The sequence below is a fragment of the Quercus lobata genome, chromosome 4 (genome assembly GCF_001633185.2).
Source record: "Quercus lobata isolate SW786 chromosome 4, ValleyOak3.0 Primary Assembly, whole genome shotgun sequence".
NCBI lineage: Eukaryota > Viridiplantae > Streptophyta > Magnoliopsida > Fagales > Fagaceae > Quercus > Quercus lobata.
The window spans coordinates 81,181,979-81,326,157 of NC_044907.1; the positions used below are offsets into that span (position 1 = coordinate 81,181,979).

At 37.3% G+C, this 144,179-nt stretch overlaps 9 protein-coding genes and 1 pseudogene across 14 annotated transcripts; 6 read left to right on the forward strand and 4 right to left on the reverse strand.

Annotated features, from left to right (window-relative positions):
• Window positions 1–20,484: 20,484 nt before the first annotated feature.
• Window positions 20,485–20,811, reverse strand: LOC115985907 (annotated as a pseudogene).
• A 21,376-nt stretch (window positions 20,812–42,187) lies between these two features.
• LOC115985908 lies at window positions 42,188–42,577 on the forward strand. Its single transcript, XM_031108797.1, has one exon. It carries the CDS (start codon window positions 42,188–42,190, stop codon window positions 42,575–42,577), a length of 390 nt encoding a protein of 129 aa, XP_030964657.1.
• A 16,010-nt stretch (window positions 42,578–58,587) lies between these two features.
• On the forward strand, window positions 58,588–59,102 carry LOC115985909 (calsequestrin-1-like). The gene is made up of 2 exons (XM_031108799.1): window positions 58,588–58,920; window positions 59,040–59,102. Exons 1-2 carry the CDS (start codon window positions 58,588–58,590, stop codon window positions 59,100–59,102), a joined length of 396 nt encoding a protein of 131 aa, XP_030964659.1.
• Window positions 59,103–61,967: 2,865 nt separating this feature from the next.
• On the reverse strand, window positions 61,968–67,590 carry LOC115986894 (probable myosin-binding protein 4). 4 transcript variants are annotated; one of them, XM_031110260.1, is made up of 4 exons: window positions 67,499–67,590; window positions 65,252–66,622; window positions 63,632–65,152; window positions 61,968–62,571 (listed from the first exon to the last, which is right to left on the reverse strand). In XM_031110260.1, the coding sequence occupies exons 2-3, from the start codon at window positions 66,474–66,476 to the stop codon at window positions 63,660–63,662; spliced, it is 2,718 nt and encodes a 905-aa protein (XP_030966120.1). In that variant the 5' UTR covers window positions 66,477–66,622; window positions 67,499–67,590; the 3' UTR covers window positions 61,968–62,571; window positions 63,632–63,659. The 4 variants fall into 4 exon arrangements, with proteins under 4 accessions (XP_030966120.1, XP_030966117.1, XP_030966118.1 ...); XM_031110257.1 differs by having other exon boundaries at window positions 63,632–65,155; XM_031110258.1 differs by having other exon boundaries at window positions 63,632–65,155; window positions 67,476–67,590.
• A 3,763-nt stretch (window positions 67,591–71,353) lies between these two features.
• On the reverse strand, window positions 71,354–72,265 carry LOC115985910. The gene has a single exon (XM_031108800.1). It carries the CDS (start codon window positions 72,263–72,265, stop codon window positions 71,354–71,356), a length of 912 nt encoding a protein of 303 aa, XP_030964660.1.
• Window positions 72,266–74,669: 2,404 nt separating this feature from the next.
• Window positions 74,670–77,213, forward strand: LOC115985911. Its single transcript, XM_031108801.1, has 4 exons — window positions 74,670–74,720; window positions 74,810–75,115; window positions 75,975–76,095; window positions 76,693–77,213. Exons 1-4 carry the CDS (start codon window positions 74,670–74,672, stop codon window positions 77,211–77,213), a joined length of 999 nt encoding a protein of 332 aa, XP_030964661.1.
• A 13,607-nt stretch (window positions 77,214–90,820) lies between these two features.
• On the forward strand, window positions 90,821–106,958 carry LOC115986803 (iron-sulfur protein NUBPL). 2 transcript variants are annotated; one of them, XM_031110132.1, is made up of 9 exons: window positions 90,821–90,963; window positions 91,066–91,174; window positions 92,980–93,102; window positions 93,879–93,976; window positions 95,005–95,131; window positions 100,728–100,813; window positions 101,656–101,781; window positions 102,033–102,107; window positions 106,579–106,663. In XM_031110132.1, the coding sequence occupies exons 1-8, from the start codon at window positions 90,937–90,939 to the stop codon at window positions 102,078–102,080; spliced, it is 744 nt and encodes a 247-aa protein (XP_030965992.1). In that variant the 5' UTR covers window positions 90,821–90,936; the 3' UTR covers window positions 102,081–102,107; window positions 106,579–106,663. The 2 variants fall into 2 exon arrangements, with proteins under 2 accessions (XP_030965992.1, XP_030965991.1); XM_031110131.1 differs by lacking the exon at window positions 102,033–102,107 and having other exon boundaries at window positions 90,822–90,963; window positions 106,579–106,958.
• Window positions 106,959–109,511: 2,553 nt separating this feature from the next.
• LOC115986976 (fructokinase-1) lies at window positions 109,512–113,422 on the forward strand. Its single transcript, XM_031110409.1, has 5 exons — window positions 109,512–110,144; window positions 110,249–110,514; window positions 110,612–110,903; window positions 111,777–111,929; window positions 112,514–113,422. Exons 1-5 carry the CDS (start codon window positions 109,737–109,739, stop codon window positions 112,898–112,900), a joined length of 1,506 nt encoding a protein of 501 aa, XP_030966269.1. The 5' UTR covers window positions 109,512–109,736; the 3' UTR covers window positions 112,901–113,422.
• Window positions 113,423–115,559: 2,137 nt separating this feature from the next.
• LOC115986670 lies at window positions 115,560–118,914 on the forward strand. The gene is made up of 5 exons (XM_031109902.1): window positions 115,560–115,609; window positions 115,834–115,874; window positions 116,126–116,183; window positions 116,358–116,374; window positions 116,500–118,914. The coding sequence occupies exon 5, from the start codon at window positions 116,622–116,624 to the stop codon at window positions 118,677–118,679; it is 2,058 nt and encodes a 685-aa protein (XP_030965762.1). The 5' UTR covers window positions 115,560–115,609; window positions 115,834–115,874; window positions 116,126–116,183; window positions 116,358–116,374; window positions 116,500–116,621; the 3' UTR covers window positions 118,680–118,914.
• Window positions 118,915–124,442: 5,528 nt separating this feature from the next.
• Window positions 124,443–134,236, reverse strand: LOC115987915 (flowering locus K homology domain-like). 2 transcript variants are annotated; one of them, XM_031111527.1, is made up of 7 exons: window positions 134,134–134,236; window positions 133,215–133,504; window positions 130,462–130,711; window positions 129,878–130,026; window positions 128,132–128,389; window positions 126,690–126,884; window positions 124,443–124,769 (listed from the first exon to the last, which is right to left on the reverse strand). In XM_031111527.1, exons 2-7 carry the CDS (start codon window positions 133,491–133,493, stop codon window positions 124,584–124,586), a joined length of 1,317 nt encoding a protein of 438 aa, XP_030967387.1. In that variant the 5' UTR covers window positions 133,494–133,504; window positions 134,134–134,236; the 3' UTR covers window positions 124,443–124,583. The 2 variants fall into 2 exon arrangements, with proteins under 2 accessions (XP_030967387.1, XP_030967386.1); XM_031111526.1 differs by having other exon boundaries at window positions 128,132–128,395.
• Window positions 134,237–144,179: the final 9,943 nt, after the last annotated feature.

The following is a 144,179-nucleotide window of genomic DNA, read 5'->3' on the forward strand; positions in this document are numbered from 1 at the left end:
ACCTAAGCCCTCCAAACTTCTTGCTCCAACGAGGTTGCGCTGAACCTATTTCTTTTCTAGCTTCCTAGATTCCGCTACTTGACCATAGCATCAACCAATGTAGATTGGTTCCTTCCTAACTGCTTCCCAGAACACCAAACAGCCCTCTCACAGTAATGGATATGGTGAGAAAAGGTTTTGGTAAAATGTCTCTCAAGGATTTAACAATGGAGAGGAAGAGAGTTGAGAAATTTGAAAAGACTCTTATGTAAAGATTGTAGATGAATCATTCTTGTTTTACTCTAGGGTTTCTCTCTCAAAATTCTCTCTGGAAACTCTCATTCTTTTGTGGGAATAAGGGGTATTTATACTGAGGTGAGAATGGAATGTGAAGAGTCAGATTTTTTCAAAATAGGGCTGGCTCGTGGCTTGGCCTCACGGGTTGACTGAGTCGCGAGTTCTAGCCGCGAGATAACTGAACGGCCAGTTGTCCTATTTTGTCCTGTAGTGCTCCAGCTAGCATGACGCTTCAACTTCTGGCATGTTTGGCACGTGTGCTGCTTCAGGCGGCTTGAAGTCGCGAGTCACCCATGAGATCAAGTCGCGAGTCTCTGTTTTCTTGTACACTCTTGAGTAGTTCAACACTCTATCTTACTTACTACCCTTACAACAATCCCACCTAAATACATGGTTACTAAATGCTGAAATACAAGCAAATTTGGTATGGAATAAAGCCAACAAGATGGTTGATTAAATTCAACCTTACAAAGTTTGTCAATGGAATTGTTGGGCGAAAATTCATATTGAGGGATCTATATTAATTTTACCCTTTTAGTGGTGGAAGGTGTTCTTGTTCTGACTATTGTTAATGAAGTTAATTATTTGCTTAAAATATTAGCTCTGAAACTAGTACACAAAAGTGATTTGGGGATCATAGTTGAGTTTGTAAGGCATATATGGCCAATTCTTTGATGGCCATTTCTTTTTTGTACAATATATGTATGTTGTATTCTTAAATTCCAAAGTAATTATGGAACAGAGATTTTTTTTATTTTTTTTATTTTTGAGAAAGGAGCATTCATTCATCTATATATTCTATATATTACTAAAAGTTGAAGCGTAGTATTTAATGTTACTGTGCTCACATTGAGCCATATCAGCATCCACGTTATTATCATTTTTCTTTTCAATTTTCCTATAATTCTTTTTTAACATTTACTTTTTTTTAATAATTGCACTTTCTCCAACCTTTCTCATGCCTTTACCTTTTCATCTCCCCACTACCCTTAACCTTAATATCACTTTTCATCTTTCTTTATTTTGTCTCTTCATTTTTCCTCCCTTACCTTTTCATCTCCCCACTATCCTCAACCTTAATGTCACTATTTATCTTTTCATTCATTTTCGTTTATTTTTTCTCTTAATATTCACACCATTATCTATAAATTTGTTATTCTTTCTTCCATTCTTTGCATAGTTTTTCATCACAAAAAGGTTGTTTGTCCCTCTCTCTCTCTCTCTCTCTCTCTCTCTCACACAATAATTTTTTTTTCCTGCATCTCTGCTAAAGTTATTAAATTTTTGTGTTTGTTATAACTCTACGTTGGGTTGGTATGATTTAGTTTTGTGTTTAAAGTTTTTTTTTTTTGGTTAAATATTATACTATTTCATAATAAAAAAATTAATCTATATATTACTAAAAGCTGAAGCATAACGTTTAATATTACCGTGCTCACGTTAAGCCACATCAGCATCCACGTCATTATCTTTTTTCTTTTCAATTTTCCTATAATTGTTTTTTAACATTTACTTTTTTTTTTTTTATAAATAATTTCACTTTCTCCAACCTTTCTCACGCCTTTACCTTTTTATCTTCCTACTACCCTCAACCTTAATATCACTTTTCATCTTTCTTTATTTTGTCTCTTCATCTTTCCCTCCCTTACCTTTTTATTTCCTCGCTACCCTCAACCTTATGTCACTATTCATCTTTCCATTCATTTTATTTTCTTTTATTTTGTCTCTTCATATTCACACCATCTTCTATAAATTTTTTATTCTCTCTTCCATTTTTTGCATAGTTTTCCATTACAAAAAGGTTCTCGCTCTCTCTCTCTCTCTCTCTCTCACACACACACACACAATTATTTTTGGAGTTTTTTTTTTTCTCGCATCTATGCTTAGGGACATCACTAAAACACCACCAATCAATTTGCCAAAACCCCCCATCAAAACCCCAAGCACATTTAAACTCATTAATGAGAAAATAATCATTGCAGCATGTAAAAGACAACAAAGTTCTCATTAATGAGAAAATAACACAGACATAATCATATAGCAAGAAATACTTTAGATCAACATCATCGCAGCATATAAAGACAACAAAATTCTCATCTTGATTAGTAAATTTACTACTTTTAAGTAAGTTTCAACAAAATAATCAAAATCTCACATAAAACACAACCTAATATTAACCAAAATCAAAAAATATATCACAAGAGAGCAATGTACCTGTAATCAATGGCAGAGGGAAGCAACGATGACTGATGGAGAGTGAGACAGTGAGGCTGATGGAGACTGGATAGGGAGAGTAAGACTGATGGAGAGTGGGGGAGAGTGGGGAAGTCTGATCGCATAGCAAAGCGAGGGAGAGTGTAAAGGGAGAGTGATGGCAGAAAGCGAGGGATAGTGTAAAGAGAGAGTGATGGCAGAAAGCGAGGGAGAGTGTACAGGGAGAGAGTGAGTGAATAGGTGTTGTGAGACATTAGGGATTTAAATCGTTGAGAAAAACTCGATTTTATACTTATCGAGTTATGAATAACTACACGAGCATTTTTTTTATTAGGAAAAAGCCACGTCTACTTTGCTAGCATGGCACAATGGTTAGACTATCTTGATCATAGGGATATCGAGTTTTTTATAGAAACTCGACCCTATATTATTGAGTTACAAAACGGAAAGGGGGCAAAATGTTAGATTTTTTGTGTGAAAGGGGCATTTGCCCATTTTGGCCCCAAAATCCCAAGAAACTTCCATTACAAATCTTCAATGATGATGAACATTCAAGAGTACATGAAGCATGAGAAGTCTCTAACAAATGCACAGTCAAAGATAAATTCATCAAAATCCATTTCAAAGATCTCTCGATCCACTTTTCAATCAAAGTGGGGAACAACTTGTGTTTATCTCAAGACTACATCAACAAAATTCTTGAATTGGAAATATTCTCAAGGAGATTGAATTAGAAGATAGTATTTTTGTAATAGAATACAAATACAAATAATTATATCCACTCATTCATCAATACAAAAATATATTTCTGAAACCATTTTAATTGTTTGATTTCCAAACTTGAAATATTGTGATTATACTATCCATAGTTCATTTTTGAGAAATTAATTGATAGTATTTGTTTGTTTTTAAAGGGATCGGTTGAGAGAGAGAATCCAAGAGTACATAATTTAGAAAAAAAAAAAAAAAAATCTTTTCCCGTCAGAGGTCTATTGGGTTAAGGATGCCAATGTCAATCCTCGTTCTCACACAACCATATGAAAATAAATGCATAGAACCATGGACCTTCAAAGTAGGTTTTTTTATTTTTTATTTTTTTTGAGAACCCTATTTCAAAGTAGTTCATTACATTGTTCCATGCTAAATTATATAAAGAAGTCACGCCTGATAAAAAATAAATCTAAAATAAAAAGAAGTCGCGCTTGATAAGCCACTCGTTATGATATGAAATTTTCTGATTTTAACTAAAATTGAATTTAAAAAAAAAAAAAAAAAAAGGATAAGTGTTGTACGACTTATAAAAAAAAAAAAAAAAAAAGGTTTGCCAGGAAAGTAGTCAATAAAGAACAAAAACCCAAATAAAAATATATTTCTTTAGCTGGTGGGCTTCTATCCCGCAATTATGGTTTTACTAAATACAGTAAATTATTTTGCTTTTGTTTACTTTTGTCAAATGCTAGCATAAAAATCATCTTTAATTTCTTTTTCAGGTTCAAGCGTGTCACTTGAGGCGATAGGGGGAACAAACCAACACGTGTTGGCTTAATATGCAAAGGTGTTGCTAATTTATATCTTGAGGTTTATTTGTGATCCGCTTATTTTGTTAAAATTAAAAAAATTTTGCTGAAAGTACTATACATACAAGTAAATATTAGCTGAAATAATGTAATGAGATCCATGAATAGTATCAAAAAGTGCAGTTAGTTCATAAATAGTAATAAAAATAAGCTAAATAATAAAATAAGTTAGATTTTTAATTTGAAGCCAAACGCACACTTGGATGGAAGAAAATCCTAACATGATCCCGTCATCATTGCAAAATGAACATTATTAGGCCTTGTTGACTAATTTCATGACAAATATGATGCAACCTTTTATCTTAAACCTTTAGATTTTTTTTTTTTTTTTTGATAGGAAATACTCGCACTTTATTGAAGAAGAAGCAAATTACAATTTGTCCTCATTACATGCATGATCTATAAAGCTAGGGCACTCCTCTAGCCATGCAACGTAGTCCTCAACATGTTGGGCATGTTGGGCCAATAGATGGGCAGGGACATTTCCCTGCCTTTTGATATGCGACACCTTCCACTGCCTAAAGTGTGATGCGTGATCCAAAAATCCTGTGAGTACGTTGACCACTGAGGAGGGAGGGGAGACTAGTCCCTGTAATGCATTGCAGACCATCAACGAATCCCCTTCGAATTCTGCTTCTCTGATCCCCACCTCCCTAGCAAAGATGGCTCCCATTTCCCATGCTTTTGCTTCTGCTTCTATTGCTCCTAATGGGAACTTCCACCTTTTGCTGAGGGCTGCAATCACTTCACCTTCACCGTCCCGAATAACAACTCCAGCTCCAGCTTGCTTTCTTTTTGTGAAGACTGCACCATCGATGTTGACTTTGTAGAGTCCGTGACTTGGCAGTTGCCATGAGACCGTGGTAGTGGTTACCCTCAGATGCTCTGTTTTGGCTTCATTGGCGCTTTGATATTCCGCCACCAAGTTCATGGCATTTCTCAGGATTGTTCGCCCTGCCTTACCTTTTCCGCCCATTCGGAGATCATTTCTATTCTTCCAAATGCCCCAGCAGACCGTAGTGACCTGCTCCAACAGCCCAGGCCGAAGGTGCTCATTCCTTTGCAAACTCCCAAGCACGTCAGTGAACTTCCAATTTGCCGAGATTTCAAAAGGCAAAACGAATTTGCTGTTACGCCAGACTTCCTTGGCATGGTCACAGAGCCACAGTAAATGACAGATGGATTCTTCTTCTTTCCCACATAATTCACAAACCTCGTTTTCTGTAATTTTCCTCTTCGCCAGATTTTGTTTCGAAGCAAGGATGTCTCGGCTTGCTTTCCAGGCAAAAAATTTGATTTTCTGAGGGATGTTTAAAGACCAAATAGTCTTCCATAACCTTCTTCTGGTTGCCCCGTTTGAGCAGTCAGCCATGGCTGTTTGCTTTTGCTCCTCTAGCGCCAATATGTAAGCACTTTTGACGGAGAATTTTCCGTTCCGGTTTTCAGCCCAGATTACTCTGTCCCTGTTGTTCGTTGTGCTGAGAGGAATGCTCAGAATTTCATCTCTATCCTCGGGAAGGAACCATTGTTCCACCTTGTCTCTATCCCACTCCTTTGTGTCTCTATTTATGAGCTCACAGACCAGAGCATCTTTAGCAGAGGGCCTTTCTGGTGTAGTTACCTTGTAGGTACTCGGCCTTGGGATCCATTTGTCACTCCACACCCTTATTTCATTTCCCATTCCTACTTGCCACCTCATGCCTCTTCGAATTACTCCCTGGGCTGCCATTATGCTTCGCCATGCATACGACGGATTCCGGCCAATAGACACCTCCCTGAAATTACAGTGCGGGAAGTATTTGGCTTTGTAAACCCTGCTAAAAAGGGATGTGGAATTAGTCTGTAACCGCCACCCTTGTTTGGCCAAGAGAGCCAGATTGAAGCTTCGTAGGTCTCGAAAACCCATAGCACCCCAATCCTTCGGCATACACATTTTGTCCCAGCTCAGCCATGCTAGTTTCTTCTCGCTTTTAATTTGACCCCACCAAAATTGTCTGATCATTCCTGTCAACTCCTCACACAGCTTCTTAGGTAGCAAAAAACAATTCATCGTGTATGAGGGCACGGCTTGGGCCACCGCCTCTATTAGAATTTCCTTCCCAGCTTGTGTTAAAAGCTTTTCCTTCCATCCTGAGACTTTGTTGGCTACCCTTTGTTTGAGTTGGGCAAAGGTATTGTTTTTTGACCTCCCCACGAGAGATGGCAGCCCGAGGTAAGCTTCATGGGGCTTGATCACTTGGGCACCAAACATGATTTTTACCTTCTCTTTTGTTGCATTGTTTGTGTTGGGGCTAAAGTACAAGGAGGTTTTTTTGCTGTTTAATTTTTGCCCTGAGTAGAGTTCATAGACTTTGAGGATCCGTTGGATTTCTGTGGCTTCGTTCACTGTTGCTCTTCCAAAGATTATGCTGTCGTCGGCGAAAAAAAGGTGGGACACCCTAGGACCCCGTGCAGAGGCAGCCACACCTTTTATGGCATTTCTTTGTGTGGCCTGATGCAGAAGGGCGGATAGGCCTTCGGCGCAGAGGAGGAAAAGGTAGGGCGACAATGGGTTGCCTTGCCTTAGCCCACGGGTTGGAAGGATATGACCACAAGGATTCCCATTGATTCGGACAGCATACTTCACCGAGGACACGCAGTGCATCACAATGCTAATCCATTGATCATGGAAACCAAGCTTCCGCATAATAAGTTGTAGGCAATCCCATTCGACGCGGTCGTATGCCTTGCTCATATCCAACTTGACCGCCATCTCCCCACATTTGCCTTTCCTTTTCTTGCTAATGTGATTCATCATTTCATGAGCAACCAACACGTTGTCTGTGATGAGGCGTTCAGCCACAAAGGCGCTTTGATTCTCACCTATGATTTCCTGCAAAACCAGTTTCATCCTGTTCGCCACGACTTTGGAAGCTATTTTGTAAGCCACATTACACAATGATATTGGTCTATAATCAGTTACTCTCTCAGGATTCTTTGTTTTTGGGATAAGCACAATGTGAGTGTCATGGAATTTTGGGGGAGGAATACCATGGTTTAAGAATTCAAGTGCTGTATTAATAACAATGGACTTAACAGTGGGCCAAAAATGATGATAAAACAGGGGAGGCATACCGTCTGGGCCCGAGGCAGTAAGGGGGTGCATTTGCTTGAGCGCCTTCTCCACTTCCCCTGCCTGGAAGTCTTGGATGAGAGAAAAGTTCATTCTCTCGGTGACCTTTGCTTGTATGGCATCTAAGAGCTCTCCCGCCACATTTGGTCGTGAGGTAGTAAATAGCTGCTCAAAGTGGTTCACAAAAATCTGCCCAACGAAATCCATATCGTCATGCCACACGTTATTTTCATCCATGATCCTGTTTATCATGTTCCTTTGATGCCGGTTTGATGCCTTGGTATGGAAAAAGGAGGTGTTTTTGTCCCCTGCCTTCAGCCAGTTGTTCCGGCTTCTTTGGTGCCACATTTCTTCTTCAATACCGAGCCACCTGTTCAGTTCTTTTTTTATGTTATGAGTTTCTTCTAGGTCTGTGGCAGCACCCTTCAGATTCTCAAGTTCTTGAAGTTTTCTTTGTAGCTCAGCAACTTGTTTTCCTACATGCCCAAAACTTTGCATGTTCCAAGACTTTAGTGATGCTTGGCACTCCTCAATGCAGACTTCCAAAGGCCACTGAGAAACCTTACCCCGACCCCTTTCCCAAGCCTCATGGACCACATCATTTCATCTCTCATCCTCTAGCCACATTGATTCAAACCGCCACACCTTGGACCCCTTCCTTTGTTTTCTTGTGGGCCTAGACTCCTTGAGTACAAGAATGCAATGGTCTGAGACCGAGGTGGCCACATGGAAGAGCCTCACGACTGGGAATGCAGCAGCCCAATTCGGTGATACCAGAGCCGTATCCAACCTTTCACGCACCCACCCCCTGCATCCCAATCTTCTGCTCCATGTAAAATCTGAGCCCATATACCCCAAGTCTCTCAGTTGGCATTTATTCACCGCCTCACGAAAAATGCGCATTTGGCCCTCCGGTCTGGCACCCCCACCTTCCTTTTCTTTGGCATTCATTATCTCATTGTAGTCCCCCATGCAAATCCATGGCAAGTCGCTCCTCTGACTAAGATTCTCTAGCAACTTCCATGACTCCGCCTATTTTCCTGTTTCCGGATGACCATAGAAGCCGGTGAAGCACCATTTTTTCGTCCCCAGTTTTTCAATTACTATTGCATCAATGTGCCTTGGGGAGTATGTCAGAATGTCTACCTGCAGCGAATTTTTCCAAAGCAATGCTAGACCACCAGCCCGTTTTATACTGGGGACTACTAATCCTTGCTGCCTCTCTATTTTCCGTTTAATACCATCCATTTCCGATACTTCGAACTTAGTCTCCATGAGGAAGACTAGCGTGGGATCTTTCTCCAAAACCACCTTTTGGAGCACATTAACTGTTAGGGAGTTCCCAAGCCCCCTACAGTTCCAGCTGATGGCACTCATTGCGCCCGGCGGGGCTGGACACCAGCCTCCGCCGATCCCAAGTGTTGTGCTAGAAGTTTCCCTAGTTCTTTCACCTCCCCCTCTGTTCTTATCCGCTTCTCATTACCTTCCATGTTTTCTAGTTCTATCAACGGGGTTCGCGCTCTCCTTTTTGTTCCAACTTCTGCCAAATCAACTTCCATATTCATGTTACTACTCTTGTGTGCCCTTTGCATGTGTTTCCTTGTCCAACCCGTGGTCAACTCCTTCCCTGTAGGCCCCCTATTTTCTTTGTTTTTCTTTTGGTCGCCGCCTTTGGGCTTCTTCAGAGTTTTTATTTTTATTTCCTTTGGGGAGGCCGGCCCCAACATGAATTTCAGGCCATTGGGATTCAGGCCCAACTCTATCTCTGGTATCATGAGTTGTGGGCCCTGAGGCCCAATTACGGTTGCTTGGCTTTGGTTTCCTATGTTTGGCCCACTTGCTTTAGCCCATTCCTCCTTTACCCGCCTACTGTCAATGTGAGGTTGCGTGTTCTCCTCTCCAGTCAATATCATCACTTTACCAGGTTCAGAAATCAAACCTGGCACATCCCCATGAATTGCTGCGTCTATGTCTCGGATTTGCTGCTCAAAGTTCGGCGGTAGCAGGTGAACCGGGGCTTTGGGGTGGGTATTGGTTGGTGTGTCACTAGCTTTCATCACGTCAGCCCTCGTGATTCCCACCCTCTCTGTCACTTCTGAAATGACGTTGCCAGGCTGCGTCGTTTTTGTAAGGTTGAATTTATTCAACCATCTTATTGGCTTTATTCTGTGCCAAATTTGCTTGTAATTCAGCATTTAGTAACCCTGTATTTAGGTGGGTTTGATGTAAGGGTAGTGAGTGAGATAGAGTGAAGTTTGCTCAAGAGTGTGCAAGAAAACAGAGTGTCGCGGCTGGGTCTCGCGGGTGACTCGCGGCTTCAAGCCGCCGGAAGCAACCTCACGTGCCAAGCATGCTGGAAGGTGAACAGTCTGCTAGCTGGAGCACTACAGGACAAAACAGGACAACTGGCCATACGGTTATCTCGCGACTGGATCTCGCGACTTAGTCAAGCCGCGAGGTCAAGCCGCGAGCCACCCCTATTTTGTAGAATTCTGACGTTTCACATTCCTCTCCACTCCAGTATAAATACCCCTATTACCCACGATTGAAAGAGAGCTTCCAGAGAGAATTTTGAGAGAGAAACCCTAAAGAAAAACCAGATTGTTTCACCCACAATCTCTACCTTAGAATCTCTTCAAATTCCTCAACTCTCTTCCTCTCCATTGTTAAATCCTTGAGAGGCATTATACCAAACCAGGTTCTCACCATTATCATCATTGTGAGTCTGCTGTTTGGATTTCTAGGAAGCAGTTAGGAAGGAACCAATCTTCATTGGTTGATGCTATGGTCTAGTAGCGGAATCCGGAAAGCTAGAAAAGAAAAAGGTTCGGCGCAACCTCGTTGGAGCAAGAAGCTTGGAGGGCTTAGGTGCACTGGGTAGATTAGGCTTGGAGGGTCTATTGCTGTCCTTGTATCCCAACTATATTTTCTAGTGGATTGATTACCGCTTGGAGGGCGGCGGAGAGGTTTTTCGCCGAGAACTTCGGTTTCCTCTTCGATAACACATCGCGTGTTGTCTTTGTGTTTGCATCTTCCTTCCTCTATCTTTGCCTTTAAATTATCTGCTGTGGATTTTATTTTGTTATGGCTTAGATAGTATTTAATCAATTTCGTATGATAGCATATGTTAAGTTTCCGCACACTAGTTGTTTGACATATTGCTTGAATTGATTAAGTTGTTATTTGGGGGTCTAAACGTTCAAAGGTGTTTTTACACGTTTTTGAACTTTCAATTGGTATCAGAGCAGGTACACTTGTTGTGGTTTTATTACCTTAGTGTGATCCTAGACCCCTGTGTTGTGATTGATTGTTTTGGTTTATACCATGCTGAATTGTAGCTTAAGTGTTTGTGAAAATGACTCTATGCATATGTCTGAAAGGTGTCTTACTGATGTGTTTGTAGAGTTGTTAAAAACTAAGAAACATGCTAGAGCTTTTGTTCACATGCTGGAATATCTAGAAAATCAGAATTATGTCTTACACAGTAGCATATCTGAATCTAAATCATTGATTAAGAAATATAAAAGAAAGAATAGAATGTTGTGTGAGATGATTGAGAATCTGAAAATGAAAAATCAAACTGAAAGAAGCATAAAAACTGATGATGAGTTTGTGTTTGAAGGTCAAGAATGCCTATCACATGTGAACCTATTTGTGCATACCTCTTTGAAGGTGTTTAATACGTGTTTGTGGTATCTTGACAGTGGGTGCTCTCGCCATATGATAGGGGATAAGTCTCTGTTCAAGACACTCAAAGAAAAGGTCGGTGATTATGTGACCTTTGGTGATGGAAGCCATGCTCAAGTCCTAGGCAAAGGAACCATTGAGATACCTGGTTTGCCGCTTTTGAAAGATGTGTTGTACATAAAAGGGCTGAAGGCGAATTTGCTGAGCATCACTCAAATTTGTGATGATGATTTTCTGGTACAATTCTCTAAGAAGGGATGTTTGATCATCAATGATAAGTCTCTGTTCAAGACACTCAAAGAAAAGGTCGGTGATTATGTGACCTTTGGTGATGGAAACCATGCTCAAGTCCTAGGCAAAGGAACCATTGAGATACCTGGTTTGCCGCTTTTGAAAGATGTGTTGTACATAAAAGGGCTGAAGGCGAATTTGCTGAGCATCACTCAAATTTGTGATGATGATTTTCTGGTACAATTCTCTAAGAAGGGATGTTTGATCATCAATGAAGAAGGGATTCAGGTCTTGGAAGGAAATCGGACTACTGATAACTGCTATGGAATTGTTCCCACGGCACCCATATCGTGTAGAAGTGCTCGTGTGGATACGTTGGAGTTGTGGCATCACAGATTTGGGCATGCCAACTTCAAACAAGTAGCGAAAGTTTCAAAACTTGAAGCAGTCGAGGGACTTCCTAAGTTTGGAAAAGTGAAGAAGACCGTTTGTGGTGCGTGTCAAATGGGGAAGCAAACTAAGGCAAGTCATCACAAGGTGAATGTGATAGCCACCTCTCGGTGCTTGGAGTTACTTCATGTTGATCTAATGGGGCCTACCAGAACAGAAAGCCTAGGGGGGAAGAGATACATTATGGTTGTTGTGGACGACTACTCAAGATACACTTGGGTTGATTTCCTTAGAGAAAAATCAGAGGCTTGTGAGAGGTTGGAGATTCTGTGCAAGAAACTACAAAACGAAAAAGGGATTCCGATAGCCAAAGTTAGAAGTGATCATGGGAGGGAATTTGAGAATGCAAAATTCGAGTCCTTCTGTGAGAAGAATGGAGTTAAAAGAGAATTTTCAGCTCCCAAAACTCCACAACAAAACGGAGTGGTAGAGAGAAAAAATCGTGTGATTCAGGAGATGGCAAGAGTCATGTTGCTTAACAAGCAAATACCTCAAAGATTTTGGGGAGAGGCTGTCAACACCTCGTGTCACATTGGCAATAGGATTTTCTTTCGAGTTGGTACAAAGAAGACTGCCTATGAGATATGGAATGGGAAGAAGCCAAAAGTGAAGTATTTCCGAGTGTTTGGAAGTAAATGCTATATCCTAAATGATCGAGAGAATCTTGGGAAGTTTGATGCTAGAAGTGATGAGGGTATTTTTCTTGGCTACTCTATTACAAGTCGAGCGTATAGAGTGTTTAACAAGAGAACAAAAACTGTGATGGAATCCATAAATGTCAAGATTGATGATGCCTTACCTAAGGTGGAAATGATTGATGATGTAGAAGGGCCAAGCACCAAAGAGGTTGATGTTGAGGTAGAAGCTTTAGATATAGATGGAGAAGAACCTATACTAGAAGTAGAGACGACTCCCATCAACCCAAGAATGGAAACGAGATCGATGTCTAGAACATCAAGCCCTCTTACTCCTCCGGAAGTTCATCCTCCTATCTCTCGTAGTGATGAAGTTTCCACTTCAAAAAGGCCATCTTCAAGAGTTATCAAGAATCATCCGGAAAGTAATATCATAGGATCTCTTGATGACGGTCTTCGCCTCAGGAAAGGAAACATTCTGCTAGCCAATCATGTAACATATCACTGTTATCTTGCACAATTTGAACCAAAAAGGGTTGAAGAGGCTCTTCAAGATGAGAATTGGGTCGAGTCAATGCATGAAGAGCTGAATCAGTTTGTGAGGAATGATGTGTGGGAACTTGCTCCACGGCCCGAGAACGTTCATGTTATAGGCACAAAATGGATTTTTAAAAACAAAACTGATGAAGATGGAGAAATAATTCGAAACAAATCTCGGTTAGTAGCCCAAGGATACACTCAAGTTGAAGGAGTAGATTTTGATGAATCTTTTGCTCCGGTGGCAAGACTCGAATCCATTCGTATCCTCATGTCCATTGCGTGCACCTTGAATTTCAAACTTTATCAAATGGATGTAAAGTGCGCGTTCCTAAATGGATATCTAAATGAAGAAGTATTTGTTGAGCAACCAAAAGGATTTGAAGATCCTCATTTTCCAGATCATGTACTAAGATTGAAGAAAGCCCTTTATGGCTTAAAACAAGCGCCTAGAGCCTGGCACGATCGTCTTACACATTATCTTCTAGACAAAGGTTTCAAGAGAGGGTATGCAGATCGAACTCTGTTTGTCAAAAATGATGAAGATTATCTCCTTGTGGCACAAGTCTATGTTGATGACATAGTGTTTGGGGCAACCATCGAAGATCGTGCTACTGAATTTTCTGAAGAGATGAAAAAGGAGTTTGAGATGAGTATGGTGGGGGAGCTCACATTTTTCTTGGGTCTTCAAGTCAAACAACAGAAGGAGGGTATTTTTGTATCTCAAGAAAAGTATGCCAGAAACATTGTCAAGAAGTTTGGACTAGATTCCAAAAAACACGCCTCCACCCCCATGAGCTCTTCCACTAAACTGAATGTGGATTCGTCGGGAGTTGAAGTAAGTCCTACATTGTATAGGAGCATCATAGGAAGTTTGCTCTACCTTACAGCCAGTAGACCGGACATTGCCTTCAGTGTGGGCGTATGTGCCAGGTACCAAGCTAATCCGAAAGAATCTCATCTGACTGCTGCTAAGAGAATCATTCGATATGTGAATGGTACTGCAAACTATGGTCTGTGGTATTCAAAAGACTCAAATGATTGTCTTGCTGGGTATTCAGATGCTGATTGGGCTGGTAGTGTAGACGATCTGAAAAGCACTTCAGGCGGCTGTTTTTATCTTGGTAACAACCTTGTCTCGTGGATGAGCAAGAAGCAGAATTCAGTGTCTCTATCTACTGTAGAAGCAGAATACATTGCTGCTGGAAGTTGCTGCACTCAGCTTCTTTGGATGAAGAAATTACTTCATGACTATGGAATTCCTCAAGAAACGATGTGTGTCTTCTGTGACAACACCAGTGCCATCAATCTCTCCAAGAATCCTGTCCAGCATTCAAAGTCTAAACACATAGAGATACGCTATCATTTCATTCGGGATTTGGTAGAGGAAAGAGTTGTGTGTCTTGAGTTCATACACACCGACAATCAAAAGGCGGACATCTTCACCAAGCCTCTCGATGGTCCACGGTTTGAATCACTCCGTAAGACCATTGGTGTCGGTACAATTCCTTGATCCTCTTGTGTGTTGTGTGCTTCACATATTTATAATTTGATATGTTTTGCTTGTGATGTGGCACACACTTCTTTGTTAGCCTTTTGTGCAACATGCTTATTGTTTGTTTGTCCTTCTGATTAATTCTGTTGGTTCCTTTCTTTGATTGTTAAATCATTTTTCTTATTTTTTGTCAAAAATCCAAAAATCACATAAAAAATAGAAAATCAAAAAGCTTGATTGACTTTTTTGAGCTCTTGTCTCAAAACTTGTTTTGCCTTGTACCTTTGTGCTAATGGCTTTATGCATTTTCGAGCATTGCTTGTCTTTATGCACTTATATCACTGTGGGAAAAATCTTGAAATCTTTGTGATTGTTGTAAATAGATCTTCAAACTTGTCATGAATGATTAGTGAATGGTTTTGTTGATCTTGAGACTTGCATAGACTTGTGTCTATATATCTTCCCACTCTTTATTTTTTGTTTTGCTAAAAAGAGCTCACCAAATGTAAATCTCCAAATGAAAAGAGATATTGAGCTGCAAAAGCCTGTCGCACATTCTAGTATTTGACTAGGAAAAAGGGTAAGCGACCTTATATTGAAGTGAATGTTCATTCAAAAAGCCAAAGGCTTGTTCATTAAAGTGAAATATCATGTATCAATCTCACAATGAGAGGTGATTGACTCAAAAGATCAAAAAGATCAACTGTTATGTTTGAAAGTGGAGTCAAATGTCAAGCTCCAAATCATGTTTTTCAAGTTTTGTGGGAGGTCATATATACATACTTCTATAATTGAGAAAGGTCACATGATCTAGTGCTAATTGTGTATGCCTTGGTTGAATTGATCATTGAAGCTTCACATTAGACGAAGGACTATCTCATTGTTGATATCCACACACAACACACAAGTTTATGTTCAATAAATGCCATATTCATTTGTGTGATTGTACTTGATGAAATGTGTTTTCACATGCTCAATCTTTGTTATTTCAAGCACAAAAAGATTTTTGAGTGTTTTAGGTGATTTTGGAAAGTATTTTGTTTGACAAATCTGAATCTTTCAAAATTCCAGTTTTGCCCTGTTTTGGTGGCTCAATCGCGGGTATGTCAAGTCGCGAGCCTCAGTCGCATCTTCGCTGGTCATTTTTGGCGACTTGTTCGTGAGTGGAAGGTCCAGTCGCGAGGTTCACTCAGAGATTTTCGCGGCTCAGCTCGCGACTTACTCGCGGGTAGACCTTCCAGTCGCGAAAAACACTTAGAAAAATTTTCAAATTTTCGTCCTAAGGTGTTTTGGCGGCTCGATTTGGCGGCTTTTTGGCGACTCGTCTCAGTCGCGAAAATCGCGTGTTTTAGACATACAGGGGCAATTTTTAAACTTTTTGATTTTCCCTCGATCTTTTTGTGACTGTTCATTGTCTTTCTCATTTGCTCTTACCCTTTCTCACCGTGCCTCCATTTTCGATCTCCATTGTTTGCCACTTGTCAGCTCAAAATTGTCGACTAATAGGTATGTTTGTTCTGTCTTGAACTCTATTTCACTTGGTAAGATGGTTTTCCCTCTGGATTGTTCTCATTTGATTGTGATTTTGTGATGGGTTTTGAGCTCAACTATTACTCTTTGTCCATGTCTAGCTTTTGGAAGCTTGTGTTTATGTTTTTGAGCTAGTTTATTTTGGGTGTTTTGTTCTTCATCTTGTGCTTAGCTAGGGTTAGCTAATTTTTGTCTGATCTGTTGTTGATGTCGTGTTTCGCTATGATCCTGTGTGGTATCCTGTTGATGTGTTGTTGAATGTGGATCCTTTTGCAGCTGATTATGTGGTTCCATTTGGACTCCTTCTTCTGTGTAGTTCAATTTGAGACATTTGTGTCCCTCATTGCTATTTTCTGTCCATGTTCATTCAGCTATTAGGGTTTCTACATTGTCCCTAAATTTCCCCTAACCCACTGCTAATAAAGTTTGTTGGATTGTGTTCTGTCATTTCCCCTGTTCATAATGCAGACTGGTCATGTCACCATTCAAAAAGGCTGCTGTAAAAGGAGGTAGTTCCAAAGGGAAGGAACCGGTAATAGATGTTGATGATCTCTCTCCTCAACCAAAAGGGACTCGCTCTTCATCAAAGAGATTCGATCCCGACAGGTTCAGATCATATGCAGCCTATCAGACTTTTGAGAATTTCTTTCTTCATGCCAAACCTCTACTAGAAAGGGCTTTGGATCAGCCATCTCTCCATGACACTGACATTCCGAAATGGTTTGCTCGCAAGGATTGGAATTACCTTCTCTCTGATCCGGATGACGCGTATGAAGATTTGGTAAAAGAATTTTATGCCAACGCTATTGTGGAAGGAGATGAACTTAAGTGCTGGGTTCGGAAAAGAGCTTTTCTGTCTCTCCTGCATATCTGGCAGAAATTCTTCACATCAACAGACCCATTTTCCGACATTCACCGGTTTACGATGATCTCTGTCCTGATGAGGAGCTTCTTAAAGAAAGTCTTGGTCAAGATTTGGAGTTCTCGCCAAATGGCAAATCCATCAGTGTTTCCTCTCTCTCTCCAAAGCTGAGAGTGCTTACAATTGTAATGTTTCACAATTTGTACCCTTTGTCAAGCACTGGGTATATGAACCTTGGACGGGCTTTGTTTCTTCATGATCTGATCTCTGATGTGGAAATAGACATCTGTGCTCATATCTTTCATGTTCTGCGCAAAACGGTTCTTCGACATGAGTCTCGGATATGCGTTCCTTTTTGCAGTCTCATTTCCCGGATCTTGAAGCTCAAGGGAATTTATCCAATGGATGATGAATCACCTATGCCCAAACCAAGTCCAATCAACATGCGTACATTCAATGCAAGCATTGGACATAGTCGGAAGAGAGCCAAACCAGAAGCTTCTGCCTCTCACAATGACTCTCCGTTTAGCACTCTCTCCCTGGATGAGAAACTTGATCGCATTGTCTCCTCTGTCCACGAGTTGAATACAAAGATGTCTGGAATCTCAGCTTCTCTACACCATCAGAACACTCGGTGGGATATGAAGTTTACTTCTCTTCAAACTCAACTGGATCAAATTCAGAGAAAACTAGAAGAGGATGACTAGCCTATTCCATGACAAAAAGGGGGAGAGATAAGCATGATCAAAGGGGGAGTGTCTTTATCTAAGGGGGAGTGTTTTTACATTCTTCTTCTCTTTAAGTTGATATATTGTGTTTTGTAAACTGTTATTCAAGATGTTTTGTGGTTTTGTACCCATGTGCTTATGTAAGCTTTTAGGGTTTATGTCTTTTGCATAGTTTGTAGGCTTTATGGTTTGTACCTTGCCTAGTGCAGCCTTTATACTATGTTGAAATCAGTACTTTAATCTAAATGTTATGCATTTTGGTTTATGTACTGTCACTCTTGTGCCCTTGTAGGATTGTTCCTAGATGCATATGCCTTGTGTGATATGCATTGGTTGAGTGTTGTGCATACAAGTGTCTTGCCTTGTGCTTGTTAACTTGTATGTTCTTGTGTTCATTCCAAGTGTGAATGAGCATTGTGATCACTACCTTGTGGTGTTCACTTGGTTGATCAAGCCATGGTTTGTTTCATAACTCCATCTTTGCTTGATCACTTATTGCCTGTTTCATATGCATTTTATAATTTTCTGCTTACAATGATCATGGTGTATTGTTGTGTTTCAGGAGTATTATGTTCATATGATTCAAGTGCGTCACAGCTTCTAGAGTTAGGTGTGAGTGAGTTTTGTTCAACTGTTCCCAACTCACATGTTAAGTCTAGAGTCTGTTTTAAGGTTTTGTCACGGAATAGCCAAAGGGGGAGATTGTAAGGTTGAATTTATTCAACCATCTTATTGGCTTTATTCCGTGCCAAATTTGCTTGTAATTCAGCATTTAGTAACCCTGTATTTAGGTGGGTTTGATGTAAGGGTAGTGAGTGAGATAGAGTGAAGTTTGCTCAAGAGTGTGCAAGAAAACAGAGTGTCGCGGCTGGGTCTCGCTGGTGACTCGCGGCTTCAAGCCGCCAGAAGCAACCTCACGTGCCAAGCATGCTGGAAGGTGAACAGTCTGCTAGCTGGAGCACTACAGGACAAAACAGGACAACTGGCCATACGGTTATCTCGCAACTGGATCTCGCGACTTAGTCAAGCCGCGAGGTCAAGCCGCGAGCCACCCCTGTTTTGTAGAATTCTGACGTTTCACATTCCTCTCCACTCCAGTATAAATACCCCTATTACCCACGATTGAAAGAGAGCTTCCAGAGAGAATTTTGAGAGAGAAACCCTAAAGAAAAACCAGATTGTTTCACCCACAATCTCTACCTTAGAATCTCTTCAAATTCCTCAACTCTCTTCCTCTCCATTGTCAAATCCTTGAGAGGCATTATACCAAACCAGGTTCTCACCATCATCATCATTGTGAGTCTGTTGTTTGGATTTCTGGGAAGCAGTTAGGAAGGAACCAATCTTCATTGGTTGATGCTACGGTCTAGTAGCGGAATCCGGAAAGCTAGAAAAGAAAAAGGTTCGGCGCAACCTCGTTGGAGCAAGAAAGCTTGGAGGGCTTTAGGTGCACTGGTAGTGGGGCGGCGGAGAGGTTTTTCGCCGAGGACTTCGGTTTCCTCTTCGATAACACATCGCGTGTTGTCTTTGTGTTTGCATCTTCCTTCCTCTATCTTTGCCTTTAAATTATCTGCTGTGGATTTTTTTTGTTATGGCCTTAGATAGTATTTAATCAATTTCGTATGATAGCATATGTTAAGTTTCCGCACACTAGTTGTTTGACATATTGCTTGAATTGATTAAGTTGTTATTTGGGGGTCTTAAACGTTCAAAGGTGTTTTTACACGTTTTTGAACTTTCAAGTTGGAATCGAGTTAAAGCAGGAAAGGATTGTGCCTTTCGGCCTGGCTCGATCGATCGAAAGACAGGCTTGATCGATCGAAGCTCGGGCAAAATGCTTTTCTGCAGATTCGTCCAACTCAGCCCTAGTTGTTTTAAAACGTTTTTAGGGTTTCTTATTTGTCCTAAGTATAAAAGGCAAACCCTAACCACGTTTTAGTGTTGCTCATATTTGCGGTTTGTGTAAATCTCTTGTGAGATCTAGAGGAACTTTCTTTTACACAAACTTAGGGTTTTCAAGGAGAAGATTTATCTACGCCTTGATAATCAATTCAGTTGCTGCCACTAAAGCTTAAAGAAAACACAAGCGGGTGTGCTTGTAGCTGGTGGTGAATCCAAGAAAGAAGGATTCCGTGGATTCGGAACTTGCACGTAATCGTGTCAGTAAGTTCTACTGGTTGGTAGCAATAAGAAGTCGAGCGTGGGGGCTTGTAAGTCTTATTGTATGAACTTCGATTCTTTCAAGATAGTGGATTCAAGTTTACCTTGAGGATAGCTAGGTCAAATCCTCCCCAGGTTTTTACCGGTTTGGTTTCCTAGGTGATCATATCTTGTGTTATTTATTTTCCGCTGCTTTGCATGATTTACTCTTTTATATTGTGATAACCTAGACTTGTTTAATTGGACTAAGTAACAACTTGGCTAATTACCTAGGTTTAATCAATTGTTTAAGGGGTCTAAAAACTATCAGGCTGGTTCTCCTTGCCTGGATTCATTTGGGACTGTCATCGAGGATTCCCACACTTTGGCTTTGCAACTTAGTTCTTGTTCTTTTTCTTATGTTCATAGAAAGGGTAATGTTGTGGTTGACAAACTAGCCAAATTAGCAAAGCATTTTGTTGTACCCCAAATTTGGGTAGAGTCGGATGGCAATTTTTATCCATATCCATGAACCCGCCCATTACCCGCCTTATTTGGATAAGTCTTAACCCAGCTCATTTGAATATTTGGGTTAAATGGGTAAAGACCCATTTGATTATTTAATTAAATGGGTCTAAATGGATAAATCCACCAATAAACACTAAACCCATCTAAATTTTAAATTTAAATAAACCCACAAAAACCCACTAAACCCTTCTAAAATCTAAAACTTAAATAAAGAATATAACCTTCTTAAACCCAAAACATTCGGCCCTCAGTCAAATAAATAAATAAATAAATTTCCTACATTTTCTCATCATCCAAACAGACTCGTAACAAACACAAAACCAAAAATAGCACGCAATCACATTCTCGGCAACCAAACATACACTACAAAACACAGCCTATCTTCTTTCAATATCCTATCCATTTGCGCATAATCTAAAACCACAATACTCTGTTCGATATTGGTCTTCGGCGACGAAATCTAGAACTGAATGACGACGATTTTCACAAGCTCGAGCTTCCGTCTTAGGTGATTGCCGATGACATGAACGACGAGCTCGACGACACGCTGAAGCTATCCTTGGCGTAATCAAGCTCCAAAGCTTTAGTGTTCAAAGCAAAAGCATTAGGCTTTGTGAAGTCAAGAGTCAAGCTTTGTGGATGAGAAACGTAGCTCGCTGGAGCAATGATGGAGATCTGGGACACGGTGGTCAGAGCAACAACCGGCGCCGGAGGAGTAGGAGCTAGGTTGGAGCAACAACCTTGTGACGTGGCTTCTTGTATAGTCGTCTGATCATCTATCTTCAGAAAGCCCAAGAGATCCACCACCATTCGTAGGCTTAGCAAGGTTTTGTCTTTGTTTTTTGCCTTCTTTTTTTTTTTTTTTTTGCTTTTGAAATGAATGTGTTTTTTTTAGCGGAATCAGAAACGGAAAATAATAGCAAGGATACTATTTGTTTTTTTTAGTTTAAATTATATGGTGGAATCACTATCTTCCTTTGTTTGATGGACTTTCTCTTGTCCTATTAGACTTCTTTTTCTCACAGTGTTTCACTGCTCACTAATTAAATGAGTTAAATGGGTAGGTTACTAATTAAATGGGTTGGACGGGTAATGGATAATTAATTTATATATAAACGGGTCATAAATGGATAAATGGGTAATTACACATCTAACCCATTTATGACCCAACCCGCCCATTTGCCATCCCTAGGTAGAGGACATCCATAGAGATGTTACACATCTTGTTTTGTTTAACAGTAATTTTGCTATGGTTTGAATAAAATACATAACTGGTTTCTAAAAAAAAAATAAAAAAAAATAAAGGATAGGTCTCAGCCTCTGCCTTAGGCAAGGCAAGTCGTTTCTTTTCCTTTTATTTTTTAGGAGTCACACTTTACAGTAATTTTCCTAATTTTTATTTAAATTTTTTTTAATTAATATTTTTCATTTAATAATTGTATCGAGGATAGAGACTTTTGAGATTGAAATTCTTATGTGCAACATTCAATTTTTTTTTTTTTTTTTTTTTGGTGATGATAGTTAGATATCTATTTGCTTTATTTCCGATTACGTTAGATATTTATTTGTTTATGAAAGATATCAAATCTAACCCTCACTTTCACAAAATGTAAAGTATCACATTCACAAAACTTAAAATAAGGTACCATATGCTTTCTTTCTTTGTGAAAGAATTTCAAATTCATTCCATGGGTTTGTCTCAGGTTTTTGTTTTGTGCATCTTCAGGTTACTAAGGCAACAAAACAAAAGTTTTTAAGATTGTTTGGCATTGTCAACAACATTACATAAGCGATAGCTAAGCTCCATCGCATGTGATATATATATATATATATATATATATACACTCCACCGGTCCTTGTAGGTTAGACTTGGCACAGTTGCACGGGCCATTTTCTATGTTTGTGTTGGACTTGTGAATGGAAGCGGTGTGAGATATTAGGGGTGTCAATTTGGGTTAGCGTGTCGGGTTCGTGTCGTGTCGAGGTAGGGGTATTCGACTAAATGACTCAACCCTAACCCGACCCATTTAATAATCGTGTCATGATCCTTCAACCCTAACCCGACCTATTAATAAGGCGGGTTGACTTAACCCAACCCATTTGACACGCTTAATAAACGAGTCGTGTTGGGTTGACACAAATGTAACACAACCCATTTCAACCTGCATAATATTAAATATAACATCCATCTAGAATTTTTTTTTTTTTTTTACATCCCAAAAAGCAGTGTATACACCTCAAGTTTTCAACCCACATTCAAAATAATATAGTTCAACAAAAATATAACATTCATCTAGAAATAAGTTCTTTACACTCCAAAAGAAGTGCATACACTTCAACCCAAATCCAAAATAACAAAGTTTAACAAAAATAAAATAACATAGTTCAACAAAAATATAATATCCTTGAAACTCGCTAGATGCTAAGTATCAATATTGAAAGAATTTGAGCAAACAGTAGACTAATCCTGACTATGACCACGATTATCATCCATAGATTCTTTGTTGATGTCAAAATTCATAACATCTTCCACAAGCTCATCCAATTTTATTTGTGCAAGTTCTATGCCAAAAAAAAAAAAAAAAGTATTAGTAGTTCTAGGATCTGAAAGTTTCAATTTCTAATTATATCCCTTGTAAATTTTTGTAATTACTCACTTTGCTTTTTAAATTTAAAATATATGTTGGATATAAAATGTATTTGACAAATCTAAAATAAAATAAATATTTATTTGTTATACGACTTAAACGGGTTGTGTTAAGTGGGTCATTTTGGGTTGACACAAATAAATTGGCGTGTCAAACGTGTCTATTGCGGGTTACACGGGTTGACCCGCTTATGACACAATTCTTATCGTGTCGCTTTCGAGTTAACCCGTTTATGACCCAAACCCATTAAGGCCCAATCCTAACCCGAAAAAACCCGTGTTGGGTTCGTGTCGTGTTTGCAGATTGGGTCAAACATTGACACCCCTATGAGATATCATCCATTAATGTGTGGACTATTCGGTATTCACTATGGGCGAGTGTGAGGATATTAGTACTTGGGCTCGCATGCAGGCCCAAATAAACACCCATGTGCACACTATTACCTTAGGATTTTACATTGTGCACACTATATAAGTCTATTATTCTCAAAGGCATATGCACGTTTACACACATATATACAAATATACAGAGAAACGCGCATATTCTCTCATCAAGCTCTTCCTTCCCCAAGGGTTCCATCATTTAGCCCTTAGTCTTGGCATTTCAATATTTGTAGGGTACCCAGGGACTACGTGCTATTTGGTTTAAAATTGTGCATTGCCACGAGCAGCTAGCTTCCATGACCCTTAAAACTTGTTTTTGTTTGTAATATAAATGGTAATTATTTATGTGACCAGCATGCATGTAAGTCCACGAGCCTCCAGCATACATGTAACCCCATGAGCCTCAGCATACATGCATGTAGGTCCACGAGCCTCCAACATCATGTAGGTCCTCATGCGCAAGCATCTCGTATCATCCCATTGAGCTTTTTTTTTTTTTTCCTAAACTTTTTAATTTCAAAAAACATCAGGATTGCATTAAACTAAAGAGCAAATAAAGGTTTAGGACAAAGCCTGTCAAATACAGACCTTTAAAATCACTAGAATGTCCACAGGCAGAATATCATAGAAAACAAAATCCCTATATTGAGTCACACCCACTCTAACCAGAGCGTTTATACATCAATTTGTTTCACAAAAGCAATGCTTGATCCAAACTGAAGAAGCTGGGAAATCAATTGACTGAAGGCCCTAAACCCTAAACCCTAAATCAATTGCCTACAATCTGCCTGGGTAGAAACAGAATAACTGGAATTAGCAAGCAAATCAATAATATAATTACCGTCAAGTTGTTAAATGTAAACTGTGCCTTAAAAAGGAAGTATCTCTTGGGGCCCAAAGCTCCGCTATAAAGCTGGATGTGAGCCTTTTTTCCTTGAGGTAGACGTGCCTTGCGAACCACATATTTTGCTAGCAATAGCAATACACAAGAAACTTCTTTCTATTGACGTAGCTTCCAATGATTGTTGTTAGCCATTATTATTAATTATGGTCGTTTGATACCCAACAGGTCTTGTGCATTTCAAAATTGGCCATGCATGTTATACATTTAAGACCTTACAAACCCAAGGTTAGATCTTAAGTTTTTTTTTTTTTTTGGGGGGGGGGGGGGGGGGGGAGGTGGTGTTGACATATAGCTAGCCCAAGAGGTTTAAAGATGTTGTAAGTCCATATACTTGTAAAACAAAACAAAAAACAAAAAATAGTAAAGATATAGCTGTTAAAAACTATATGGTTTTAGAACCCTATTTAAATAACAATTAACCAATTTTAAGGCCAAGTTATTTATTAATAAAATTATGAGCAGTCATTGGTTATGCAATCAACAACAATGTTATGTAATCAACAATAAGTGCAATGAAAATAAATAACACACAATATGATGACCTAGAAAAAACCAATAGAACAATAATTCCAAAGTAAAAACCACTTAGAGGGTTTGACCTTAACAACCCTAAGGCAAAACAAATCTACTAACTAAATCGAAGTTTTTACAAAATAGAATTACCCAATTCTAAATTGCTACAACTTAGTAGTACTTACTAACATTACCCAATGCAACTCCAAATCCATAGATTTCTTTAGTTAGTAACATTTGTTGAACATGAATCTCCCATCCATGACTTCAAGTACTCACTTGAAGGTTTTGGTTTCAACAACTATATTTTTGGGAATATGCAGCAACTGCTACACCATTGGATTTTGAGTTTTTTCAAGGAATATCCCTAGTAGATGCTTTAAGAGACACTACAACAAAGTTTTTTTTTTCGAGGGTCAAAACCCTTGAAAAAAGTATTAAAAGCCCTCAAAAAAAATATTATTTTGAGGGTTTAACTGAACCTCGATGACCTTTGAAACAAATTCCCTCGAAACACATGTTTTATCTTTATTGAGGATTGGCAACCTTTAAAAATTAGAAGGGAATAAAGAACAATAACCTTTTTTTTTAGGGTCTCCCAACCCTCAAAATAAGGTTTTCTCTTTTTTAAAAAAATAAAAATAAAAACCCACAGCCATGCACGTAGACTTTAAAGAACCATATATTAAAAAATCAATATTATACCAAAACACAAATATCAAAACAAAATTCAATTAGCTTTCCAAGTTACTAAATTCTTCATTCTTGAAGTTTATGTAGACATTTTCACATTAACATAAAGGAACTTAGTATTTTAACTAGATAAAGGAGGAAAAAAAAAAGGAAGAAGAAGAAGAAGAGAAATGAATCAGTACAAGAACCATGTATGATCAAAATCCCAATCTTAATATTATTCTATTTCAATGCAAGAAAACCTAATGTACTAATGTTTAAAGGGTCTCACATAAAGAATTTTGCCTTCTCCTGGTATTTCTCAAAAACTGAGGCCTAGCCACCAACTTTCTCTTGCATTAAGAATTGCGAGGAAATAGACAAACCAATTAATCACACACTTGTTAAATGGTTGAGGTGTTTGATTGAAAAATTGTCATACAATGAAGTCCATATTGACATGTAATTTTCAAAATGTAACATATTTCTGAAAAAGCAAATTAAGTAGCATATTTCAGTTTATGAATTATTACCTTGACCACAAGTGTCTAACACACAAGTACACACACTTACCCACTCTATTTTGAACTTAATCAACTTGACTTGCACCATAAATAGGGGCGGAGCTAAGTAATGCATTGGGGGGGGGGGGGGGGGGGGGCATGGCCCCTCCAAATTTTTTTAAATCCTCTCTAACTGTAGGGAAAACTAGTTCTCAGTCCCTTTGATTTAATAGCTGGCCCCCACAAGATAAAAAACTTGGCCCCCCCTCCTATATGTTAGCCATAAGAACTCCCTTCCCTCGTCTCAAATCCCCACTTTTTAGCCATAAAGATTCATTCATTTTGTTTTCTTCATTCTCCATTAAAAGCACAGCTATTGGCAGATCCCTTTTTATTTATTTAATTTTTTTTTTTTGCTAAGAGGCTAAGACCATATCCCATGTCTTGATGTTCATGTCCATGTCTTTTACAACAGTTTTATCCCTCATTTTTACCACTGTTTAGTCATTCAATTTTCCTAATAGAATAAAGTCATAAAACTGAGGTGTAGTACATTATCTTTCCCAATTAAACTCTGTATTGAATTTAATTGTCCTTAAAAATGATAATATTGCTTGTATTTTATTTGTCATGGTAAACATGTGTTTGAATTTAATTGAGAAACCTAATGTATTACATTTTAGATATTATACTTAAGTTTTGCAATTTCCCAAAACTATTACAATATCCCCTTGCACTTTATAGTCACCCAAAAGACTCTACTCAATACTCATCGCCATTACCGAGTGCTCTCTCTTCAATTTCTCTTCATTAATTCTTCCTTACGATGCTCAGTTGGTTGATTAGCTTGTTAGTATTTTGAGTGCTAATTTGAATTACACTAGTAAAAAAATTCTAGTAGTAATCTTATGATATATATATATATATATATATGATACATATATAGTTAAAACTTACTTTGGATTTAATGTTTGTTTTTCTAAACTAATGCGCCAAGACACGTATGAATGTTATATTTTGAATTTTTCTTGAATTGCAAATCAATATGATTATTTTATCTTGGCCCCCCCAAGCAAAAATTTCTGGCTACGCCCTTGACCATAAAACTTTCAGTTTTTTGAGAAATGTGTGAAAGGAAAATCAAAGAAATGCAGAGAAACCAAGAGTTTTCTTAAGTTAGATTTTGATTCAATAAATCCTAGAAAAAAAATTTTCTAATTCAATAAGGGAGAAGAAGCACGAAGAATTGACACATACTATAGGAAAATTGGGCAATGCTGCCATGAGCAACGCACTTGGCATCTGCACTGAAATTGAAGGAAAACATAAATTTGAAAATGATGGCGAAATTAAGCAGTATCTGATATACATTTTCGAAATTAATGAAATGGCCAAGGAGACCACTATCTTGCCTAATATGACAACTGAAAACAAAACTGATATTAGGACTATTATGTGTTCCATTCAAGTGGAATACCACCAAAATTTATCTTACACTGTTTGGCAAGCTTGAACCAAGACGCAGAAAATTCTGAAGCGTGATTTGTAATAAAATTGACATTAAGAGGCAGAAAATTCAAACATTGTATTAAACTCCTTGAACTCATTCTCTAGTAGGGAAGGTGTGACATTCAAAGGGAGGCTTTTTTTGTAGATGGAATAACCTTTGGTTGGCCATAAAACGCAAAGTATACATATTAACTAGATTAATACACCCATACAGAGTAAACAACAACAACTAATGAAACAAGTTATAGTGCATCCATCTACTCCATCATGTAAAACATAACTGGAGAGGTAAAAGGTAAAGGAAAAAGGAAGAACATATCACCAAGGCAAAACCGATGAACAATAGCACAACAGAATTGCACCTTGCAGAGGACTTGCTCAATTAAACCAAAAACTCAGAAACATAAACAACATATCCCAGGCATAACAAAGTCCCCTAAATTATTAAACAGCCTTAGATTTAGTATGTAAATAAGTATAAACTCATATTTACACCAACAGGATCTAAGAAGTCCTAAATTCAACCGATGAAAGAAGTTATGGTCCATTCATTTGCTCAATCATATCAAGAATAACAGAGATATAGAAAACAGATCAGCCTAGAATAACACAGATGTATACCTTGATTGCACTTTGCACAGCACTTGCCACCTCAAATTCCACAAAGCCAAAACAAAATCCCTGTTGTATTGACACATGGAGAATAATTATATGCTCAGGGAACAGCTAACAATGAACAACATAAACTTGATTAACATATGACATACCTTTTGGCTTCTAACTTGAATACCACCATTCTTAATAGGTCCAAACTTCTTAATAGGTCATATGAAGAAGTAAGATGGACAAATATATACTTTTTCATCCATTTCATGAATGTTAAACAATCACAAATGATAATGGAAATGATTAAAGTAATTTCATCTTTCTTTCTTTCTTTTTTCTAAATTTTTTTGTTTATTATAAATTTGCATCAAAGTCATGATGAATGCAGTGATAGCTAGGTTTCTGCAATGATGTATATCATGGATTCACATAGAACAAAATGCTGCAAAATTCAATTCCAAGAAATATCTGTATACATACAAAAACGAAAAAAAGAAAGAAAAAAGAAATCACCTTCTAAATCACATTCTTCTGGATTTTCGTTATAATTTGTCAAGGGTGGTACTAGGTCCGGTAATGAAAATGCTCGAGACCAATTCATATTCTTACAGAAGATGAAGGAGAAAGGATCTGCAAGAGAAAAACCTGTGGTCTAAGATATAACCACTAATTAGGAAATGGAGGATAATGATGAATATACAGAAGAAAAGGGTATGTATAATTAGAGTTTGCTATCTCTCTAACATGTATTGTGTAGTTTTATTGCAATTAGTGTAATGTGTATACAAGAGGTAATCCAGATGGGTGTGGTTGTGTTTGATATCTGGAATTTATTATGTTTCTTCTAACTTTGTAATTGCAAAAGTTAGTATGAACACCAAAAGAGAGTAAGAATTTTTCGTATTTAACCTTAAAAGGAAAAAAGGATTTCTGTGTTGCTGACACCGTGATGCAGTATGTGTTCATTTTACCATGTAAAATACTTATCTAGTGTTTGATTGGGATCTGTGACAAGTGTGGGTTATATTTTTCTTATAGATATTGCTAAATTATCTGGTGTATTTTGGAGTTTGTTACAAATGTATGCAATGTAAAGTTAACTGAGTCAAATGATGTATGCATCAACATACCAAGTGTGAATTGTGATGTATCAAATAGAGAATTTGACCTCAACACTACAACAAACTCTCTCTATTAGTCTTAGTTGCTGCTCAATGCAAATGCTGTGACCAATTAGGAAACAAGGTCCCAACCCACCAAATTTAGAAGCCACCATTTTGGGATAGAGAAAGAAGGAATAGAATCATTTAAATTCTTATGATTGAGATTAATTTTGCTCCACAAAATTCTAATAATACCTCATTGTTTGCTAATATAAGCAACGCCATTTTCAGTTTTTTTTTTTTTTTTGGTTGGCACCAATCTTACAACTTCTAATATTAAAGGTTGGTATTGGGCTAAAATCTCCACTTTTCTTATATGTACAAGTTAAAAGTGCAATAAATTGTAACCAACTCAATGCCTAGTTCGCCTGGCTCTGTAATAAAATTTTGGCCATTCAAACATGCCATAAAATAAAATAAACAGGTCAACAAGAAAGGCACATGCACTAGTACATACAATTAGAACACTGCACATATTTGCTCTTAACTAGCAAAATATATGCAATCTATGATGCCAAAACAATGCTCGAACAAGAGAGCCCGATTAATCACAAATCTAAAACCAAAATCAATCCTAGCTTGGCCAAGCCAATTTTGTCTTTTGTTGTCATCTTGAGAGATTGTGAAAAACGGTACCTGCACTTTGTATTTTTCCTAATAATAGTGAAATCCCTGTAACTCTGTGGAGGTAGGCAAATTGCCGAACCACGTAAATATTGTCTTGTGCGTGTGATTGTTTTCTTTGGCATGTGTTTTCTCTATTTTTTGTTTCTCATATGTTGGGAATTTCAGGTTAAATTCCCTACACTTTCTACAAAGCACACTTTATTCACAGTTTGCCAACCTAAATACAAAACTTAGAAAAAAAGACTTTTTGCTGTAGATGTAAGTTATCACTTATCAGATTGAATTATGTTAAATCTTGCTTACGATTTTCTCTTCTCTCGCTCAATCTCTAAACAACTTTAACAGCCTCATATCATATTGCGATGAGACGAGAGCTTTAAAAATGTAATTTTGGATGTTGATTTTTATATTACTTTTTATATATTTAGTTATTTATCAAATACTATTTTATGTCCTCCTGGGATTTTTGTGTTGGTATCTGATTGCAAAAGCCTACAGACCCTAGTAGATTGAGATTCGTCATGTGTATCGAGAAGTAAATTTTTGTGCATACCTTTTCGGCAGTTCAACTTCAACGGGTACAGTAACTACAGTTGCAGGATTTCATATATGACAATTCTTTCTCCACAACCACCTGATGCATCAAGCACAGGTAAAAGTAAGTGACAATTCCTTTTTACAAATGAAATGCGACTGTAGAGAAAACAACCACTAACAAAGCAATAGAAATTAAGTAAAGATACACAACTCAAATCACACTAATGTAAACATTTTTTTTCTCAAGCAAACTCACATACATAGAAGAATTTAAGAAAGAAAAATTACATACATGCGCAAATGAACACAAATATTATCTTATTTTGCATTTGTGTTAGGTTCTAGATATTTAAGATTAAATGTTTAGGTTCTAATTTTGTGTATGTTGGCAAACCCAGTATAAAAACATGTCTAGTATAAGATATTTATTTCTTAGAATAGTTTTAGATATTGCTCAACTTTATTCAAGTCAAGATTCAAGAATAGTCAAGCTGCAGAAAGAAGAATTCAGTATCTGCCTTGTTTGACTGATTAAAAGACACCTTCAACCGATCAAGATGCGTTTTTTGCAGATTTTAAATAAAGCTCGAAAGCCTGTGAAACGTTTAATGTTTGAATCTAACACTGCTAAATATAAAAACGAAACCCTAATACATTTTTTCCAAGACTTGTGAGTTACTTCTATAAGATCTGAGAGGTTCTGTAACCTTCTAACTCAACAAACATCTACTGGAGATTAGATTGATATTGCATGAACCGGTGGAAATAAGTTGTTGCATACAAGATCAACTACTGTTGATGATCTAAACTTTTGAGTGGGATCTCAAATTCACAAACTGGAGTGTTTGTGTGCAACAAATTCAAATAAAAGAGTTCGTGGATTTGGAGCTGCATGTAGTCACATGAATAAGCATCACAAAAGGTAGCATTAGATTTAGGGAAAAATTTATTGTAAACACTTTCATTCTATATAGTGAATTTGTTACCTTATGGATTGTTTAGATTAAATTCTCCTCAGGCTTTTTACCTTGAAACTAAACGGTTTCATTGGTTTTCTTGGATCATCATATTGCTTGTCTTTTTACTTTTCCGCTATTGTGATATAATTGTCATTATTTAACCTAAATCTGCATAATAAACCTAAGTAACTACTTGACCATTATATTAAATTAAACACTCTGAGTGTTCAGGTATCTAAATAACAAACAACTCTACACACAAATAAACTCCCAACAAGATACTCTCATCCCAAAACCTTAATACACCCAATAATGTACTCTTACCAAAACAATAAACAAATACTCAACCTCGATCTTTGGGTGGAAGACAAGAAGAGGTTTATCCTTTAGGATAAACCGAGTATATGTACTAATCCTCCAAATCTTTCTGATAGGATGACAACTAAACCGACAGATCTTTTTGCTTTCCAATTTGACCCTTATGCTTCGTTCCTTTTCCAGTCAAGTCTTAAATTTTTAGTGGTGCTTTTTATATGAAAGTTCATAAAAAAATATACTTTACCTGCATGTCTTCTTCGCCATGCGCACTGGTCTTCATAAAAATCAACGAAACTTTTTTAAATTCCATTTCATTGCCATTGGCCAATTGTACAGGCTCACTACTAATTTTAATTAATGGAGCCAGCTTTCAAATATTAAAATATTTCCCATTTATTTTTAAAATTGAGAATAGTTCTATTTTACGATTAATATTTTTAAAAAAAATTAAAAATATACATGGTATCACGTTTTTATTTTCACATATTTATCTTTAATTTTATGAAAGTTCCCTATAAAATAAAATAAAACCCGTCGATTTAAAAAAAGGGGAAAAAAATCCTAGTCTAGGTATTCAAATCTTTTATCTCACCTTCCTCCTCTCACATCATACTACACCATTCATCTTATGACACGCATCCCATTTAATTTATTTCTTTTCTTACTGCAACTGACCTTCATTAAATTTATTTAACTAACAAACAAATATCATCACTTCTAAAAAGATTCACATGTTCTTAAAAATTCAAAATTGAGATAAAAATAAGCAACTCTACTGTATCAGTGGCGGCTCTACATTCAAGTCAGGTGGTCGACCACCTTAACTTGCAAAAAATATATATATATACACTTACCAAATAAATATTATATGTTAAATTAACTTATTGTGACTACCTTAATAAAAATTTTAAATACTCTGACTTGAGAATTATAAAAAAAATTGAGGCTAAACAAAAATTAGAGTACTACTACTACATTCACAACATTTTCACAATAATTTCATAACAAATCTAATGTGATAAGTTGTTATTGATTTTAATTTGAGCCAAATACTAATTTTTTTTTTTTTTACCCACCGATAACAGTTTTTTGCATAAAATTAATTGTAAAAATATTCTAGACATAACATTACTCCTAAATTAATTCTACCCCCAAACATAGTTCTTAATCCATTTTTTTTAAAAGCTTAAGTAACAACAATAAATATTAGCTCAAATAACAACAAACAAAAACCAAACAAAAACAATACAAGACCAAACAACAAGTGAAAAAATTATTCAACAAAAAACCTATTATAAAACAAAAAGATAAAATTTGTAACTCGTTCAACCTATTCAATAAAAATAATTTCTAATTTCATTTTTCCTTAAAAAATGATACTAAGAAAAATATTAAGGTAATTTAAATTTCTTAGTGACCATCCTAAATAAAATTCCTGAAGCCACCACAGTACCATATGATCACTAAATTGATAATCCAATTCTTGTAATTGAAAATTCATTGCAATAATAAAAATATCTAATCAACAATGATGTTCAGTTGTAAAGTCATCTTGCTAATAAAGACAAAAAAACAAAAGAAGACACTTGAATAATCCTTTTAGTGGAGTTCGACGATATGGAAGCATAAAATCTCGAAGTCCCAAAGTTTTAATTTTTGGTTCTAAATTAACGGATTATACATATATATATATATATATATATATGCCATTTATATTTTTTACAGAGCGAAGATTTTATTATAATGATTTTGCTTTTATTTTGCTAGTAAGAAATGAACTTTATTTTTGTTTTGGAAGGAGCCATGAGTCAAATGAATGTACGAATTAGGTGATCATCACTTTAAATTTTAGGATTTTAATTAGGAGACTGATTTTCAATTTAGGGGGAACCAAATCTAAATTTTTTTTAAACCAAAAGTTCCAAATAAGATATAATATTACTATCTCTACGTGATTCATCACGCGCGGACCTTCAAAATCTCCTTTATCAATTCACATGGTAGGCTACAAACTTCTTAATTAATCAGTAGCTGGAGAAAATATTAAAGCCGCCAGTAACTTTCAATGATCAATTTGATAAAGCATCTCAAGAAAATATGGACTACCCACAAACAATAACACAACAAAGAACTATATCATATTATATAATAATGTCAGTAGTTTTATGTCCGAGTAGAATTTATCATTTTTTTTTTAATTATCATCATTTTTAGAATTTAACCATATGGATATATTAACCAATGCAATAAAATTTTAATAATTTAACTATGAAATTTATTCATCAACCCAATCACATGTACATAATTGAGTTTCATTAGAGATGGAATGCTATCTGTTTTTTTTAGGACAATAATTTAACTATGAATTTTTTTGATCAACACATTAATCACGTAACTGAATTCCATTAGAGATGGAAGGTTCAACATCTAAGGATTTGTATTATATATTTTTAATTCTCTAAACCTTCCCGGCCACTACCGATCGAGAAGTTGGATAGAAACTTCCCTTTAGAAGTTGGAAGCAACATCTGTAATTTGCAACATAGTATTTTATTTCCTGATATATTCTCCTTCATATACAAAATGTGGAAGCCTACGAGGCTTTGAAAAAGTTTCACTAGCACACAAATTGTGAAACCTAGAATATTCTTCTGTCCTTTTAACGAATTCTGCAAAACTATGTGATCTAAATCATTTGGTCTTTTTTACTCGAAAATCATTTGGTCTCTTTTTGATACAGCCATTCAGAATTTGCATATATTAATTAATTAACCTAAGAAGAGAGAACTAGCCACGCGTACTATTGTTTGTTGCTTAAGCACATTCCTATACGGTACCAGCATGGTAATTCCTTAGGGATTAAACAGAACTTTCATGAAATGTAAAAGTATTTTAATTATTGAATTAATTACACTTCACTCACACGAGATTTGGTCAAATTATATTTCTCAATATAGGAGAAATATTGTGTTATCCTCTTATAAGATTTTCAGTTATTACACTCATTTTTCTTAACATAAAAACTATTTACACAAACCTCATCTGGATAATTGAAAAAATACTTTAAAAATCCTAAAATCAAAATAATAATAATAATAATAATAATAATAACAATAAAACTTTACCAAACATTAGTATCTCAAACTTCTCTCTCAAACCAGCCACTTAATGGAAACTAGACTGACTACTAGGGAGATTGGTGTGTTACTCCATTTAATCTGTTGCTTGCTACTCCCGTATTTACGTCACGCCTAGAATTTAGAAAAGAAAAACATCTGAAAGAGAAAAGATCAAATTCATAATCTTTAAAATTTGATTAAACACACGTTGTAGATTTTGATGGACAACACAAGTCTAGAAAATGTGGAAGAGGGAAAAAAAACAATTACACCAGTAACGCGAGAACTTGAAGCCCCAAATTATCGTATTTTATATTAGCACATGCACAGACTATTGCATCAAACTATTTCACAAACCGTAATAGAGACACCAATATACACAAGCTAATTAAATCACAGTGTTATTCTTTAAGTTACATAATATATATATATATAACCACAGACGATGTCGTACCATATTTAGGGACTAGTAATGTTTCCCTGCTTTTTGCACATGATACATGAGCAAATATATGCAGCAAATGAAAATTCACCGATGAATTGGGCAATTGGCATGGTGGCCACTCATGGTGTGTCCTATGTAAGTGCAAGGAGAAGGACCAGAAGGTGGGACAGGATTTCTTTCAAGTGAAACTTTTGTTTCATTCTTTTCAAATCCTAGCGCTGCCTTCACTTCTTTAAATGGCCTATATGCTAAGAGAGGTTTAGGTTTGGTCGTCGTGATCATGAGAATTATTAACAAGAAAATTATTTTGCAAATTTTGTAGGTATAGCTATAAACATGATCTCCTCGACTAACTGCCATCTTTGGAATAAAAAGGGACAGGCTAGGGTGGATAAATGTAAAAAAAAGTCAGTTTACTATCTTATATAATTGAGCCTCTCTCTCTGGAACCAATCCTATTGATGGCTTTCACAATGAAGAACTCCCCTATAGGACCCCTTTTATAGACGAAAGTCCTCAAAGGCTGGATATGTAAAATAAAATATTTTATCATGTGTTTCTATATCCCTGGTCCCTCGATCTCTTTTGTTTTTCCTCTTGAATAAAACTTTCTTCCTTATTATTATTTTTTTTTTTTAAGCAAAAGAAAAGATTACAATGTCTAAACGTACTTCAGTGGAAAGACTTAGAAGTCCTCAAGTACAATGAAATCTCGTGGTCAGAGAAAGCTCTAAGAGGCTACAACGATGAGAAAAATGTAATTAATCGGGGTTAATCCACAGCTACTTGTTTCTGAGCAATAATTTTAAACATTTTGTCGAGCACTCGAATTAAAATACTTTCTTAATTAGAGACAATGGTTTCTAGACAAGTGGCTGCCCCTCATCAGGAATGCACTAAAGAGAGCTGAGAAAAATAGTATTAAATCTTTTAAGCTTAAAAAAAACCTTTCCCAAGGTTGGCAGTGGAGGATAGTATAGGAATATTTCTCTTTTTTGCTTGATATATATAACAGGAATATCCTAAGTATGAGTAGAAGGTGATCTATGATATATGCAACTAGTTACACGTCTACAAAGGTTCCAAGTTTTTTACAAGAAGAGCCATGGATTTGGAGAGCGAATTATATAAGATTTGGTTTGGGATGATTGGACATGTCATCGTCACAATTTTGGGTTCAATGCATTGGATTTGGAGTGTTAGGGTCAATTTGTGTCCAATTTTTATAGAAATCTCTTAGAGTTTTAGGGAGATTTGTAGCCTTGAAGTTCTAATTCATTTACTATTTATCCTATAGTTTGAAAATTATTGCATTCCAAACCCCTCATTACATAGCTTTTATTGACTAACACTAATGAAAACCTTCAAATAAAATATATTCCGGACTTATCTAGATACATAAAGATGTTTCATGAGAATGCTAATTAAAAGACTGCCAAAAAACATACAAAACATAAGTGCCTTTATTCTATTTATTTATTTCTTGATACTTTTTTGGTAAATTTAATAGCAAATTGTCTATTACTATGATTCGACAAAAAATTAACTAATCCTTTTATCAAAATCAGTAAAATCGGGTTATCTTACTTTTAAGCTTATTTAATTTATTGACTGAGTAATTAATCTAACCTAGAAATCTCCCAACTTGCCTTTCACTAATTAAATTTATGGTAGGACTCACAATTCATATGAGAAAGGGGAGTACGCATTTATGGTACTCCTAGATTATTCAATAATTTTCCTGACTCAAATATGAGAACCTATATATGGTTACCTGCCCATAATCTCAGATATAATGGAGGTATTAAACCCCTCATTACGGATCCATTATGATCATGAGGACAAAAATGGTTGAAATCAAGAGAAACATTCCTTGAACATGTCTATATTAGAAAAATATTATGAAGTGAATAAGAAATTGACTCCTAATGTATCCACTTGAACATGGTATTAAAGTGGTGAAAATCCTTGAGTCCCACATAGAAAAGGAAAAAGATATTATGAATTTATATGTTCATGAGTTGGACATTGGGTTGGACTTTAGGCATATGTGAACTGACCTTCTTGTCCAAATAATAATAATAATTTTTTTTTTTTGAGTCAATAAGTTTATATACAGCAGTTATTTTTGAAACAGTGTGTCTGTTTAGTAATGTATATATTTATAATCCATCATTCATGAAAAAAAAATTGTGGAGAAACTCTCCTAGAGAGAATATTTTGTACATTAGCATTTGAGTCAAAGAGAGAGAAAGAGAAATAGTTTAGTTCGCAAAGCACGGACTTTGTATGCTTCTGTTGGAAAAACATAGTTTGTATCGTATACAAAACGTACAAAGTGGAAAAATAACGGATCTTCTTCATTTGCAATTGATAACATGTACTATATAAATTTCAGAATTTCAAAACAAGAAAGCGTACATTGGTGTAGTGAAATTCAAAACCAAAAATTAAAAGTACTTGGGAACACTTTTAATCTTCACTTCAATTCCACTTATGCCCAAGAAGTGTGATCTCTCAATCAGTTTATACGTATGTGTTTAAGGGAAAATAAGAGAGTGGCTTACACTCACATACACACCATTTTCATACATGACTAAATTCTACATGTTTCTCTCCTTATATATAACTAATTATCTAATTAGGCTAACCTTTTGGGTCATTCCAATTGGGTCTTTCTATCAACTTTTGACAAGCCCAAAATTACCATTAATTATATTTAATATCACTATATAAATATAATTGCACTCTAAGCCTTATTAATAAATTATATACAAAGATTTTATTATACATTCAACCCCTTCATTAAAATATTCGTAATAATACAAAGTCATGAATGTTAATTGCCACTTTGAAGATTACTACATCTTAATCCTTGAGCACCTGGTTTAATCTTTTAAGTCATTCATCATATATTTATGAAATTCAATTTCATAAATATATACTAAACACTCTAAATAACCAAACTCATTCAACTTATCTCAATGAAATATTTTATATTTCCGTTAAGAAATTATGAATTTCATCTTGAAAATATATGTTTCTTTAACATTAAATGTGATTGTCCAACATAATGAGATTTTGATCATGACTTTAGATCTCACTTTGGATATATCAAAGTAACCTACACTTCATGATCAGGTTCATTATTCTCTTAGACTTGAGAGTTCATGTAAATAGAAATCGTGAGATTTATTATTCATTTGACAGTCGTTAGTAGAATAATAAATCTCACAATGATCCAGTTCAATATGTCTTAACACTTAAAACATATCAACATATTAACTAGAAGTCTTCACTTCCATGATCAAGATAAATCATCTTAGTTGATATGTTATAGTTTTCGCAGATGAAATGCCCAATTTCATCACCGACTACTAACTAAAATTCTGAGTTTACAAAAAAATTGTGATTTATATCTTCTGTGACTAAATCACATAAATCACATACTATGCATCTCATGGAATATATAATAATGTCTAAATATTCATATTACCATTATTTTAAATAATAATAAAACAACTTTATTACATAGAACATAATGTCATACATGGCATACAATAGGATTTTAGGGCACTTATCTTAATAGCTTCTTCTCTGTGCTGTAGATATTTTATCCTGGGAGACTGACACGCCTTTGAGTTTCAGAGTATAACAGATTGTGTGATGGACGAAATCTGCTTTTAGGAGATTGTGTCAAACACAAAACTTGATCTATATCATTTATCCTTCACGTATTTGGTGTATGAGTTTTTTATTATTTTGTAGATTTCTTCTTTTATATATATAAATATATATATATATATATATATATTGTTTTTATCTATCACATATTTTTTTTGTTATTGTTTATAATTAGATTTGTATGTTGTTCATGTTTTCTTAATCACAAAAGTAAATTGCAACAATCTTAAAGCAGATTTTCTCTTTCTTAATTTATTTTTGTGATTGCTGTGTGTATCGGCATGTATTGCTGTGCTATATTAAATCTTTTGAGTCCTGGGCAGTTTCGCGAAATCGTACTGTAACTCTGCGAGATTAATGGTTTGATATGATACGGTTTTTCAAAATGATTGCAAGTTAATGGTTAATCTTTAATGATTGCAAGTTACATTTGATTTTGATTTTGATTGGACGACACGTTTGATTGATAATCTTGAATGTTAAACGTGTACTGTTGCTAAATGCTAATCTTGCAATGGTATATAAGTTCTTGTCCTTTGTACAAGTTTTAATCTTTGCTTGCTTTATTAGATTGGCCTTAACAGTATATTACAGTTATTATTAATCAGTGAACTTTGTATTGGATATTACAAATATTATATATTTGTTTATTGTGTGATATTGCCAATCGGATTGTTCTATTCATTAGAAGATCACTGTTATCTTTGCTCTTAGTCTTGGCATATTTTAATATACGAGGTCTTTCATAACTTTGATATTAAACCAGTTTGTGATATATACATTAGATTGTTTTGTTGAAATGTGATCAAGAAACTGTGTTCTACAGTGATCAGTTATTCTGAATTTGTGCGTGGATACGATGGTCTGTTGGCATATTACAGATTTATATAGACACAATGGTTGTATAATGCGAACTTTGATATCAAGGTTATAGATGTAAATGACAATTAAATATGTCATTAATGCTAATAACATGTCCTTGGTCTTTTATGTGCAATGTTGTATGGGGTTAATTAATGAATTATTATCTTTTGGTTGTGGCTGTCATCATAGTCACTGGTTAGCTTTGTATTATTAATTGATAATTAAAATAACATTACAAGAGCTATTATTAATAATTTCAAAAGTATTCTTCAAAAAAAAAAAAAAAAAAGTGAGGATATAAGCCCAACATTTGATAGCTTCAAATTTGAAAAAGAATTAGACGAGTTGCACACTAATGAGGTTATAATTATGGGGTTTCACTCTCAGATATAGAGTATAGTTCATCCCTAGGCTAAAAGTGTTATTTATTATAAAGATTAAGATACAATTTTTTTTTTTTTTTGTATTGATATGGAGAATACATGATTATTGTATTTGAGCACGTATAGCATTATTTAATTACATACATGTATATACCAACATATGTTTTGTAATATTTCTTTGGATGAAATATAAGTTACATGCCTTAGTTGACATGTTTGGGTTGTCTAAAATTTGGAATGTGCAACAGGCTCTTATAAGTGCTTACTAAGTAACAATGATGAGACATTAGAGATGTTCATTCTTTATAAGAATAAGTTGTGAAATAACTCAATGAATGTGATAAGTTCTTTGATTACCGTAGAACTTGTGGAGGGAAACTAGATTTTCCCATTATTTATATTTTCAATGAGATGTCTCAAAAGAAACCCACTAAGACGCCTTGTGAATTATGGAAAGGGTGATCGCCTTGCTATAAATTCTTTAATTATGGGGGTGTCTGGTGAAGGTGGTGGTGGTAGTTCCTATTCCTAAAGGATAGAGATAGGACCAAGAGCTATTACTTGTGTTTTCATTGGTTATTGTCATTACAATAGTGCATAGTGATTTCTAATTCATAAATCTTGATGTGCATGAAATATATACAATAAAGTACTCACATATCTACATATTTAGCCTTACTTTTATGATATTTTGTGACTGATTATATAATATCTTTGTGTTGTAGGTAACAAGGGTTTTATATGCAAAGTGGGGCTAGGCCAATTGAATCAAGCCAACTTGCATCCAGCCAGGCATGAATTCAAGAAAAGACCAACCCAATTAAATTTAAGTCCAATTGGAGCAAGGAATCAAAGGAAATTTGCACCAAATCCAAGCCCAATTCAGATTAGGATTCCAGACTGCACATTAGTTAGTATTTTTAGCATAACTTTCGGCTCAGATATCCAATCGAGATGATTCAAGTTGGGCTAGAAAGTTAACTTAAAGGCTACAACTTTTTAGTTCACCAAAAGTCCAAATTCTGACGTTAAATGGGCCAAAATCGTCGATTAAGTGAAGCGTAAAAATCTGGGATTTTCTCCAAACGGGAATTCAACTTGTAATAGGATTCCTTGACCTATTTAAAGGCTTTTTAGAGCAAAATTTAGGGAGGCTAGTGCTAGGGCTGAGGGCTGAACGTATAGAGAGCTGCAGCTGTGGCTACCTCTTTGGTTTTCTTCCATAATAGTTAGTTTTATTTATTTGTCTAGTTTAATGTTTAGTATTTTAAGTTTTTGTTTTCTTTCAATTACTATGAGTAGCTAAATTTATAATTAGGGTTGAGGATGAAACCTTGTTAAGGATTATTAGTGACAGGACTGACGAAGTCAACCTCCTTGGACAGAGTCATTGATATTGACAAAGTAACCTTGACAGACGAAACAACTACACCTCTTACGAAGGTAAAGAAGCCATTCAATACGATCAATAAATAAGGCAGGCAATCAAAAGGCCAGCTGGGCAAACCGTTGGAAGACCATTAAAATCCACATTACTGGGGAAGAGGCATTACTCAAAGGAGCATTAAAACCACTATAACAGCCATAACGGCTAGGAGCTAAGAGAATGTATATATATAGCCCTCACCCCTCCAACAGAAGGTACATTGACACATAAACTAAATCCCTTGTTATTTTTATACTCCTTTATTCACTATAAGCTTCTTATACTAACTTTGGCATCAGAGGTGTTGTGGCAGGCATCACACCGGTGACCATCGTGAGAGATTGTTATTTCCACGGCATCGTAGACGAATATCGTACTCCATCTGGACGTGTTCGTTATGACTGATGAGTCAATACCTCATCAGTTTGGCACTGTCTATGGGGAAGTGACATTTTCGTGCTCCGATCCGAAAACGTAGTTCCTATCAACTTCTATATATCCAGATGGAGTCTAATCAGGACACAACCACGTTGGTTCAGCAAGTCCAGGCTCTAGCGGCCACCATTGAAGATCTCACTAGGCAAAATCAAGAAATAAGGCTACGGCTTCAACAGGAGGAGAATCAATCCAAAGCCAATTAGGAGGATGAGGGAGATAGCCGTAGAAGAAGTGACCATCAAGGGCCTGTTACTCCAGATGAGCGGAACTCAGATCTTCTCCGAGAGATGAGGTAGGAGATGGACGAGCTAAGGAACGCCATTAAGGAGAAGACAGACCGAAGCCTAGATAGAATGGTCAGGGCAACAGACTCTCCCTTCACTACTACCGTCCTTGAGTGCCCAGTGCCGTCAAAATTTCGATTGCCCCAACTTGAACCGTTTGATGGACTTAAGGATCCCTAGGACCACCTCAACACCTTCAAAATGACACTAGGCCTTCAACAGCCTCCTGATGAAATATTGTGCCATTCCTTCCCTACCACTCTCAAAGGAGCTACAAGGGAGTGGTTCACGAAGTTGCCAACTTCGGCCATCGATAACTTCGAGCAGTTGAACAACGCCTTTTTGCGCCACTTCGTCGGGAGACAACGCCCCAAGAGGCCAGCGGACCACTTGCTTACTATTAGACAAGGGGAGAAAGAAACCCTTAGGTCGTATGTGAAACAATTCACGAGGGAGACCTTGGAGGTAGACGAAGTTGACAACAAAGTGCAATTGACGACCTTTAAGGCAGGGCTGAAGTCTAGAGAGTTCGTGATGTCACTCGCGAAGAATCCTTCTAAGACGATGATAGAGATGCTTCTGAAGGCATAGAAGTACATGAATGCTGAAAAAGCACTAGTCGCCATAAGAAATGTAGAAAAGCCAACAGACAAGGGAAAGAAGGAGGACTATCGTAAAGGACAAAAAAGGGAGCGTCCAGATCGCCGAACTAGCGACGGGAGTAAACGGAGAGACAAAAAAACTCCTCGAATGGTAAAATTCACTCCTTTAGTTATGCCTGTTAACAAAATTTTGGCACAGATTAAGGACGAGCATTACCTCAAATGGCCAAGGCCATTACTTTCATCCCCCAACGTTCGAGACAAGAAGAAGTAATGCCGGTTCCACAAGGACGATGGTCACTATACAGAAGATTGCCGGGACCTAAAGGAGTACATAGAGGAATTGATACGGAAAGGAAAAATGTAGAAGTATGTGAAGAAGGGAGAATCCAGCAGGTTTAGAGACAATGATAAAAACCAGCGTAGGTTCTCGCCCAAAGATGAGGATCACACGTCTCAACGACCACAAACCGTGATCGGGGAAATAATGACGATCACAGGTGGGCCATCCACGGGTGGGTCATTCAGGTCTCTCAAGAAAGCATGTCAGAGGCAGGTGAACAGCGTGCACACGACACCCCCATTTAAACAAAGATGGACGAACCAGAACATGCCATTCAGTGAAGAAGATGTTAGAGGAGTGAAGCAACCTCACAACGACCCCCTGGTCATAATGCTCACGATAGAGGGATTCAATACCAAGAGAATCCTCGTGGACAATGGGAGCTCCGCGGACATCATCTACCTTCCTGCTTTCCAACAGCTAAAGTTAGACCCAAAGAGACTACGCCTATTTGATTCCCCCCTCGTCAGTTTCAGTGGGGACAGAGTATATCCTAAAAGTATAGTAACTTTGACAGTGACGGTGGGAACCTACCCAAAGCAGTTGACACGCCAATTAAACTTCTTAGTGATAGATTGCCCCTCATCTTACAATGTGATCATTGGGAGACCCACGCTCAATCGGTGAAAGTCAGTCACGTCCACCTATTGCTTAAAGATAAAATTCCCAATTGAGAACGGTGTCGGCGAGGTAAAAGGAGATCAAGTCCTGGCCAAGGAATGCTACCAGGCCGTGTTGGCCGTAAAGGAGAATCATACATGGATGATCAAGGAGAAAGAAAAGGATAAAGTGGAGACCTTGGAGACAGTGGAACTGGTTGAAGGAGAGGCAACAAAGACGACAAGAATAGGGACGATGCTAAGTCCTGAGATGAAAACACGGCTCGTCCAGTTCCTTAAAGAAAACCTGGACGTCTTTGCTTAGACTCACGAAGACATGCCAGGCATATCTCCAAAAGTTATTCATTATAAGCTGAACGTAGATCCGGAGAGAAAGCCTGTACAACAAAGACGACGAGTCTTCGCCCCAGAATGGAACCAAGCGATTACAAACGAGGTTAACAAACTATTATCAGTAGGCTTTATCCGAGAGGTCTACTATCCTGATTGGCTCGCGAATGTCGTCCTAGTGAAAAAAGCAAATGGGAAATGGAGAATGTGTGTAGACTTCACAGACCAGAACAAAGTCTGCCCGAAAAACAATTTCCCTTTACCAAGAATAGACCAGTTAGTGGATTCTACAACCGGGCATAAGTTACTGACATTCATGGATACTTTCTCAGGGTACAACCAAATAAGAATGGCTGAAGAAGGTCAGGAGAAAACTGCTTTCATCACAAGTCAGGGGCTCTATTGCTACAAGGTGATGTCTTTCGAGCTGAAGAATGCAAGAGCAACCTACCAGAGGTTAGTGAACAAGATGTTCAGTAAGCAAATTGGCAGGAATATGGAGGTGTATGTGGATGATATGCTTGTCAAGAGTAGAGAAGAACTTGCCCACCTGGACGACCTGAAGGAGACTTTTGCCACCCTCAGACAATACCAAATGAAGTTGAATCCCAGCAAACGTGCCTTTGGCGTATCCTCGAAGAAATTCTTGGGATTTATGGTGTCCCAAAGGGGGATAGAAGCAAATCCGGAGAAGATGCAGGCCATACTCAACATGACATCGCCCAAGACCATCAAAGAGGTCCAGAAGCTCACCAGGAGGATTGCAGCTCTCAACAAGTTCGTCTCTAGAGCGACGAACAAATGCATGCCCTTCTTCAAGACCTTGAAGCAGACCTTTGCCTGGACTGACGAATGTGAAGCAGCCTTTCATGAACTCAAACGATACCTGAGTAATCCACCCCTCTTGAGTCCATCCAAGGAAGGGGAAAATTTATATTTGTATTTGGCAGTCTCAACCACGGTCGTAAGCACAGCCCTCATTCGAGAAGAGGAAAGAAAGCAACTCCTAATTTACTACATCAGTCAAGCTTTCCAAGGTGCAGAAGCTAAGTACCCTAGGATTGAAAAAATTGCCTTCGCGTTAATAGTGGCCTTGCGTAAATTACGACCATACTTTCAGGCGAACCCCATCCTGGTGATGACGGATCAACCCATCAGGAAGTCCATGAACAAGCATGAAGCAGCAGGGAGAATGGTCCAGTGGGCGATTGAACTCAGCCAGTTCGATATTGAGTATCACCCCAAGACAGCCATTAAGGTGCAAGCCTTAGCGGACTTCATCACCGAGTTCACCCTTTCGGACGATGACAACTTTACCAATGAAATAGAACGGCAGACAGTACAGACCGATGGTTTGTCAGCCCAAAGAAGGGGGGGAGTAGGGGTCGTCATAACTACCCCTGACAGAGAAGTGCTCAAATATGGAGTTCAACTAAAATTCCCGGCTACCAATAATAAAGCTGAGTACGAAGGAATACTGACGGGATTAAGGGTTGGTAAGGCACTCGGAGCTAAGAACTTGCTAGTCCAGAATGATTCAAAGCTCGTGATAGAGCAGATTAAGGAAGAATACGAAGCAAAGGAGGAGCGAATGCAGAGATACCTCAGACTGACGAAACATTTGACTCAAAACTTTGATAATGTAGAATTTATACAGATTCCCAGAAGCCAGAACATGGTAGTAGACGAAGTTGCGAAGCTAGCCTCGTCGGAAGAAGGAGCGATGAGCATGGGCCTGATGACGGAGGTCCAGAAACGCCCCAACATCGAAGAGATCTCCACTTTCGCAATCCAGAGTGCAGGTAGCTGGATTACATCAATCATATCCTTTCTTCAGGATAGGCATTTCCCTCATGATGTCGAGGAAGCCAGAAAGATCAGGAGGAGAGCAGCCAGATTCACGATTCCTAACGACACACTATACAAGAGAGGCTTTTCCATGCCTTACTTGAAGTGTGTTGATGAAGAAGAAGCCAAATATATTCTAGAAGAGATCCATGAAGGAGTTTGCAGAAACCATGCAGGCCCTAAATTGCTGGTAAATAAAATTATCAGAATAAGTTATTTCTGGCCCACAATGTAGATAGATGCAAGGGAGGTCTTCAAGAGGTGTGACAAGTGCCAAAGGTTTGGGAACATCCAACGCCTTCCAGCGGAAAGACTAACGACAATATCTTCCCCATGGCCCTTTGCACAATGGGGAATTGATATCGTTGGCCCACTGCCTCAAGGTAAAGGACGTGTAAAATTCCTTTTAGTCGCCATTAATTATTTCACAAAGTGGGTCGAAGCAGAGGCGCTAACAACCATCACTAGAGCCAGGATCCAGAACTTTGTGTGAAAAAACATAATCTGCAGGTTCAGGATTCCACGGACGATCATATCAGATAATGGGCAATAGTACGATAATCAAAGCTTTAGGGATTTCTGTTCAGACGTAGGGATCAAGAACCAGTTCTCATCCCCGAGACATCCACAGGCAAACGGACAAACGAAGGTAATGAATTGGACACTGCTCAAGATAATCAAGGCCAAGTTAGACGATGCAAAAGATGCCTGGCTGGAAGAATTGTCCAGCGTCTTGTGGGCCTATAGGACCACGGCAAGAACCCTTACAAGAGAAACCCCCTTCCGACTCACCTATAGTACTGAGGCAATAATCCCAGTTGAGGTGGGAATAACCAGCACCAGGCGAGAAATGTTCCATGAGAAAGATAATGATGACCAGCTACGAGTCAACCTAGATTGCTTAGACGAAGTGAGAGAGAAAACCTTTGACAAGATGACGAAGTACCAATAGAAGATGGCTGAGTATTACAACAAAAGAGTGAAGCTCAGACGATTCGACATAGGAGACCTCCTCCTGTGCAAGGTCACCCCAGCAACCAGAGACCCTACCCAAGGAAAACTCGGCCCCACATGTGAAGGACCCTACCAGGTCGTCAGTTATTCCCGACAAGGCAACTATCACCTAGAAACCATGGACGAGTAGAGGCTTCCACGACCATGGAACATTGAGCACTTGAAGAAATACCACCAATAGATGTAATAGACAATTGTATTTATTCTTGATAGAAATAAAAAAGACTATTCAACCAATATTTTAGTGCAAGCAGATCCAGTAAAAATAAAAAAAAATTAAAAATTAAAAATTAAAAATAAATGGCTAAGTAACAAGATTCCACCTTGACGGATGTAAGTTACTGACAAACCCATAAGCATGATAAGATCCCTTAAATGGGTATAAGTCACAAAAATTTTGGCAAAGTAACAAGATTCCGCCTTGACGGACATAAGTTACTGACGAAGCCATAAGCATGACAAGATCCCTTAAATGGGTGTAAGTCACAAAAATTTTGGCAAAGTAACAAGATTCTATCTTGACAGATGTAAGTTACTGACGAAGCCATAAGCATGACAAGATCCCTTAAATGGGTGTAAGTCACAAAAATTTTGGCAAAGTAACAAGATTCCACCTTGACAAATGTAAGTTACTAAAGAAGCCACAAACATGACAAGATCCCTTAAATGGGTGTAAGTCACAAAAATTTTGGCAAAGTAACAAGACTCCACCTTGACGGATGTAAGTTACTAATGAAGCCATAAGCATGACAAGATCCCTTAAATGAGTGTAAGTCACAAAAATTTTGGCAAAGTAACAAGATTCCACCTTGACAAATGTAAGTTACTAAAGAAGCCACAAACATGACAAGATCCCTTAAATGGGTGTAAGTCACAAAAATTTTGGCAAAGTAACAAGACTCCACCTTGACGGATGTAAGTTACTAACGAAACCATAAGCATGACAAGATCCCTTAAATGGGTGTAAGTCACAAAAATTTTGGCAAAGTAACAAGATTCCGCCTTGACGGATGTAAGTTACTAAAGAAGCCACAAACATGACAAGATCCTTTAAATGGGTGTAAGTCACAAAAATTTTAGCTAAGTAACAAGATTCCGCCTTGATGGATGTAAGTTACTGACGAATCCATAAATATGACAAGATCCCTTGAATGGGTGTAAGTCACAAAAATTTTAGCTAAGTAACAAGATTCCACCTTGAAGGATGTAAGTTACTGACAAATCCATAAATATGATGAGATTCCTTAAATGGGTGTAAGTCACACAAAAAAATAGCTAAGTTACAAGATTTCGTCTTGAAGGATATAAGTTACTGACGGATTCAAAAGAGACAAGAACCTTGCAACAAACATGCTCAAGAGAGAGCATCTTTTGAAAGGTCACGACTAAAAGCTGTTGACGAAGAAAGGGAAGGGTCTCAACTAAAAATTCTCTTGCTAAGCACAAAGCATTGACACAAAAAGGAAACTACAGGAATAGAAATGGCTAACAAGTATGCAATTGCTAGTTTAATTGAAGCCCAAAAACAGCGGGCAATTGCCATTGTCTTTACATCTAGACGAAAGACCCATAAACACTGGGTTAAGATATTGTTCTCAAAATAGATAAAAAAAATTAAAAAAAAAAATCTTTTCAAGTAATAAGTTCAAGCGTCAGCAGCAACATCATCACCAGTAGAAGCGTCATTAACAGGAACATTCTCAGGAGCATCATCCTCAGGAGCCGAAGACTGGGTAGCCTCGTCAATTGACATTTCCTTGTCCACCTCTTCAAGGTCCAAGTTCTCCAGATCAACTCCAGTAGGATGCTTGATGAGATACCTCCTCAGGAGCTCAAAACCCTTGAAGTATCAACTGAAAAGCACTGTGTTGTACTCGTCAGTCTATTGAAACACCTCAATGGACCGAGCGGCAATAGTCTTGAGTCTCTCCTTGGCTCCTAGAAGCTGCTCATCCTTCTCCAGGTTCAGCTAACGCTCAACCCTGATGTCGTCACTCATGGTCTTAATTTTTTCCTTCATAGTGTTGGCCTCGTCCATAGAATTAATAAGTGACTTCTTCATCATGGAATTCTCCAAATCCAACGCCTCCATCCTGGATGTTAAAGACGCCACCTTGGCCTTTTGGGTAAGGTACTCAGAAGTAATATGAAGGCTCTCTCCCAACACCTGAAAAGAACATTGAAGCCGTCAGTACAACGATAAAAAAAATAAATAAATAAATAAAAGAGAGGGAGACTAAAAGTTGCATGAGCATGTTCCTTGAACTAATTTATGGACGTGGCGAGTCGTAACCTCGTTGAAGGACACGCCGAAAATGGCCTTCAAGTCCTCGGCAGTCACGACCCTGTGCGCCCTTTCCACCGCCAGGCCCTCGTCATCCCAAACGCAAGATGGATGGGAATCGGCTTTCTCCTTCCCTTTGTCGGTCACCCAAGGCCTTTTGGAAACAGGAGTAGGGATCTCTTCAACCAAAGTGGCTGGAGAGGCCGTCCTCACCGTCTCAGTACCAGAGACAATGGGAGTGACGGAGGCCAGTGGAGTAGCCGAAGGGCCCTTCCTTGTGATACGCATTGCCCTTTTCCCGATGCTGGACAGCAACTCATCCTTCTTTGATCTCATCTTCGTATACAAATCTTTGTTAAATTTGGTCGTCATTTCCGCAAGAAGAAAACACTTGTTGGGAAATTTAGACCCCGGTTGATAGAATTAACAAGTTTTAAATCCAAGTTGTTAATTAGATTTATTATTAATAAAACTTGTTAAAACAAACAAACATCAATATCATGTCAAAATCATGCAGCGGAAAAATAAATAAGACAAGATATGATGACCTAGGAAAACCAATGAAACCAACCAGTTTCACAGTAAAAAACCTGGGGGGAAACCTTCCCGAAAAGCAATCCACTATAGAAAAGAGAAGTTTTAGATCTAGTACAAAACCTTTGTCCCTAGACTCTACAATCCCCGTAGATGAACTCACAGCAGAAACCTTCTACTGCTTCAAAACCTCTGAACTCTTCAATATATGAACGCCACCCTTTGATGCACGAATCTCAGTACGTGACTAACCAATTGTGCGGATCCTAGTACGCGACTTAATCACCAACTAGAAGAAGATTGTTGGCTGCAAAGTTCTTCACTTCATCAACAATGAAGATTAAGAAGCACTTGGTTACAAAACCCTAAGGCGCAAAGATGCAGTAGCTTCCTTCAGAGAGAATAAGGCATCGGTCACCTTTTACATATGTTCTCCTTGTATTCTCTTATGTGACGGCCTCTAAAATAAGCCTTATATAGGTCTAGGATTGTGAGAAAAGAAACCCTACACAAATACATAAGCCTAGCCCAAAAATCATATCTGGAAATTTGAATTCCTGTAACCTCGATCGATCAGGAGGTGTCGAGGAGGTGTCGAGCTTTAAACCTCGACAGATACAGCTATCAAGAAGCTATTGAGGAGCTATCGAGGAGATAGAAGCTTTCTCGATCGATCCACCAGCTATCGAGAGGTGTCGAGCTATCTATCCGCAGGTGTCGAGAGGTGTCGAGCAGCTGTCGAGCTATCTGTCCGCAGGTGTCGAGCTATCTGTCCAGCTTTAATGAACAGCTTTTCTTCACTTGTTTCTTCGTCCAATCTTAATGGCTTTAATACTAGACTTGAACAACATGTTTCTTGAAGTATTAAACACATCCTAAATCTACCCAAATACAAGTAAAGTACGTTTTGTCAAAGGATAAGCCAATTACATAAAATCATGACATATTTTCTTAATATGTGAAACGCATATGTCCTAACAACGCTTGTGAAAAAGAAAAACCAGTATATCTAAGGAAAGCAGTACTGACGAATCTAACACTTACTCTTTTTTCCTTCAATTTCAAGATTGCGCAGGACGAAGGTAGAAGGCTCCGGCCCAAGGAAGTAGAAAGCAAGAGTCTGTGGGTCTACAAGATCGTCCCAGTTCTCAACCGTTTGCGCGTATTCGATTGCTTTCTCCACACGCCCCTTATACCTGCTCTTAAGTTTGGGTCGTCTCTTAACTGCGCAAAGCAAAAAGTAAAAGAGTCAGTGGAGGTAGCGGTAAACGCAACAAAACTCAAATTATGAGAAGTAATAATGACACACCTAAGGTCGGGGTTCCCCACCGACAATGCAACCTCGGGAGATCACCCCAAACCCCTCCAAAGGGAGTGTCAAAATCGTCCCCAGACACAAAGAAAAACCTGGACTTCCAATATCTAAAAGACGAAGGTAAACCCTTGACAATCCTGGTCTTCCGTTGCCAGGGCACCAATTCATAGTACTCGTGCTCCTTAGACTCTTTCAAGCGATATAAGTAAACAAGCTCGTCTACCTTGAGCATACCTCCGTCCGTAGCAGCCAGCCATATCCCCATATAGTTGATCACTATCCTCCAAGAGTTGGGCAGAAGCTGCCTAGGAGCAATACCGAAGTGGTCCAATAGCTCCATAAGGAAGGGATGGACAAGAAACCTCAACCCATGGACGAAGGCAGACTTGTAAAAGCACACCTCCCCGGGGAAGAAGTGACGTGCCCGATCCTCTTCATTGGGTAGACAAACCCTAACTTGCTCCGAGAATTGGAACCTATCCTTAAATCTACCCAGAGTGTCAGCATCCAATCCACACTCCTCCTTGAGAGCATGAAAAGCCCTAACCTCTCGAAGGGTAGAGACGGCAGTATCTCCCTCAACTGGGTCACCACTAGACGATAACCCAGTCTCGAGTTCACTAAATCTAACCTCAGACATTCTCTCCCGTTCTTTCAATAAACTCTGGAACGAATCAATCGATTGATGAAGCAAAGGCAACAGAGTGGCCAATGCAATGCTCAAACTGTTACCCTCAAAAACAAAACTCTTAAGGTGCGGGAAAACGCCTAAAAACCCTCCTAAGCGCACAAAAAGGAAAGAAATTCAGGGTCAAGCTATCCTAACCTCAGAGCTACTAACCATGGAAAACCAAAAAAAAACACAAAGGGAAGAAATAAAAGCTAAATCCCTAAGAAATTGAAGACAAACACTAAAAGAAAAGGAAAGGAGAGAAAGAAAAAGATCAGAAATTATATCGCAATAATAAAAAAGAAAAAGGAAGCAAGAAAAAGAGAAGAAGAGTACCTCAAAAGGCAGATGAAGGAAGCACCACCGCACCGCACACCGGCTTGAAGAAGAGTTGTAGAGGGAAATTAGGAAAGAAAAGACTCAAAGCAATTATTGGAAATTTTGAGAAAAGTAAAAAATGAGAAGGGGAGAAGTTTAAAAACGAAAGCTCAAAAAACTAAAATTTAGCGGGAAACCCAAGAGTCATTGGAGCATTAACTCCACTGATCAAAACGTGCCACGTGGCCACAAAGCGTGTGGCCCCACCACTGTGCATTTAATACGGAGCGAAACCCTAAGGGTCATAGACAGCTCATAAAAACATTTCATCTTCTATGATCGTCATGACACGTCACAACAACCATAGAACCTCGGGGGCAGCTGACGGGACTAACGAAGTCAACCTCCTTAGACGGAGTCATTGATACTGACGAAGTAACCTTGACAGACGAAACAACTACACCTCTAACGAAGGTAAAGAAGCCATTCAATATGGTCAATAAATAAGGCAGGCAATCAAAAGGCTAGCTGGGTAGATCATTGGAAGACCATTAAAATCCACATTACTGGGGAAGAGGCGTTACTCAAAGGAGCATTAAAACCACCATAACAGCCACAGCGGCTAGGAGCTAAGAGAATGTATATATATAGCCCTCACCCCTCCAACAGAAGGTACATTGACTCATAAACCGAATCCCTGGTTATTTTTATACTCCGTTATTCACTATAAGCTTCTTATACTAACTTTGGCATTAGAGGTGTTGTGGCAGGCACCACACCGATGACCATCGTGAGAGATTGCTATTTCAATGGCATCGTAGACAAATATCAGACTCCATCTAGACGTGTTCGTTACGACTGACGAGTCTATACCTCATCAATTAGTAATATTTATATGATTTGATTTTTCCCACAATAGTTATTTTTTAATGATTTAAATTGTTCTTGCTCCATATCAATTAACTAAGATGGGATTCTAGATATGAGTTCTGATAGGCCAAAAACGAATTAACCCCTTGTGATAAATCAATTAATTAATTAACCAAGTTTATTAATTAATCAAATTAACATGCAAAGCATGTGGTAGTACAAAAAAATCACCAAACAACTAAATATGCAGCGGAAATTAAATGACACGGTGGTTTGTTTACGAATGAGGAAAACTTACACGGCAAAAATCCCACTGGGTGATTTTTAGGTCACCACTCCCGAAACTCTACTATTATCACAACAAGCAGTTACAAGTAAAGGAATCCTAAGTACCTTACTAACCTATAGTTGAACCCTTACCGCAATACCCAATTGGACTTATTCTATAGTGACAGTTCCCCTTTTGATGCATAGCTCCCAAGTACGTGACTAATCAATTGCGCAAATCTCAGTACACGACTTCAATCACCAACTAAGAAAGTTGTTGGCTACAAAGTTTTTTAATTCATCCACACGATGAAGATCAAGAAGATGCTTGGTCACAAAACCCTACGATGCACATACACAACAACTTCTTCAAGAGAAAGAGATGAACTAGGGCAAGAACTTCGTCTCCGGTCACAATTTGCTTGAACAGAGTTTGCTCAATGATTGTACAACTTGTGAACTTTTTGACAGCCCTTAAAATAATCATTTTATATGTCTAGGGTTAGGAGAAAAGAAGGCCCAAAGACACATTCATGGATCCCAAGAAAATCATATCAGAATTCTGAAATTCTTAAACCTTAACAGATAGGAGGTGTCGAGCAGTTGTCGAGCAAGTGTCGAGCACATGGGCTGAACAGCTTCCTTAAACCTCGACACATGCTAGTTGTCAAGCTTTAGTAATTTTCACTTTCAGCTTGTTTTCTTGGACAGACTTGAAGGCTTCAACACTTGATCTTGAAACATGGTTTCTTGAAGTATTTAAACACATCCTAAATCTACCCAAATACAAGTAAAGTGCGTTTTGTCAAAGGATAAGCCAATTACATAAAATCATGACATATGTTCTTAGCATGTGAAATACATATGTCCTAACAATCTCCCCCTTTGGCAATCCGTGACAAAACCACAACAAACAAATGAGCATATGAGAGAAGTCATAAATCACTCAACTCATATTCACTTGTTGAATATAATAAAATCTATACTAAAACAAACTCTTGAAAAACTTTGCAAGAAGAGAGTTTATGGCAAGTAGACTTTGACAACCTGTATTTCTGAAACACTTTAAACAAAACTCATCGAGGCATCTTTGTGTGAAACAGAAATAATAGATTGCATACAAGTATAAGAAACATGTGTATAAAGAGAGAAAAGAAACAACACATGTAAGGGTAGGTGAAAGAAACATACATCCACATATAAAGAGAATAAGTACAATGTATGTGTAAAAATGGTCACAAGACCTAACACAAACTCTTGAAAAATTTTGCAAAAAGAGAGTTTATGGCAAGTAGACTTTGACAACCTGTATTTCTGAAACACTTTAAACAAAACTCATCAAGGCATCTTTGTGTGAAACAGCATACAAGTATGAGAAACATGTGTTTAAAGAGAGAAAAGAAACAACAAATGTAAGGGTAGGTGAAAGAAACATACATCCACATATAAAGAGAATAAGTACAATGTATGTGTAAAAATGGTCACAAGACCTAATGTACAAGAACAATGTATCTATAAAAGAAAGAAAAGAAAAGATACATAATAGCCTCACTACATCCCTCAAAACATATCAACACTCCCCCTAACAAAAAGGTCTTATACTAACTCTCCCCCTAAGAATGACTACTCTCATATCCAAAACTACTCCCCCTTTTTGTCACGAGTGACAAAGGGTAAAAGTGTCAAGTAAACATCTCATCGGTAGAGCTAGCATCTCCATCATCATCATCCTCAGAAGCATCATCGTCATCACCATCATCATCATCAGAATCAGAAATAATAGAAGGTGGTAAAGGAGTAGCCTCGGGAGCAAATTTGCCTATGGTCGTCTATCGTCGTGCAATACGGCCAACACGGACGTTCATCTGATACATCTCTGTAGAGAGTGTATCTAGACGAGCATCCATGCGCTAAAGCTACGCTATGATGTCTCCTAGAGTCACATCGCTCGTAGAAGAAGAGGAAGCAGATGTGGATGGAACAGAACGGGATGGAGCTGAATGGGAGGGAGGAGCTACTGAATCTGAGTGCCTCGACCTAAATTGCGCCTCGCTACATTTAACGGTAGCATAGTCTATGGTACACATGAAAGAAAAATGGTCGGAAAAGGGAAAAGGAATAGAAAAATGGCGTAAGATCCTCATGATAGCAAAAGGAAAGATGAGCTTATCACGGGACGCCGAATCTAGATGAACATCTATAATAGAAATAATGAAATGATAAGAGAAGTCTATAGTAAGATGCTCAAGAAAAGACAACAAAAACAGAGCACGAGGCTCTGTGATGGAGTTGTAGTGAGAGAGTGGATGAAGTACAAAAGTCATCACCATGTTAATGAATCTAGGACCTTTAGCAAAAGGCCTACATGGTGTAAACTAACGATCACTCTAATCAGAAGGGTGCTCGCAAAAAGCAGCCATGAGCTCATCCTTGGACATAGTCTGCAGATGCTCACAACTAGGATAATCAGGAAACTCTATCCTAGGAACCCGAAGCACATCCGCAACAAGTTGCGGTGTGACAGGAATGCGCGTACCACGAACACGAGTGAAGAAAAGAGGTACTGAACGATCAATCCCGTGCATGTTGGAGTAAAACTCCTGGATAAGTACCAGAGGACAAAGGATCGGGACGTCACACAGTGACTCCCATTCCCGACTGTGAATGACAGTGGGAAGGTCAGTGTCGGCGAAGTCTGCCAGAATGACTTAGCGTTCTGAATGAACACCTCGTCTAGAAAAGTTCTCCGAGAATGCCTTGTAGGCATCATCATCACGGAACCGAAGAGAAAGAAGAGTAGAATCAGAAGATGAAGAAGCTCCGGAACGAAGAGGGTTCCGAGCCGGAATAGATTTATGCTTAGGTGCCATAGACACGACTAACGTAAACAGAAAGAGATGGAGAGAAAGAAAGACAATCAGAAAAGTCCCAAGCAATTCAAATATAACAAGTATAGTGAAAAGAGAGTACGTATGCATGGGAAATGCATGAACATATGACATGTAAAAGAAATTGCATCATGAGCTCAGCCCAATCCAAACCTATCAGCACACAAACAGTTTGTACACATCTAAATGCATGACAATACTATTATAATGCTAATGTGATAGAATGTATGAGATTTTAAACTCATTTAAGTGAAAACCCATCCCAAAATTTCAACAATAACTCATCAATTTTGAAAAACCCCAAAATTTTTCAAAAACCCCAAAACCTAGGTTTCAAAACATGAAATATGCATGAAGAATGAGAGATAAGAAGCTTACCAAGTGAAGAAAATCTTGAAAAAGCTTGAAGAAACCTTGAGGATCAAGATTGGAGTGAGATGAGATTGTTTGGTAGAGAAAAGAGAGAACTATCGAGAGAGAGACCGAACGAAATGAAGGTCGGATCGCATGAGGAAGAATAAATAGTGCCTCAGTAAATCTCGACAGATGAAGGTGTCGAGACATCTGTCGAGAAATTGGTCTTCGATAGATATAGGTATTGAGGAGGTGTCGAGGAACAAACCATCAGATACAAGAACAGAAGCTTGATCAATCCACCAGGTGTCGAGAAGCTGTCAGGATTGCGATAAGAAAAAGCTGAAGAAGCTCGATAAACAGCAAGGTATCGGGGAGGTGTCGAGCTAGCTTTTAAAAGCAGTTTTTCGAGAAGTGAAAAACGCAGACATGAAAATTTTCATTATGCATTTGTGTAGATATTTCAATAAGTCCGATAAAAATAGATGAACATTTTGTGGAATTTTTAAAGGTAGATAATACTTCTGGAAAAGGTCTTTTCAATGAAATTATAAATGCAATAAAAAATCTTGAACTTGATATTAATGATGTACGTGGACAAGGATATGATAATGGGTTTAATATGAAAGGGAAAAAACAAGGGGTACAAAAAAGAATTCTTGATATAAATCCTAAAACATTTTACACACCATGTGGTTGTCATAATCTCAACCTTGTCCTATGTGATATGGCTAATTCTTGTCCTAAAGCTATATCTTTTTTTGGAGTAGTACAATTTATATACACACTATTTTCTTCTTCCACAAAGCAATGGAAAATTTTACAAGATAATGTGACAGGTTTAACTCTTAAGCCATTGTCACAAACACGTTCTAGAAGTAAGAGATGCTTTGTTACAATTGGCAAAAACAAGTGAAGATCCCAAAACAAAAAGTGAAGCTAATTGTTTAGCAACATATGAGATTGAAAGTTTTGAGTTTTTGCTAGCTATGACTATATGGTATGACATATTATTTGCTGTTAACTCTGTTAGTAAAAATTTACAATCAAAAGACATGCATATTGATGTTGCTATAAATCAATTAAAAGGTCTCATGTCTTTTTAAAAAAAAATATATAGAGAAGATTGATTTACATCTACTATGAATTCATCTAAAGAAATTGCAACCAAAATGGAAATAGAGCCTATATTTCGTGAAAAACGTATAATTCGTAGGAAAAAACAATTTGATGAGAATGTCAATGATGAGACAACACAATCCGCTGAAGAATATTTTAGAATTAATTATTTTTTATATATAGTAGATCAAGCTATTTCTTCAATTGAAAGTAGGTTTGAACAATTTCAAATATTTGAAAATATTTTTGGTTTTTTATTTAATTTTGAAAAACTAAAATCACTAGATGATGATAGTTTGAAAAAAACAATTGTCTTAATCTTGAATGTTTTCTCACACATGAAACTTATTCCGATATTGATGGCTTAGATTTATATTCAAAACTAAAAATTTTAAAAGAAGTTTTGCAAATAAATGATAACTCTCCGATTAATGTACTAAATTATATAAAGAGGCTAGAATCTTTTCCAAATGCATGTATTGCTTTCAGAATATTACTAACTATACCTATTACAGTTGCTTCTGCAAAAAGAAGTTTTTGAAAGTTAAAATTAATAAAATCCTATTTAAGATCAACTATGTCACAAGAAAGATTAAGTGGATTAGCCATATTATCAGTTGAAAAGGAAATGTTAGTGGAACTTAAATGCAAAAATTTAATTAGTAATTTTGCCTCTCAAAAAGTAAGAAAAATAAATTTTAATTGAAAAATATATATGAATTTATAATTAAATATAATAAAAGACCCCGTTTAAGTTTGTGGTTCAAGCTTCCTATATCTTACTAAAAAGGTCACGTAGGAGATGTTCCTAACTTTCAAGGAGCCAAAGTCACAGCTGGAGTGGCTATAAGGAATGATTTGTTGGAACCAAAAGAAGTGACCAACCTTATGTGGTACTTTGTATTAGCTTAGGACTAATATTAACTCTATGTTATATTAGCTTATGACTAATATTAGCTTTATGTTATATTAGCTATATTGTATTAACTTTAAACTAAGTTATGTGATATTTAGTATTAGTTTTGGACTAATATATGTGTAATGTAAACACATTTGAAGCAACTGTTACAGTGTTATGTACTTGATGTTCTGAATTGTGTTGGTATGCAACGTGTTTCTAGTCAACTGTTACACCTTTTGTTACTTTGTTGATTATTATGTTGATTTATATTAAGTATTAGCAATGGTTGATTATTTGTTACTTTGTTGTGTAGCCTAAACCAATATGGACGATTATAATGGTACTCATGAGAGTGGCAATTTTATGGAACTATTAATGGATGGGGATTACAGAAATTACTGTGATTATCATGATAGTGGTGATTATAACAATGCTGACAATAATAATGATGGTGATAACAATGATGATAATGATGGTGAGAGTAGTGACAGTGATGATGACAGTGACAGTGATTCTGATGATGATGATAGTAACGACGATTCTAATGAGGAGTTTTACCAACTTGTTGCAGTTACCTGTGAAGCAGTTGTGATATATTTCAATAAGTACATTAATAAGACTCCTTGTTATGATTCTGAACAAACAGGGTGGGCTTGGGTGAGACGTTGTATGGAAGGTAATGAGAAATTGTGTTACAACTTGTTTAGAATGAAAAATGAGGTGTTTCTTAATTTGTGTCAAGTTTAACAACGTGACTATGGACTTCAACATTCAAGGAATATAAGGTTAGAAGAGTCAGTGGCAATCTGTTTACTGATACTTGGTCATGGAACATGTAACCGAATGGTTCAAGAAATATTTCAGCATTTGGGTGAAACCATAAGTAGACATTTTGAGAAGATGATCACTCTATTAGGTGCTCGCTTTGTAGCTGCATATGTAAAGCCTTCGGATCCAACTTTTAGTGAAGTTCCAACCAAAATACAAGACCATCCAATTTATTGGCCACATTTCAAAGTATGTGTACTATTGTATATTTGAATAAGTGTTATTGTCTATAAGATAATACAATGCATGTGGAACTAAAAACTATTAATGCTTTTATTAGGATTGCATCGGTGCGATTGATGGCACACATGTGACAACGGTTGTACCTACTGAGAAGTCCATTCCATACTTTGGAAGAAAGGGATATCCAACCCAAAATGTGATGACTGCATGTGACTTTGATATGTTATTCACATTTGTTTTGCCTGGGTGGAAAGGTGCAGCACACGACACTCACATTTTTCTTGATACTATTCGTAAACAAAGTAATAACTTTCCGCACCCGCCACCAGGTTTGTAATTGGTTAATCAATTGTTCATTGTAATGACATATTGTATAAGTGTGTTAATACAATTGAATTTTTTTTTCTAGGGAAATATTATGTAGTTGATTCTGGATACCCAATGATGAAAGGCTATTTGGCACCATACAAGGGGATATCATACCATCTTCAAGACTTTCAAAGGAGAGGTGGAAGTCCTAGAACTAGACATGAAAATTTTAATCATGCTCACTCATCTCTTCGATGTACGATTGAGCGCACTTTTGGTGTGTGGAAGAATAAATGGAGAATTATCAGAAACATGTCATATTTTCCATTCCATATCCAAATACTTATTGTATCTGCTACTATGGTTCTTCATAATTTTGTTAGACTAAATGATAGGGATGATAGGGGCTTCATAAACGCCAATCGAGATTCAATTTCTAGGAAAGAACATAATAGTGAAGCAGGTAGCAATTATGAGCAGAACTCAGGATCTTTAACAGACCCTGCGATGTTGGTTCTTCGTGATTCCATTGCTAATTCCATTTGGGGGGATAATAATTAGTAGTTGTCTTTTATATATATATAATATCATGTAATACAATTTAAACTTGGGTTATTGGTATGTATTTTATCATCTTTTTTACATTTTTGTGTTGTACAATTTAAACTTGGGTTATTGATATGTATTTTATCATCTTTTTACATTTTTATTTTTTGCTTCATGATGATGAAAATTATTTAGATTTAATTAATATTAATAAGAAGTCATTAATGATAATAACAAATAATTATGACACTAAAAAAGAAAAATTGCCCAAACATTATTAAAATAATACCAATAATATATATTTATTATTATTATTATTATTATTATTATTATTTAGTAAGTATATGAAATAGATGATTTAATAAGTATGAAATAAACTCACATCCAAAAAAAAAAAAAGTATGAAATAAACTCCCTTATATATACATTTTCCTTTTTGGTAATTTATCCCTCAAACTGCCACTTTTATAAGTGCTAGCCAAATACTCAGCTTTTTCAAAAAAACATTTTTTAACAGCTTTTACCAAACACTTAACTTTTTAAAACTCCCCTTTTTCATTATGCACTTTTTGAAAACTCCACTTTTTCATTATGCATTTTTACAAAAAACTAAACCAAACTCACCCCAAAGCTTTCGCCTAGTACCTCCAAATTCGTTGAGCCGGCCCTATATGCAAGAAAGCCATCTCCTTTCCCAAGCATATTCTAGGACCCGCTTGGAACACTGAGTACATGTACGAGTCCCTCCCCACAAACCTCCATGACTTGGAATTCTCCTCCTCCTGCATCTGCAGCCACCTCTCGGGTTTGAGCTCAGCCCAGTCTGATCCCCCACAGCATATATCTCCAACCTCCCAAGTGTATGGAAAGTACGTTGCTCTCATCCCCTTCTTCACCACCGTTCCCCCAGGCAATACGTCGTCATTCGCTGCCTCCTTTGAATCCAACGGGACTGGTGGGTACAGCCTCATGCTTTCACATAAAGAGGCGTGTGTGTACACCATGTCTTTTACTTCGTCATAAACAGGCTCTTCCGACTTTTCTTTGATTTCCTTAAGAATCTCGGATTCTATTTTCATAGAAACAACCCTTCTTTTCTTTGCTCTTTTGTTATCTTGTTTCTTTTATTGTGTGCTCAAACTTTAGTGAATATCGGGTCTGTACGTACGTACGTACTTGTTTGTTCCTAGTTGTATTAATTTGTGGCTTTTTTTTTTTTTTTTTTTGTTTAATATATCATCCATTTTCGTGCAAGAAAGAAAAAAAGAAACTTCTTTGCCAATGAAAAGCCCAACCGCTAGGGGGCTTCGCAATCTTTCCTCTATCAATTTAAATCACTGGGTGAACTCCTTGGGTTGGGTTTCCTTCTAAGCGCAGACAAATTGGTGGGTTTCACGATTTGAGTGGGTATGGGCGGTAGAGGTTCAAGCGTGGGCTTCTGTTTGAAGTATTGTTTGGGATGAGGCTTAAATGTGGATTATTGCTTAGGGTAATAGGACTTTTTTTGTTTAGGGTGGATTATTGAGACCCATGAACTAAGTGTGATTTGAAGCCCTGATGATCTATGACAAGTAGGGCCATTGGTGAGTTCTGCCCCATATGGGATTCGGGCTATGAGTGGGAAGACAGTATTTCTCTGGGCTTTGGGCTAAACTTCAAGGACTTATCCTACTTTTGACAAGTCATGTTAAGTAATAAGGTACTAGGGAAAATATCTGTAATTGACTTAGGCCTATGATCTCTATAACACTAATTATAACATTCTATTTTAATTTACAACAGAATTGGTTTGCCCATGAGAAGCAATTTTTTTTTTTTTGATACCATTGCAACAAAAATAAAGCAGTTCAACATAAGGGTTCTATTAACAAAATGAGTTGTGGCCTTCTTAACTAAAAGCCAAGGCATTCCTCAAAACAGCCGAGGGAACAACAAAAGTCCTACGTCCTAAATCTGATCCCCCCCACCAATTCTAGAATGTCTTCTAATATTTGGATGACTCTCCATGGCCAGCAACTTGTGTTTTGCAGCATATTCTGAGGACCTCTTTGTTTGGGTACCATCAGAACCACCCTTGAGAACAAGAAATTATGCTAAAAGATTAAAACACCCATTTTACAACCTCATCATCATTGATATAACAAAAACTAACCCCGACATCTCTTCCTTAAAACAAGGCCCAATAGGGCACAAAAGGAAATAGAAGACATCACTTCCATACCTGATAACACTGTTTGCTAATATATACCTTTTTTGTTTCTCCAAGAATCTAATGTGGAAGCTGTACATGAAACCCTATCTTAATCTTTCATGTTTGTAGGTGAGCAGAGAATAAACGAGCCATGATATTTTGGTCTATGTACCCCCCCACAACTGGCTGAAAATGTTCCTGTAGTATTGACTTTTCGTTTCTTGTTTCCTCATAACAATTTTAGTATACACCTGAGAAATATAATTCAGGAAAAAGAAGAAGAGGGCTAGGCTATCAGCAGATAAACACAATAAATTTCATCTTAAAGAGATCAAATTTAAAACAGAAAAGCAAAGAATGCCAACATCTTTAGAAAGAGGAAAAGAATTTCCAGGAATGCAAAACAGACGTTAATTTATAAGCATGACAAACCCTACATGCATGACTCATCAAATGTGCCTTGAATTCTCAAATCTGACAATGGTTTTTCTTTTAATGTTTCCCTCATTAGGTGTATCTCAAGTTGCTAGTCAAATGAGTTCCATCATCAGCAGGTTCAGAGACTCATTCTTAAATCTGAGTGCTACTCTTTTGTGAATGCTACTCAGTGATATCAAATAACGCATAATAGGAACCATTGCTAAAAAGCTGAGATATAGTTCTGTGTCAAAATGCTATTTACCAACACCAGTTCATTGCTATTCCAAAATTTTATAAGGAACTAAAATTTGGAAAATTTGTAAGTCACTCTCATGAATTTGACGATTCTAGTGAAAATAAACCAATTGTCAACAGTCAATGGAGATTCTATGTCCTCAAGTAGACTCTTTCAAGCAAAACAGCTGAATTGACTTATTACCCCTCAATTAAACACCAGGATTTAGCAAGAGACGCTTATATACTTACACTATGCCATTCAACCTGTTTATTATCACAGTTATCTATGTTTATCAATATGAAAAGAGCTCAGAACTTCACCAGAGCAATTTGTGTACATTGCCTATTCATTCCAAACAACCCCCAGGTTCAGTTCAGAAGTCAACTCACTTACAACAAAATCAACATTGGCAGCCAGAATAGAGGAACAGTCAGTTTTATTGCTTGCTCAAGGATTGATATACATATTTAATTATTAAAAATAAAAATAAAAGATTCGGCTCTCAGCCACCACCGACATAGAATTGATATTTATATATGTTATGCAGAGATCATCAATGCACCCACCCAAAAAAAAAAAAAACAATTTTGTAAAAATCAGAAATTAAAAGACTTGTGAAAATTAGAACAACTAATATTTTTCAGTATGCTTACCACGTCATGATACGTGTCAAGGAACAGATTAACATATTAATCTTATCCCAATTTTCCGCAATTCTTGCAGTTGATGAGCTATCTCCTGAACAAATTGTAGCCCCTCATCTCCATTTTGAAGAGAGTTCAGACTATGCTCAAGAAAATCGTGATCTGCCTCAAGTGCCTCCAGTCTGTCATTGAGGTCTGAAATTTCATTTTCAAGAGCAACCAAATCAATCTCTCCGTGGTGCATGATATACTTATGCCCATTGGAATTAAAATGATCATTCTCTTTACTAACAAAATGATCATCACCGTCTGAAGCAGCTGACCCATCATAAGAAGTATAGCTTCCATTAGATAGACATAAGTCTTTTTTCATATACAAACCATTCTCTTCCATTGGACCATTTGATTGAGTCAACTTATAATTAAGAAACTCTTCCTGGTGATTTCTACCATCTATGAATTTTTGAGAATGTCCACCGTTAGGCCTGTTGGATAAAGTCCCATCACAAGAAATTTGATGAAGCTTCCTCTCCAAATTCTCCAGACATTGTGAAATATACAACTTTTCTTCTCCAAATTCTAAGCGAGGAGTTTCAGCAACAAAAGGTTTATCACTGCCTTTCGGTACCCTAGTCAACATTGACTTACAACAAACATTGAGATTATTCGTTATGGAGGGTACACTTGCACTTTCCAAAGTGACATTTTCTCCCTTTGAATCAGTGCTTCCCTCATGTATAATCTGTGTCTTTGATTCATTGGGCAAGGTTGATCGACAAAATTCTATCTCAAATTCTAAATCTTGTATCTCTTTCTCCTTTTCAGCCAGGAGATCGTTAGCTTTCTCCAGTGCCTCTACATCATATTCTGCTTGTTCTTCCATCATTCTCAAGTAATGAAGGGCCTCCATGTGTAGTGCAGCCTTCTCCTCCTGCAACCTCGTTATCATGGCCATTGCCTGACTTGCTGCAACTGCAGAAGCATTTCTTTCTTCCTCTAGTTCCTTATACAAAGCTCTAATGCATTTTCTGTCGTATTCAACCTGTCGTTTTAACCTATCAAGAAGACTTTCGCCTTCAATTTCACTTACACTTCCATCCAAAGATTCAAGACCAGATTCCACTGAGACCGACTTTTGCAGCATATGAATTCCTTTAGGGCTGGAAGTATCAGTTATCTGTTGTTCTTCATCACAACCATGTACTATGGGACTTGTATTATTTATTGATAAATTCATCTGTTGGGCAGAATAATCATAAGATGGAAACAGCTTCAATTCTTCATTAACTCTATCAGGTTCCCTCAGGGTAGGTTGTTCTGCAACAATATCAGATGCTTTGCTTTCCTCACTACTGATAGCCCACTGACACACATCACTTGAATACTCACGAATCGGCTTTATAACAGAAGGGTCATTTACAACTTGATCGCCTTTAATGAATGCTTCATCTGTTGTACTTATCAACTTTACTACTTCCTCATGCCCAATGATAGATACACGTCCACTGTCACTTGCTCCAGTAACATCCGCTGCTACCAATCATTTCAGATAGGAGTAATCAGTTACAAGTAACAAACACTACACACACACACACGCATAGAGAGAGAGAGAGAGAGAGAAGAGCGTACGCTTCTTGAGTGATGCTCCAACAGATGGCAGGGTGCCATCTAAAGTAATAAGCTCAGCAAGTGCTGAAGGATTGGAACTCTGACAGAGAGGAAGTATGAGAGTACTTTCAGTTGATTCTCCAGAAGGAGTTCCCATAACATTGGCCAATGGAGGAATATCATCTAGTGAAATAAGCTCAGGTAATGCGGAAGGTCCAGACTTCTGATTGAATTGATTCCAATTAAGTTCACCTAAGCCATGGTCAAAAGAAACACTAGAAGCCATGAATCTCACATCATGGTGCTTGCTACCATCAGTATGCACAGATGAATCTAAAAGTGAAGGACCAAGATCATTATGATGGGTTGGCTGTTTGAGATCCAAACCACTGGAAAGTGTTCTGGGTGGAAATTTGGAAGCACATTGAACTGCAAAATCTTCCTTAGCCTCAATTTTTTTACAAATTACACAGCCACCATCATCATCATCATCATCAGAAAATGGGACCTCAGACTCGGAATCAGAAGTGATCTTCAGTTCGGAGTATCCTACATGAGACAAGGGATCAAAACCACTGTTTCCTACATGACGAGATATCACTGGACCAGAAAATTTATCCCTTATCTTCTTCAAGCTATTTCGATGGCTCTGGCGGCCACGGCTTGGCAAATAAGGCAAAGGAATATTAGGTTTAGTTCCAGGTGATTTTAGTTGGAGTAGTCTTGGGGCATTTTGTCCTGACCTCCAAGGTTTATTGCAACAAGAACAGAGTTTTGTGCCCAAGGAGCCAGAAATAAAATCCGCGTTTGGTAATGTGCTTTGGAAACCATAACCAACAAGATCCATTCCCAATATACCCACCAACAACCTATGCGTTTCAGGGCTTGATTTGTTCTTCATGGTGAATGATAAGAGACAATCCTCACACATCCCACTGCCATCAGCAAGCTTACCATGTATGTGACAAGAAATCAAAGATGATATCTCTGATACATGGTTGCTGCAAAGTAAATCTCGATAAAACTCGGGTGTCTCATGGCCCAAGAGATGATCTAGCCTGGAACACAAAATACAGGGCGCTTGCAATTTACAATAACTAGCAAATTTTTTCAGCAGATATGATAATACAGCATCAACAAGCAGCAGAAAAATCAAAAACCATTCACAAGCTGCAGACGTCAGAACAGCTGTAAACCCTGGTAGATGCCTCTTTACTTTGACAAATGAAGCTCCTGTTTCAGCCATTTCCACCCAAATTGCTCTAAAAATGCATGAGGTGCCTGATTGAGTAAATCAAGGAAAGGTTGGATTGGTCAAAATAATGATAGTTTTCCACTCCCGCCGATTCTCAAAGTTAAGATTCCCATTCTGAACTTGATTGTTGCTGTAAGCTTCAACAACCCAAAGAAAACAATGGAACAACTCAGGAACAGCCAAAATGTAGCTGTAAGCTTTTATAACCCAAAGACCAGAAACTAAAATAATAATAAAAAACTTAGGAACAGCCAAACTAAAAGATAAAAAATCTAACTGGAACAACAAAGAACATGCTTTTCAGAAATCAAAATAGAAGAAAGGAGGAAAACCCACTTCCGAGAAATCATACATGCTATTGCTGACACAGCCCAATGATCAATATCAAATAAAGATTCGAATTCAATGGAAGTTTTGAATAAAATCAAATCAAAAAAGTAATTTGTTAATTTGAGACATAAAATATGGCCAGAAAAGCAGAATGCCAAAAATCTTAAACTGAACAACAACAAAAATCAAACATGTGTGCAGTAAACAGAAGAATTGATTAAAAAAAGGAAATGTATTATTGTATACCCAATGACGCAATTGTCATAATAGAATCAACTAACAATGACAACCGTGAAGAAAAGCAGAAAATAAACTCAAACCAACCCAACTGTGCGACTTAATGCCAGAATCAACTCAACTAACAAGGACACAAACTTGAATAAAAAATAAATAAAAATAAAAATAAAAAAACCCAAATTCAATTCAAGAATGCACATAGAGAAGAGTGATCCACAAACCCCGATTTTTTGGAGGTTATAATTGGGGTGGGTGGCAACAAATTGTAAGATTGAAAAGAAAAGACAAAATTAATTGGGAACGAACAAAGGGACCTACATGCATAAATGAAGATCAAAAGGGCGAGATAAATGAACACAGTGTACATTCCAATACCACAAAAAAAAAAAAATTAAATTAAATTAAATAAATGTATGTATATACCTCAATTCATAGACATGACATACCTCGTCTTGTGTTGTGGAGCTGCTTGATGAAACATCCAAGGAGACAGAGGTTTGGTTGAGGCCGCGTTAAGCATAGCATACCATAGGACGGTGCAATTTTAGTAAATTGAAAATTTTAGAAAAAATATATATATATATTATTAAATGGATGTCAAAGAAAAGGAAGTACCTAAATTACAAGGAAGTCCTTCTCTGGGAAAGTGACTGACCGTTGAAACCAACTGTTTTTATTTTATTTTTTGGTTTGTTTCTTTGCCTAATAAAGGAAAAGCTCAACCCAAAGCTGTACTGTAAATTCTGTTTATAACCCTCTCTTCTTCTTTTTTCTCTGTGTGGCGCCAAAGAACTTGCAGGCACTTCAACTATTAAAGGCTATACCATTTTTGCTATAACCTATAGGTTTTTATTATATTTCATTCTTCTTTATTTTGGTTTTATTTTTTTTTAAATGCTGAATAAGCTTGAATTCTTATATATTTTATTCTTTACTATTAATTTGAGTCTGAAATATATGGAGTGGAGTATATCTGAAGCTGACCAAACCATGATATGCCAACAACACCTATTAATACATGCATGTGGTACCCTTTCAGTTATAATCAATGTTTTGTTGACATTCAATCTCTTTTTTGATTGCCTACCTATCTATCTTTAAATTTTATAGTAGTAATAAATAAACAAATAACTTTCTAACAGCTTTTTAATTTTTAATTATAAGAAGATATCAAATCATTGATATCTCAATAGTAGTGCTAAGTGCTAAGTGCTAAGTGCTAATGCTTTAACATTCAATCCAAAAACCGATCTCCTTTTATATCTTTGAAACATATAAGCAATGTGCAAAACCAATACTATTGATTTCTAAGATGAACTCAAGGTTACTGATATAGTATATTCTAATTTGAAATATATTATTATGGTAAAATGCATATCATTTAAAAATAAAAGCTAAGGGGCACGCAGTCACTTGTCAAACCTATGAAACAATTCATGCTACTTTCTTTTCTCCTTTTTTTGTTTAAAATGAAACTTCATTAACCAGCAAACTAAGGGGGAAGAGGGGGCTCAGAGAGCAGTCTGTTACAATACAAGCCAACAGAGTCTGAGCTTATAAGCTCCTTAAGATCCACAGGCGGATCATTGTACAAAATGATATCTCTATTTGGAGAGGATCCTATCCTAGCAAGGAAGTCCGCACAAGAGTTGGCCTCACGGTAGCAATGCCCGATCCGAACTTGGGGAATCTGGGAAGTCAACTGTCTACAGTCATCAACAATTGGCATGGCAAAGTTGTTAGAATAAGAAAGATTAGAGAGCAGAACAACAATTGCTTTAGCATCAATTTGAACGTCAACAGCATTTAAATTTAAATTGTTGCAAATGGTAAGCCCATCTCTAAGGGCCCAAAGTTCTGCAATAAAACTAGTGGAGAAACCAATATTCCTGGAGAAACCCGCAACCCAGTTCCTTTGGACATCTCTGAGAATGACGCCGCCTCCAGCTCTGCCTGGATTTCCAAGAGTTGAACCATCAGTGTTGAGCCAAATCCACCCAGGTTAGGGCTTTTCCCATCTGATTCATACCACCCTCTTGTTGCCCATGCGTTTAGGATTTAGAACGCAATGCTGGAATTCCAAAGCTCTAAAAACAATGTCTTGGTGGATGTCTAATTAAGCAGATCGGTCCCAAAAGAAAACATTGTATCTGTGCTTCCAAATATGCCAAATAGCAAAAGGGAATATAATCTTCCACAGGGGCTGATGCTGTAACTTATGGGACTGGTCTTTACAGTTTTTCAGACTCACTTTCACACAGAGGGCAGACATCAGTTTCGCTGAGACATCTTTGCACAACAAGCACTCCAACTCCAATACTATGGTGCATGCATTGCCATATAAATGTATTTATCCTAGGCAACGTTTCTATTTTATAATCCCAGGTACCAGTGAACTTACCATCACCATCCTTGCAATCAATGGCCATGGCATAAGTAGATTTGAGGTCGAAGTCCCCTTTGTTATCTCCTTTCCAAATTAATCTGTCATCCCCATTATTAGAAGTCATTGAATACGGAATGGATCGGATCTCCAACAAGATTGAATCTGGAATTTGGATTGACAAATTAGACCAATCCCATCCATCGGGTCCAAGCACATCTTTTACTTTCAAGTCCTCTTCTTCAGCCGCGAAAGGCCCTTGATCTTAAGGGGCCATTGGCTATCCAATTATCATGCCAAAGACTAAGGTCACTGTTTCTTCTTAGAATCCACCTGAATTTCACTACAAAGAATTTTCATTGAAGTCTCCTAGCACTAACTAGGGAATGTTGTGTAATTGGGCCACTTTAACTAAATTGGACCATAAAACTCTTCTTTCAGCTAAACGGGAGTTAGCATATGCAGGTGAAATAAGCCAAGAAAGGTTAGAAGAGCGTACCTTCACTGTGGCATGGATTTCTTGCTCAATGGATGATAAGATGAAAATGTTAACTTCATCCTTCTTCCACAACAACCATAAGCCTCTTGCATAACCAATAGTGTCGGTGGCAAAAAAACCATCAAAAGGAAGGTCCTCAATAATTTTTTCCACTCTGTCTCCACCAACCCTCGTTTCCGTGATCACCATAATAGACGGGTGATGATTCGCCGTCATTTCAAGCACTCTTCTCTTGAAATCAACATTTAGAGCCCCTCTACAATTCCATAAGAGGATATTCATGGTTACATAATTATCATACGGAACTTCCACCTGGTTAGGTGTCATTGAAGTTGTCTCCATCATGCTCCATCCCAACCTCCTTAGTAAATCCTTGGATGTCATCCAATTCGGCTTCCAGACTATCATGTATTTCAGAATTCCCACTATGTCCCCCCTACAACACAGCAAGAGATCGCAGTTTCGAATTGGGGTTAGGATTTGAAACAATTTCATTGTTGGGAAATTCCCCATATAGGATGAGACTAACCCCCTAGAGTCTATTACTTTCCTCTCCTGAACCAACCACCCCGATTTGTCCAAGTGCGGCACTACCAATGATCTTTTTTGCTTGTTCAATGTTGCAGCCTCTTCCCCTGCTAACAGGGGTGTGTCTGTGAGAAATCTCCACCACGGGTTGGGTGTCAATCCCCATGCTGGATGATCTAGAGCAAGGTTCCTAGTTCTGAGGCTGGTTGGAGTGATTGGACACAGATGCCTCCATGCTATCTGAAGCTCCTCCTCGAACCAACCCATTGTGTCTGTGGGGGGGAGGCTCGAATTTGTGCTATAACTTTGTATGGGATTGCTATTATTCGATCCCTGTGCCACATTGCCCATCCCATGCGAGGGAGAGTTGTTGGTGATTGTGAGGACGACTCCATTTTCTGAGATGGTCTCTGACGCGCGAAGGAGAGGGGAGGTTTTACTTGCTGCGTTTGAGCTAGACCTCTTGAAAGCTTTAGTATTTTTTGTTCTAGCAAGCTTCTTGCTTCAAGATGGCTCTGATAAACGGCTAGTGGTCATGTCACTGCCATCTTTTCTACTACTCGAGGGTGGGGAGCTAATATCCATCAAGTTCTTGAGATTGCCTTCAGACCCATTTTTCGTGTGAATCTCACCTTCCTTGCTCAAATTAGCACTTTTTCTGCCTTCTAGCTCCGCATTAGGAGCTTTCCTAGGTGAGTCATATGAACTATCAGGATTACTAGGTCCCTCATCTTTATTCAAAGGACCTAAAAGTCCTGAATTACCCTTGGCTAACCTGTCCCCATACTGGTTGTATTGGTTTGTGCCATGTCCTCGTCCATTTTGAACTAAATTCTTTTTCCTCGTTACCAACATCCATGCACCATACTTCGGATCAGATTCTTCTTCCTCCTAACTAGCCTTTTGGGTGGGACTAGATGCTTCATCCTCAATCTTTTCTTTCTCCGTAGGTCTAATCTTGTAGCAGTAGTATTCTTGCTTATGGCCAAGACGACCACAACAAAAGCACAAAGAACCAATCCCTTCATACATAACCTTTTGTTTCAAGCGTCCCACTCTAACAATGTTGATAAATGGCTTTTCTAAATTAACTTGAATGCACAATCTAGCATAGCTTCCTCTTGACCCAGTTGCTGTGTATGAATCAATCCTCAAGACTGGACCTATAGCACTGCCAATCTGCCTTAGGACTAATGTGTCATAAAAATCTATTGGAAGCTTTGAGAGTCTAACCCAAACTGCCACTGAAGTAAAGGTGGCCTTTGAAGCTTTGAAGTAGGGCTCCCATGGCTTAATGGCTAAGAAGTGTTCACCAACAAACCATGGTCCACCCCTTAAGACCTTATCATAATCACTATCATCACTAAATTTAATTAAAAATAAATCATTTCCCAAATTCACGCAATCCATCTTGGTCATAGGTTTCCATAACGCATTGATTTTGAAAGTGAGGTAGCTGAATCCTACAGTTCTACCATACACTTTCACGATCAAAGCCTTGAACCATGGAGCTCTGATCCTGGACCTAGTTTCTTTAGACAACGTAACATCTGCCATGCCTTCAATTAACTCCTCCAGCTCTGTGTCAGATTCTTCATCCATAACTTCCTCATTATCAAACCTGAAAGTTTGTGCATAAGCTCCTACGATGTCCCCCACCAAGCTATCTTTATAACTGACCTGTCTGTGAGGCTGGGAAAAAGGTCTTTCTCCATTACTATCTTTAAACTTCTTTACACTCCTGCACAGTTCGTCCTCTTCTTCACTTGAGCCCTGCGTCTCCTGCGAGTACTCCACATCCATTTTTCTCTCACTGTAATTCTTATCTCTTTTCCGCTGTATAATTTTTCTTCTCACGCCAACAACACCTATTAATACATGCATGTGGTACCCTTTCAGTTATAATCAATGTTTTGTTGACATTCAATCTCTTTTTTGATTACCTACCTATCTATCTTTAAATTTTATAGTAGTAACAAATAAACAAATAACTTTCTAACAGCTTTTTAATTTTTAATTATAAGAACAAATCAAATCATTGATATCTCAACAGTAGTGCTAATTGCTAATGCTTTAACCTTCAATCCAAAAACCAACCTCCTTTTATATCTTTGAAACATATAAGCGATGTGCAAACCAATACTATTGGTTTCTAAAACGAACTCAAGGTCACTGATATAGTACATTCTAATTTGAAATATATTATTATGATAAAATGCATATCATTTAGAAATAAAAGCTAAGGGGGCTAAAGAAGTCAATACCGTACCGGAGGCTATACCGGTTTGGCCAGCGATACAATATATTTCGGGTACCGGTCAATACCAATGTACCATTCTAGGTTTACCGCTATATATATTATTTATATATTTATTAATCAAATTTTGTATAATTTATTAACAAAACTTAATAGTTTTTTAATATGTATGAAGATCTAATTACTACTACTAGAGCATTTGCAGCAGTAGAGCTAAATAGCTATAATGCTATTTTAGCTCCACCAAAATACCAAAAACGGCCATGCAGCAGTGGAGGCATTCTTATAATTTTTAGCTAAATTGCTACAATGCACATCTATAGAATTGTAGCAAACATCTAAAAAAATTAATTTTTTATTCACCCCGGATTAAAATAACACTACTTTGTTTATTTTTTTCATTTCTTTTATTCTCATCTCACCGTGCTCTCTCTTAGTGTCACTCTCAAGCTCCCATCTGAAATTTCTCTCAAGCTCTCACCTCTCTGAAACTCTCAACCTCACTCTCACCATCTCACCTGAAACTCACCATCTCTCAATCCATGGTCGGCCCTCCCCACCATCTCACCTGAAACTCGAGCTCAAGCTCTCATCTCTCAAGCTTACTCTCTCAAACTCTCACCTCTCTGTTTACCGCTGCCGGCTGACCCACCATCTCATTTGAAACTCAAGCACAAGCTCTCAGACCCACGCCGTCCCAAGTCGTCCATCTCTCTCAACTCCGGTCTCTCAACTCCCACTGAAGCTCGACCCACCAACCGTCGATCGCCTCAGACCCACCAGCCATCCCAACCACCGATCGCCTCAGACTGACACCATCCTAGCCGCCCATCTCTCTTAGATCGCCTCAGACCCACACCATCCTAATCAATCCACTTCAAGTCAGTTGTCTCTGTCATTTTGTAGTGAATTTTTTCATCTGGGTGTTTGTTGTTTTGGCTTAATTTTTCTAGGTTTGTGTCATCATGCAATGTTATGGTGTTATTTTGTGGCGAAAAATGGTGTGTTGTCGACAAAATTAAAAAAACCTTTGTATACACTTGGTGTTATGTGAAAAATATAGCTATGTGATATGGTGTGTTGGCAGTTGGCACTATGTAGGATTGTTTGCAATGATGTTGAACTGTGTGAGGCATGTGATTTTTGATTTGGTACTATGGGATTTTCTTGTTGTTTTTGCTGGGTATAACATCTGAATGGACAGAATGTATTTGTATTGGAATGTATTGGGAATTTTCTGTTTGCAGGAATTTGTTGTGTGGTTTTCTTGTAATAGAAGTTCTTGTGGTCTCTGTAATTTGTGTAGGGAAATTTACATTTTTTTATTGTCTCTGTAATTTGTTGTGTTGCACAAAACCACAGAGAAGCACACAAAAAGGATTCCTTGTGGTCATTTTAATGAGATTAAGCTACATGTCAAATTAAGTATTTATGCATAATCACGTACTATTGTTATAATTCTAAGTGTTTTAAGTTTTGATATAAATGTTAGTTTGGGAATTTTCTGTGTGCAAGAAAGTTTATATTTTTTTTTCTAATTTTATGGAGTCACGTAGGGACACAGAGTTATGTAGAGACCTAACATATATCACAGGTATCATGAACGGGGATATAGAAATTGACTCACAATTTTTGGAAACGTCTCAAAATATTCTTGTGTCAGTTACTGATTCTCCACCTCCACCTCCACCTCAAGTTGAAAATGCCTTTTCTACAAAAAGAAAACAAGGCTCTAACTGTAGTGTAGAGGAAGATAAACTCCTAGTGGCAACATGGCTCAATACTAGTGTTGATGCCATAAACAGTAATGAACAAACACAAAATACATTTCATCAAAAAGTTTAGGAATACTTCATGCAGTACAATACATCTGGTACCACACGTACTATTATCTCCTTGCTAAGTCGTTGTGGAGCGATTAGTGAAAAGACAAATAAATTTGCCCGGTGTATGGCTCAAGTTAACGCACTTCATCAAAGTGGTATAACCGAAGAAAATAAGGTATAAATTATATTGCAATAGTGTTAACATGTCCATTCATCAATAGTTTGAAGATATTAATCATGTTATATTTCTTTTAATTTTTTTAGATTACCAATGTGAAGGCTTTGTATTTAGAGAAGCACAAGAAACCCTTTCTTCTTGACCATTGTTGGCTCATATTAAAGGACCAACCAAAGTTTGCCGATCCTAACAATGCTAGATCGAGATCATCCGTGCCTCCAACTCCGAAGTCCATATCTATTGGCAAAGGGGATTGTGGGTCCGAACTTGATGACACTTCGAATTTTGAGAGACCTATCGGTAAGAAGGCCGAAAAGGCCATTCGAAATAACAAAGCCACCGAAAAAGATGTAGGGGAATATTTGACCAAGAAATTGAAATTGATTGAGGATGTAACTCAGTTGGAAGAGGAAAAAAATGTTTATTGAGAGGGAAAAACTTGCGATTGAAAAGGAAAGCAAGGAAGAAAAACTTAAGATTGAGAAGAAAAGAATCATGATTGAGAAGAAAAAATTTGAGATGACAAAAAGGTTAGAGGAGGAGAGAATCATGATGATAGATACAAGTGGCTTAACCGGAACACAAAAAAATTTTTATAAACAACTCCAAGAGGAAATCATGGCAAGACGAAGTTCACGTAATTAATGGGTTTGATTGTATTTTGGATGTAGCTTAGGCTTTTATGTATTTTGTAGTGGCTTATGTAGGCCTTTATGTATTTTGTTAGTAACTTATGTATTTTGTAGTGGTTTATGTCATTTGACTTTAATTTTAAACTAGGTGTATGTATTTGTGTTGTGACTTGAAGTGCAATCTAACAAAGACTTTGAAGTGCGATCTTTTTTATCTTTTGTTAAGTTCCATTCGATCTTGTGATAGGCATTGATATAATTCTTTAATCCAATGAAACTATTATTTGATCCACTATGAGTGTTACAGCCACTATGAGTTACAGCCATTATGAGTGTCTATTATATATCTTGCTGTTACAACCACTATGAGTGTCTTTGATCCAATTATTTTTATTCATTGAACATTCCTAGTATCATATGCTTGGTTTTGAGATGACAGGTTTTAGAATAAATCTATGAACAATGAGCATTCATAGTATTTCCAAGTTGCTTTTTTTTAAATGTATATGTTTGTGTTGTGACTTGTGCGTGAATTGGTTATATTCATTTTGTTGTGGCTTATGTCACTTGATTTTAATCTTGCATCTTTAGTAATAATTTATTTCCAATTGTTTTGAAGGTTGCATCCATGAATCACTATTTGTTTCGCAAGTTCCTTCTTGATGACTCAGATGAAGATGAGATAATCGAAGAACTTGTTATGGAAACATTACAACCTAAACGTCATCGTTTTGTCCAACGTAATCATTTGGTAGGTCATGAAAGGCTTTTTCTTGATTATTTTGCTCCCACACCAATATATCCACCCGTTTTATTTTGTAGGAGACTTCAGATGAAGCGTTCTCTTTTTCTCCGTATTCAATCTAAGGTAGAAGCTCATGACTCTTACTTTGTCCAAAAAAGAAATAGTGCCAAAAAACTTAGTTTATCTTCATTACAAAAGATAACCGCTGCACTTAGAATGCTTGCGTATGGAGTATCGAGTGATTTGAAAGATAAATATGTGCGGATTGGAGAAACTACTGCATTAGAAAGTTTGAAAAAATTTGTTACTGTGGTAACTGATGTTTTCTCTGAGGAATACTTAAGAAAGCCAAACAATGAAGACATTGTTAAACTGTTAGCTCACGGCGAACGCCGAGGTTTTCCAGATATATTAAGTTCAATTGATTGCATGCATTGGAGGTGGAAAAATTGTCCATCTGCATGGAAAAGTCATTATTGTGGTCATATTCGTGAGCCTACTATTATTTTGGAGGCAATAGCATCATATGATCTTTGGATATGACATACATTTTTTGGGTTACCTGGGTCAAATAATGACATTAATGTGTTAGAGCGATCTCATGTATTTAATGAACTTGCTGAAGGACGTGCTCCTACAGTACATTACTCAATTAATGGTCATGACTACACAATAAGATATTACTTTGCTGATGGCATATATCCAAAGTGGGCAACATTTGTGAAAACAATCCCAGCTCCACAAGGACAGAAATATAAATTATTTGAAGCAGCACAAGAGGCGTGTAGGAAGGATGCTGAGCGTGCATTTGGAGTGCTTCAAGCACGTTTCGCAATTGTCCATGGACCTACACGATTTTTCCATCTTGAAACACTCCAAAAGATCATGAAAGCATGTATAATTCTCCATAACATAATTGTTGAAGATGAACGAGATGATAATGAAGTGGTAGACTTGGATTATGAACAAAATGATGGAGTGGATAATCCTCCTCTGCAAGTGTTACATGAACAAAGTGATGAATTTTTGTCATACATTGAGAGGCACGGACGCATTAGAGACCGAGAAATTCATTTTCAACTCCAGTCGGACCTTATTGAACATTTATGGTAATTGCAAAGCGAGTTGTAGGAACTTTCTTTTTTATATGTTGAGAAGCATGAATCATAGGAACTTGTGCAAGTGTGTGAATTTTATTGTAATTTGGTTTGAGTTATGTATGTGAGTAAATCTATAGACTACATTGTTCCTGCTATAATATGTGTTCTATTTTATATGTTTTCTTATAAAGTTCCTTCATTTCATAGTTCACATTGTTCCAAGATTGCTTCCGAACAATTGAGACGATAATAGGCTATCATGATTGTAGGGGCCGGTCGGTCACTAAAATTATTAAAGTCAAGTTAATTGGGCCTGTGGCCCATCTGAGGATGCAAACTTGTCCGAGGAGGCCCCTATCAGATTGAATAGGTAACCAAACGAAAGGAAGAGTGAATATCACAAAAGGTGAGTTTAGTATTCGTCCGAGGAAAAAATCATTCTCAACAATATGAGTCCAAGGACGATCAGGATGCCATGTTGTTACAAACATACTTCGGAGCTACGTCACCACTAAAGGTGGGATAAGGGACCAAAGGTAAGAGAGAGAAGGCAAACAAATATCTATGGCAACAGCTGCCTCCGCATTAATTGCCTCTCAACCAACTCTCTGGCTGCATTAATGTGGAAGTGATGCCTGAACAGTGATGAAGTAGCCTTACAGCTGCTAGAAGGAGGTTCCAGAAGGTGTTAGATGGGACAAAAAGAGATCCCCTGAACCCAACCTACACGTGTGTGGTGAAAATGGTATGAAGAGGGCGGTATATAACATGAAAGAAAAGCATGCAGAAAGGATCGGAACATAGAGAAAAGAACACTCTGGAAGAAAGCTTGAAAACCAAAGAACTGTATTTGTTTCAAAGGAAAACAGATTGTTATATCGGTTCTAATCCATCTATAAACGTGAGGTTGAATCTTTTTACTTTTAAAGAAGTTAATCTAGTTCTTGAACACCCACGCTCTACAAATTTTATTGTTTGGGCCTTTTAACGTACGAACCCAAGACCGGTTTGGGATCGTTACAAATTGAGTCCTTACAATTGACGCCGTCTGTGGGGAGAGCTTGTTTTAACTTAAAAGACTTCCGGTGCAACGTTTATGATGGAGGAAGCAGGTCCACATCATTACGCGGCGGGACCACCTCAGGAAGATGCCAACCCGCACCAGGCAGAGTCAAGGGGCTCCCAGTATGGTGATCCCCATAGGAGTCCCGAACGGAGAGAAGGCCGTGAGGGGAGTGTGCGCACAACTCATACCACTAAAAGTCACTCTCATGGGAAGAGTCACGTCTCCGATGCAAAGCATGACGAGAATCTGCAACGTGAGATTGCCGATTTGAAGAGAGAGTTGCATCATGCCCGGCAAGAACGCTCCCCACCTTACTCCAAACTATCATCCGAGGAGTCGGATGAAGCTAGTTATAAGCGGAGATCAAGAACTCCGCCTAGCGAGACTTTCTCCTATGAAGAGGAGCACGGCCATCGACGTAGGCACAGAAGTCCGCCTAGCAGGGGCTTAGGTAACAATGCCATGAACAAAACCTTGAGCCAAATTTCCAAATCACCCTTTACGAGGAATATAGAAGATGCAGTTCTTCCTCGGCGATTCCATCAGCCTACGTTCTCCCTATATGATGGCCGGTCGGACCCAGTAGAACATGTAAGCTATTTTAGCCAGAAAATGGCTATCTACTCCAGGGATGAGGTTTTGATGTGCAAGGTTTTTCCATCAAGTTTGGGTCCGGTGGCGATGAGGTGGTTCAACGGCTTAAGGGCCAATTCTATTGAATCCTTCAAAAAGCTGACCCGGGCTTTTGGTGCTCGCTTTATCACATGCAGCAAGGTTCCTCGGCCTTTGGGATCTTTGCTGACTATGTCTATGCAAGAGGGAGAGACTCTCAAGACTTATTCGAATAGGTACTGGGAAATGTTTAATGAAATAGAAGGAAAGAACGATGATGTGGCCATAAGTACTTTCAAAGCTGGCCTCCCAGCCGATCACGATTTAAGGAAATCCCTGACGGGTAAACCTGTTACTAGTGTACACCAGTTAATGGACAGGATAGATAAGTACAGAAGAGTAGAGGAGGATCAACTTCAGGGAAAAGGAAAGGCCAAGGTAATCCCTCATGAGAGGAGGGATTTCAGGTCAGATCGTTATAACAGTAACCAACCCCGGAAGGATTTCGTCGGGCAGTCGGGTTCTGCGGACACCCAGGTGGTTAATGCAGTGTTTTAAGAGCCGGTGCAACAGGTTTTGGAGAAGATAAAGAATGAACCCTTTTTCAAATGGTCGAACAAGATGGTAGGAGAGCCTAGGAAACGCAACCCGAACTTATATTGCCACTACCATCAGGATCATGGGCACACAACGGAAAATTGCAGGAATTTATAGGACCACTTGGAACAGTTGGTCCGAGAAGGGAAATTAAAGCAACTCTTGCATCACTCCAGCGGTAGGGCAAGTCAAGCAGGCTCAGAGATGCGTGGGGACGCTTCTTCAAGACTTCTCCTAGGTACGATCAACGTTATTTTTGCTGCCCCAGGGAGGACTGGATCTTGCCCCTCTAGGGTACTGTCGGTGTTTCGACCCTCGGCCGAGAATCATTCCCAATCATCGAAGAGAGCCAGGGTGGATGTCCCCCTGATTTTGGACTTTTCGGATAAGGACATGGTTGGAACCATACAGCCCCATAATGATGCTCTGGTGGTCACGCTGAGAATTAGTGGGTACAATGTCAGAAAGGTGATGGTAGATCAAGGTAGCGCTGTGGATATAATGTATCCAGACTTGTATAAGGGGCTAGGTCTAAAGCCAGAGGATTTAACAACCTACAACTCCCCTCTAGTAAGTTTTGAGGGAAGGATGGTCGCTCCCAAAGGATTGATCAGACTGCCTGTGCAGGCCGGTATGGATGTGGTGGAGGTGGACTTTATTGTCGTAGACATTTTCTCTCCATACACGGCTATTATGGACAGACCTTGACTTCATACACTAAAAGCGGTCTCGTCTACTCTGCATCAGAAAGTGAAGTATCCATCCGGAGGCCAAGTGTTGGAGATAGTAGGAAGCCAGGCAGCCGCTCGGTAATGCCTAGTAGCGACTATACAGCATCAGCTAGAGGCAGAGACCTCGGCTACGGCCGATAATGAATTATAGCAATTAAAGCCCCCATCATTATGCTTGGATGTACCAGCCGATGAGGTAGAGTGTGAAGATTTGGAGAAGGTAACTGTTGCTGATGATCCGGAAAAATTCTTCCAGGTTGGGGCTAAGTTGCCTTTGCAAGAGAAGGAGAGGTTGTTGGAATTCCTCCGAGCAAATGTAGACGTGTTTGCATGGAACCCGTATGAAGCCCCAGGTGTGGACCCAAATTTCATTTGTCATCGACTCAATGTGAATCCCGCTGTTATTCCCAGGAGACAGCCTCCTCAGCGACCATCGAAGGAGCACGCCGAGGCTGTTAGGAGTGAGGTGGCCAAACTCAAACAGGCTGGGGCTATCAAGGAAGTTTTTTATCCTCAATGGTTGGCCAATACGGTGGTGGTAAAAAAGAAGACTGGAAAGTGGCGGGTGTGCGTGGACTTCACGAACCTCAATAAGGCTTGCCCCAAGGATCCATTTCCCATGTCGAAGATAGACCAGTTGGTGGATGCAACCGTGAGTCATCCTAGGATGAGTTTCTTGGATGCCTTCCAAGGATATCACCAAATATCGCTGGCCGCAAATGATTAGGAAAAAACTGCTTTTGTCACCCCAATTGGGAACTACCATTACAAGGTGATGCCCTTCGATTTGAAAAACGCCGAATTTACCTACCAACGTATGATGACTAAAATGTTTGAACCACAACTTGGTAGAAGTATTGAAGTTTATATCGATGACATGGTTATGAAGAGTAAAGTGGTGTCCGAGCATGTGGAAGATCTCATGAATATCTTTGGGATACTGAGAAAACATAAGTTACGCTTGAATGCTTTGAAGTGCTCCTTTGGTGTGGGCTTCGGGAAGTTCTTGGGGTACATGGTGACCCATAGAGGAATTAAAGTGAACCCAGATCAGATTAAGGCCATTAACGATTTACAAGCACCTCAGAATCCAAAAGAAGTGCAGAAACTGACTGGAATGACTCCTGCTTTGAACCGGTTTATCTCCAGGTCAGCCGAGAGCTGTCGTCCCTTTTTTCGTCTATTGCATAAGTGGCAAGGATTTGAATAGACTGAGGAGTGTGATGTGGCATTCCAACAGTTGAAAGAATACCTGTCCAGGCCGCCTATCATGTCTAGTCCTGAGGTGGATGAGGTATTGTTTGCTTATCTGGCGGTTGCCCCTCATGCAGTTAGTTTCGTCTTGATACGAGAGGACAATGGCGTCCAAAGGCCAGTTTACTATGTAAGCAAATCCCTTCATAAGGCCGAGGTGAGATACTTGTCATTAGAAAAGGCCATCTTAGCGGTGGTCCATACAACACGCAAACTTCCGCATTACTTTCAGGCCCATACTGTGGTTATCTTGACCCAGCTACCTCTTAAGTCCATACTAAGAAGTGCAGACTACACCATAAGAATTGCTAAATGGGGTGCCTTTGATATCAAGTACATGCCTTGCACCTCTGTAAAAGGCCAAGTCCTTACCGATCTGGTGGCCGAGTTCGCCGAGTGCCCAGAAGAAGTTAATATGAAGCAAGATAACATGGATGAAAAATCGGTTGGCCTAATATCCACACAAGGCGGATCCTCTTGGAGGGTGTATGTGGATGGGGCAGCAAACCAACGGGGAGCAGGATTGGGATTAGTTTTGATATCCCCCGAAGAGGTCATCATCGAGAAGTCATTGAGGTTAGAATTCTCGGCTACTAACAACGAAGCCAAATATGAAGCTTTGTTGATGGGAATGAGTATGGTCCAAAAAATGGGCGGAAAGATAGCAGAATTATTCTCGGACTCGAGATTGGTAGTCAGCCAAGTGAGAGGAAAGCTGGAGACCCGGGATCCAAGAATGCAGGGGTATCTGAGCCAAGTTAGGCGTATGCAAACAAAGTTTGAGTCTTTCGACTTATCGCATATTCCCCGAGGTGAAAATACTCACGCCGACTCCTTGGCAACCCTTGCCACCTCCTCGGTACGGAATTTTCCTCCATTGATCATCGTTGAAAATTTGCATACCCCCACCTCACCAGAAAAGGACGTTTGCCAAGTCTATCAAACCAGTCTAGCACCGAGCTGGATGGATCCCATATTGAAATTCCTTGAAAGTGACATCTTGCTCGAAGAGAAAGTAGAAGCTGAGAAAATACGGAGGAAAGCTCTTCGGTACTGGTTATCTAAGGACAAAAAGTTATACAAACGGTCCTTCTCTGGGCCGTACCTGCTCTGTGTACCTCCTGAGACGTCAGAGTCAATCCTAGAAGAGTTGCATGAAGGTATTTGTGGAAGTCATACAGGGGGAAGGTCTCTATCACACCGAGCCATCACACAAGGATATTGGTGGCCAAATATGCAGAAGGAAGCGCAGGAGTATGTTAGGAAATGTGATCAGTGCCAAAGATTCGCTCCAAATATCCACCAACCAGGAGGAATTCTTAACCCTTTCTCCAGCCCTTGGCCTTTTGCTCAATAGGGGCTGGACATTGTCGGCCCTTTTCCTAAAACCCTAGGAAACAAAAAGTATCTGTTGGTCGGCACAGATTACTTCACTAAATAGGTCGAAGCTGAGCCCTTGGCCAACATCAGAGACGTAGATGTTAATAAGTTTATTTAGAGGAATATTGTCACGCGATTTGGAACTCCACGCACCCCTGTCTCGGATAATGGACTTTAATTTGATAGCAATGCCTTTAGGCAATACTGTTCGGACTTGGGTATAAGAAACAGATATTCTACTCCGGCTTATCCTCAAGGGAATGGGCAAGCTAAAACTGTTAACAAAGTAATAGTCAATGGGCTTAAGAAGAGGCTGGATGATGCAAAAGGAAAATGGGTGGAAGAATTGCCACATGTTCTCTGGACATATTGAACAACGCCCCGACGTTCAACGGGGGAGACTCCCTTTTCCATGACCTATGGAGCCGAGGCCGTCATCCCCCTAGAAACTGGATTCCCAACGTTAAGGACTAGTACATTTTCCTTGGACAATAACGACGCGATGTTGGAGAAAAGTTTGGACTTGATCGAAGAGCGAAGGGAGAGCGCGATGGTTCAACTGGCTTACTACCAGCATAAACTCAAGCAAGGCTATGATAGTAATGTGAAGCTGAGGCCGTTAGCCGTAGGAGATCTGGTGCTGAGAAAAGTTCTGGGAACCACCAAGAATCCAAATTGGGGAAAGTTGGGGCCTAATTGGGAAGGGCCTTATCGGATTACTTCAGTAGTCGGAATAGGAGCCTATTATCTAGAGGACCTAGATGAAAAAACTGTACTTCATCCTTGGAATGTAAATAATCTCAAGAGATATTATTATTAATAAAAGTAGTTCAATTTGAGTTTTTCTTTTAGTTTACGTTAACCATACATCCTGTGTTCCTACACCCTATGATATGTATTGAAGTGTTAAACAGAAACTAAGTTATGTCAGGTCCTCGGATCACAAACTTAGTGGAAATTAGCACCCTATGATATGTATTGAAGTGTTAAACAGAAACTAAGTTATGTCAGCTCCTCGGATCACAAACTTAGTGGAAATTACCACCCTATGATATGTATTGAAGTGTTAAACAGAAACTAAATTATGTCAGGTCCTCGGATCACAAACTAAGTGGAAATTAACACCCTATGATATGTATTGAAGTGTTAAACAGAAACTAAGTTATTTCAGGTCCTCGGATCACAAACTTAGTGAAAATTAACACCCTATGATATGTATTGAAGTGTTAAAGTGAAAACTAAGTTATGTCAGGTCCTCGGATCACAAACTTAGTGGAAATTAACATCCTATGATGTGTATTGAAGTGTTAAACAGAAACTAAGTTATGTCAGGTCCTCGGACCACAAACTTAGTGGAAATTAACACCCTATGATGTGTATTGAAGTGTTGAACAGAAACTAAGTTGTGTCAGGTCCTCGAATCACAAAATTAGTGGAAATTAATGCCCTATAACATCTATTGAAGTATTAAAGAGGAATCTATGAACGTCATTTAATGTACAATCGAAGTACTGAAGGCCCAATTTTATTCAGTTTTTGAACTTTTTATAAAGTTTCAATTGATTGGAAAGAATACGTGCGTATCTAAAATGTCTCCCTAAGACCCCGCAGTATTAATGCTTATCATCTATTTTTAATTGCCAATTGGTGATGTTTATAAGTAGAACTTCCCCATGCAAACAAAGGATAGTGAAAATGAACCCATCCAAATTACAGTAACACAGTGAACAAGTACAAAGATAATATAAAACAGCAAGAGCGGTAAGAAAATAAATATGAGAGTCCTTACAAAATTTCTAGTCAGACTACAAAACAAATCCTACTTTTTCAATTTAAATTGGATCTTCGGGGCTTGGCTGGCTGATTTGTCTGCCTCCGAGGTAATAACTTCCTCTTTATCCTTAGTAGCTCCCCCATTTGGCAAAACCGTGGAAGCCAAATCCTGTTGAAAACTTTGGGAGGTCGTCTCTGCCTCAGAAGCAGTTGCAGTCTTGTCCGAGAAAACTCCTAGAGGGGCAATACCCCCTTTAGCTGGTTCTGGCTGGCCAGAGGGAGGAAGACTTTGAAGCAAAACCTCCTTATTGGGATTAACAATTGAAGGAGGGGCTTCAGCTTAATGGGGTAGAGGAGCTGAGGGACTGATCGCCTCAGGATAGAATACGTTCTCTAGCTCCGTAACTCAGAAGAAGCCTTAACCCTAACTCGGTTAAGGGCCTCATCCCAAGTTTTTGCACAGTAGATACGACACACCACTGGAACCTCGGCTCTCAAAGCCTCCTCAGTCTTAGCTATACCAACCTCATAGCCTCTCTGCTCAGCTTCATTCATTGCCCGTTCGGCCTTGGTTTTTGCTTTCTCGGCTTCCTCCCTGGACTTTTCAGCTTGTTCCCTTAGTTTTTGGGTTTCCTCCGAGTGCTTCTTAAGAGTTAGGACTTGTTCCTGAGTCTTCTTCAGTTCGGCATTCGCCTCACGCAAGCGGTTCCCCTGGTCCTCGGCCTGCTTTTGATAGCCTTCTAGGGCCGACTTGGCGCTCTTGCGAGCTTGCTCCTCAGCAAGTAACTTTTTCTTCACATCGGTCAAGTCCTGCTCAAATTTGGACAAGGTCTGCGCAACTGTTGCCCGTTTCTTCCTTTCATCATCTAGCTGATTGGAGCAAATATTGAGCATCTCATCCAGCTTGAAAGTATTTTGGATAATCTGTAGGAAAGAGGTTAACACTATAGTCAGTGAGAAGTACATATTGATGAGTAATGGTCGTAAAAAGAAAGAAGAAAAGAGTCAACTTCTTACCATGCCCAAGTATCTTTTATTGTCGAGGATGAGTTCATTCTTCCTCATATTTTTTATTTCGTCCATATCTTTTGGGAGCAATAAGGCCTCCTCTATGGCTGAGGCTATGTGACACCCTATGTCGCCGTTGAAGTCCCTTATAGATGCATCATCTCGCAGGGGCTCCCCGCCGTGCATAAGTGTTGGCAACCATGCTTGTGGCTCAGAAAGTTGGGAATCAGACATCTCATGGCCCCGCGGAGCTTGGTGCCTGGTTTTTTGCTACTTTGCAGCTCGTTAGACATCCTCCTCGCGAATAGGACAAGACTTGCCAACGTCTACCACCTCCTTACCCTTCTGCTCCCTGCGCCTTTTTAATTCGGCAGCATCAGGACGGGCTGGCAAAGGAGGTTGACGAGAAGGCTGGCGAGGAGCAGGAGGAGGAGACCTAGTGGGAAGAGATGGAGCCTGGGATTGTGTTGATTTTGCCGGCGCACTCTTCCCGGGCTGACCTTCCATCAACTCCAACAAGCTTCTTTGGGGCTTCCTTTGTATCCCCATCTCGTCAAAACCTTCTCCGGAGTGTATGGACTAATCAAAAATCCCAAAGTCGTCCGAGGAGTCAGAGACTTCTACAACTTCTTCCTCTCCTTCTTCTTCTTCCTCTCTCCCTTCTGCTTCCTCTTCTCTGAAGGTAAGCTGGGATGAAGAGGCTTCTGTCGAGACGTTGGCCATAAAAAGAGGCTCAGTACGGGATGTGTATTGGGGAAGTGAAATACCTTCTGGAACAACGAACCCTTTGTAGGCAACACTGATACGGTGAAGTCAAGGATTGCGGGCTTTAATCATGCACTTCGGCGCTTGGAAAGCAAACGATAGAGGAGTATAGCCGAGGATTAAATGTGCTGCACGGAGTTGGCCGTCAGCTTCATTCACGTATATCTCGACTTTCAATACCTTGTCCAGGCTCACCTTATTGACTAACTTAATGTAGGGCTTTGTGTAATGTCTATCTGCAAAACCATTGAATTGAAGTGAAGCGTTGTTAGAGATAGGAATACCAAAAAAAAAAAAAAAAACAAAAACAAAAACACAAAATGTATGCGTAAACCAAACGTTATGAATCTATGACTACACTCCCACCTAGTACTCCTTCCACCATGGGGCATGGCAGACCATTGTGCCATTCCCCAGAGAAGATAAGAAAATCCTCCTTTAGATTCTTGTTCGAAGTGGGAAGGCACTGAATCAGCCTTACCTCAAGATATCTCGACCTGAGGTAATACCCCTGCCCGGTCAAGTGATGGAGATTGTACACCCAATTCACGCCATGGTGGGTCAGTTTTAGGTCCATTCTCTCGTTCAGAGCGTCTATAATTCCAGGACCCTAAACATATTTGGGACACACTAGGTGGGGGATAACCTAAAGAAACTAAGGTAGCTCCTAGTAATACTACCCATAGGGATGGTCATCCCACCTTCTATGAAAGCAATCATGGGAATAACCACTTCCCCTATTTGTCTAGCGTCGACCCATTCCCCTTGGGCGGCGTACCTCATACCCACCGTAGAGGGGATCCTATACTTAGAGCGGAAATTTCTGATACCTTCCTCGGACTCAACTAGACATCAAAATGGACTCTTCTTTTTCCGCATTTTTTTAAAGGATTTAGTAGGAAAAAAGTAACGAGTTTAAAATAAAAGTGGTAAAGATTTTGAGAAGACTTACAGGTTTGAAAGAGGGACCTCGGACAAGATGTAATTGTTTGTAGATGCCAAGGAAATGATGAAAAATGAGATAGGCCCTCTACCATTCGATTTACATCTCACCATCGAACGTGGGAGACAAGGGCGTCGCCAAAATTTAATACTGCCAAGATCGGGATGCTGAAGCATCAGAAGCATGCCCCAAAACATGAGTGGGTCTGGGCTTATGATGTCAAAATCCATCTTTTCTCCCGAGGAGTCGAAAAGCAAGATTTTGAGGGGCTATTGTGGGGGCCGGTCGGTCACTAAAATTATTAAAGTCAAGTTAATTGGGCCTGTGGCCCATCCGAGGATGCAAACCTGTCCGAGGAGGCCCATATCAGATTGAAGGGGTAACCAAACGAAAGGAAGAGTGAATATCACGAAAGGTGAGTTTAGTATTAGTCCGAGGACAAAATCATTCTCGGCAATATGAGTCCGAGGACGATCAGGACGCCATGTTGTTACAAACATACTTCGGAGCTACGTCACCACTAAAGGTGGGATAATGGACCAAAGGTAAGAGAGAGAAGGCAAACAAATATCTATGGCAACAGCTGCCTCCGCATTAATTGCCTCTCAACCAACTCTCTAGCTGCATTAATGTGGAAGTGATGCCTGAACAGTGATGAAGCAGCCTTGCAGCTGTTAGAAGGAGGTTCCAGAAGGTGTTAGATGGGACAGAAAGAGATCCCCTGAACCCAACCTACACGTGTGTGGTGAAGATGGTATGAAGAGGGCGGTATATAACATGAAAGAAAAGCATGTAGAAAGGGATTGAAACATAAAGAAAAACACAAAGAACACTCCGGAAGAAAGCTTAAAAACCAAAGAACTATATTTGTTTCAAAGGAAAACAAATTGTTATATCGGTTCTAATCCATCTATAAACGTGAGGTTGAATCTTTTTACTTTTAAAGAAGTTAATCTAATTCTTGAACATCCACGCTCTATAAATTTTATTATTTGGGTCTTTTAACGTATGAACCCAAGACCGGTTTGAGATCGTTACAAATTGAGTTCTTACAATGATAATTGAGAAATTGTTTTAGTTAAAAAAAAAAAATGTATGAGTATAATTTGGGGTTAAAAAAATCACTTGTTAATACTGGACGATTATTTGCTATCATGTGGTGGCGGCGGTGAAAGAGTTGGTGGCGGTGACGATAAAAGAGTCAGCGGCGGTGGTGGTGACGGCGGCAGCGGCGGCGATGGTAACGGTGGCGATTGCAGGTGATTGTAATTGTTGTTTATTGTAGTGGATATATTATTTTATTGTGATGTTTATATTATTTTTTTATATTAAAAGCTAAAATAGATCCACTGCTGCAGTATGTATGTAAGTAAAATAGATAAAATAACTTTTAGTGGAACTAAAAAGTTAAATTTTTAACTAATTTTCTACATCTCATTAATGTTTCTATCCTTTAATAAAATGATAATATAATAATAATAAAAGTACCAAGCCGTGTGATGTGAAAAAGACAAAATTTGAAAAGTTAACTTCAATTTTTACTTTTAGCCCATTTAAACGTCATTCATTCACATTTATTAGACTATCAGAGGTGGACAAAACAAGAAAAGTATACAGAGAAGAGAGAACATTTATGCTGGGGTAAGGTGAAGAAGAAGCGGCTCTTATGCTGGGACAGAGGTGAAGAAGAAGCGGTGGCAGCAGCAACTGGTAGTGGGTGATCGACACCGGGTTTGTGGCTGGAGGATGACAGTGCAGGTGATTAATATCGTTTTTTTTTTGTACCGTCCGAATTTCAATTTTCGACCGAAATGTCCGATTTTCGCCGGTATAGCCGGTATAGTCCGGTATTTAAAAAGGTGCGATACAAGCATGTTTTTGTATCGGTTAAGTGACCGGTAAGAGAAATACCGACCGATACGGTACGGTATTAACTTCCCTGTAAGAGCATCAGCATTGGAAAATTCCAATGCTATTTTATTTTACCATTCTAAAACACCACTTTATCAATATACCATACCATTTTACAATATCTCCACATCTCAAAACTCTATTTTTATTAAAATATTATTTTTTAACCTTTCTTTATTATTTTGTTTCCAACCGTTTTCCTGGGCTTTCCAACAGCCATTTTTATTCTTCTCTCTCAACCTCTAGCACCGGTTCAACACACAACACACACACACACCCATGATTCACCGATCAACCTATCCAAACCCATCACCACACCCACACACACAAACACAAACATCAAACCAGCAACAAAGAGCCACACACAAACACAAACCAGCAACAAAGCCACACACACAAACACAAACCATCAACAAAGCCACACACACAAACCATCAAACCAGTCCACCGATCAGCAAACCCAAGCCACCGATTTGAAACCCACGCCGTCGATTTGAAACCCAGGCCACCAATCAAAAAAATCATCACCGGAGCAAGCCCATTCAAACCCATTCAAAAAAAAATCATCACCGGAGCAAACCCATTCAAACCCATTAAAAAAAAAATCATCACCAGAGCCACCGGAGCAAACCCATTCAAACCCATTCAAAAAACATCATCACCGGAGCCACTGAAGCAAACCCATTAAAAAAAATCATCACCGGAGCAAACCCATTCAAAAAAAATCATCACCAGAGCAAATCCATTCAAACCCATTCAAAAAACATCATCACCGGAGCCACCGGAGCAAACTCATTTAAACCCATTAAAAAAAAATCATCACCGGAGCCACCAGAGCAAACCCATTCAAAAAAATGAGAGAGATGAGAGAGCAAATGGAGAGCAGAGCCGAGAGAGCAGATGGAGAAGCAGAGACAGAAGAGAGAAAAGAGAACAGAAAAAATGAGAGAGATGAGAGACAGAGGAGAGAGAGTAGAGATACCGGAGCCTCCGGAGCAAACCCATTCAAACCCATTAAAAAAAAATCATCATCAGAGCCACCGGAGCAAACCCATTCAAAAAAATGAGAGAGATGAGAGAGCAGAGCCGAGAGAGCAAATGGAGAAGCAGAGACGGAAGAGAGAGAAGAGATCAAAAAAAATGAGAGAGATGAGAGACAAAGGAGAGAGAGTAGAGATAAAATATTAATTTTTTTTTTAGAATACTGCTATAGTGCAATTCTATCTTTAGAATTGCACTGTAGCAAGTATTGCAAAAAATTTACAATACTTGCCTTTACAATTTTCTGATGTAGATGATTTTAAGACTACAAATATCATATTTTCCTTAGATATGACATTAGCATTCTCCAATACTAATACTCTAAGAGGGCACGCAGTCAGTTGTCAAACATACGAAACAATTCATGCCACTTTCTATTTTATTAAGGTTGGTGGATTGAGCAAAAAAGGCCGTTGGAAGAGCCCAATGTGGAATGCTCTAATATAAACGCTAGCCCAAAAAAAAAACAGAGCTTTGGGTTTTTATCTTTTTGGGTCGTCGAAAAAGGCCCAATTAGACTATAACAAAAACACCTGAGAGAGCGAAATTCCAGCCATTGGCATTTCTAGGAGTTCCAACATATAAAAAAGAAGGAAGGAATTCATGAAGGGATTTCCATAATCTTCATTTTGGGTTTAAAGGAAGGAAGGAATTCATGAAGGGATTTTTAAGCTCTTTCACTGTAAGTCATATGAAACTTTTGAAAAGGCTTTTGTCACTGTTGTTTAAAGGAATGGAATGGGAATGGGAATGGGAATGGGCATATTCTATTTTGTTTTTGTAGAGGGTTGGTGGTGTTAGAGGTTATTCAAGCGTAAAGAAGGTTGAAGGGATTAAGCATGCTATAGCGGTTGCTTCTGGTAAAGGCGGTGTGGGCAAGTCCACCACTGCAGGTATTTCCTTCTTCTTCTCGAACAAAAACAAGATTTTGGGTTTTTGTATAGATGTTAATGTTTAGATTTATTTACATTTCTCAAATTAAATTTGAATTTGAATTTATTTTTGGGGTTTGGGCTTAATCTAAATTTGTTGAGTTTTCGGGCCTTTGCTGAGATTACTACATTAGTTTTGATTCTGAAAGGGTTAAGGTCTGCGGATTCATTAATCATAGTGTTATGGTAGCCGTCTCTGTAGTTACTTTATATTCACATTTTAGGAAAAGCAGAGACTTCCAGTAGCATACAACAACAAGCCTCATTCAGACCCCAAAACTTTTGGGTCGGCCTTTGATCCTCAATAGATTATTCAGGGAGTCATGGTGGGCACATGTATTTTTCTCCCATTTTATTGTGTCTGTAGTCATACCTTTTGTTACTTCCTTAATTAACATGTCATTTTTTATTACTTCTATTAATGTTATTTTTATTCCACTTGAATTAACTCCATAAAAAAATTTTAAAAAAATCTTGAATTAACTCATTCTTTTTCACTGGTGCATTAATCGCTATACTCCAAATATGACCAAGCTATCTAAAGTGAATTTCTCTCATCTTTTCATCAATATGGGTCACCCCTATTTTTAAGCGAATTTCCTCATTCAAAACCTATCATTTCTTATATTTCCACTTATCCATCTTAACATTCTCATTTCAACCACCCTCTATCTATGAATATGATTATTCCTAACATTCCAACATTAAGTTCCATAAAGCATGTCTAGTCTTATAGTACTTTTTGAGTTTATAGGTATTATACAATCAACCAATATTTTTTATGTGCGTCTTAACTTCATCCATCCACCCTGCTCTTGTCTTGTGATTTGCATCCACTTTAATCTCTTTATCTTTATGAATTATTGATCAAAAGCTCTCTCTCTCTCTCTCTCTCTTCGGTATCTCTTGACCATCAAATCTTACAACCCATTTATTTTTGTTTTAACTGTTACTAAACTTGAATTCCATGTACTTTATTCTAGTTTACTTAACCAAAAGCCTTTAGATTCTAAAATGTCTTGCCAAATTTCTAACTTTGCATTAACCCCATGTTTAGTTTTATCCATTAAAACCATATCATCTGCAAAAAGTATACAACCATGGAACTTCCTCTTGAATCGACTTATTAAGCTCATCCATCACTAGTATAAAGATATATGCACTCAATGCTTATCCCTGATGCAAACCTATACTGATAGGAAACTCACTTATGATGATATTTACCAACCTCTCTATATTTTTTCATTAGACATCTAAGTTAAACTCTGTAGTATGCTAGACTAAAATATATGCCAATGATGTGGGTGCCAATTAGACTAATTGGTGAAGTCTCTTGGCATTCTTCTAGAGACATATAATTGAATCCTGCTCACCATAGGGATGGGGGATTTAAGGGAGAGAAAGGGCTACCTTGGTTGTGTAGCCCATCTATTAGACCCCAAAAAATACACACACACGCACACACCCCAATGGACTTTAGCTCAAATAGCATCTCCTCCATCTATAAGAATGGGATTTAGGGTAAAGTTGTAGGTTGAAGATATGGTGCATGTCTAAGTTATGAAAAAAAGAACGGGGGTGTTTTAGGAAGAACATGGTCAAAGTATCACATGGAATGCGTTTTCAATTTGTCATCTTTGAAAACTTAAATATGATATAATGGTTTTAATAATGGCCTTGTCTTTGAACTAGATAAGGCACCTACCAATGTTTTTTAACTGTTTCTTCTGTTATTTTTCGGCTTATGCATGCTGCTGGGATTGCAGTTAACTTGGCTGTTGCACTTGCTACCAAGTGCCAACTGAAAGTTGGTTTGCTTGATGCTGATGTGTATGGACCAAATGTTCCTATCATGATGAAGATCAATAGTAAGCCAGAGGTGACTGAAGGTATTTCTTTAACTTAACATCACCCAAGGTGCTCTAGAATTAGCTTCTTCTTTATTTTTTGGTTGATTTTGGAATGTGCTATGAGAAGAAACCACATATCAACTAACCAACGCCATTGAAACAGGTTAAGAATACAAAAAAGTTGTTGGTTGAGTTACTTCAAAATTTTTAATTGTATGTGCTCTATGTATTTTTCAAATTTACAATCTTGTTAGTTCATGTTTTTGCTAAATTGGTTATTACAAAGCAGTCTAAAATTTCAGTTTTGTGGAAAGTCCTCAGTTGTTCGTTTACAAATTAACTTCGATTAGGTGTATGTTTACATTTTGTGCTTTTGTACTACCTTCTTCTTCTTTTTTTCTTTCTTTTTTTATGACTTGGAACCTCACCAAGGCAGGGCTCTTTAGAACCATCCCTAGAGAGTAGAGTAAGCCATGGATACACAACCCCATGTGCCAAGATCGTGTATTTGGTAATCCAAGGGAACACCTAATGGGGATGGAAAATAAGATGTCTAGGTATACAGCTCATCTTTTATGTTATAAAATACTAAAAACTTGAAATTTAAACATCTTATAGATAGATAGATAGATCTTGATTTTTAATTGCCTTGAAATTTTGCAAGTATGGAAGAGGTGTTTGTTTGTGTGCGCGTGCGTGCGTGTGTAGATTTATTCTGGTAAGCTCTAGCCTGAATTCAAATCGATACTTTTGATGGCCTTCTTCTTAATTATTAATCTAGAGATATTTCATTATATTTTATCTTTCTCTGGTAGATAAAAAAATGGTTCCAATTGAGAACTACGGAGTCAAGTGTATGTCAATGGGGTTGCTTGTGGAGACAGATGCTGCCTTTGTGTGGAGAGGTCCCATGGTATGTCTGCCTTGTTATCAGTGCTTGCTTGAAGATGCATTTGTTTTAACCCCTTTTTTATCTTTCAAATGTCAATGGTCTTGTATGTATGATATTTACTTTGATGGGGCACCCTTGCCAATCGAATAAAAATGAAAAGATCATGGATAGCGCATATATATATACAAGTGGATGTAAAAATTTGGTATGTAACTTAATTGATATTTTATTTTGTTAATCCTCCAAGTATATGCAATTGATTCAATTGTTTTAATCATATTTGCATTTACCATTTGTTGTTTTCCCTGTCATGCATGAAATTCTGCGCATTCTCCTATCAAGGAATGGGAAGTTAGGGATTCATTGGTTCAAAATCACTGGATGGCAATGTAACATTTATTGAAATTATTATTATTTGAAATGAATCCCAAGGTTTATTTAGTTTGTGCCATGTAAAGGACTCTATCCCCCCTCCCCATCGCCTCCCCCTTTCCCAATGCTTGCTTAGGATAAAGGCATTTTTAAATTGAATAAAATGACTCTTTTTACTAGTATGCTTTCTTACTGTAATCAACATTTTCCAAGCTCACTGCAAACTTTCTGCTTCAAGACAAATAATGGTTCACAAATTTATATTGGCTAATCCTTGAGGATATCTATTTAAAAGATGGATTAATAATTTTTACATGATTATGATATTATTGGACTGTAGTTTACGGATGTAATTTAAACCATCCAATGGTTGTCTTAATTGTCTCGGAAGTATGTCAGATGTAATTGAAATGTAAGCCAACCAATTTTGATGTGTTGTTATATCTATTGATTAAAAGTATCTTGTGTATTTTATTACAGCAAATTAAATTTTAGTTCCACATGATTTGCCCTTAAAACATGGAATCTTCATACTTCAATTTGTGGCAGTTAACCGCATCGTGGTTGGGTTCAAACATCCCATTAGTTCTGTAAACATAGACAGAAAAAGTTCACATGTGATATGCCTGTTCAAACAGATTGCTAATGTTTAGATGGGTTAACTTGAATTCTTGCAGGTAGGGAATGCTCTTGGAAAAATGGTCAGGGATGTGACCTGGGGAAAACTTGATATTCTCGTGGTGGATATGCCCCCTGGCACTGGTGATGCTCAGATAGCTATTTCTCAACTGCTACATTTGTCAGGTAGTTGAAGAATTTATAAGCTTAGGTTTTGGGTTCTATTGCTTTAATTTGCCTTCAAGTGAAGCTAAAATTAGATGTCTCAATTGACCATTAGGAGCTTAAAGTTTCCTAGGGTTGTGCATTAAGTTATAAGGGAATCTTGGGTGCATTTTATGTGTGGTGTATTGTGAACCAGGATAATTGAAAGATAGATTAGTCAATTCGAGGTGACTAGACTCCTGAACTTGAGAGAAGAAGTAGACATTTTTGGGTTAATTTTCTGCTTAATTCTCATTAATGCATTTAACGTACATAAATAGCCAAGCATGAGATAACCTCATCAACAAATCCTAAAATATAAGAACTAATCCTATCCTAAAACATAGGAATCAATTTGAAAACAAGCAAAATAACAATACTAATCTACTACTACCTTATTCAGATATAGATCTATCACTAAGCCTAAATTTTAAATACTTCTAATTCAAATAAAATTTATTGGGTCATAGCATTCCCTTCCCCTTGAAATGAATCTTGTCCTCAAGATTCCTAGATAGGAAATTGATGCTTCGTCACACCACGTTCTCCTCCCTCGATTGGAGAAAACTCGACCTTGAATTCTTAAATGTGAAGGATAAGAACTTTGGTGTTAGGCTTAAGCATGTCTTGTGGGAGCACCAAGGATAGAAAATTCTTGCATTCCTCACCATTAAATTTATCAGGAATTACAAAATCGATGTGCGTAGGCATTGGTGCAATCGTGGTTGTCTTTTCTTGAGTCAAAGGAAGCATTGTAGTCTCAATCTTTCTAACTTCAGTAAGCTTGTGTTGGTCATGCACCATGGAGGGCTGATCATAAAAACATTCATCAAACTCTAACTTTTTAGCATGCGCACCATCTAATGAATCACTTTTCTTGTAGAACCTTCTCCTGTTCATGCTCTTTAGTAGGTTCTTGTTGAACAAAGGCTGAAGCAACACTTGTTGTTGTCATCGGTACTTCTATCGGAAATTTTGGTGAGTCCATAGTATTGGCTTGATTGTGTAAAACATTGCCTTCAAAGTCGTCGGTTGTTCTTTTGATAGCTTGCATCAATTTATTTGGCCCAACCGATCTACTGCTGCAGACAAGTTTTGAAAGGCGTGCCTTAGATCCTTGAAGGCTTGTTCATAAGTGGTGGCTGATTGTGCTAATGAATATGGGTCAAACATGTTGTGGCAATTTTTTATATTTTTCTTGGGGTTATGGGTGGTGGCTAGATGAGGAAGGCAGCGGTATTTTGGTTGATGGTGATTTGGAGGATGGATTTTCTGTGGTTTGCTGGAATGAGAAAGGCAGTAAAGATTTTTTATTATTATTATTATTATTTTATTTTATTTAAAAAAAAAAAAAAAAAAAAAAAAAAAAAAAAAAAAACTAGATGGATCTGTTGGCTCTGATATCAAATGTTATGAACCTATGGGTAGAACTCACTCTTGAAAACTAGCTTGCAAGGAGAGGGTGTCCAAGAACTTATAAATACATGGTTAAACTTATATTTAATCCATGTGGAACACTAAGATCATAATATGGTGTGTATGTGTTTCTTATGCACATGAAAACCAATAAAGGGGCATGTATCCTGGGATGCACAGACGCCGCACCTGCGTCCAACGCGGCGATGCACGAGGGATGCTGCTGCCTGCGCGTTCGTGAAGTGATCAGTTTTTTTTTTTTTTTTTTTTTTTTTTTGTTTCCCGACTCCCGCTGATTTGGGCCGAATCGGTCCGTATTGGCTGAAACTGCCGATACATGCCGAAATTTTTTTAAAAAAAAGTGCAAAACGCACCGTTTTGGCCGAAATAACAAAACCCTAACTAATCTAACCCGATTCATTCTTCTCATCTTCAGCTCTCTCTCACTCGTCTTTGTGCTCTCTGTCTCTGCTCTTCATCTCCCCTCTCTCACACTCAGCCACTCAGTCACACACACAATCTCACTCACAACCTCATCGACCCACTCTCAATCTCAAGTTCTCAATTCAACTCAAGTCTCAACTCTCAAGCTCGACCCACTCTCAAGAGTCTCAACTCAAGTATCAAACTAAAGCTTTCAATCTTAGTTTTTCAAATTTTTTAAGCTCAAGCTGATCTGATTTTTTTAGTCTGAAGCTCACCTCACCTGATCTGACTTTTTAAATTTTTTTTTTTTTAATTTTTTATATAAGCTGTAATGTAATAATGTTGTGACTTGGGTTTGATTTTTTATTTAGTTAATAGTTATTACTCATTGTGATTTGTGAATCTATGAACTGTGATATGATTTTTTTAATTTTTTATATAAGCTGTAATGTTGTGACTTGGGTTTGATTTTTTTTATTTAATTTATGAACATCATGATTTAGTTATTATCTACTATTGCTCTTAAATTTGGCATATGTTTATATAATGTGAAAATGTATGCTTAGCAATATAATAAAAATATAAATAAAAATTTTTAATAATTTTTTAATCGCCACACCCTACTTTTTCAAAAATTGCCGAGTCCTACACCTGCACCTGAATCTGGAAACGTACCCGTGTTTCATAGCATGTATCTACTGTTGTTCTTTACAGAACTCAATATGTTTATCTTGTTTTCAGCATGGTTAACAAAATTAGACCTGATCTGCCAGTGATTGGTAAATGCTAGTGAATCAGTTCAGGTTCTATTTCTTTCCAGTCTCTCTTTTTTTTTTTTTTTTTTTTTGGGGGGGGGTTCAATCGTTTCGTTTTTTTTTTTTTTATTTCTGGGTTCAATCCATTCATTGGATCAGATAAGTATGTGAACTGGTCATGATTGATTACAATATGACTGGTACAAACTAGCTTATGAAAGATTAAATAAGAAACATAGGGAAACAAAACCACAGCATTTGTGTGTAAATCAGGTGAACTACCACTAATCCGAGTGATTGGAGCAGAAAGCAGATTTGAGATGGTTCAGTAATTCATTATATTAAAATGGGAGTTCTGAAAATGTAGTTTTGGTTTAATGTCCATTTGATATGCCTTTTTAAATGTTTACTCACATTTATTGATTGCTTGTCTTTTTGATAATATGTTGTGATGTACTGCTCCCCCCTTGGAGGCCCTTTGTATACTTCGATATATTAGAAATTGAGACGCCCCCCCCCCCCCCCCCCTTTCTCCCTTTTCTCTATTTCCATTTTTGATAAAGCTTTCTTATGGGGGGACTCCAAGACTCATTTGGTGGGATGGAATAAGGTGTGTGCACCTTTGGAAAATGGTGGGTTAGGAGTAAGGAAATTAACAACCTTCAACAAAGCCTTACTAGGGAAGTGGTTATGGCGGTTTGGGTTTGAGGAGACAAGGCTTTGGAGAAGAGTTGTAGCTATCAAGTTTGGGGAAGAATGGGGGGGATGGACTTCCAAGCTAGGTAGAGGGGCACATGGGTGTGGCTTGTGGAGAAGTATCTGCATGGGGTGGGAGGATTTTAGAAAAAATATTCGCTTTGTGGTAGGGGCGAGAGATAGAGTTAAACTCTGGACAGATCAATGGTGTGGGGACTCTCCACTTCACTTGACCTTTCCGAGTGTGTATGGGATTGTTTCTAATAAAGAGGCATCGGTGGCCTCTTCTCTTGAGCGGTTGGGGATAGAGGATCGGAGAAGTTGGAATGTCCTTTTTATTCAGAGACCAAATGATTGGGAAATGGGTGTTGTGGATGAATTTCTCCGCACTTTGGGTGCAAATATTCCCCCCACTGTGAATGGTGATCGTATGCGATGGAAGTTGACAAAGAATGGGGCTTTTAATATCCGCTCGTTTTACAATAAGTTGAGAAACCCCTTGCCCATTATCTTCCCTTGGAAAGGTGTTTGGAAGGTTAAGGCTCCTCGGCGTGTTTCCTTCTTTGTGTGGACTACTGAATGGGATAGGATCCTTACAGGTGACAATTTGAGGGGTAGAAGGATGGTTTTTGTTGACTGGTGTATCATGTGCCGTTGTAATGGGGAGACAGTGGATCATTTGTTACTTCATTGTGATAAAGCTTATCGACTGTGGAGTTTGGTGTTTAGATCTTTTGGGATCTTTTGGGTCTTGCCAAGATCGGTTGCGGATACTCTATTTGGTTGGTGGAACTGGCCTGGAAAGCATGTGTCTAGCATTTGGAACTTAGCTCCATTGTGCTTGATGTGGTGTCTTTGGAGGGAGCGAAACAGGAGGACTTTTGAGGACATGGAAAGTTCGGATGACCAGTTATTGGCCTCTTTCAGTGGCTCTCTATTTGACTGGTCTAGGGCCTGGGGACTCACCTCTAGTGATTCCCTCCCTTTGTTCCTTAGTTCTCTCCTGTATAATTAGTCTCCTCTCCTTTCTCTCTTTTTTCTTTTTTCTCTATCTTTCCAATTGTACTTTTCTATTTGCCTTATGTTTTTCTGCATAAGGTAGTTTCTTCAATATATATCTTTATTACTTATCAAAAAAAAATAAAGCTTTATTACAAGTTATAATATGTGGGATGTGTGGACAAATGAATACTTACAAAATAAACTTAAGTTGTAGTTAAATAGATAATTGATTTCAACTTTTAGTGAAATTAATATTTTTGTATTACTCATTGCAGCCAAATGGTAAAGGAGGAGTTCTTGGATCCAATACATGGGAGGGAGGGATTTTAAATAGGGAAGTCTACTCCCCATAGTGTAGCCTACTATTATCGTTTGATCATGAAGTTGTATTCCAACCATAGACCTGACAGTTAAGTCAGTGAACTACTGATACTGTCCCTTACTTGAAAATGTATGATTGCTAGCCATAGTTTCAAATTTAAAGTATGATAACTATAATAATGAAATTTGAATCATTTTAGAACTTAGCAGTATTTAGCTAACATTAATTAGCTTTATTTGCTATTTGGTGGGATTTAGAGTAAAAGCTATTAAGATTCCAGACTATCTCGACTAGTAATGTAATTCTTATATCTTAAGTATTAAATTTGTCAATATTCCACCATTTTCTGATACTTTTTCATTTGTTAGGGCAACAAAGTGGCCACAGTTTTACTTCATTCAGTACCTGCACGTTACTCAAGTAAAAAGGGTTACAGATTAGGAAAAAGTAAAAAGAAAGAAAATTGCTCCATCCCTTCTTGAGATGTTATTTAGTTCACATGAGGTTGGGTACGACTTTGCAGAAAATACTTCCATCAAATTTACTTTTGCCTATTCAATGATTGAACTGTCTTTATTGGCAGTTATAAACTTGTTTCTTATTCCCTCCCCCACCCCATCCTTTTCATGTTTTTTTTTTTTTGGTTGTTGACATTCTGTCTGATCATTTTTTGTGACACAGACAGTACATTGAAAATATTTTTTTCTTACAAGGTATTTGAAGTGATAATGGATGTTTTGTTAACACTTGGGGAATTATTTTGCTTCCTTTGTGAATATTCACCTTTTTATTAATTTATTATAGAAAATTTCATATGATAATGCTACAAACTATTGTTTCATTTTTATGTCATTTAATCCCCCCACCCCAAAAAAAAACCAGCAGGCAGGGGACACATGCATCATCTGTTTTGGTGAAACTTTTCTTTGGTTTTTTGTAACCATTGTTGCTCTGCTGGCAGGTGCTTTGATTGTTTCAACTCCTCAGGATGTGGCATTGATGGATGCTCGTAGAGGAGTTAAAATGTTCTCTAAAGTCCAAGTTCCTGTATGATCACTCTTGTTCTCTTCTTCTTCTTCTTCCTCTTATTATTATTTATCCAACCCCCCCCCCCCCAACCCCAACTGTCTCTCTGTTTCTCTCTTTCACTCTACCAGCCCTTGAATACCTGACATGTGGGATTGTTATCTAAATTGCTGATTTTTCTGTTTCTTGCATTATAATATAGTCAAATGCTGTTGGTTGCAAGATCTCAACTTCATGCGGTTTTGATATGTTCACTAAAAATGTTTTTAATTTACTGTAACTTTTAGGGTGTGTTTGGTTGGGGTGAAAATAGGGAGAATGAAAAATAGGGTGGAAAATGTTGTTTTACACTGTTTGGTTGAGGAAAAAAAATAGGAGAGACAAAAAAAAGGGGAGAAAGTTTTCCCTCCTAGACCCACTTTTTTTATCCTCCCAAATTGGGAGGAAAATGAGGGAAAAGTGATGAGAAATACATTTTACACAAATATCCCCACTTTATTACACTCACCTACCCCTCTCACTTTTCCACTATTATATAATAAGGACATAATAATCAATTTATATAAACTACATTTTCCATCCTCCCATTTTTCTCTCCAACCAAACAAAAAAGTTTTCCACCCTCCCACTTTTCCATCCTCCCACTAATTTTCCATCCTACAACCAAACGGACCCTTAGTTACAAGTAATGTGCTTGATGCAATCTAAGTTTAGTAACATAATATTGTGCATTATAGATTAGGAATGACAATAGTTACAGTTGTAGTTTAGTCTTATAGTTTTCCTCGTTATACATGTATTACTAAGGAAAGACAGGAAGCATAATTGGATTATTTATATGAAAATTCTGAATGCTTTCACAGATTTTGGGAATTGTAGAGAACATGAGTTGCTTTACATGTCCACATTGTGGTGAACCTTCGTTCATTTTTGGTAATGGAGGAACTCGTAAGACTGCTTCTGAAATGGGCTTGGAATTTGTTGGTGAGGTATGCTGATTACTTCTGTTATTTTATTAATGCCATAGTAATGTTGATTTTCCATATGATCCCCTTGAAGTTGATTCTTCTTTCCCCCTTTCTTGGTTAATCAGTTGGTGTCTAAATAATTTGAAAATATAGGGCGTGAAACCTTAGTTCAAATTAGGATTTTACAGAATTGCAACAGTTATTTGATTGAAAGTGAAAGTAGGAAAGTTTAAGATCAATAACACCGAGCTGGGAAACATAATTATATGCAGGTGGTACCTCTCTACTTTAAAACAGGAGGTCTTGGGTTGAGCATGTAGGGAGGAGAGGGGTTTGGGGAGGGGCAGGTATCCCAATTTCATTTTTTTTGTTTTTTTTTTTTGTTTTAAAGAGATATAATAATCATAAATAAATTGTTTTTTTGGTGGGCTCTTTTTCTGTGTCTATTCGGTGGCAAGGGGTGGGGGACGGCTTTAGTTGGGCGTGTTCGGGGGTTTATGGCCCAATTGATAACAATGCGAGGGGGTTAATGTGGGACGAGTTGGTTGGTGTTCAGCATTATTGGAATGTCCCTTGGTGTTGCATTGGGGATTTCAATATTGTCCGCTTCCCTAGTAAACGGTTGGGTAATTCTCGTCTTACTCCGGCTATGGAGCTTTTTTCAGAGTTCATTGAGGATCTTAATTTGATAGATTTGCCTTTGGAGGGAAGGAGCTTTACTTGGTCTAGCGGGTCAGAGAGGCCTTCGATGTCTAGGATAGACAAAGTTTTGGTGTCTCATGATTGGGAGGAGCAATATCCGGATGTGACCCAACGGATTCTTCCTCGTCCTGTTTCAGACCATTTTCCAATTCTAGTGGAGGTAGGGGGAATGGCGAGGGGGAAAAGTCCGTTTAGGTTTGAGAATATGTGGCTTAAGACGGATGAGTTTACCGATAGAGTTCAGTCCTGGTGGAGTCGGCATTCTTTCTCTGGCACACCTAGTTTTGTGTTTGCCAAAAAGTTGAAGGCTTTGAAAGAGGACATTGTTCAGTGGAACCGTTTGAAGCTTGGTCATGTTGGTCGCAAAAAGACTCATTTATTAGAGTCTTTGAAATTGTTAGATGTCAAGGAAGGGGAGATTGGCCTCTCTGATGCAGAGATTTGTGAGAGAGCTGTGGTGAGATCTGAAGTGGAGAATCTTCTCTCTCTAGAAGAAATCTCTTGGAGACAGAAATCAAGGATGCTATGGATTAAGGAAGGAGATAATAATACTAAATTCTTCCATAAGGTGGCTAATTCCTGTAGAAGGTTTAATCATCTGAGTTTTCTGGAGGTGGATGGGGTGACCTATGAGGAAGATTCCGAGGTGGCTGCTCAGGTAGTAAATTTTTATAAAAATTTGTACCAGGAGTCAGAGGAGTGGAGGCCTTTTGTGGAAGGTTTGGAGTTTGATCAATTAGATGGGTTGGAGAGGGGTTGGCTTGAAAGGAGGTTTGAGCAGGAGGAGATTCTTCTAGCTGTTAATGAGCTGGCTGGAGATAAAGCTCCAGGTCCTGATGGCTTCTCTATGGCCTTTTTCCACCATTGCTGGAGAGTGGTGGAAAGGGATGTTCTAGCAGTTTTTGAGGAATTTTATCAGCATAGTAAGTTTGAGAAATCTTTGAACGCTACCTTTATAGCTCTTATTCCCAAGAAAAACGATGCTTCTAATATTCGAGATTTCCGGCCTATTAGCCTGGTGGGGAGCTTGTACAAGATCTTGTCTAAGGTTTTGGCAAATCGGATGAAATGGGTCGTAGATCAATTAATTTCTGAGTCTCAGAATAGTTTTGTGGGAGGCAGACAGATTCTTGATTCAGTTCTTATTGCTAATGAGTGTGTTGATAGTCGTGTGAAGAGTAAGATCCCGGGGGTTATTTGTAAGCTAGACATTGAGAAAGCTTACGATCATGTGAATTGGGAGGCTCTTCTAGATCTTTTGAAGAGAATGGGCTTTGGGGAGAAGTGGTGTAGTTGGATTCGCACTTGTATTTCAACTGTCCAGTTTTCTATTTTGATTAATGGGGCGCCAGCTGATTTTTTTGGGAGCATGAGGGGCCTATGACAAGGGGATCCGCTATCTCCTATGTTGTTTTTAGTTATGATGGAGGTCTTAAGTAGGATGATGAAAAGAGTTGAAGGTGCTGGCTTGATCAGGGGTTTTTAGGCTGTTGGCAGACGAGGTCTAGGGGAATGTGTCTCGCATCTTTTGTTTGCGGATGATACTATTCTTTTCTGTGATGCGGATGTGGAGCAGATCCTTCATGTACGAATGCTTCTCCTTTGTTTCCAGGCTGTCACAGGCTTGAAGGTTAATGTCTTGAAGAGCGAGTTGGTTCCTATAGGGGAGGTTAACAATATTCATGCCTTGGCAGAGATTCTGGGTTGTCGGATTGGGTCTTTGCCTATGACCTATCTTGGTATGCCGTTGGGGGCTTCCCATAAGTCCCCTTCTATTTGGAATCCTATATTGGAAAAAATTAGTCGGAAGTTGGCCGGGTGGAAGAAGTTGTATTTGTCAAAAGGTGGTAGATTGACGCTGCTTAAGAGTACGCTTTCTAACCTTCCTACATACTATTTATCCCTTTTTACCATCCCTTCGCATGTGGCTAATAAGATTGAGAAGATTCAGAGGGACTTCTTGCGGGGGGATTCCAAGGTTCATTTGGTGGGGTGGGATAAGGTGTGTGCTCCTAAGGCTAATGGCGGTTTGGGGTTGAGGAGACTCATCTTTGGAGGAGGGTGGTGGCTCTAAAGTTTGGGGAAGAGTGGGGGGGTTGGTCTTCCAAACTGGGCAGGGTTATTCATGGGTGTGGTTTATGGAGAAGTATCTGAAAAGGTTGGGAGGTGTTTAGCAAACACATCCAGTTTGAGGTAGGGGTGGGGGATAGAGTGAAGCTTTGGACGGACCAGTGGTGTGGGGACTCACCACTCCATCTATCTTTCCCGGTAGTGTATGGGATTGCTTCTAGTAGAGAGTCATTGGTGGCCTCGTCTCTCGAACGTTTGGGGACCGAGGCTCGAAGAAGTTGGAAGGTTCTTTTACTTAGAAATCCAAATTATTGGGAGACGGGTGTGGTGGATGATTTCCTTCAAACCCTGGGTTCTAACTTACCTCAATCTGAGCAAGGAGACCGCATGATTTGGAACTTGTCGAAGAAAGGGGTTTTTGACATCCGCTCGTTCTACAATAAGCTCCGAAGTTCTCTGCCTATTACCTTTCCTTGGAAAGGTATTTGGAAGGCTAAGGCTCCTACTCATGCCTCTTTCTTTGTTTGGACTGCAACTTGGGAGAAGATTCTTACAGGGGATTTTTTGCGGTGTAGAGGCTCCGATTTTGTTGATTGGTGCATTTTGTGCCGTTGTAATGGGGAGTCGGCGAATCATTTGCTTCTCCATTGTGATAAAACTTATCTGTTGTGGAGCTTGGTTTTTAGATCCTTTGGGATTTCTTGGGTCTTGCCAAGATCGGTTGCAGATATGCTTTTCAGTTGGTGGAATTGGTTTGGAAAGCACTCATCTGGCGTTTGGAATCTAGCTCCGTTGTGCCTAATGTGGTGTATTTGGAGGGAGCGTAATTGGCGTACTTTTGAGTATAGGGACAAATCCGATGACCAGTTGCTCGCTTATTTTAGTGGCTCTCTTTTTGATTGGTCTAGGGCTTGGGGACTCACCTCTAGTGATTCTATCTCTATGTTCCTTAGTTCTCTTCTCTGTAATTAATTTGCTCTTTGTTGTCTCCGTTTGTTTTCTTGTTTTTTTCTTTTTCTTCTCTCTTTTTGTTTGTTTCCTTCTCTGTATTCTCTGTTCTGCCTTGTGTTTTCATGAGGTAGCTTCTTATTATATATCTTTCTTACTTATCAAAAAAAAAAAAAAAAAAATTGTGAGCTCTTCAAGGAAAACAAAATTTGATGTAAAAAGGGTTTAATCTTTGTCCTCTCAACAAAATATTCAAGGAATAATAGTCATCCTTGTGATTTCTTCCAAGTTCCAAAAGATTCAATTGAAAAATGAAAGAAAAATGGACTATGAAACATAATTTGTATTTGAATCGGATCAAATACTTCCAGTTGAAAATGAATAAAGAATCCATGGATAAAAGAGAGAAGGTAGGGCATTTCTAAATGTTACTAAATCAACAATTTATGATTTGTATCTTAAAATTATAACCTGATGATGAAGATGTTATAGTTTTTATATTGTGGCTCTAAAAGCTCTCTTGGACTCAGAATGCTGCTCTTGCACTGATTCACTGAAACCTTGACCCCATACAAGCATGCCTCCAATCAGCAAATCCACCTGAATTTTTTTCATACAGTTATTTGCTGTGATTAACATTTCTACCAGAATTTTAAGTTGGTATAAGTTCATCACTTCCAAAGAAGAAGGATATGATATTTGTGTTTCTGACAAATAATCTGACTGCTAAAGGTAGATGAAAGAAATTCAAATAATCCTGTGACTATTTGGGTTTCGAATTATCTGAGGAGATGGTAGGATATTTGTATTTCACATACAATTAATGTGGCTGCTAAAGGTGAATGAAAGAAGCCAGGTGGTTGTGCTACTATTTGTATTTGGGCATTTGGAATGATTGGTGGGAGATTTCAAAACTTTCTTCCTTTCTTGAACTTTGTGACAGCCATGTGCATCTTTAGTAGGAGTATATGTTATCGAAATACTTAATGGAATGCGACTTTGGAATGTGATTTAATTATGAAACATGTGTCTCACACGCTTATTGTATTTATCAACTAATAATATGTTGTAATTAGTTTGCATCTATTGCTGTTTCAGATACCATTAGAAGTGGACATTAGAAAAGGTGGTGATGACGGTGTTCCTATAGTAGTGTCAGCGCCTGATTCTCTAGTTTCCAAAGCATTTGGTGATTTAGCTCAAAAAGTTGTGGACAGACTCGATGAATTGTCCAAGGAACACCCTCCTCCCGAGATTTTGCTTTGAAGTTGTGGGGTTTGTTTCAGAAACTAAATAAAGCGCCCCCTTTACTAGTTACTACGAGTTCTTTAGGCAATTTTTTAATTATGGATTATTCTTTTAGGTATGGGACAATAATTATGCAATTTTTATCCATTTTTTCCCAACGTATTTACATTGCACCATCTTAGGAAAATTTGGTCAAAGTTTGGAAAAAAAGTGAACCTTGTGATTTCCAACTTTGAAAGCTGATCTTCTTTTTTTTATTTTTTTATTTAAAAGTCGAAAGATAAGTTCAAGTTGGTTAAAGTGAGAGAGAGAGAGAGAGAGAGATGGGATTTTGATGGTTCAGGATGTTTCAACAACGGAATATGAAGCTGCAAAAAAAAAGGCGGGGTTTAGAGGGATCATTACATTAACAAGCGGTAGCAACTTGGATGCTTTTATAATTCTATCATAAATTCACAACCATCATCATCTTAGAATAAAAGATATATTCTAAATGGACGGATATATATATAGAATATGCATCTTTTGGATGGACCTCTGGTAGTGGATACATTTGTATAGACTAGTGCTTGTAATGTTAAATTGTGAATTAGATAAAAGTTTACATGACATCATAATATTTGAAAATTGAAAACTCCAATTGCTGAGCTTGTGGCGCCAGCCAGTACTTTCAATGACAACGAAAACGTCCAATATTCAAAATATCCCCTCCTGTGTGTGACTGTGAAGCTAAAAAAAATTCAAATTAGAATTTCAAATTAGAGTTTCAATTTTGCGTCACGTGTTTTAAATTATTTATTTTTAAAGAGTTTTATTTCTTAATTTTGAAATCAAATGTGGAACCATATCATAAATATTCATCCAAATGAGTTATTAACTACAAAAACCAAAGAGTTTAGAATAAATGAATTATAATAAATAAATAAAAAAGGTGCTTCACAATAATTAAAAAAAAAATGGACAATTTACATTTTATACATAATAATATCTGTAAGGACTCAATTTGCAACGACCCCAAACCGGTACTGGGTTCGCATGTTTAAGACCCCAACAATAAAATTTGTAGAGCGTGGGTGTTCAAGAACTGGATCAACTTTTTTAAAAGTAAAACGATTCAACCTCACGTTTATATATGGATTAGCACTGATATCACAGTTTGTTTTTCTTTGAAATAAGTGCAGTTCTTTGGTTTCTAGTCTTTTTTCCTGAGTGTTCTTTGTGTCTTTCTTTTTGTTCCGATCCCCTTCTGCATGCTTTTCTTTCGTATTATATACTGCCCTCTTCATACCATCTTCACCACACACGAGTAGGTTGGGTTCAGGGGATCTCTTTCTGTCCCATCTAACACCTTCTGGAACCTCCTACTAACAGCTGTAAGGCTGCTTCATCATTGTTCAGGCATTACCTTCACATTAATGCGGTCAGAGAGTTGGTTGAGAGGCAATTAATGCGAAGGCAGCTGTTGTTATAGATATTTGTTTGCCTTTTCTTTCTTACCCTTGATCCCTTACTCCACCTTTAGTGGTGACGTAGCTTCGAAATATGTTTGTAACAAGATGGCGTTCTGATCGTCCTCAGACTCATACTGCCGAGAAGGATTTTGTCCTCGGACGAATACTGTACTCACCCTTCGTGATATTCACTCTTCCTTTCATTTGGTTACCCCAACAACCTAATATGGGCCTCCTCGAACAAATTTGCGTCCTTGGATGGGCTACAGGTCCAATTAGCTTGACTTTAACAATTTCAATGACTATCCGGCCCCCACAATATCCTTATAAATTTTTTAAAAAGTTAACAAAATATAAAAAAGACTATCAATAGTATTTAAGTAATAAAAAAATTATATATATAAGAATTATATTATGCATTTTATTATATATCTTTAAGTATATTCATATATATGCATGGAATTACAAGCTAGTTTATTATAAAGGTAAAAAAATATCGAATAATAAAAGTGTATGGCCTTATTAGTCATTAGTAATAAAAAATTTTATTATTATAGAAAGATAAGATGTTGTTTATGTCCTTTAGATAAAATGGAAAAGATTCGAGTATTCTGGTCAAAACAAATTAATAAAATCATAAACAATAATATATAGGTCATCATAATTACTAAAAAGTTGGCCATAGAGATTCCCAGTTCCCACACGCTTTAAGAAAAATCTGTAATGTCAATTGTCAAACTTGAGTGGAGGAACACTTTTTTTTTTCTCTCTCCTTTTAAAAAGAAATATAATTCTATGAAATAAAAAATACTTAAAATTATAGTTTTCACCAAATTCATTTGTAGACAAAAAATATATGAAATCTATTGTCATTAAGATAATATTTTTGATGCGATGGTCACTTCATAAGTATAAGTGCTTGTAAAGTGTGGATGTCAAGAACTAGAGGTTAAGTCTTTCAAAGCTTCACACACACATAAATATATACATACATACTTAGATTAAGTTAGAATAAAATTTCTATTTTATATATATTAAAAAAAAATAGTTATATGAAATAAATTTGAATTTGAATTTTTAGTTCAATAGTTTTTGTAAATATGTAAATTTAAAAATATATATTAATTTAAATGGACAAAATCTTAATATTAGTCATATTATGTTATCATGTGGACAGTGTGGTGGTGGTGGTTTTTTTTTTTTTTTTTGGAGATAGATTGTGGTGGTGTTAAGTTGATGTGAAGTAATTTATTTAAGTATTATAGGAAGAATTAAAATTGAAATGAGTTTTGAAAAAATTGAAACAAAAGATACAAGTGCATTTAAATATTGTGAAAAGGAAAAGAGAAGAGAAGAAAGCATTGGAGTGTAGTGTCAATTGCGTAGTAGATAAAAATACAATTATAATCCCTCTCTTCGCTTCTTGCTTCCAACACAACACAACATTACTCAAAGTAATTCTGTTCTGTTCTGTTGGTTGTAGAAGTAGAAGTAGAAGCAGAAGTAGAAGTTAGTCTGTAGGTTTTGTGGGTTTGTGATATCGGTTGAGGAAAGTGAATGCCTATGATCCATCATCTGACAACAACCACCACCACCCTCTTCATCAAATCTTCACTCCCTTTCGCATACCATGCTCCATTTCAATATGAATATCATAATCAACAAAACCCTAGACCTAGACCTAGACCTAGACCTAGGAGGAGGCGCTCCATTTCCCAGTGGTCAATCCCTCGCTGCTGCAAAAAAGAGCAAGTGTATCCTAATCCTCAAACTCCAAGGGCCAGGGCCAAGCGAAGCTCAAACGTAGGAATTATAACAGCCACAGGGAAATCAAAAGAAATAGATGTGGCCACTTTGGGAAATCTGTGCGTTGATATTGTGCTTAATGTTCCCGAATTGCCCCCCAATGACCCTGCTCTTCGCAAGCTCTACATGGATCGCTTATCAGCTTCACCGCCCGATAAGGTCTCTCTTTTTATCTCTCTTACTTTCAACTTTCAGCTTTCAATTTTCAATTTTTTTTTTTTTAATTTATTGATTTATAATAATAATAATAATTATTATTATAGCAATACTGGGAAGCCGGTGGTAATTGCAATATGGCAATAGCAGCAGGTCGGGTTGGACTTGATTGCATAACAATTGGTCATGTCGGTAACGACATTTATGGACGCTTCCTCCTAGACGTCCTTCGTAATGAGGGTATTTCTATGGTTGGAATGATGACCCCCACTCAACTACATTCTGATCATCATCATCATCATGTTGCCTCTTCTTATCAAACACTTCTCTGCTGGGTTCTTGTTGACCCTTTACAAAGACATGGTTTTTGCAGGTATACCCCCCACCCCCCCTCCCAACAATTACATTTCTTATCTATCTATGTATCTTGTACCTCAAAAATCAACCTTGTTTCTGTTTCTGTTTCTCAGTCGAGCTGATTTCAGTGACCAGCCTGCTTTCAGTTGGTTGACCACACTCTCCAACCAAGTCAAGATGGCCATTCAAAACTCAAAGATCCTCTTTTGTAATGGTTATGGCTTTGATGAGCTTTCCCCCCACCTGCTTACCTCTGCTCTACAATATGCTGTTGAAGTTGGGACTTGTGTTTTTTTCGATCCTGGACCCCGTGGAAACACTCTTTCCAATGGAACTCCCCAACAACAGACAGCCCTTTCCCACTTCTTAACAATGAGCGACGTTCTCCTTCTCACTTCTGATGAGGTCCGTTTCACTCCTTTCTTTCTGCTGAATTGCTGTTTACTTTTTTCAACACTATGCATTACTGCACCATTCTTCTCCCAACGCCCATTTATACTTCTGCTCTATGCCCATTTAGCCTCTATTTAGTCATTACCATCTTCTTTTACACCCTTTTTCTTCTTCTCATGTCCTTGGAAAACCTTTAATTTTAAATATTGAATCTTCATTGTGCTGTTTCCATTAGTTTTTTCCGTGCCTGTCTGAACTACATCTGTTTGTCTTATTACCAACAATTTGTTAGCCTAAGTACGTTTCACAGGCAATTAAAATGTTGATTCCCAACATTTTCGTTTTATAATGAAAGTTGGCTTGGCCTTTATATTATAATTTCCTTTTTGCTTCTTTGGTACATCAGCACTCTAGTGTCTATGACTGTTACATTTGCTTAGATGGACTACCAATTTGTCGGGCTGTACACTTTTATATATGATTCTTCTATACAATAGTACCAAAAGTTTACAAAGATCGGAAAGGTCTTTTTATCCTAATGGAATTATTGATTCATGTTGGTGAGGAATTAGATACAATGTATCACAAAAATTGTTCCTTGGATCACTATTTTTTTGGAGTTCCATATTCATGTTGGTAAATAGACCTTCTTAGTTGCATATCTGAATAATTGTAGTTTGTCTTGAAACTGTTGTGGCCCTTGGTATACCTAGCAAGAGTATAGTAGGCTTACGACCCCATTCTTTCAATAACTTCCTTCCAGTAAAGTCTTTCTTTAAAGTGTAGGTTTTGTCTTTGTAAATTATGGTGGCAAATTCTATTTGTGCATAGTTTACTAGATTTTTTTTTTCCTAATCCATTCTGCTCGTGTTAATGATTTGCCAGGCTCAAGCACTGACGGGCATAAAAAATCCAATATTAGCAGGGCAGGAGCTGCTCAAGAAAGGTGTGCGCACAAAATGGGTGATTGTTAAGATGGGTTCAAGGGGTTCAATTATAATCTCTATGTCAAGTATATCTTGTGCTCCTGCATTCAAGGTATTATTTTAGAATCTCAACATTATCTCTTATGATGTTTCCATGAGTTTCTTTTTTGGACTTCTTTGATACCATGATATTAATAATTGTTTTTGAAAGTCTTATAAAAATAAAAATAATAATAATAATTGCTGTTGAAAGTCTTATCAAAATAATAATAATAATAGTTGTTGAAGGTCTGTGTTTTGACTAACTATAACAGAAGTTTGGGGTTAATAATGGCATTCAAGTGTGTTCTTCATATTTAATTTATTATTTTAAACTATATATTTACCCATTCTTTTGCTGTTGCACCATAGAGGAAGCCTTTTGTACCAAATCATGTGAAAAAATGTTAAAATAAATAACATAAAACCCAAGAGTTTGACATGCAGTGAATATGATTGTGCGCTATATTTTGTATTAAAACTATTATGTTAACTAAATACTAGTGGAATGAAAATTTCTTCCGATAATGTGAAAAGGTCCATATCTGCTCACTTTCTTCTAGTGCATTATTCTAACCTTCCTAAATTCCTTGTTCATCTTCCTTTCTTGCCTAATGTGAAATGAAACAAGTAGTTGTTATTCTGCAATGTGATCAGGTGAATGTTATTGACACTGTGGGGTGCGGAGATAGTTTTGTGGCTGCTATTGCATTTGGTTTTATACACAATATGCCCATGGTTAGTTCATTAGCACTCGCAAATGCAGTGGGTGCTGCAACCGCCATGGGTTGTGGTGCAGGTAGGAATGTAGCAACCTTGCAGAGAGTAATAGAACTAATGAAGACTGCAGAGCTCAATGAGGATGAAGAATTTTGGAATGAACTGCTTGCTGAAAATGTGGACACTGAAGAAATTACATTTCTCTCGAAATTTGTTGTTAACGGAAACAACCACCAGTTGAACCGTATTGCACTACAAAAGGTGGTCTCGGAACTGCTACCTAAGCTTGAATCTTCACCTGTGGAGGGAAAAGTGCCATCTTGATAGATTAGGAAACATGGCAACTTTCCAGCAATGGACATAGATTTTATAAGAACCAATGCATTCTCTCAGTTGGTTGCACTCAGAATTTTACTACCTTGAAATGAGGCCTGGGTAGGAGACAATAAACACAGATTGGATTCATCTCCATTCAAATCAGATGAGGTAATTGTTGGGTATCAAATTAGTTGAAGGGGCGAGCAATGTTGCATAGCCTGTTTTACTGTTCGGATTTTAGGTGAAAGTTTTGCTTTTTATAGGTTAGCAGCTATGCTTCAACGTACCAAAGAGTTTTACATCTGAATTGGGTTTCTGCAAGCAACTTATTCATGATTTTGTAGATTTTTTTTTTTTTTTTGGCACCATTGCAATAAGAATGCTTCCCAAGTAGGTACCTGAATCTCCTTGTGTAAAGTTGGCATCGTAATGTGATACTTCAATAGCATAAAGGAAGCAATTTTCCCTGTACGGTGTTATTTTCGAAAATTGCATACTTTGGTGACCAAGTGCCCTCTTAATTCCAAATGAGTCTGTTTCATGATTTCGTGAAGAGTCGTATAAAGCCACCGTTTTCTGCTTACTAAAGATCCATATTTACATTTTAAGTCCAAAATTTCAGTCTGAATATACATCAGTAAAATTCTCAAGGAAGTGGGGAATTGATTTGGGTTGCCTTTAGATTTGATAATTTAAAATCAAGGCATTAGAAGAACAATTGTTAGTATAAATTTTTTATTTAAATTTAACAACAAATTATATGTTTTAGTAAACAAAAACGTTTGTGATACTATTTAGTAGTTTGAAATCCGCTTATTAATAAAACTAACATCTATCCATAAATTTTATCAATTAAAAAAATAAAGTAAAAAATTTCATTCCATGCTATAACCAAGTCTATTACCTAAACTAAAATTAAATCAAACTTCTTCATTTTAAATATCTCTACCCAAACAAACTATTGCGGAATGCGTAGAGATTTAACACGAGATGTTTTTTTTTTTTTTCAAGAATTAAATGATTCTTATGCTTGATACATTTATTCACCCTAAAAGATTCCTTAAAAAATTATAATTTACCACTCTAAATTATAATTTTTTACACTTACCCCTAAACTATGGAAATGCACACTTAATCCCCTAAAATATTACTTGTGTAACACTTGTCCCCCTAAACTATGAGAATGCAAATTTACCCCTAAATTATTACCTGTGTAACACTTTGCACCATATCTCATGGGCAATTGCTTTAGAAAAGTGAGTGTGTATTCTCATACTTTGGGGAGTAAGTGTAAAAAATGGTATAGTTTAGGGGGGTAAAATGTGTATTCTCATAATTTAGGGAGTAAATATAAAAGATGGTATAGTTTAGGGGGGTAAAATGTGTATTCTCATAATTTATGGAGTAAATATAAAAGATGGTATAGTTTAGGGAGAGTAAGCATGCATTCAGATAATTCAAAGGTGATTCTCAAAAAAAAAATAAATAAATAAATAGAGGGGGTGTAAAATGAGGTATAGTTTAGAAAGAATAAAGTTTTTGATGATTGAATAAGAGATCTAATGTTCAATCCCTGCCTATACCAAAAACTAATTGGTGTTTTGATCAGATAATAAAGAGTTATCATCAAAAGTAGACGTAATAAATTGAAACTTTCTAAAAAAAAAAAGTATTCCATATATGTGAGGTTCATAAATACAGCAAGTATGCTGGAGCTTAGCGTAGTGTTGGAACTAATTGGTAATGGGTAATTCAAGCAACAAAGCCCGAGTCCAAATCTTCTATCCCATTTTTTCTGCTCCACTCTATACTCTACAAATAAAAATTTGCCACATATTCACCTAATTAATTAAATACTATCATTAATTAATAATGATAGTATTGATAAGTCAATAATGGTAATATTTAATTAATTAGGTGAACATGTGGCAGTTTTTATTGGTAGAGTATAAAGTGAAGTAAAAAAAGTGGGACAGAAGATTTGGACTCACAAAGCCCACCAATATAATAAAAAGGCCACCTATAATCATAAGCCCAAAATATATATAACTTGTTAACTCAGCGTTTGTAGCTTTACTCAAAAAGTCAAAATTAAAAGTTGGACAAAAAGAGTGAAAAAATCATTTGTGAATAATCTTAAAATAAGTATGTGAGATTTAGACCATAAATAAAATTAGAATTTTTGCTCTTTTTTAAAAAAAAATTCAAAATTTGATAAAAATGATAGAATAATAAAATAAAAAATAAAAATGTAAATAAAAGTGAAATCAAAATCAAAATTAATAAGAGAAGTATAAGTGTTTGTCAGGTGTGGAGAATAAAAACTAGAGTGAATTTTCAGAAGAAAGATTCACATATATATATATATATATATATATATATATACATATATAGAGTTAAATTAGACTAAAGTAAGATTTCAATATTGTAAAAAAAAAAAAAAAAAAAAAAAAAAGAAAAGAAAAGAAAAGAAGAAGAAGAGAGGGAGAAGTGAAGTGAGAGAGTAAAAATAAAAATGAAATAAAAGAGGAGAAATGAATGAATAGTGGTGGGGGGTAAAATAGGAATAGTGAAAAGAAGAGAAGGAGGGGAGAACAGGATGACGAAAATACCCTGAAAAAAGGGTAACCCTAACGTAGAAAAGTAGATCGGGCATCGGCTACCCTTTTGCCCCTCCCTTGCCCTCCTCCAAAAATCTTCACTCTCTCCTTTCAGGTTTTTCCCTCTTTTGGCCTCACTCACTCACTCACTCACTCTCTCTTTCTACTCTTTCTTTCTATCCTTCTTAGCTCTCTCTCTTTTATCTCTCTCACTTCTTCAATTCATTCATACACATTAATTAGTTTTTTTTTTTTTTTTTTTATCTTCAATTTCTCTCCTCAATCAAATTTCTTTTCCTTAAACCCTAAATTAACATTTTTCTTCTTTTTCAATTGCAGGTTCTCTTTCTGGGGAGGTCGTCGTTATACTTGCACGTCACGTGAGTTCTCTTTTCTTTGGTTTCGAGATAACTAAAAAACTAGAAGCATTGCAGTTTAATGGAATTTGTGATTCTCTCTCTCTCTCTCTCTCTCTCTATATATATATATATATATATATTCTATTTTGTTTTTAAATATTAAAAAAAAAAAAACCCAACTAATGTAATGTCCTACTAGTCCCTTCAATGAGAAATGTGGCTTCTTCGTATTAATTTGTGCTTACTGATACTATTAGTTTTCTATTTCTCAGTCGTTTCTACAACATTTGGGGAGCAAAACCCACAAACCAACTTTACTCTGTACTTCGGGTAAATGCTCTTTTTCTGTAATTCTTTTAATCTATAATGGTCTGGGTTTTGTGGAGGGAAGGAAGGAAAAAAGCAAAGGTTTTCACTTTTCATTCACAACTATGTATTTTCTTTTTTGTCAACAGGTCCGTCTAATTAAAGCAGATATTGTATTTATTTTTTCATTTGATTCAGCTGCATCATCTATAGAGGTAACCCCATTCAATTCAATTTGTTATGGACAACAATGACTTATCCTTAATGCCAGATCAACATTTGGCACTTGGGCACAATCACAGTTTGATTCTGGGTCCTGCTCATCATACTCATAATTTAGGATTGGGCCAACCCCCCAATGACCATGATTTGGATTTAGGAGTGCACACCCATCACCATGACTTGGGTTTAGGACATGCCCATGATCATGGACTAGCTCTTGGTCCAACGCATGAACATGAAATGGCTCTTCAACACAATCTTGAGGAAAATGGTTTAGAGTTGGATGGAGATAAAGATTCCGAAGCTGCTCAAGACCATGCCGATGATCTTGACAACCATGACAATGAATTAGCTTTTACTGTTGAGAATCATGACTTGGGTTTATCCGACCATCATGAATTGACTGTTGTAGAGAACCATGATCTTCATGAGAGCTTAGATCTAGCCCTAGTAGAGCAGAATCAGGAGATGGGTATGGTATCTGTTTCAGATATGACTGTTCAGCAGTCCCTGATGGTTACTCCTCCCGTCCTTCAGTCCCGTGCCCTAGTTGATCCTGATCGCAAATTGACTGTTGGGCAAGAGTTTCCTGATGTCCATAGCTGCCGAAGGGCTCTGAGGGATGCAGCCATTTCCCTTCACTTTGAGATGCAGACAGTCAAGTCTGACAAGACTCGTTTCACTGCCAAATGTGCAAGTGAGGGATGCCCTTGGCGAATTCATGCTGCAAAGCTTCCTGGTGTTCCTACCTTCACAATTAGGACCATCCATGAGCCACATACCTGTGGTGGAATTACTCATCTTGGTCATCATCAAGCCTCAGTCCAATGGGTTGCAGAGTCTGTAGAACAACGCCTGCGGGAAAACCCTAATTACAAACCAAAGGAGATATTAGAAGAGATTCACCGGATCCATGGGATCGCATTATCATATAAGCAAGCATGGAGGGGAAAGGAGCGAATCATGGCTGCAGTTCGTGGGTCATTTGAGGAAGATTATCGTTTACTTCCTCAGTATTGTGACCAAATCAGAAGGACAAATCCAGAAAGTATTGCGTTTGTCTATGGAAATCCTGTTGACAACTGTTTCCAACGCCTCTTTATTTCCTTTCAAGCATCAATTTATGGTTTTCTAAATGCATGCCGGCCTCTTATAGGACTTGATAGGACTTCTCTGAAAAGCAAGTACCTTGGGACCTTGCTTTTTGCCACTGGTTTTGATGGAGATGGCGCTATGTTTCCTTTGGCATTTGGTGTGGTTGACGAGGAAAACGATGATAACTGGATGTGGTTCCTTTCAGAGCTGCATAACCTGCTTGAAATTAATGCAGAGAACATGCCAAGGCTTACAATTTTGTCTGATAGGCAGAAGGGAATTGTGGATGGAGTAGAAACAAACTTCCCAACTGCTTTTCATGGGTTTTGCATGCATCATCTTAGTGACAGTTTCCGGAAGGAATTCAACAGTGCCATTCTCATCAACCTTCTTTGGGAGGCTGCTTATGCTCTCACTATACTTGAATATGAAGCAAAAATCCTTGAGATTGAAGAGATATCACAGGATGCTGCCTATTGGATCAGACGAATCCCACCTCGCTTGTGGGCCACAGCGTATTTTGAGGGTGTAAGGTTTGGGCATCTCACAGCTAATATAGCTGAATACTGGACAACTTGGATACTTGAAGCTTCTGGGCTTCCAATTATACAAATGATGGAGTATATCCGTCGGCAGCTAATGACTTGGTTCAATGAGCGTCGTGAAGCAAGCATGCAGTGGACTAGTATACTTGTTCCATCTGCTGAAAGGCGTGTGTCGGAGGCTATTGAGCGTGCTCATAACTATCAAGTGCTCCGAGCAAATGAAGCTGAATTTGAAGTCATATCCCATGAAGGGTCACATATAGTGGACATCCGTTCTCGTTGCTGTTCATGTCGCGGATGGCAGCTTTGTGGGCTGCCCTGTGCTCATGCTGTGGCAGCTCTTCTTTCTTGCAGGCAGAATGTCCATCGGTTTACTGAAAGTTGTTTCACTGTCACAAATTATCGCAAGGCATATTCACAAACAATACACCCAATTCCAGATAAAACGCTTTGGAAGGAGATGTTAACAGTATTTCAGAATGATGATAATAAAGATGCTGAGGTTATCATAAATCCTCCAAAATCACTCAAGCCACCGGGACGGCCAAGGAAAAGGCGGGTTCGTTCAGAAGACAGCGGTCGTGCAAAACGGGTTGTGCATTGCAGCCGCTGCAATCAGACTGGGCACTTTCGAACAACATGTTCAGCACCTATATAGGTACTGGTATACAAGTAGCACTACTCCCCCCTCCCCTACTGTGTAAAGAAAATCTAGTCCGTTTATATTTTTCTCTAGTTTTTTATTATTAATTGCTTCAGTTCTCAGAGATATTCTGTACTATTCATAGGCTTCTTCAGATGAGATTTCAGTTTAGATAGGTAATATTTTCAGAGGTCCACTTCATTGTTTCAGGTTTTAAATATCGGCTTTTAATACCTTTATTTTTATGTCTTGGAATTTTGCATTGTTCATACAAACCTGATTATTTTAAAAAATATATATATAAATAATAATAATTTATTTGAATGGTTTCTTTATTTTTCTACCCATGTTACCAGCTGAATGATTTAAAGTCATGACTTGATTGATTTTCAAGGTATTCAATGAATCGTTGAGCTTTGTAATTTAGTGCAATGTTTTTATTTTCTTTTAGAAAATTTGATAGTTGGAGGAGGGAGATTTGAAACTTGGATGTACCCTCTAGAAATACAAGAAATTTGGTGCAATGTTGAGGTTGTGGAACTGATGATTTGTCTGTCCAAACAATCCAAAGATAAAAATAATTACTACCAAGATATACCACAACTTCAGTTACCAACACCTCATAAAATGCATCAGATTGTTGTGTCAAAGAAAACCATGCTAAGATTGTGAAAATAAAAATAAAAATCGTATTGTCAAACTGCTTAAGCTTCTAAAGTTGAACTAACTGGTTACCTGCTGAATGATTTCTACCCATGTTACCAGCTGAATGATTTAAAGTCATGACTTGATTGATTTTCAAGGTATTCAATGAATCTTTGAGCTTTGTAATTTAGTGCAATGTTTTTAATTTTTTTAGAAAATTCGATAGTTGAGAGAGAGGGGAGATTTGATCCCTGTATGTCCCCATTAGAAATACTAGAAATTTGGTGCAATGTTGAGATTGTGGAACTGATGATTTGTCTGTCCAAACAATCCAAAGATAAAAATAATTACTACCAAGATATACCACAACTTCAGTTACCAACACCTCATGAAATGCATCAAATTGTTGTGTCAAAGAAAACCATTCTAAGATTGTGAAAATAAAAATATAAATCGTATTGTCAAACTGCTTAAGCTTCTAAAGTTGAACTAACTGGTTTGTACAAAAACATGTGTCAGCAAACAATTTAATGTTCCTTCACAGCTGTTTGAAACTTTTCTCGTAGTCAATTTGTCTTTGGACATGTCTCGGAAGTTGCAAGGAAAGATGTAGACTTTCAAAATCGATCTTGAAAGAATATAAGTTTCCAGTACCATTTTGCGAGTTCCTTTGCTGTCCATACATACTTGTCCTGTGTCATTTTGCAATACTGCTTTTGTTCATTGGTGGCTTGGTGCAATACATGCAAAGGTGTATCAGGTGATCTAATGTGGAGTAGTGGACACTTGCAAACCAGGCTCGTATCAAGATTTCATTGGCTGTAATTTTGTGGAATAATATTGTGGAGAAGGCAGTAAATGTCTCAGAGAGTGGACACCATCCTTTTATTAATGTCTTCTTTCTTCTTCTGTTGTATAGAGAATGTGATTTTATTTATTTTTTTGCTTTTTTGCTTTTTTGTTGGTCAAAAGAGGATATCATTGCGAAAACTAAGGAAAAAATAAAGTTTCAGGGCATTCTCTGCTTAGGTACAGACCGTTAAACTCAAAAATAAAATACTAGAAAAAAAATAAAAATATTAGAAACGTCCACAGGTGGACAAACAAAATGATCAAATTGGTTGTCTTGGACAGCTCCCATCCTAGCAAGCTTGTCCGCAATTTTGTTTGCTTCTCGTAGCAATGGTTATAACGAATCTAGGGAATTTGGGTAGCTAGTAGCCTACAATCATCCACCAAAGGAGAGATCAGATTGTTAGGACAACTTGGAGAGGACAAAACATCTGTAACAGATTTTGCATCTAATTATACTTCAATAGCATTAAAATTTCGATTTATGCAAAGTAAGAGGCCATAACAAAGGGCCTATAGTTCAGCTAAAAAACTGGATGTGATGCCAATATTTCTAGCGAACCCTACAATCCAAGCACCATCCTCATCGCGAATTACTCATCCACCTCCTACCAGACCCGAGTTCCCCAGTGATGATCCGTCGGAGTTCAATTTTACCCAACCCCGTGCAGGTCTTTCCTATCTAATTTGCTTGATTACCAAGTTCACTATTACCTTTGGAAAACAAGCACAATAAAAGAACTTCCTCGCCCTCTAAATTATCTCTTTTGCTAGATTTGGATTGGAGTTTCTATTCTTAAAGACCACCTGATTTTGTTGTTCCAAATTATCCAAACGACAAATGGAAACACCACCCTCCAAAGAATAGAGCATTGTGATGTGGCTTTCTCTGTGGTGCAGTTCACAGCTAACCAGGTCTGAAGGTTTTGAGAAAAGGAGAGGCCACTGCTGCTTGGGATTCCCAAATGATTCCAAATAGACATAATGATAGGACAGTCTCGAAAAGCATGTACAATTTATTCCACACCACCGTGGCATAGAGGACAAGTGGTGTCCATAACCATACCTCTTGATACAAGGCACTCTTTAACTCCGATGCTGTTGTGGCAACACTTCCATAAGAAAGTCTGGATTCTTGGAAGGGTTTTAAGGTCCCAGACCCATTTACCATGGAAAGGTTGAGAGGGACCTAGGCTTAAAGCAATTCTATACGCACTCTTGAGATCGAACTCCCCATGTTTTGCTCCCATCCAAACTAGTTTGTCTTGGCTACTAGCTGCCATTGCAAATGGGGTTGCCTGAAGCTCCTTCTTGCAACTTAAGGGGAGCTCAAAAGGGATCGTTGATCAGTTCCAACCAGATGTTGAGGCCACATCTCTAATTTTTCCTTCCTCACTAGCTGGGGCAGGGGGTCTTGGATAACTTGCTTCAAGGGCCCCTCATTCGACCAGTTATCATACCAGAGACTCAGACTACTATTTCTCCCAGGGATCCACCTTATACTTTCTTGAAAAATATTCTTCTCCTTCATTCATATTGGCCATATTTGAGAACAAGGCAACTTATCTTGGTTTTTGGACCTTACTCTTTACTAAGAGCAGTACTTGTTCTTTAGAACTCTAGCCCAAAGTGAGTCAACCTCCATGTGAAATCTCCAATTTAGCTTTGCTAGCAAAGCAACATTCCTACCCTTGGCCAATTAAAGGCCTAAGCCACCTTTCGCTTTGGGTTTCGTTATCTTGTCCCAACCTACCTAATGCATCCTTCTTGCTTGCTTAGAAGTTCCCAATGGAAAATTTCAATTAACCCGGTCTATGCCTTCAAGAATCCTATTAGGAAGGTGAGTGCATTGCATCACATAAGCAGGAATGGTAGACGAAGAAGCTCAAACCAAAATAGCCCTTACAGCTAGAGAAAGCATATTTGCCTTCCAACACACCAACTTTTGCTTCACTCTATCAACTACAAAGTTGAAGTCTTGGCTAATTAAGCCAAGGCTTTTAATAGGGATGCCAAGATATTTACCTAATTGCCAGTGTGGACTAGAAGCCGAGAATATCACTCAAGGACTCTCTTGTATCTCTGTCAACATTTGGGAAAAAATAGACTCTTGATTTGGACTCACTGACCATTTGTCCATATGTACTACAAAAATAATCTAGCACATCCAGAATGGTTGAACAATTGATATGATCTGTTTTGGCAAAGAAAACAAGATCGTCAGCGGAGAACAAATGAGAAGCTACCCAAGATAGTTCATACAAAGAATGAAAAGATAAGGATATAGTGGGTCTCCTTGTCTAATTCCCCTGGTTGGGCAAAATTCATCAAGACAACCCCCGTTAAATAGAATAGAGGTGGAGATAGTGGAAGCACAACTCATGATGATCTCGATCATGGTTTTTGGTAGGTTAACTCTTATAAGCATGTCCCTAATAAAGCTCCATTCCAGCTTGTCATCAGCTTTCTCTAGGTCAATTTTCATAACCATATAGCCTATATTCCTTTTTTCTTGCTAATAGTGTGAATTAGCTCTTGCACAATAATTGCATTATTTATCCCCCCTTTTATCTGGCATGAAAGCTGGCTAGAGAGGAGAAACTAAGTTACTCAGAAACGGCCTCAATCTGGCAACAATTATCTTTGTGACAATTTTGTAAACCGTGTTGCATAAACTAATGGGCCTATAGTTCCCAATAGTCTTAGGTCCTTACGTTTTAGGAATGAGGGCTATGTGAGTCTTGTTTAAATAATCTGGGATTTTCTTCTCCATAAACACCCTTTTAACTTCAGCTTTGATCAAGTCCCCAACAATTAACCAAAATCGCTAGGAAAAAAACCCGCATGAAGCCCATTCGGCTCCGAGGCTTTTGTTGCTTTTAGAGACCATAACACTGCCTTTATTTCCTCATCAAACACTTCACATTCAAGACTACCACTCTCCACTTCTGACAGTGTAGAGATGCACATTTTCTTTATCTGGGCTACATTGGATATCCCTAAAACATGAAGTAATAACAGTAGTATGAGGGATGAGCATTCCCTTCATAATAGTTGTCATATACACCAGAATCTAGTGTAACTTTGAAGTCTGAATTGTGTTTACAACCAGACCACCAAACACCAAATTCTTAAAGACCCAAATTTCCTCCCTACCATGGGCACATTTCATTTTGTATGAGACCCAAAAGATGAGCAACATGCTTTGTAAGAAAGACAATACAACTTTTTGGATTAAAGAAGGGGTAGATTTCAATAATTACTTTTGAGGTTTGGGCTAATGCCAACTAGGTCTAAGATATTTTAAAAACTTATCAATTTAGTCAACTTGGTTCCTAGACACCATTATGCTCGTTATTTATTTATCTATCTCTCTCTCCCCTCCTTGGCTCTCAATCTCACTGTCGCTCTCCTCTCTTAGGCAATAGTGGTGGTGTGTAGATTTGGGTTTGAATTTGGTGGGTGTCCCTCAAATCTACAGTAGCTAAGTGGTTTGGGTTGGCTGTGGGTAGTCGTTTGCAATGATTGTGGGTCGCTGGTGGTGGGTCCAAGTTTGCCATGAATTTTTTAGATGTGAGTTTTTGGTGGTGGTGGTGGATTTGTTGTGAGGGTTGTGGGTTCCGATGCAATGGAGGTTTTGCTAAGGGTTTTGGTACAGGTTTGTTTTGGGTTGTGGCAGTGGTTGTGGCTAATCCAAGGTTAGAGAGAATGGGATGAGAGAGGAGAGAGTCAAGGAGAAAAGAGTAACAGACCTAACGGTGTTTAGGGATCAAGTTTATCAATTTTGAAACTTTTAGACTTTTTTTGCATTAGTTCAAACCTTAAGGGTAGTTTATGAAATTTATCCTAAAAGTAGATAGACAGTATTGCAAAATATACGGGAATTGAAGAAAAAACTTACAAGAATGTTTGGCCAGCACGAACATTGTGATCAAAGGGTCATTCACAGATTCACACTAAGAATATATGAAATATACCAGATCATCAACCAGAATAATGCCGAATTTCCTGATGCCCACATATACAAGTAGCTCAGAAAGAATAAATATTCCAAGTTATTTTGAATTCTTCCAACCGCCCTCCCCACCCCCCAACAAAAAAAAAAATAAAAAAAACCCACAAAGGAAAAAACACAAGCATTATTACTCCACCGTTGAATGTGTTGAACTGTCCTAAACAGCCTATAAAATTCAGTGCTAGCAGCAATAGACCAGTAAGAAAAAGACCAAAGTAGCAATAAGGATGAGGGAAAGAGAGCGAAGCTAAAAAGCACATTGCCACTTTTAACAAAATATATTTACAAGAATGAACAATAAAATGTCACCAAATTCAGAACATCAACATATCAAATTATCTGGTATCATCCAGTTGATACGGCACAGAACAATGTTTGCAAAATACCTACAGAATTATATCAGCATCTCAATAACCGTAATCATTGCCATACACTGAACCATAGTCTGGGGCAGGTGCATGGCCTGTGTGTCCAGCAGTGGTGGGCTTTGAAGTTGCATAGGAAGGACCATAAGATGGAAAAGCATTATATCCCTGACAGATGGATCCCCCAGCTGGGTTCTGTGTAGAGCTTGCAGCTTCAGCCATGAAATTCTGCATCATGCAAATAGGAAGAAGAGGTTATTAGATAAAGAAAAGGCGCTGCAGTGGTGAAGGCAAAAAAAGAAAGAAAGAAAGAAATAACTGAGTAATTCTACCTCAGTATTACATGGTTGTGTGGTTGTTAAAATGCATGCTTAGCCTTGCTTAAAGCTTAAAGGTTTAAGTGCTGCACTTGATTGAAGCAAAAGCTTGTTTAATGAAGCTTTTCTGGTGCTTTTTAAAAATGTGTGCCTAGGCTTGCTTAAAGCTAAAAGGTCAAAGGTCTAAGCGCTACACTTGATTGAAACGAAGCTGGATTAATGAAGCGCATCATAGGCGCGCTTCTCCAGCACTTTTTTTTAAAAAAGAATAAAGCACAAATAAATGCACTTTTCTTTTACTTTTTAGCAATAAAAAGAAGGGACTAAAATAAACCTCCCAAAAAATCAGCAGCTTATTTGTTGTTATTATTATTATTATTATTATTTCCATCAGACCAAACTTCGATTTGTGTGTATCAATTCCAGCAACGCCAACCCATGAACCAAAACCTCTTTGTGCCACCCAACCACCAAACCCCAAACCAAAATCAACCATACCTTGCAACCTCCAGTCATAACCCAAAAGAAAAAAAGAGAAATTTTCAAGTTGAACCCACCCATTTCAACCATTAACCCTAATAACGGCTACCTATTTGGTTTAGAAAAGTTGTTTATTACTTTTTCTTTGTTATCAGTAATCTTAGCCTTTCTTGGAACAAGTTATTTAGAAGTCCTAATCCTTCTAGGAAAGGATATAGCAATAGCCTATATAAAGGCTTTATTGTAGTAAAATTCATAGCAAGATAGAGTTTACTAAAAAAATTCAGCAGCTTATTTTAAGCTTTGAATGCATAATTGCATTCTCCTACCCTTTCTTATTTTTTTGGTTGAGAAAACTGCCTTCTCCTACCTAAGTGTGAATAATTAGGAAAACCTAGGTGTGATTACCACTTTATCTTTCTTTATTTCTCATCAAACATATTCAAGATCTAATCTTTTCATACTTAAACCCTTGAACATCAACCCTTATTCAAGAACCCATCAAGATATCACCAAGAAACCTAATTTAGTGCTGAATTCCTAAAGATCCCACAACAAAAGTGCCTATTGTCCTGCATCATCCCCTTGCTTTTGCATCATCAAATCCATCAAAGCACTAGGTCTGACCAACTGTTTGCTGGAGATCTCAAGTTTTGGGAAAGCCAACTCACAACAGTAGGCTAATCTCAGCTCCTCTGTTGTCCTGCCTCTAGTTTCCAAGCCTCGCACCATTGATAAAAGCTTGCTAGAACACAAGGCTAGGGTGTGCTTATTGTGACCGTTAGCCAAGCTGCACTACTGCAACCCAACCAAGGCTAGGGTGTGCTGAGGAGGCTTTCTTAATGCCACTTACAATTTTTGTTTACTGTAATTAAGTGACACATAAGCATTTTGTTACCAATGCCAATAATTTCGGCCTGCCTGTTATGTAACGACAAAATGAAACCACCCCTGAAATTAAACCTAAATTTTTTTACTTTCTTATATTTTCAAGAAAAAAAAAGTACAACAGAACTATCACTATAACAAACAGAGTTTCAACATATGACTGTTACATAATTTTTAGAAAATTACATCAATTCATACCCTACATATTAAAAGTCCAAATTACAGGGAAACAAATCAAACACAGATCTGAAATACAGAAACAAATACACTACAGCTTTGATGCCATTATCAAATCCAATGACTCGTTTAATTTCAAAAGTACAATATAAACATAAGAAATACAAACTAAAAATAAGATTGCAAAACAAGGGAACACAAAAAAAAAAAAGCAAATCAAACTGGAGGTAACAAGAGAATAAAGGCAAATATTGCACACATGGAAATCACAGGAATTGTAGAATACCTGTATTAACTGTTGAGCTGTTTGTACTTGTGAAGCAGATCCATTTATTTCAACAGTCATCTCCTCAGGCATACCCCTTGTTTCCTGTATTGCAATAGTCGCCCCACTGGCACGACGTATGTAGCTTATATTAGAACCAGATATCCCAATTACAGCATCTGTATATAATAGAGGAACTTGCATGTGGTGCGTAACCTACAAAGAAAAATGTAAACAGCATATATCAGAAATAATTTTGTAACAGAATAAGCCTAGCCCTCAACAAGGTCTGACATTCTCTCATTCTCTTTGTTTTTTCTTTCTGGGTTTTCAAGACAATAATATGCGAATGAAAAAAGAGCAGTTGCTACTTGCACAATTTACTGTGATTCATATTATTGGGAAAATACCCTCACGCGGAACGCCTTCCTAAACAATTTTAACATTATATTCAACTGCCACTTAGCAGACTGAAATAACTGACATCATAATTCATAATAAAATATTCATTTCACAGCAGCAGTTTCCTCAGTGAAAGGAAAGTGCAAACAATATTCCGGCACAATGAAGCTTCAAACAACCCTCTAGCATCAACATCAGTGGCCCAGTCCCTGATTCAAGAGTGTTGAAGCCTCAAAGGACACCAGGTCCAGTTTGTAGAAGAAAAGCATTATTTTTTTATGTAAGAATAACTGGAATTTTAGTTTCCATTTTTCTTTTAAATCAGAAAGATTCGGAAAAATTAAGATCAAATAGAAAAACCAAATCTAATTTAATCAAAATTTGTTTAGTGTTAAAATTATTAAGTCTTTTATTATTATTATTATTATTATACCAAGAATGTCTCCATTGAAAACACCAAGAGATGCCAACTAGTTAAGTTACAAGGCTCTTTTCTTATAGAAGAAAAGCATGTCAAAAAATATTTACTCTTCCAACATTTGAAGTTATAAATGCTACCCACAATTTTATTTTTCAACTAAACCTATTATCAAGAGTGGCACAATGAGTTTCTCAAAAAAAAAAAAAAAAGAGAGTGGCACAATGAAGCTTTAAACAATTCCTTTTTTTTTAATGAATAATAAAGTTTTATTGAGGAAAACTCAATATACAAGAGAGCTACTAAGAGAAAACAGTCAAGGTATAGTACAACTATCAATGAAAGTGAACAAAGAGGAAGAAGATAAGGTGGACAACACAGTCATCCACTCATACAAAGTACACAAGAATAAAGCTTCAAACAATTCTAGCCCTCTACCATCAACATCAGATCTTATTATGAAACATTTGTGGATTTTAATTAGAGAGAAATACTTTGAAATTAATAAAGTATAACACAGGACTTAATTGATTAAAGTCCTACAGAAAGAAAATCTTAGTTTCCATAAGTTTACTGCAACCCCATTAGAGAGTTACCCTCATATCTTACTAACACAGTCAAGATCAAAGCAAGAAGAAAGCACCTTGGTGGCCACTAGCTGTTGTGGCTGGACACTGGATAAATGAATCCCCATAGAAGCATCCCTTCCGTACATAGGACCCTGCCAATGCTGATTATCCAGAGGTGGAGCAGGCAAATAATTGTCATATTGATGTGGAGGCTGCACATATTGAGGATTAGGTGCAAAATCAGGTCCGGCACCAGCATTAATTGGAAAACCTTGAGGAGGGCCCCAGGACTGGTGTGGGGGAATGTTCTGGTTTGCTTGAAATTTTGGCATCTGCATCTAACCAATAAAAACAACTATACAAGTTATATTTTATCCAATATGAATACGACAAATAATAAACCACCTCATCTAAACAAACAATTGACAAATTTGAACTATCCTAGACTCAATATGAATTTAAACTGGGTCAAAAAAAAATTTTGAAGTTCATTTAAACTCAAAAAAGTTCAAATACTCTTGGTTTATTCATACGCAACAACAAGGCCTTAGTCCCAAATTGCTTGGGGTCAGCTATGATCCTCAACAAGATTGCAAGGTTGATCACATGTATTCTTTTCATCCATTTTAATCCATATAAAGTCATAGTCTTTCTTACTTTCTTAATTTACATGTCCTTTTTAACTACTACTAATGTGATATTTGGTCTTCCTTTTTTCGTTCCCTCAATTTGAATCAACTCACTTTTTTTTACCAATGAATTAATTGCTCTCCTTTGCACATGACCAAACTATCTTAAGTGACTTTCCTTAGTCTTTTCAACAATAGGAGATTACCCCTATCTTTGAGCAAATTTTCTCATTTCAAATCCTAACTTTCCGTGTATTTCCACTTATCTATCTTAACACTCATTTCAACTACACTCATTTTCTGAATATGTTACTTATTAACAACCCATGTTTGTTACCATAGAGCATAGCTAGTCTTATAGCAATCTCATAAATTTTCCCCTTTAACTTAATAGGTATTCTAGGATCACACAATATTCTAGATGCGCTCTTCCACTTCATCCATCCTGCTCTTCTCCTATGATTCGCATCATTTTTGATCTCTCAATCTTTATGAATTATTGATCAAAGAAATTGAAAGCTCTCTCTCTTTTGTATCTCTTGACATCGAGTCTTACTGCCCCTTTATATTATTTTAATTTTTTACTTTTACTAAACCTACATTCCATGTACTCAATTTTAGTCCTACTTAATAAAAAACCTTTAAGTTTTAATAACCCCCCTAATTTCTAACTTGGCATTGACTCCACTTCTAGTTTCATCCACTAAAACTATATCATATGTGAAAAGCAAACACCAAAAGATTTCCTCTTGAATCACTTTAGCGAGCTCATGCATCCCTAGAGCAAAGAGATACTCCCGGTTTATTCATATAGATCCATAAAGTTCATTTTGGCCCCAAACCATTTTCAGTAAAGCATTACATGCTTATATATAAAAAGATAATTCAAAAACATTTCAAACAGGAAATTCAACTAAGGCTTCACTTTTCCCTACGTTGTATGTCTTTCAAATTTAAGAAAATAGGGTGGATGTTTTGAGCATCTAACATTCTAGATCCCCAGGGAAGTAGGGAACTACACCCTTTTAGTATTTGTGTCATCTAAGCCAAACTAATCCAAACCGATGTTACCCTTACCTGGAATGGCGAACCACAGCAAGTGAGCCAGTCAACCAGTATATAAACAACAGTGCATGGAAATAGAAATCACGATGATTACCAATCCCAAATAATACAAACAAACAAACTTACTTGCATTTCAAATACTCCGATAATACTGCGGTCAACCAGGAATTTTCGGAGATGATTTAAAATCAGTTCAACTGCTTTGTGCACACCAGCAGGTTCCCCATGTACCTCAACAATACTATCATCTTTCAACACAAACTCTGGTAGGTGTTCTGCAGTAAATTACTACAATATTCAGAATATTAAAGCAGCCTTTCTGTGAAGATTTCACATTCGAAAACAGTAAACAATGTAATAATTTTTAAAAAAAATAAATAGTTCTTTATATGTTAGGCCATGCAGAAAACTAAGAAAACAAATACAAGGCTCAACTCACAAAAAAAAAAAAAAATTGACTACGTTATCTGGTATGTGATAGGCATAAGGAGAATATGGCAAAAGAGCATGTGGAAAACAGTACTCAAAGTCAACACAAAGGGTCACAGTGCTTGAATAGAAGTGACAAGATGTATAAAATGAAAGTAAAACCTTGCGAGGGGGGGGGGGGGGGGAAGAGTGAGGAAAAAGAAATAATATTTCAAAATCTTCAAAGAGGAAAAAAATAATAATCTAACATTTTTATATGGAAAATAATATTTTTCAAGAACCTGCACTGAGAACCCGAATAGTACAATTTGAAGCATCTTGAATGGACTTTATAGTTGAACCCTGCTTCCCAATCAGACTTCCTGCCTGAGTATCTGCCACTAGAACCCTTGTGATAATTGTGCCCACTGCACCAGATGTAGCGTGAGCAGAGTTGGTGTCTACATCGATGATTTGTTTATGAACTCTCAATAAAGCATCCATGGCAGGAGAAAGAGGAAGATTTAGCTCTTCCTTAGCAGAAACCATCACCTTAGAAAAAGGCCAGAGAAACAAACAGTGAAATTAGCAACATCATCAGACCATGATTCATTTCATAAAACTATCCAGTGGCAGAATCCAAAATCAATTCATGCATGACAGATAAGAAAAAGTCCCAAAAATTATTCCACCTTTAGTGGACCTTCTAATCCTTTCAAACACACAATTAGCTTCTTACAATAACACAATTAATCATCGGTATTATAGCATTTGGAAAGAAGTGTTCAATTCCATTCATGATTCATCTATTCATCCAAACAATTCATATCAATCTTAAAAAACATCTTTCAATATTTCTATGAACAAATTTTCAGTCCTAAAAATTTGAAACTGTTACTAAGAAGGCACACATCCAAGGGTCCTAAGAATACAATTTTATGGTAGTCCATTGGGGACAATAAAAATGATTTTAACTAAAACATAACAATTACTAAAAACCATGCCAATGGTGTCTCCCAACCCAATGGTTTCTTTTCCTAGCAAGAAACCAACTTCATTATCAATTTCAAGGTTTTTGAAGTGGTGGTGGGAGAACAAGCCCCAAACACCATTGAGTGATGTATACATATTAAAATATGATAAGAATACGAGATTTGAGTAAAAGCATTTTAAGATTAAGTCACACATCTCTGTACACATTCTTCTATACATGTTATATTTTGGTTAAACTTATAATTTTCAAGTGACAGTCTTTAGTCTATTCAGGAATTAATTATTTTTTATGCCACTCCAGTAGCAGAATTGTTCAAGAGATATTTCATATTTCTATACTTTAGTAAAGGTTTTAACAACCTATACTTCCATGCTTCAATGTACTTTGTGCTTATTAAAGTGTGAAAAAATTGAGAAGCTTGTTAGTAATACTGCATCATACTGATGACAATTTAAGATTTTCCTAGTACAAAGTTTAACAATGTCCGGCAAGACACCAGTCGACCAAGTTCTGTAGTTACCAGATACAGAGAATGCTTCTCGATACCAAACTCCGCACAACATATTCCAGATTGTTAAGTCAAAAGGAACTTTTCAGCACTTGTAATGCTCAGAACAGATCCCTGCAACCTTGATCTTTGGTTCTTCTAGTTTGAAGCCACTTTGGTAATTGATTTGTTGCCTTAAATTTGCAAAGAACCTGCACACATTCATTTTGGTTATTGTGACAAAAGACACTTTTACTTTGGTTCCATACTTAGCCTCTGTTAATTTAATTTCACCTTCCAACTTACTTCATCTTCATCTTATTGTCTTTTATTGTTAACAACTATTTAGTAACCCAACGGTCCCAATTTATCACTTTCTTAGCAGCTTTTTTAAATACTGGAGTGAACATATTTTATTATAACCAAAGCTGTATATCTGTTGTTAATTATTTGCTGGAATTTAGGCTAGCAAGATAGTTAGTCCATTTTTTGACCTTGATTGTAGGCAATTCCCTAAGCAATAATGGATTCCTGCTAGTTCATACAGTTCTACATTCGGAGGAATAACAGAAACAAAAACAATAGAAATATACAGAGAAACAAGAATTGAAGGGTATGACAAGTTAACATTTAATAGCAGTGATATTTCCAAAAAAAATAAGCTCCATGCATCTACCTTTATGCAATTCCAACAACAGGGAAAAAAATCTAGAAGTAGATTATAGAAAATGCCTTACAGCAATTGATTGCAAGAAAACAAGCAAAATCAAGACAATAAGAATTTGATGGTACATTATTGTACAAATCTAATAAGTTGACCAGAAAAGGATTGCTATAAGACTAGCTATGGTGGTACAAAACGTTTAGACTGTTAAAGCAACATGCTTATCGAAAAAAAAATAAATAAATAAGCAACATGATCATAAAATGAGCATAGCCCAAACGAAAATATTAAGATGGTATGAGGAATAACAACAGGAAAGATAAGAGAATGAAGTTATCCTTTCAAAGGTAGGAGTAACTCTTATTGAAGGAGGTCTAAAAATAAAACGGAAGAGTTCCTTATGATGGTTCAATTGTACGCAATGCAAACTGATTGATACATACTGAAAAAGAGTGATTTATTCAAGTTGATGGAGTAAAAAGAAACAACATGGGCAGAAGTAGTAAAGAAAGATATGTTGAACAAGGAGGCGAGAGCAAGCACAATTTTAGATAAGATAAATGACAAAAAAGAAGATGTGTGATGTGACTAATCCCAATTAGAATGAGAAACCATAGCCAACCCCAATTTAATTAGGATTAAGGCTTATGTAAGTCGAGAACTGCACAAATTCATACCATAAGAAACATGAGAACAAGAGTACTTTTGACAAAAACCATAACTCATTCACATATAAAAACCAGGATAAATATTCAGTACAACCATCAGATAGTCAAGCATCTAGTAAGAACATAAATTGATTGATAATTTAAGTTTAACAACCACTGAGGTAGACAGGAAAACTACCTCAATATGCCCAGAACATAAATACAAACCCCAATAAAAACGACACTATAGAAAAGCAACTTACTGCTCTTTCTGATGTCCCAGGAGGACCATCAAGAATTTTAACCCGAGCCTTTGTCTCCTCAGTGATTTTCTTAATGAATTCTCCCTTGCGACCAATAATACCACCAACCTTTTGCACAGGAACTAACATCCTGAACACATTCTCTCCAGGCCACCCAGGCCACTTTTTTTCTTCACCTCCTTTTAAATCAAAATTATTGTCAAGTCCTTGTTTCTGTGGAGGATGAGAGCTTTCAGGCATATCACCTGTCTCATGCCCATTTAAATCTTCGCTACCCATTTAAGTGTTTTCTGTGAAAAATCAACCAATGCAAACTGATTAATATGTATATCTATCAATAAACACATTACAGAATGATCTCAATGTATGTATCAGACTATTTACACTCCTACGTACATTTTCCTCAAGCAAGTAAATGAAACATTAATGCAGGAAACCCGAGTAGGAATAATTTTCACCCAAAATGCCCAATTAATATCAAAGAATTTTACATTACCACAATTGCCAAGCTAAAAAATACTGGCAGTCTGAGACTTTTAATGAAGAAGTTTATTTTTCTATATTAACAATGCAAATATATGTTTTGCAATTTCGTATACAAAAATTAACATGGACTCGGATCTTCTTCTTTTAAATAGAACCAAATCAACAGAACATCAAAAAGTCTCAATTACACATTCTATTCATTTATACTCTAGGCCACCAAACGGATCCTAAGTATCATATGTCAATCAAAAATGCAAATAAAGTAAATAAAAACCCTGGAGAGCCGAATGTATATGTATATCTATGAAACCCTAAAGAGAAAACAAATTGTAAAGGATAAAAGGAAGAGAATGAAAAGCGTAGAATATACATATACATATATATATATGAATAGAGTATACAGTGAGTGAGTTTGAGATTGCATTTTACTTACAGAGAAACTTGGGTTGTACACTACAGAGTCAAAATCTTTGGCAGAGAAAAAATGGGCGGGACAGGAAATTGCAAGTGCAAGCCAGTGCAAGTAGTATATGGCAAAGTGAGGTTTTGTATTTAGTCCTTTCACTTTTGCTATATTATGGAACTTGCCTCAATCTTTTCTTATTTTATTGGAAACCCGCTTTCTAACAAAAAGCTTCTTCTTCTTTTTTTTCTTTTTTCTTTTTTTTCTAAATTTAATTTTGGACACTAATCAAGTGATATATTGTTTTTATAAATATAAAAAACCTAAGTTAAAGAAAACATTTGGCATAAATTAAGAAGTTTGAAGTTTAACACAAAAACTCCAATGGTAGTTGACATACGTTGGGTTGGGTAGAGGATTCTAAACTTGGTGTACTCAAAATGTAGCACCGGCTATCAAAAATGCAAAGAAGATGACATGTTAGGCAAATGTTCAATTGCATCATCTTCAAGCTCTGCAGGCTCAATCACCACAAATTGAATTGGGCACACCATCTCTCTCTCTCTCTCTCTCTCTCTCTCATATTTTTTACTTCTTTTAATCTGTGGTTCATATTTTAACTTTTCAATTATTTTATTTGTGGTTTAGAGGTTAGAAATACGGGAATGTGAATGTGTTATTGAGATTACTATTGTTTTAGACCAACATAATCCAAATAGTTAGTTGAAAGAATTTCACATTATTAGCAAACACTTATTTTTTATCTTTAAAATTGTGTTTTCAAAACACATGTTTAAAAATCACTATTTTTAAAGAAGCCGCACTTTTCGGAAAAAAAATTAAAAAAAAAAAAAATCTTTAGGGGGTGTTTGGTATACCATTTCAAACAACAATTTTCAGTTTTTAAACAACATTATATATATTTTCACACACTTTTTCACCCACACGTGTTTCCACACATGTTTTTAAGTATATATACCAAACACTCCCTTAGCGTGTATATATAATTTGGTTTGTTTTTGTGACGTAGGAGGAAAGGAAGTGTGGGGACGAGTGATCTAAGCAGGAGTATTGGGTCGTGGGCCATACCCGAGGATACTTAGGAACCCAAGGATGGTCATAGGGTTTATTAAGTTTAGGGATCAATGAGCCAAGGATGAGAAAGTATAACAATAAGCTGGTAGTAGTTCTCGAGGAGCCAAGCTTCCTCGGGAAAGCGTTGTGGAAGGTTGGAGCCCAGCCTTCCTTGGAATGTTGTACAAGAGGTAATCCTTCCTTTTATGGATAAGCTTCAAGGAAGATAACCAACAATGAAAGAAAAAATATCTGGGAAGAAAGTTGCTACCACCGCATTAAATGTTCTGCACCTAACCACCACATTAAGGCTACGTTTGGTTCAACAGAAATGCTTTTCCGAGCGTAAAATCATTTCAAAGGAAATTGTTTTCCCGTAAAGGAAAATGTATTCAGGCTGTTTGGCTGCCTCGGAATTCGTTTTACGGAAAATCAATTCCTATGTTTGGTTCGTTCAAACATTTTACGGAAAATAGAATTCGTTTTATGGAAAATCAATTCCTATGTTTGGTTTGTGCATCATTTTACGGAAAATATGAAATGCCTTACAAATTCAGCACCTGCATTACCTACACAAACCTATAACAGTACAAAAATAATCATCCACTTCAACATCAAAAATAATCATCCGAATATACCCATAATATTTATATCAAAACAACCACATCAATCTTTCACCATTGGCATTACACCTCCATGGTGTACAAAAATGATACCTACACGTGGTATCTGAACAGTACAAATATATAATTTGGACAATTGTATCGTCCCAATAATACAAAAGACTACATATATAATACAATGGTAGGTGAATACTAGTACTACAACAAAAATTAATCCCTAAAGCTACTGTCACAGTCAACATGAAATAGACAAGTCAGAGGTGTGTGAACAAAAAACTCTCCATCCACAGCTTTCTCAGCTTAGCATTCTTAGCTAGAAATCCTCGTGCTGCCTTCTTATTTTCACAGAGATTGTCAAAGGCAGTTGCAAGCATGTCTTTACTATACCCATCCGCCACCATAGCCATGACCTCAAAGTAAACAGTTGTGCAATCAACGGGCCCCCGATTGATTTCTTTCAAAACCACAATAATTTCCTTCAGCTGATCAGACAGATCAGTTAGCACACTATCATCAGAGGGAGGTGCACACCCTCTTTTATGGGACTTGGAAATTCCCGACCCAGTGGTGGATGACTCTACCTCATTCTTCCCTTTGTCCACCACACCTTCCTTCCTATTGTCTGCCACAAACTCAGTACTATCCCTATTGTCTGGCTCATTCTCAATATCCACATACGACTTAGAAAAGCTACCTGTGGTTGTATCCTTCCCCACTACAATTCATCATACATCTCAATCTTTTTGTTCAGATACTTCGCATGCTTACAATGCGCTTGTAAGGGAGAAATGAACGTATAATAACAATGCAATAATCACTTCACTCATAAATTCAATATTCAATTAAATATAGATGCCATTAGATGATTTAGGTCAATGATAAACAAAAAAATCTGTTAGGGAACATAAGACATAACTCATGATTTTGAAGATAAGTACAATAGAAAATACAATGTACAAATGCTAAGACCAAATTTTACAATAGATCTGCACATGAAAGTTATATTTGAAAATTTGTAAAAGCAATGGAATCCTAAAAACAATGACACTCTAAATTTCATATAAAGAGGGTACTTAAGCAGCCTTGTCTTATTCTCAATTCATAGATTATAAAAGCCAAAAACATATATTATCATTTATATTAAGAAAATATAGTTGGAAGCCATACCATGACTTCTTCTTGATATGTCTTCGCATCGCATGTAATCATTTTTAAGTTATTGTCCCACCCGAAATCACTCTTCTTCCTAATAGTTTGAATAGTGGTCCACATGATCCTCAAAGTCGCAGCCAATTCTCTATATAAGAGGGGTGGCACTCGAACCCAAATAGAGTAGATATCTCCTTCGCTACAAAAGCAAAGGAGTCAGTCTTGAAAGTGTTAGAAGGCTTGTTGCCCTTCGCAGCCTCCTCAGCAGGTAGCCTAAGCAGAGTCTTGTGCATGAGGGGCAACCACCTGAACTGCTTAGTGCCGCCCACTTTCTCTTTTCCCTTCAACATTACTACATATGAAAATTGTATAGTGAGAGTAGCATTTAGTAATTACACTCAGAATATGAACAACAAATCAAATACACATACAACCACGCTTATAGATGTGCACAACAGAACAAAAATGCTAACACTAGAAATAACAATGTAATGTTGAAAATACTTTTTCCTTACACCACCAGAATTCTATAGTAAATACATTGTCCTTACAAAAAAAAAAAAAAATTACAACACGTATTACAATCATTGAAATCTAAATAAAGTACTACTCTCCACTCCTGGTATAATCAGACCGCATAACTTGGCATATCTGATATCTCTTAGCATTCCACACTCTATTGTATTCAATGGAGTCCCGACGTGATTGTGTTTCTTGTTGGGGGTCACTAGACTCTACTTGGTTCATTGCAGCCGCCATAATATGGTCATTTGGTTCAACCCCCATAATGTGATTGTGAATCACACAACATGCTAACACTACTTTCACTTGAGTTTCAAAAGACCAAAATGGTTCTGCATCCAACACTCGAAAACATTTCTTCAACACTCCAAACCCTCGCTCAATGGTAGTTCTCAACGAAGAGTGTCAGAGGTTGAACAATTCTTGCTCATTCTCAGGAGGACGATCACTAAACTCTTTCAAGTGATATTGCACACTCAGATAAGGTGACAAAATTCCATTTTTATTACCATACCCAGCCTCACCAAGATAATATTTACCTACATATATTAAAAAATAAAACCAAATCACTACTATGCTTAGGAAAACGCTCAATATTTATTAAACTAATAAACCAAAAAGGTGAAGTAATCCTATAATACCTTCGAGAATTGAAAACCCCCCTGGCCTAGCAAATGCATCATTTAACACACACGAATTATGTGCACTGCCTTCCCATCCAACAAATACATAGGTGAACTTTAAGTCAAAACTAATGGCAACTAACACATTTTGCGTGGTTCCATCTTTACGACCACAAAACCTTCCTTGTATTTTAGGTGGCACAGATGCACAAACATATGTACCATCAATTGCTCCAATACAATCCTAATTTTTGACAGACATAATGGTTTAAAATTACACAAATCTTCACAACTTACAAAAATACACAAGTCGCAATATTTACCTTAAAATATGGGTAGAACCTTCTACTATTCCTTATCTCTGGGAGTGTATCTTCCCTAGGCAGTCTTATTAGAGCTCTATATAATTTTAGGACCCCCTTAAGGATGACCTTGAAGTATCTATGAATAGTCACAGTCGATCTATGGAACCGACTACCAATTATACAGAACCTCACATTATGGCCAATAATGTGACAGAAAATTAGCACTTGCTCCGTAACAGACATGTGAATAGTTGAGTGTACGTGCTCCCCCTCAGTGAGGATGTAACATAAGTGGTGGAAAACTATAGGCTTCATCCTAATTTGATTCACACAATGTCTCTCACTTCCATGCAGAATACTATTTATGTAATGCTCTCTCTCAGCTGCATGATTAACATAAGGCACCCTAGGCAGTCGTTTACGCCGTAATTTTCCCTATAATGCAACCCCCACAAGGAGGACAGATGCAATTGAGGCAAGAATTGCAGCTTTGGTTTTTTTCTTCATCTAAAAAATTACAAACACTGTGGTATAAGAGGTATGTAAACAAGCATGATATTGATTACACAGTATATAAAAACAGCCACGAACATAAAACATCCAAACCACATTGATAACGAGTACCAAAATATTTATACACATATATTTCTATATAATTGTAACATCAACAACGTACACAACAGAATACCATCACAATCAATATTTACACCAACAAATTACATTGCATTCTATTTCTGTATAACTGTAACATCAACAACGTACACAATATAATACCATTACAATCAATATTTACACCAACAAATCACATTGCATTCAATTTCTGTATAATTGTAACACCAACAAAATTTAAATTCTTAAATCAATAAGTTTTTTTCTTCTATGAAAGCTACGATCAAGATAAATTGTTTCCCCACAATATTTGGCATCTTTTAACATAATGACTCCAGTGATCAATTAATTCCTGGTGTCTAAACTATGGAGACAATATAAAAATGAAAGAGAACATATTGCTTACTATTAAATTGGATGTAGAGCGACTTAGGTTATTGTAAAAAAGCAAGCTTTAGAAACTCTGTCCTTCCCAGAGCCCTATGTTGTTCACCAATTCAGTATATGCTCAATACAAAATCTATGAAGAACTCATGAATAATACACAGTGTAAATAAAAAATGGATAATTAAAAAAAGTAAATAAATAAATAAATAATTATATAAATAAATAAACAAACAAATAAAAAAACAAAAAAAAAAAAATATATATATATATATATATATAGATCAGATCTGAGAGGTGGGTCGGAGGATGGGTTGTTTATGGGTTTAAGGGTGGATTTTGGCTAGATGGGTTTGAGGGGATGTGGATCGAAGGTGTGTGGATCGGAGGTGTGTGGATTGGAGGTGAGGTAGTCAGACTGAGAAATGAATCAACTAGAAAAGGAAACTCACCGTGGGTCTGCATTTGGCACTCATTGAACTGTGGGTGGAGCTCGGACTACCGTGAGGGAGAGGGTGGAGCTTGGTGTGAGTGAGTGAGCTCGGTGATCTCTTCTCTCTCTCTCTCTCTCTCTCTCTCTTTGTGCGTCTGAGTCCGGAAATGGTTTGAAGTGAAAATAGAAATGTAAACCAATTTCCGGGTCAAAGTCGTAAAACACATGGTCAAATGTAATGCTTTTCTGGAAAATTATATTTTCCATACGCAACCAAACACACAGTGGGGTGTAAAAATGGTTTTACACCAACACAAATGCAGCCTAAATGTACTATAACAAAATGTATTTTTAGCGACGAAAATTTGTCACTAAAAGTCCAATATTTCGTTGCCTAGTACCTTTAGTGACAAAATTCGTTTCATCACTATAGCCCCATCGTTAAAAGTATTAGCGACGAAAACTTTGAACAAATTTCGTTGCTAATGATTCGAGTTGTTTATAATAAAAACACTTTTAGCGATGAAATTATTTCGTCGATAAATGTTTTCCTCGTTAAAAATACTATTCAGGGACGAAACTATTTCGTCACTACATGTACCTTATTTTATTAGATAATTTTTAGCGACGGAATATTTTCGTCACTAAAGCTATTTTTAAGAATATTCGGGTACTTATAGTGATGAATATTTTCTTCACTAAAACTATTGTCTGAAAAATTCAGCTCTATTTAGCGACAAAAATTTTCGTCTCTGAAAGTGTTGATGAAAAATTTCGTCACTAAATGTAGCTAAATGTGATAGAAAAATTCGTCACTTAAGCTACTTATTTGTTTTTATTTTTTTCTTGTATGTAACCTGTCATTACATTATTAACTCCTCACACTTAAATAACACATTTATGTCAACTACACATTTATGTCAACTACACATTTATAAGAAAATGATCCATATATTCTAAATGTAAAAATAAAACAAGTATTCTATTCAATCCATCCATACAAATTGTTTCCAACACATACAATAATACAAGATGTTTTATAATATACAATAACATAAAATACTAAGGGCTAAAAGAAAATGTCCTCAAACATCTTCAAGTAGTGCCAAAAGAAAATGCCCTAAAAGCCACCAATAAGAAATTTGCACAAATATAAAAACAATACTACATTAAAATTGTAAAGTAAAAACATTAACTATGTTATTAGAAAAATCTCTATTAAATATTTGTGTGTGTGTGTGTATATATATGGTCATCCAAGACACAAACTTCAAACCCAATTTGACTGTCAACCTCACATTGCATAATTCAATTACCACATATTTGCTAGAACTAAATCATTTACTCTATAATTCAGTCAAAATAAACACCAAAAACCCAATTTGGGCATTAATGCATAGAGCCATAGACTACAAAGACAAATAAAAAATAATCCTAATTACCAGATCTAACACAATTCAAGAACTTAAACTAAATTCCCACATAAACATCAATACAAAGCAAAATTCAAGCTTTATCACAATGACCCATCAAATCTAAGTCAATCAGAATGACACAAAAGCAACAAATTTCAGATTTAAAACAGAATCAATTGCCATAAAAAAAAAAAAAAAAAAAAAAAAAAAAGGTGATCCAAAGGACCATAACTCAACCAAAACATTTTAATACACTACTGCAAATGATTAAATCAAACAATTATTAAAATTAGTTAAGTAAAACACATGTTGAGGAAAACGCAGGAATTTACAAGCCAACCCACTCAACAAAGGTTTCAAGCAAATTCCACAAAATCCCAACATACTTGTCATACTTTCAAATTCACTGCATAACAAGTCGGCCCTTTTGTAAAAATCATTTGGTCCATGAAAAGTTAACTAATATACTTGAAATTAAATAGGGATAAGTTCTTATATGTGTAGTACATACCATAAAAAATTCAACACAAAATAATTTTTCTATAATTTATTAAAATTCACGTATTGCAACTAACTCAAATTTTCCTTTGACAGATTTAGGTTCCCAAAAGAAAATTGCTATAATTTTAAAACTAGCCCAAATGCTTTGAGACTTTATTCACATTAAAACTACATGTAAAAGAATATTAAAAACATGGAATGAAACTCCTTATCTCATATAAACAAATACCACAACAACAAATTAAGAAACCAAAACACATAAATCATAGAGACAAATAATCAACGAAAATTATCTTAGTTTTGTAGGGCAGGTATAGCTGAATATCCCATTGCAAGAAACCAAAAGGCCAAGAGAAAGAAGAAACACTACAAAACACTTAAATTTTCATGGTTAACACTTCATTACCCATTTGTTTTTAAAACAAGTTCATAGCACCCAAACCATCAAAGTATCACATACTCACCTCTAGAGCAAAATAATTTAAACAAAATTTCAAATTTTACAAACTTTATACACACACACACACACACACACACACACATATAGTCCAACTTCAAATTAAATAATCAACAACAAACAATTAAACCTAACTTCATAACTCATTAAGGTAATATATCAAACATTTTATGTGCAAAAAGCAAAACCTCAAAGCACTTAAATTTTCATGGTTAACACTTCATTACCCATTTGTTTTAAAACAAGTTCACAACACCCAAACCATTAAAGTATCATATACTCACCTCTCCACACCATAAAGACCTCCAAAATCCATTACCCAACAAAAATAGTGATTGGGTGACCACTAGAGCAAAATAATTTAAGCACAGTTTCAGATTTCACAAACTTTATACACACACACACACACACACACACACACACACACACACACACACACATATATATCACAATTAAACTCAACTTCATAACTCATTGAGGTAATATATCAAACACTTGATGTGCAAAAAGCAAAACCTTGAGACACATAAACTTTCATGGTTAACACCTCATAACCCATTTGTTTTAAAACAGGTTCATAGTAGCACCCAAACCATCAAAGTATCACATACTCACCTCTAGAGCAAAATAATTTAAACAAAATTTTAGATTTCACCAACTTTATATACACATACATACATACATACATATATATATATATATATATTTATATTATATACTCCAACTTCAAATTAAATAATCAAAAACAAACAATTAAACCCAACTTCATAACTCATTGAGGTAATATATCAAACACTTTATGTGCAAAAAGTGAAACCTCAAAGCAAAACCTCAAAACACTTAAACTTTCATGGTTAACACTTCATTACCCATTTGTTTTAAAACAAGTTAATAGCACCCAAACCATCAAAATATCATATACTCACCTCTCCACACCACGAAGACCTCTAAATGCTTCAAGTATTGAAAAGAAAAAAAAAAGTAATCAACAAATATAACTCAATCAAAACCTAAGGCCCTAAAACCTAACTTTACTATCCTAAGATGAATACCCCTACCCAAATGGGAACCAAGCAAGCATACAAGAAACTTATAGGCTTTAACACAACCAAAACATTTTATTTCCCTACCACAAACAATGTGCAGTTACCAACTTAATACAGAGCATGTCATTATCAAACCATGATAAAATTAGCCAAAGTAAAACACTTGTCAAAGAAAACACATATGAACTTACAAGATAGACCACACAACAAAAACTTGTAGTAAATTCCTTATAGTCTCAACATTCTAATCATATTTTCTGATTAAATTTGCAACAGATCAGCTTTTTTTAAAAATTTGTTTGGTCCACTTAGTTTTATCCAAAAAACTTGAAGTTAAACAGGGAGAAGCCCTTATATGTCTAGTATGTACTATCAAAAATTCAGTTCAAAATATTTTTTCTATAATTTATTAAAAATCATGAAGTTCATCTGACTCAAATCTGTATAAAGTCACAAAAGAAAAATACTATAATTTTAACACTATGCCAAAAATTTTGAGACTTGATTAAACCTTAAAACTACATATGTTAGTACATATAAACAACTAGGATTACAACCCATAACCTCATATAACAATCATCACAACACAAGTCAAGAAATTCAATCTCATAACTCATATAGACAATTTATCAAACACTTGGTAAGCAAAAGACACATGCTCATATTACTTGCACAAATTTATAGGTAACACCACAATCACAACAATATATGCCAAAAACATTTCAAAAATGCAAGGAAACCCTTTTTCTAAAATTAATCCAATCTCTCATATAAATCAAAATCCTAAGTGATTTCTCAAGAAACCTAACTCACATGGTTGCCAAACAACAAAATCTATTTCATAACTCATATAGGCAATTTATCAAACACTTGGAATGCAAAAGACACATGCTCATATTACTTGCACAAATTTATATTTAACACCATAATCACAA

Excerpts from the sequence above, each read along its gene's own strand:
- LOC115986976 (XM_031110409.1), top strand. The coding sequence starts at position 109,737 with ATGCCTATGATCCATCATCTGACAACAACCACCACCACCCTCTTCATC. Across the intron at positions 110,904-111,776 it reads TCCTTCTCACTTCTGATGAG|GCTCAAGCACTGACGGGCAT; the intron begins GTCCGTTTCACT and ends ATGATTTGCCAG. Across the intron at positions 111,930-112,513 it reads CTTGTGCTCCTGCATTCAAG|GTGAATGTTATTGACACTGT; the intron begins GTATTATTTTAG and ends CAATGTGATCAG.
- LOC115986803 (XM_031110131.1), top strand. The coding sequence starts at position 90,937 with ATGAAGGGATTTTTAAGCTCTTTCACT. Across the intron at positions 93,103-93,878 it reads TAAGCCAGAGGTGACTGAAG|ATAAAAAAATGGTTCCAATT; the intron begins GTATTTCTTTAA and ends TTTCTCTGGTAG. Across the intron at positions 95,132-100,727 it reads TCAACTGCTACATTTGTCAG|GTGCTTTGATTGTTTCAACT; the intron begins GTAGTTGAAGAA and ends CTCTGCTGGCAG.
- LOC115986894 (XM_031110257.1), bottom strand. The coding sequence starts at position 66,476 with ATGGCTGAAACAGGAGCTTCATTTGTCAAAGTAAAGAGGCATCTACCA. Across the intron at positions 65,156-65,251 it reads TGGAGCATCACTCAAGAAGC|CAGCGGATGTTACTGGAGCA; the intron begins GTACGCTCTTCT and ends AATGATTGGTAG.
- LOC115985908 (XM_031108797.1), top strand. The coding sequence starts at position 42,188 with ATGACACTAGGCCTTCAACAGCCTCCTGATGAAATATTGTGCCATTCC.
- LOC115985909 (XM_031108799.1), top strand. The coding sequence starts at position 58,588 with ATGGACGATTATAATGGTACTCATGAGAGTGGCAATTTTATGGAACTA. Across the intron at positions 58,921-59,039 it reads AACAAACAGGGTGGGCTTGG|GAATATAAGGTTAGAAGAGT; the intron begins GTGAGACGTTGT and ends TCAACATTCAAG.
- LOC115987915 (XM_031111526.1), bottom strand. The coding sequence starts at position 133,493 with ATGGGTAGCGAAGATTTAAATGGGCATGAGACAGGTGATATGCCTGAA. Across the intron at positions 130,712-133,214 it reads CTGGGACATCAGAAAGAGCA|GTGATGGTTTCTGCTAAGGA; the intron begins GTAAGTTGCTTT and ends CCTTTTTCTAAG. Across the intron at positions 126,885-128,131 it reads AACAGCTAGTGGCCACCAAG|GTTACGCACCACATGCAAGT; the intron begins GTGCTTTCTTCT and ends TTTTCTTTGTAG.
- LOC115985910 (XM_031108800.1), bottom strand. The coding sequence starts at position 72,265 with ATGGATGTGGAGTACTCGCAGGAGACGCAGGGCTCAAGTGAAGAAGAG.
- LOC115986670 (XM_031109902.1), top strand. The coding sequence starts at position 116,622 with ATGGCTCTTCAACACAATCTTGAGGAAAATGGTTTAGAGTTGGATGGA.
- LOC115985911 (XM_031108801.1), top strand. The coding sequence starts at position 74,670 with ATGGCTCAAGTTAACGCACTTCATCAAAGTGGTATAACCGAAGAAAAT. Across the intron at positions 74,721-74,809 it reads GTATAACCGAAGAAAATAAG|ATTACCAATGTGAAGGCTTT; the intron begins GTATAAATTATA and ends TAATTTTTTTAG. Across the intron at positions 75,116-75,974 it reads AATTGAAATTGATTGAGGAT|GTTGCATCCATGAATCACTA; the intron begins GTAACTCAGTTG and ends ATTGTTTTGAAG.